This window comes from Phascolarctos cinereus, unplaced genomic scaffold, assembly GCF_003287225.1.
Source record: "Phascolarctos cinereus isolate Bilbo 61053 unplaced genomic scaffold, phaCin_HiC Scaffold_726;HRSCAF=1367, whole genome shotgun sequence".
NCBI lineage: Eukaryota > Metazoa > Chordata > Mammalia > Diprotodontia > Phascolarctidae > Phascolarctos > Phascolarctos cinereus.
In genome coordinates, this window is record NW_027556098.1 from 410,940,865 (window position 1) to 411,062,760 (window position 121,896).

The 121,896-nt window shown below is 42.2% G+C and overlaps 2 protein-coding genes across 3 annotated transcripts; both read left to right on the top strand.

Annotated features, from left to right (window-relative positions):
- Positions 1 to 44,507: 44,507 nt before the first annotated feature.
- On the top strand, positions 44,508 to 47,894 carry LOC144454514 (insulin growth factor-like family member 4). Of its 2 annotated transcripts, none has more exons than XM_078146707.1 (3): positions 44,508 to 44,650; positions 46,228 to 46,281; positions 46,427 to 46,688. In XM_078146707.1, the coding sequence occupies exons 1-3, from the start codon at positions 44,626 to 44,628 to the stop codon at positions 46,681 to 46,683; spliced, it is 336 nt and encodes a 111-aa protein (XP_078002833.1). In that variant the 5' UTR covers positions 44,508 to 44,625; the 3' UTR covers positions 46,684 to 46,688. The 2 variants fall into 2 exon arrangements, 1 of the variants encoding a protein (XP_078002833.1); XR_013482955.1 differs by lacking the exon at positions 46,427 to 46,688 and adding an exon at positions 47,051 to 47,894 and having other exon boundaries at positions 44,615 to 44,650.
- An 18,870-nt stretch (positions 47,895 to 66,764) lies between these two features.
- LOC110202402 (uncharacterized) lies at positions 66,765 to 121,496 on the top strand. The gene is given in 4 exon segments (XM_078145845.1): positions 66,765 to 67,422; positions 88,398 to 90,079; positions 105,338 to 105,356; positions 112,291 to 121,496. Coding segments are annotated over 4 exon segments (2,763 nt in total). The 5' UTR covers positions 66,765 to 67,391; the 3' UTR covers positions 113,322 to 121,496.
- The last annotated feature ends 400 nt before the right edge of the window (positions 121,497 to 121,896 follow it).

Sequence of the window (121,896 nt, forward strand, 5' to 3'; positions counted from 1 at the left end):
GAAGTAAAGTGAAGTATAACTAGGGGCATATACATCCCGTATATAATATTAGAATATAAGTATATCACCTCCTTTGGACAGCTCCTCCAACTCAGAATCATTAGGTTTGCAGGATGGGTCCTCAGGGAATGATTACTACCTCAGTTATCAAGGAAGTAGTCTGGGTTCCCAGACCCAAATGTTCTAGCTCATGTACCTCCATTAGTATGCTTCCTGCCAACATCCAGCCAATAGACAGAATGGGGGGCAGCTAGGTGGTGCCACAGTGGATAGAGCGCCAGGCCTGGAGTCAAGAAGACTCGTCTTCCTGAGTTCAAATCTGGTTTCAGACACTAACTAGCTGTGTGACCCTGGGCAAGTCACCTAACCCAATTTTGCCTTGGTTTCCTCACCTATAAAACCATTATAAATATCTGTAGTCAAGCAAAACAAATAAGGAGGAGCAGCTAGGTGGTGCAGGGATTAGAGCACTGGCCCTGGAGTCAGGAGGATCTGAGTTCAAATCCAGAGTTTAGACACTTAGTAGCTGTGTGACTCTGGGGAAGTTGCTTAACCCTGTTTGCTTCAGTTTCCTCATCTATAAAATAAGCTGGAGAAGGAAATAGTAAACCACTCCAATATCTGTGCCAAGAAAATGCTAAATGGGGTCACGAAGAGTCAGATATGACTGAAAACAACTGAGCAACCACAATAAAAGTAGACCAAATGAGCTCTCAGAAGAGGCATTTGCTGAGATAGAATGGTAAGAACAGTAGCTGCAGAAAGCTCCCCTGGGGAGCTCCCCCACTAATACACATAGCATCCAAGAGAAGAGTGGCTTCAAATTAAAGCACAGTGATGGCAAGTCATACAAGGAGGAAATACGTGGCCAAGATAACTCATGACTCCAGGCCTGCAGGGACTCAAAAGTCTTTCTCTGTGCTCACAGTCTTCTCTGCTGTCCAACTTTTAGTTGCTGGGGCGAACTGTCTGTGTAGTCCACAGCTGGTTTGTTTCTCTACTGCCAGCAGTCCCCACTCCTTAAAATTTCTCTGTCCCTTGAATGGCTTATTCTCTATGTCCATATCTGTCTGGTGAGTGCTTCTCTGTTTTTTCCTCACCCTCCTTTATTTTTTTTGTTGTTGTTGTTGAGGCAATCAGGGTTAAGTGACTTGCCCAGGGTCACACAGCTAATAAGTGTGAAGTGTCTGAGGCTGGATTTGAACTTAAGTCCTCCTGACTTCAAGGCTGGAGCTCTATCCATTGTGCCACCTAGCTGCCCCCCTCATCCTCTTTCAAAATGACTCTTTAGCTGCTGATTGAGAAGTTCCCTGGCTGGTAGACGTCATGACTGCTGGGCAGGGGGCAGAGTGAGGAGGTAACCTTATAACCCCCAAGAGGCCAATAGCTCTGTTCTTTCCCAATTTCTGTCTCTTTCTTTGGCTGACCAAAATTGCCGAACTCACCAAGAGCTTGCTTCCAGGGCTTAGCTATTTAAAGCCTCCAGGCATGTGCCCAATTTTAGCCCAAGAAATCAAAGTGATCTTCCTGGCTCAGAGAGCAGTAATCATACCTTGTAATAGGTTCCCTGTGTGCCAACATGCTGTTATCAGATCAACCCCTCATTGTCTGTGATTATGTCACAGAGAATTGGGAGAATGGAGGTAGAAATCAATTACCCCTCCACTATACTCTCTCCTCAATAAAACATTTTCTTTTTCCAACAAACCAACTGGGATGCTTTTCTTGGTGTGTGTGTGTGTGTGTGTGCATGAGTGTGTGGGAAATTCCATGTTTCACAGATCACACTTAATCTGAAAATTAATGTTTTACCAAAAATATATAAGCTGGCAGATCTAGGGATTTCACTCATTTCTAAATCCAAATTTTTTTTTGGACTAAATGTCCCTCTTTTGCCCAGGCTGGAAGTATAGGGCAGGCTACTCATGGGCTGGTCCCCCTCTGATCAATACAGGAGCTTTGACCTTCTCCATTAATGACCTGAGAGAGTTTGCCCCTCTTTAGACAACCCAGGTAATTCCCCTTTCCTGGGGGATTACCATACTACTGTCATGTTTAGTGCAGTCACCCAGTTGGCTTAGCCCATTATCACTCAAGAAGTCTGTCAACTTGAGCCTTGCTGGCAGCAGGGATCGCAGGGCTGTGCCACCTGTAATTTGAGCCAAATTCAGATTTTATTGTTTTAACAAGTAGATTTTCCAAAATTACCACAGGTTACTGCATGTCTCAGTGCTTGCAAAGGGCTTCCCACACCCAAAAATGATAAAGAGGAGAAAAAAGGAAAAGAGAACCAGGCATTTGCCCTCAGAAGGTAAGCCATGGTCCCTACAGAGCTCCTCAAATATAGATGAGATCATGGATCCATTGATGCGCTGAAGCATTGAAGTACAGACTAGATGTTTGCTTGGGGCTCTTCTGGCTCTAAGTGCTTATGGAACCCCAGAATCATGGAGTTTCTGAGTTGGAAGGCCTTCTAGTCCAATCCAAACTAGAAGAATTCTCCCAGCATTGAGGTAAGTGGAAAGAGGGCTGACTTTGAAGTCAGAAGATGTGGGTTCAAAGCTACGCTCTGCCACTTATGTCTTGTGACCTTGGGCAAAGCAGTTAACTTCTCTCTGCCCCAGTTTCCCCATCTGCAAAAAGAGGAGGTTGGACCAGAGGGTTTCTAAAGTTCCTTTCAGCTCTGTCTCTAATCCTAAGACCCTCTACAGAATGCCTAGAGGAGGCAGCTAGATGGCATAGTGGATAGAGGGATGCCATTAGAGGAAGACTTGGGTTCAAATCCAGCCTCAGATGCTTACCAGCTGTGTGATCCGGGCAAGTCACTTAATCTCTGCTTGCCTTATTCTCCTCATCTATAAAATGAGGATAATAATAGCACCTATCTCTTAGTGTCGTCATGAGGATAAAATGAATAAAGTGCTTTGCAAACCCTTAAACATTATATAAATGCTCGCTATTATTATTATTTGACCAGTGGCCATCCAGCCTTTGCTTGAAGACTTCATTTGCAGGAAGGAGCCCATCACCTCTAGAGGCAGCCCCTTTGGAACACTTCTCATTTTTAGGAAGCTTTTCCCAGCATTGAGCCCAAATTTGCCTTGTGTAGCTCCCACTCAATGCTCCTGGTTGTCTCCTCTGAGGTCAAATAAAACAATTTGCACCTCTTTACACCCACAACAACTCTTCAAATACCTGAAGAGAGCGATCGTGACCCCCAATATTTTTATTCCTGCCTTGCCTCATCCCTACTCTTTTTTAAAGCTCCATCAATGTCCCTTCTCCTCCAAGAGGCTCGTCCCAGTCCTACGAAGCGGAAGAGTTAGGTTGGCTTAGCGCCCCCTAGCGGTCTCATGGTATGAACCCCTTACCTTTGCTGTACTTGTTCTGAGAATCGCAATCGAATCAACACACCTTTTGCCTCTGGAAAGAGCACCTCCATGTATTTCCCTGTGACTCCCTGCTCAATAGTCTCCATTAGGATATTGTTTTCTCCTTCATTATAATATAAGCTCCCTATTTGTTTTGCTTAATGTTACATATTTGTAACGGTTTTGTGGTACTTGCTTTCTCAGTGGGGCGGGGAGATGGAGGTAGGAGGGAGAGAATTCGTAACCGGAGATACAGTAAGACTGGATTTAAAAAGAGAGAGTAAGTTTCTGGAGGGCAGGAACTGTCTCAGTTTCCTATTTGCGTCTCCAACGCTTGCTTAACTTGGCGCTCGACATAGTAAATGCTTAACAAATGGTTTTCGTTCATTTTTTCTATCACTTCCTGGTCATTTCCAAATCAAGTCACCCACACTCCAGCCGCCTCTTGTCTCCTCCCACCAGAGACTGGACTCTGGCTTTCCCCCACTGGATTGCAAACTCTTTGAGATCAGGGACTGTTTTGCTTGCTTTTGTATATCTCCAGTGTTTACCACAGTGCCTACCGCTGATTCATTGATTCATTCACGCTGTTGAGCACACAGTAAGGGATTAATAAATGTTTATTGATGGATTACCCCTGCATTCAGTCGGAGCCAACCACACAATTGCGTGACCCCAGGCAAGTCATTTAGTCTCTCCAAACCTCAGTTTCTTCATTTGTACAATAGGGATAATAATACCTGTAATACCTACCTTACCAGATTGTAGTGGGAATCCCATGAGATAATACTATGCAGAGTACTTGGCAAACTTGAAAGCACTGTATTAACGTCAGCTGTTATTGCTATGATTATTAGTCCTCATTACACCACCTGAAGCCAAAAGAAATAAATATACTCTCTCTACCAAATAAGATCATAGGATTTAGAGCTGGAAGAGCTGGTAGGATTACAGCTCAAGTGGGAGTGACTTTAGAGGCCATTCTGATCTCTTCCAGCCCCCTCACTTTAGAGATGAGGACACTGAGGCCCAGAGAAGATAACGACTTGTCCAAGGCTACACAGTGTGTTGGGGGTCGAGCCAGGCTTCACACCTGAGCTTTTTGGCTCTTAACCCCAGCGCTCTCCCCATTCCTTGGTGCTGTCTCCTCCAGAGCTGATGACTCTTCACATAACCTGAAGGCAGGGACCATGGGAGCCAAGCCTTCTCTTTCCAAGCAAAACATCCCCACCACCCTTTACTCCCCTTCCCACGGCATGGCTGCCTTACCATCCTGGTCACTTGTTCTCCTTAAGTGACAAGCTTCACTTTTTCAATGGCCTGTCTAAAAAATCTGGGGTAGAAGGGAAGGAGGGGAGAGTAGGAGAGACGGAAACCGAGGGCTCAGAGAAGAAGCTCCTGATGTCCCATGTGCAAGTCAAGTGAATGAGCATGTATTAATTCATATTAATTCCTATTATAATTGTGGACCATTATTATACAGTTATAAATGAAGTAACTATTATAATTTATTATTACTACTAGTGCCAGGCACTGTGCTAAGCTCCGAGAATACAGATACAAGACAGCAAAAAGGAAGATAGTCCCTGCCCTAAAGAAGCTTATATTCTAATGGGGGTAGATAACTAACAAAGGAGAGCTGAAAAGTGGGGGAAGAGATGGGAGACAGGCAAGAAAGTGGATTTATTCTTTGTTTATTCTATAAATTAGGACATAGTTGCAACTGTAACCTAAATAATACATATATATTTATATATAATACTTAAAGAGATATAAAAATTAAACTATATTTAAATCTAAAATAAACTGTTTATTTTTAATAAAAATTTTTAATAAATTATTGATACTGTTAATACTGGTTCCCACTTTAGATAGGTTCATTTATGTAATCTTTTCCTGATATCAATTACCATTGGATTATGAAGACTTCCAGGAATAAATTAAGTTGAAGAAATCTGGAGAGTCAAGTGCAGAGCCAAGAAAAAGGAGTAAGTGTGGCTGACCTGGGCACTTCCTCAAAATAGAGGCTTAGGAAGGAACTTACCAGTTGGACCAGGGGGCCATAGGGCTGAAGAGATCATCCAGGGTGAGGAGGACACAGGGATCGGTGAATCTTCTAGGTGGAGGAAGCTTCTGGGACATAGTGGAAAAGTACAGAGATTCAGGAGCAAAGATGAGGGAGGAGTGAGGTGAGGACCCAGGAAAGAATGGAGAAGCTGAGGAGGTGAGGAAATTTGGGGAAAGAGGTCCCTTGAAGCACTGGGTAGAAGGGCCAAGAGCCGGGAAGAAAGCTGGACACTAAGGGCATGGGTGAAATAGGTGTCCAAGGACATCAGGAGAAAAGGGGCAAAGACTTGGAGAAAAAAAAAGTTTAGGGGTACCCATGGTTATCACCTTCAAATATGTGAAGACTCTGGGGCCTACTGTTTGGCCCCAGAGGAAGGAACTAGGACATGTGACTGCAAATTCCAAGGAGGCAGATCTTGGCTAAGATAAGTGGAAACTTGGGGAGTGAGGTCCCCATCACTGGAGAAGCTGGGGGAGCTTAGGGGGCACCACAGTGGATAGCATGCCAGACCTGAAGTCAGAAAGACTCATCTTCCAGAATTCAAATCTGGCCTCAGACACTTCCTAGCTGTGTGACCCTGGCCAAGTCACTTAACCTTGTTTGCCTCAGTTTCCTCATCTGTAAAGTAAACTGGAGAAGAAAATGGCAAACCACTCCAATATCTCTGCCAAGAAAACAGCAAATAGGGTCAGGAAGAGTTGGACATGACTAAAAATGACTGAACAAGAAGCAGAGGATGGGTAAGCACCCATCACAAAAGTTCAGTCAGGTTAGGCTAGAAAAGTTAAGAAAAAGCAACATGAGAATCCTAGCTTTATACCTGGAATGGATCTTAAAGGTCATGTAGGACTGACCCCTGCATTTTTTAATGAAAACCTTTCCTGATCACCTCAACTACTAGTGCCTTCCCTTCCCAAATGACCTTGTAGTCTTTTTATATATGTTATGTGTTATAGACATGTATGTTTGTATATGTTACATGCACATGTTTTCTCTCCCATTAGAATGGAAACTCCTCCAGGGCAGGGACTATTTCATTTTTGTCTTTGGATCTCCAGTGCCTGTCATATAGCAAGAGCTTAACGGATTCCTGGCACAAAGTAAGCTTTGAAGAAGTGTTTGTGGGTTGATCAAAGAGGGGACAAATGATTTGGCCAAGGTCACTGAGAGTCATCAGCGATGCCTGCGCTAAGGTTCAGCTCTCCCAGCTTTAAGTTCAGTTCGTTTTTCCTCTGCCTCATCCCAGAGGGGGTTCCCCACTGCTGCTCCTCCCCCTCCCCCCCCCAGTAGTTCTTCGGAGAGCTCGGGAACACCCACGCATGCTCCAACCTAGTCCAGGCCTGCAGGGGGCATGGCTGGGAGCCTAGACCCAAATTGTACTTGGCAAGGGAAGCCAGTTCCTTTTGGAATGAAAAGATGAATGCTTGAGTGAAAAAAAAAAAGAGACCAGCTCAGAAAGTTAACAGTCTGTCTGGCATCTACTGTAGGGTGCCCTGTCTTAGGAACTGTGGAAATAAAAGAAATGGAGGAAAATAACTCCCAGAGTCCAAAAGAGGTTGTAGAATTGTAGATCAAGATCGGGGAGAGAACTTAGAGGTCACCTAGTTAACTTGGGGTCCAAGAACTTGGGCTTAAAAAAATTTTTTTTGGATAATTATCCAGCGTGTCCAAAAAGTCTTGGTGCGATTTAAAGCCTCAATGACTTCAGAAACACAAATGCTATAAAGGTATCAAAAACAACACGTTAAAGATTGCTTATTTAAAATGTTAAGATTTTGATAGGTTTCTTATTCTAACTGCTAATAACCACATCCTGTGCTATTAATCACTCCAGTTGACTTTTGAGCTCTGTAAAAGCTTTCACCCACTGCTGCTCAGTGCCTAGAAGGACAGCGGTTCTGAGCCTAGCCCTGAGGTCTTCTAGAGAACAAGGTCTGGGTGCAAACATCACAGTGTCAATGTGATTCCAGAGAGGAAAGTCGAATGGAAATGGATCAGGTGACAGTGATGGGGAAATAAGAGGACTTTCTCTACAGATTAACTGGCTTGAGAAATCGTCATCCAGAGAATTAAAATTCATTATGAAAATGAACAAAACTAAAGCAGTTTCAAAAAATGTAGATAAATTAACTTTCAAACGATGCCTTTTAAAGTTTGTAGTCCTTATACTTTTGAAGTTATTAAACTGTGCTAAGACTTTTGAAACAGCCTGTAATTCAATATCGTAGGTTTCCTTTGTAATCCTTTATATTCTATATAAATATTATTTTTAAAATTGAATTTAAAAATATTCTGAGAAAGGGTCTCTGGGCTTCTCCAGACTGCCAAAGGGGCCCGTGATAACCTAACAGTCTAAGCATCCCTGACGTATTGCAACTCTAAAGGTGGTGCAGTGGCTAGAATGCCTGATCTGGAGTTAGGAAGACTTGAGTTCCGATCTGGCTTCAGACACTTACTAGCTTTGTGACTCTGGGTAAGCCAGTTCATCTCTATCTCTCGGTTTCCTCAACTGTAAAATGGAATAATAATGGAACCTCCCACAGTTGCTGTGGGGATCAGATGAAATAACACTTGTAAAGTGCTTAGCACAGTGCCCGGCACATAGTAGGTCTATGTGATCAGGGCTCTGCAGATGCAATCCCCATGTGGACTTTAGAGCATGCACAGGTAGTTTTTCTTACCATTTGAAGAAGGGAAGCCTTTTAATTGACTGCTGAACTAAAATTGAGAAAGTTTACAAAAGGCACGGCATGGATGGTTGCTCCTCTCTCTCTTGCGTGGCTGCATTTGAGGGGGGGGGTATTGCAACCCTCTAGGGGTAAAAAGAGGCCTTGAGCCTTTATCTCCCTATTTGGGGCCACTGCCTTGGGGCTCATGAGCATACAGCCCTGTTAACTGCTTTTATCTCTGTTGAGCTTTCCCCACCCTCTTTTGTGAAGGCATCCTAGAGTAAGCTACCATCTTGCGATCTTCAAAGGTCGGGAGAGTTTGCTGCCAGAGGTCCGGAGGCTAAAGTCCAGAGAAATGAAGTCTGGAGGGACCTCCTTGACCCAGCATAGAAGTGGATGGAAGGCAACAGGGATAGTGATAGTAACTCATGCATTGGCTAATCTGGAAGTGAATGTGACAAATTCTGTGTACAAACTGATTTATATTTGAGCCCACTCTCTGGGGACTGAGGTAGTATAAAGGAGTGTATCCTCAGGCATTGGAGTACGGAGAATGTACTTCTATTCTTGTCATAACTTCTTAGTAAAGATTCCTTTGTAAAAGCTAAATGATGTTAATTGGTTAAAGGAAACTGATTACTGGTGATTGATATGGGGAAAACATACTGGAATGGGGGCCTTAAGCTGATAGCACTAGAGAAGACCCCTACCTAGAAACCCAAGGAAGGGATGTAGCCTTGCTCTGGAGCACCAGACTCATCAGTGCAAGTGGGAATTCAGAGGAGGATCCCCAGAGCTTATAAAGGCCACACACACACACACACACACACACACACACACACACACACACACACAGAGTCACCTATTTACTTTCCGTTTCTGTTTCCTTCTTCCAGTCTCTGCCTCCTCTACTCCTACTTGGACTATTGCACCAGGCTCTCATCTCTGCCTGTCCAATATTTCTTGTGTAAACTCCCAGATCTCTTTCCTTAAAGCTTCTATGACCTCATCCCCTTCCCTACTCAGGAGTTTCTTTTGGCTCCAAGAGTTGAAAGGGAACAATGAGCTCTAAATCACCTAAGATAATTAGTTGGATGACCATCTGTTGTAGTCTAGATAGATGAGATAACCTCCAGGCTCCCTCACTTCTCCAAGAATCCATGGTTCTTCCCTGCCTGGGCAGAAGCATAGGATCTGAATTCAGAGGACCTGCCTTTGAATCCTACTCTGCTACGCTTTACCTATGTGACCTTAAGCAAATCATCAGGACTCCTTGGACTTCATTTTCATCATCTAGGAAATGAGATACTCTCTGAGGTCCTTCCAGTTCTAAATTCTATTATAAACCCGTAACCATTAGTCTGACACTTAAAGTGTTCCATGATCCATTCCCAACTCACCTTGGCAAACCTAACTCAGCACTTCAGTCACACTGGTTCCCTGGAACCCATCACCAACCTTTCCTCCTCCATGCTTCTGCTTAAAGTATTCTCCATGCCTGGGATTCCCTCCCCCTTTCCCTCTGTTTGCCCACAAATCCTCTTTATTCTTATAGATGCCAACTCAAGTCCTATGTAATCCTTCAGGAAGTGTATCCCAACTCACAGTGTTTTTTTTTTCCTTCCTCTAAACTCTGAAAGTACTTGACTATAATATTTATTTGGTACTTTTTTTTGGTACTTTCTATAAAGAGCTTTGCATTTTAAACTCTGTTTTTTTATGTGAAAAATTTTATATTTTATTTTTTCAAATTACGTGTAAAAGCAAATTTTTAGCATTTAAAAAATTCCTTTGATTTCCAAATTTTCTTCTCTCTCTTTCTCCTTCCCCTCCCCCTTTGAAAAGCAAGCAATTTTATATAGATTACACATGTGCAGTCATGCAAAACACATTTCCATATTAGCGGTGTTGCAAAAGGAAACTCAGACAAAAAGAAAAGGAAACAAAAAGTATGTTTCAATCTGCATTCAGACTCCACCAGTTCTTTCTCTAGAGATGGATAGCATTTTTTATTATAAGTCTTTTGAAATCATCTTGGATCATTGTTTTGCTGAGAACAGCTAAGTCATTCAGAGTTGATCATCATGCAATAATGTTCCTGTGTACAATGTTCTCCTGGTTCTGCTCACTTCATTTTGCATCAGTTTATGTAAGTCTTTCCAGGTTTTTCTGACATCAACCTGCTTGTCATTTCTTATAGCACAATGGTAATTCATGACAATAATATACCACAAATTGCTCAGCCATTCCCCAATTGATGGACATCTCAATTTCCAATTCTTTGCCACCACAAAAAGAGCTGCCATAAATATATTTGTATATCTGGGTCCTTTTCCCTTTTTTTTTTTTTTGGTAAATATTTCTTTGAGATACAGACTAGGTAGTGGTATTGCTAGGTAAAAGGATTTATAATTTCATAGCCCTCTGGGCATAGTTCCAAATTGTTCTCCAGAATGGTCGGATCAGTTCACCTCCACCAACAGTGCATTGGTAATCTAATGTTTCCACATCCCTTCCAGTATTTGTCATCTAAACCCCCTTTCTATGTTGGCCCTACAGAACATCGAATATCAGAGCCAGAAGGGACCTTAATATATCAAATGTTAAGGAACCTTAGAACCTAGAACTTAGAATGTCAAGTTAGCGAGCATTTATTAAGGACCTGTGATGTGCCAGGCACTGTGCTAAATGTTGGGAATGTAATGAAAGGCAAGAACAAAAAACAAAAACAAAAAAACACCAGTCCTTGCGCCCCAGGAGCTGGGAGTCAGAGCTAAGAGAGACTTTAGAAGATGGAATGTCAGAGCTGGGAAAGACATTAGGACACAGAATATCAGAATTGGGTGAGAATTTGGAACAAAGAATATTGGAACTGGGAGAGAATTAGAATACAAAGTTTCTAATGTGAACCAGGAATAACAAGATTTTACAATCTCAAAGACGAAATTTAGTCCTTTCCAACTAGATGGGTTAGATGTCCAGTCCAGCCTTTACTTGCATGTTAATTGTCTCTACACCATCACTGACAAACAGAAATTTAGCTACTGCTTGAAGACTTTTAGTGAGGGGAAACCCCCTATACCTCCTGCAGCTCTCTTTCTACCTTGGACAGCTCTGTTGTTTAGGGAGTTTTTTCATGACCTCAAGCTTAAATCTGCCTCTGCAAGTTCCACCCTTTGTTGCTAGTTCTGTTCTCTGGGACCAAGCCAAAAAAAAAATACAAATCCCTCCTTCCAAGTGCCAGCCTTCCAAATATTTAAAAATAGCTAGCGTATCTCACCAAAGTCTTCTCTTCTTCATGCTATGACTCCTTAGTTCCTTCAACTGATCTGTGTATGGCATGGTCTTCAGTTGTTTGCTTTTTTTTTTTCTCACCATCTTGCTTTCCCTCCTCTAATTATGTTACAATATGTGGATGTCCTATTAAAATATGGTGCCCTGAACTAGACATAATACACCAGATGTGGTCTGGCATTTTTCTATCCAGGACATTTTATTTCTTTTGATGTAGTCGAAGATTGTATTAGCTTTCTTGGCTACCATTTCACCCTGCTGACTCATATTGAGATTGTGGTCCACTGAAAGGCTCAGATCTTTTAAAACAGTTATCACCATGGCAAATACTTATAATCTCCCAGCTATATGGAATGGAAAGCTTTCAAACTGTAGCAGGAGATCAAAATCATATGAGACTAGGAAGAATGCCTAGCATTGCTTTTGTCCTGCCTGCTACTAGAGTAAGGATGCTGGCAGTGAGCCTACAGAGAATGAGCTGACCTCCCAACAAAATTTTGCTCACTTCTGAAGAGTGGTTATTCTGTCCACCAATGTAAGAGCTCACAAAAAACATTAGCTAGAGCAAATGGATAGCCACTTGACCCAGGAATGTTTCTATCTGAACCATTAAAAAGACAAAATGAAAGAGGTAGCAATAATAAGAATAAGAATTTCCCACAATCACCTGAACGTAACACGGATCCATGAAAATTCAAAAATAATGTTTTCAATAGATGTTGCTGCACCAGATACTAATAATCTCCAAGCCACATGGAAAGGAAAGCTTTTGAACTACAGAGAATATTGTAGTTGTTGTTGTTCAGTTGTTCTAGTCATGTCCAATTCTTCATGACTCCATTTGGAGTTTTCTTGGCAAAGATACTGGAGTGGTTTGTCATTTCCTTCTCTAGCTCATTTAGCAGATGAAGAAACTGAAGCAAACAGGGTTAAGTGACTTGCCCAGGGTCGTACAGCTAGTAAGAGATCTAGCAGAGATCAAAACCATGTGTGAACAGAATGAGGTACATAGTATTTCTGTTGTCCTATCTGCCACTGAAGTTGTCCCAAGGATTCTTGCAGTGGAATTTCTAGCCTCATATTTTATTCAAACTATGAAGAGCAATTATTTTGTTTGCTTGGGCAATAGTATTGTTGCATGCAGCCTTCAGAGGGGCTACCTGACCCCTGACCCCATGGCCAGAGCAGGTTAGAAACAGTTGGAGCAGGTCTTGCAATATCTCTGGAAACTCCCCATTGCTGCACCTGTAATCTACTGTTCTGACCAGATGTCACCACTCCCCAAGCCTCCTCAGCCTTCTCTATGGACTTTCGGCTATTTTGCAAAACAGCTTATGTAACAGCTTCAAGAGGCTGTGGCTTCCATGAGACTCCCTCCCTGTTGAAGTGTATTTTAACTCTGCCCCTTCTGCCCCTTCCAGGCAGTACAGGACTGTGGTGCTGTATAGTATCCTGAATTGAAATTCCCTTGCCTAGATTAAAAAGCCTTACAGTTGCTACTTTAGTAGTCCTCTTCATTTCAGCTTGACAGTATCCATCATCAACTATAAAAAGACTAATAGAAGAGAGAATGCATTGTTCTGGGATTGTTTCTGTCTTCACCCCATAAAACAAGAGAGGAATGGTTTTTCTGCAGTAATTCCCATTTTTTCAGTGCTTCAAATTTTGCAAAGCACTTCCCTTACAATAACCTTGTGAGGCAAGCAATGCATTATTGTGCCCATTCTACAGGTAAGGAAACTGAGGCTCAGAGCTGTTAACTGACTTGTCCAAGGTAGCACAGTTGGCAGATGTCAGAACTTGGATTCAAACTCAGGTTTCTTGACTTCAAATCCCATTTGATTCAGAAAGAGCAAAGCCTAGGCCACATGAATCTGGGGAGCTCCTCTCTCTCTATGTGGGTAAGAAATCTGGGCCTTGGACCAGTTTAGCAGCTGATAGCAAGGAGGCCAACAATTTGACCATCATGGGGAGGTGGAGGAAAAATGGAGAAGAGCAGCAGAAGGGGACTGTTTCAATGAATCTGCACCTGTAGACTCAAGTTAGTGGCTACAACATCTGACCAATGAGTTGGTAATTCTCTGGCATGTGGGCAAGGCTTTGAGGAGCCAGAGGCAGCTAGGTGGCATAGTAGTTAGAGCACTGGGCCTTGAGTTAGGAAGACCTGAATTCAAATCTGGCCTCAGACACTAGCTGTGTGACCCTGAGGAAGTCACTTAACCCTGTTTGCCTCAGTTTCCTCATCTGTAAAATGAGCTGGCAAAGGAAATGGCAAACCGCGCTAGTATCTTTACCAAGAAAACCCCCAAAGGGGTCACAGAGAGTCAAACATGACTGAAATAATTCAGTAACAACAACACTCTTTGGAGCCGGTCACTTAATCAGTTCTGAACCCACCTAACTGTAATATCATCTGGTCCAGTGGTGTCAAATTTATCTGGAAACTGATTCCTGCCAGTGTACATCAGCTTAGAAAACCACAATAATATTAATACATCAGTAATGTTAATACATTATCTATGTTGTGTTTTTATTTATTCTGTTGTATATTTCACAGTTACATTCTAATCTGGTTGAGCCCCAGTTAGTAGTTTGTGGTCAGTTTTCTGGCAGTGGGCTCAGAGTTTGATGCCTCTGATCCAGCCCACATCTTTCCATCTTGTCCACAACAGTACCAGGAGATGCTTAGTAAAATAGTTAGCTGAGATATGGGTATATTATCCTACAACATCCCCCTTATCTGACATTCTAGTTATACTGTCCAAAAACAAAATCAGATTAGTTCTTAATGAAGACATTTGGCTTTTGGGGAATTACTATTTCCCTTCCTGTTTTTTGTTTTTGTTTTTTTGGGTGTTTTTTTTTAGGCAATTGGGGTTAAGTGACTTGCCCAGAGTCACACAGCTAGTAAGTGTCAAGTGTTTGGTCTGAGGCTGGATTTGAACTCAGGTCCTCCTGACTTCAGGGCCAGTGCTCTATCCACTGCGCCACCTAGCTGCCCCTACTATTTCCCTTCCTAAATGCTCAAAAAAAAAATCCCTTTAATAATATCTTCTAAAATTTTCCAGAAATAGAAGTCAGACTCACAGGTCTATATCAGAGCTGGAAGGAACCTACAATTAGAAGAGATATTTGACACAGAATTGTGGGATATTTGAGTTGGAAAGGAATTTAGAACACAGAATATCAGAGATAGAAAGGACCTTGAAAATCAGGTTGAAATCTCTCATTTTACATCTTTTTTTTTTTTTTTAATAACACTGATTTATTGGCAGGGTCATGACTAGAATCCAGATGTCCTAACTCCCCCATTCAGCACTCCATGACTTGAGGTTGGGGACCATGTTTGGGTCTCTTTCTTATGCTCAAAGAGTTAAGCAAGTTCTAGGTCTGGCCTGGAGGTGGGTGAATCATAATGACTGGTATAGTATAAACCACTGGTGTCGAACTCAAATAAAAAGGGATCCCCTGGAGGCCCACATGTTGACTTAGTAAACCACAAATGAACATTACTCATATTTCATTGTATTTTTATTTACTTTGTCAAACATTTCTCGATTACATTTTAATATGGTTCAGCCTTGCTTGCTGAGAAAATTTGATACTGATTGTTTAAACAGTACTGGGCCTAGGGCGTGACCAAACAAACCGTGGGGAATGACGCTAATGGAATAATCACTGCTCTGCAGGAAGCAGTGATAAAAAGAATGAATTTTGAGAAGCATAGGAAGATTAGTATGAACAGATTCCCAAAGGAAGCAGAACTAGGAAAACGATATACAAAAAGATTACAGCAATGGAAAAGGAAAGGACGATAACCACAGAACAATCCGAACTGTGAAAGGATAATGGCCCTCAAAGAAAAGATATGCGAACACACCTCCCTTCTTTCTTTGCAGAAGGAGGGGACTATGGGTGTGGAACACTACGTATAAGGTTGGACTTGATTGATTTGTTGGTTATTTCTGCTATTTTCTCCCCCTTTTAAATCCTCTATACTAAAAGGATGGCTTTCTGGGAATGGGTGACAGAGGTATATTATGGGAAATGCAGCTGTTGTCAAAATCTGAGATGTAGTACCCCATTCTGGGTTATCCCTCTAAGTCACATTCACAGGTTATATCTCCTGGGGTTCAACTACTCCAAGTTCAAAGAACTCTGTGGGTCTGTAGTCCGAAGACTATAGGTTACAAGTCCCCATCAGAGTGTTCGCCCTCAGTAGGCAGTCATTTGGCACAACTAGCTCAAAGTAAAGAAATTTACTGAAGTGTCAGAGCATGAACAATAAAATCAAAACATTCCCCCTCTAAACCGGGGGGAGGGGTACTCTCCTACAAATATATACAAAGTAGGAAAAGTGGGACATACACATAGAGTGCACCAGTAGAAAAACGTGTAAGGAATAGATGTGGTCAAGGCAGCACACAGAGCTCTGGCTCTGCAGGGTTCTAGTTCTTCTCATGGGGTTCTCACACTGTCCTCCTTAGATATAGCAACTCTCCTGCACAGAGCACTTCCTTGGACTCCCTGGTCCTATTGGCATCTCAACTCTACTCTGTAGCTAGACTTTCTAGGCAAGTTTTTTCCTGAAGGAGGCGTCTCCTACTGGTTTGCAGAATTGCTCTTCCGAAAGATGTGATTATGATGGATGTGAGAGGAGAGAGAAATTCGCTATTCTTACTGAACTCTGGAAGAGGCACAAGGAAAAAGGCAAAGAGCAGTTCCCTCTCAAAAGCTGGGTTATTCCTTCAGAGATGGTTCTCTTCTCAACTGCCAGAAGTATCTCTGTCAAGTGAATCCTTAAAGAGTGACTACCTAGCTGGTTAGCTTGCTTTTTAATGCTCACCAGGGATGTGGCTGATCCTTCTGCCAGTTAATTGCTAGCTGCCTTGCTGTTCCATAGAGTTGATGGAGAAACTTCGAAGTGTGTGCACAAGCTATGACTGGGCCACTCTTAGCTTGACTCTTTACAATCTGCCGGTAGACCACTCAGGGGGTGAGCTGCTCAAGTTCTAATGCACTTTCCATTCAAAATCTGAAAGGGGCACCCTCTTTCCAAGGTACAAATGTGACTCCTCCAAGTAAGAAAGAGACAAACCTTCAATACCTCATTGTCTCTGTTACCTGCCCCTTACATTCTGCAGTCTCACCAAGTGGGGTGGGAAGGCTCAATTCAGGAGACTCCTGAGAAGTTTCTGGAGTCAAAGAACCTGGGGTTTGAAATCCATCTCTGCTGCTATGTGACTTTGGATAACTTTAGATCTTTGTTTCCTGACCTAGGAAAAGGAGGGAGATTCCTTTGATTCCGTGCAGCATTCGGTCTATGATCTTTGTGATCTCTGAGCTGGTCTCAGGTTCCAAGTGAACATAAGCTTTGGGAAGCTTGCTCTTTGGATGCACTCAGCATCTTTGTGTACATTTGTTTGCTGGTTGTCTCCCCCATTAGAGTGTAAGTCCCTGGAGGGCAGGGACTGTCCTTTGCCTCTTTTTGTACCCCCAGTGCTTAGCACAATGCCTGGCACATAGTAGAGACTTAATTAATATTAATAAATGATTAAGTTGCAGTTGAGTCATTTCAGTCACGTCTGACTCTTCATGACCTCATTTTAGGGTTTTCTTGGTGAAGAAGTGCTTTGCCGTTTCCTTCTCCAACTCATTTTACAGATGGGGAACCTGAGGCAAACAGAGTTAAGTGACTTGCCCAGGGACACACAGCTAGTAAGTTTCTGAGGCTGGATTGGAACTCATGAAGATGAGTTTTGCTGGTTCTAAGACCAGTGTTCCATCCATTGTACCACCTAGCTGCCCATGGATTAAGGCAGAGGAACAACCACAGGGGGGAGTTAACCCTTTAATCTTCAGAACATTCACCCTGGGGGCCCCACTGTCCTGACTGCTTCATGCCCCATGTTGTTTGCCCACTACCTATAGGCTGGCTTCAGCCATGTTTATTTTCCTCCCCAGCTGTCTTTGCTTAGCGAAATGCCTAATAAACCCTTTTAAATTCATGCTGTTATTGTCTACAAAATGCATTCTTTGAAACAAACCTGTCACATATCACAATTATCCCCATTTTTCTAGACTAGGAAACTAAGGTTCATCAAGTAGATGTGATTTGCTCTTAGTTACACAGCTGGTCAGCCTGCTTGTTGAAACTCAAATCCAGGTCTTCTGAATCCAAGGCCACCAGTCTTTCCATTGCTCCCACACAGCCGGCCGGCCCCACTGGGAGCACCTGATCCTCTACCAGCTCCACTTCCAGCCTGCCTCGGTGGTCCTCAGAAGATGCACCTGGCTCTCCCTGACTCCTGTCTGGCATCATTCCTACTAGAGTCAGGTTGGGGCAGGCAGCTGACTAAGCATCCCTTTGAAAGTCCAGGGGAAGAAGCCAAGGGCTCGGGCTCTAGGGGGTGGGGCCTGGGCCTTCCCCTCAGCCTCTCCTCCCTCTCCAGCTCTGCCCCAAGTGAAATGTTTTTTTGTCTTTCGTTCTCCCCAGCCCGTACCTGAGTGATAGCATACTCAATCTCGCTCCGCACTCATCCACTCTTCTCAGACAGTTTTGCAATAGGACCCTTTGGCTGGCGCTGCTCTGGCCCTCTGGGCTTGAGCTGCTATTCCTCTGCCCAGGAAGTCAAAGGGGCCCTCCTGGGCCCAAACACCCCTTCTAGGAAGAAGTGACAGGAGGGAGATGGGAACTATTTTGGTGGCAGTTAGCTAACACCAACAAATCAGGGAGATTCCAGAAGGAAATGACTGTCTATCGGCACATAAGAGCAAGAGAGTACAGGAGGAGAAATAGTGTAAATGTACAATTTTGGCAAGCTCCTTGTCCTAAGACCAAACAGCACAAGCGACAACCCTCTGAGAGGCAACCTGGACTTGGAGCTAGGGTTCTAGACCTGGGTTCTAGAGTTGGCTTTCCTTTGTTAGCGGGGAGACCTTGGGCAAGTCACATCAGTTCTCTGAACCTCAGTATCTTCATCTGCCAAATGAAGTGCATAATTAGCCTCCCTCCCAGAGCCGGGGAAAAGAAAATGCTTTGGGCTGTTCAGAAGTGAGCTATCCTTATTAATGCTATTACTAATATTAAAGGATAGGATCTGGACCTGTAATTTCATTGGCATATGGGATTCCCAGCTAAGGAAACTCCCTCTCCCAGTACAGGTCAGCCCCCTTGCTGCAGCTTATAGTCTTACTGAGCTGCCTGGGTTGTCACTGAGACACTTAAATGAGTCGTCTGGGGACACACCATCATTATGGGTTAGGCAGGATCCAAGCCCAGGTCTTCCTGGTTCCGAGGTCAGCTCTTTATCATTACTACTGCTGATTATTAAATTCTTCGATACCACAAGAATACACTATTTCTTTCATGTGGTTACTCCCTTCACCAATGCAGATTGCAAGCCCTCTGGGTCTCAGTCAACAGTCTATGGGTTCCTGGGGCTCAGAATTTTATCACTCTGAGACCCACTCTAATGACAAGGTTCTCCACAGTGAGTCAGATCCTTGAACAAAGCACACACATATGCAGTCCACTCTGGGGCCTGTTTCTGAAGTCTTTCCAGGCTGATGAGACCTTCAAGAGACTTTGCTTTCATTGTTATTGTGACATTGTCATTGGGAAACCAGGGTCATCCCTACACCAAGATGGGGCATCAGAAGGGACTGACAAGGGAAGAGTCTTACAATGAGCTATTGTTAATTAGTAAAATGAATTATAAATAATAATCACTATTATTGTTAGCAGGACTGCCTACCTGTAGCACAGCTGTCAGTCTGTCTGATTGTCTGTCTTTCCTTCTTTTGCTTGTAGCAGCAACAGGGCTTGGGTTCAAAGACCAAGAGATGAGTGATAAAAGCTGCAGAAGAAAAGTGCCAGTCTAGGGGAGGGAGATGTGAGGATGGCAAGACCACAGCAAGCTTCTTCCTAGGGCCAGACCCTGAGTCCACTCATCTTACTCATGGGGGGCATAAGCTAGCTTTGATGGGAAGCTAAGAACCCTGAGAAGGACAGAACAGGCTGAATGGAGGGAATCACTAGTCACAGGAGCTTCTATCTTCTTCTGAGTCTTCAGGATTCTGAAAGTAGAAGCCCTGGAATAGAGTTGGAGCCAAGATCCCTGCCTGGTCCTAAGTTCCTGTGGCATTCCTGAGCCTGCGGATAAAGACTGGCCCTATTAGAAAAAGGAGTAAAACATGGAGTGCAGGCCAGGCTGTGCTGTCCACACTCTTTGGCTTACTTGTAGGAGGAACAGCAGCCAAAGAGAGCAGAACCCAACACGTGCATTTCCCAGAACTCATAGGGTTGAGAGACCTTCTCTGTAGTGTTTGGGACCCGCTAGAGTGGGAATGGCTCTGTGTGTGCGTGTGTGTGTGTGTGTGTGTGTGTGCGTGTGTGCGTGTGTGCGTGTGTGTGCGTGTGTGTGTGTGTGTGTGTGTGCGTGTGTGTGTTAAGGGAGAGGGTGGGCACGCACAGATATTTTATTATATATCGTTTTATTGTTAACGTTTGCTTTTATTGATTGCGAGCCAAGAATGAAGTCATGTTTGTCATTAAGCATGGTTTGTCCACTGCTGTGCAGTCTACTCTGTTGTCCTGAGGATGACTGGGGCTCAGGAAATGTAGCAAGTTCAGGAAAGAAGTAAGGTTTGCCAGAGGTGAGGTAGGGCACAAGCATGGGTTCTGATTGGGTATGTACACATTTCTCCACACCTTCCTCAGCATCCTCTCCTGGTGACCTCATGCAGCATGTCTATGCCTTTGTGATGCATTTCTTTCTTTTTTTTTTATTTTATTAATTTATTTTGATTTATCAACAATCACTTCTATACGCTTTTGAGTTTAAAATTTTTCTCCCCCTTCCTTCCCACCGTTCTCCCCCCAAGATGGCACACAGTCTGATATAGGCTATAGATTTACATTCCTATTAAACATATCTTCACATTAGTGATGTTGTAAGTAAAAATTAAGACCAATAGGAGGGACCATCAGAAAGAGGAAACAAAACTCAACAGAAGAGGAAAAAAAAGATAGTAATTCAACTTCCATAGTTCTTTCTTTGGATGTGGACGGCATTTTCCATCCCAAGGCCTCTGGAGATGTCTTAGATCCTTGTAATGCTGAGAAGGGTTAAGTTTATCAATATTAGTCATCACACAACGTGGCTGTTATTGTGTACAATGTTCTCTTGGTTCTGCTCACTTCACTCAGCATCAGACCATACAAGTCTTTCCAGGTTTTTCTGAAGTCAGCCTGCTCATCATTTCCTATAGCACAATAGTATTCCATTGCATTCATATACCGTGACTTTGTGATGCATTTCTCAAGCTTTATTTTGCTCTGTGGTTATTTGTGTATGTAAAGGACTTGGGGACAGTAAGGGGAAATGGCCTACATTTCCCAGAATGCTGTGGGTTGCAGACGCATGGCAGAAAGCACGGATGGGGGATGTCAGGGGATAGGGGAAAGAGAGAGAACTCTTCCCATTAGGCCAATGGCTGAAACTCCAAGTGCCTTTAAGGCAGGACCTATTTGGGGATGGGGTGGAGAGCACAGGAGAGGGGGAGGACAGTACTTTGTGCCATACAGATGTGACTCATTATTACTGCTAGGGTGCAAGGTGTTCAGGGAATACTAGTGCCTTTGGTGTGAGGGCTGCCGAGCCCTTTTCAGGGCTGCTTATCTACCTTTGGTGTCCACTTGATCCACCCAACTCTCACCTGGGCTCCAAGAAGCTGCAGCATGCACAGCAGTCACATCCCAGTAAAACTGTCTGGGCAGATGGGCTCAACCAGGTGGAGGATAATCAAGGGGTCTCAAACCCACCAGTAAGGTAGCACATTTCTACCCCAGGCGTGTGAAGACTTTCTCCAGCAGAAGAGGCTGTTGAGAACAATTTGTTCCAATGGATGATCCAAGGTGGATGAAGTAGTTACTGCAGAGTGCTTAGAGCTTGGTTAGACAGCGAAGATGCCAACCAAGATTGTATCACTGTATCCTGGGCCATGGTCTTGACTTTATTTTTTTCTGCTTTCTTTCTCTCTCTCTCTCTTTTTTTTAAATTAATTTTGACTTATCAACAATCACTTTCATAAGCTTTTGAGTTTTAAATTTTTCTCCCCCCTCCCTCCCCACCTCCCTCCCCAAGATGGTGTGCAATCTGATATAGGCTCTACATATACATTCCTATTAAATATATTTTCACATTAGTGATGTTGTAAGGAGGAATTAGAACCAATAGGAGGAGCCACAAGAAGGAGAAAACAAAACAAAACAGAAGAAAAAAAAGCAAATAGTCTGCTTCGATCTGCATTCAAGCTCCATAGTTCTTTCTTTGGATGTGGATAGCATTTTCTATCATGAGATCTTTGGAGTTGTCTTAGATCCTTGCATTGCTGAGAAGGGCTAAGTCTATCAATGTTAGTCATTGCACAGTGTGGCTGTTACTGTGTACAACGTTCTCCTGGTTCTGCTCACTTCACTCAGCATCAGACCATATAAGTCTTTCCAGGTTTTTCTGAAGTCAGCCTGCTCATCATTTCTTATAGCACAATAGTATTCCATTACATTCATATACCACAACTTGCTCAGCCATTCCCCAGTGGATAGGCATCCTCTCAATGTTCAATTCTTTGCCACCACAAAAAGAGCTGCTATAAATATTTTTGTACATGTGGGTCCTTTTCCCATTTGTATGATCTCTTTGGGATACAGCCCTAGAAGTGCTATTGCTGGGTCAAAGGGCATGTACATTTTTATTGCCCTTTGGGCATAGTTCCAAATTGCTCTCCAAAATGGTTGGATCGGTCTACAACTCCACCAACAATGCATTAGTGTTCCAACTTTCCCACATCTTCTCCAACATCTATCATTTTCCTGTTTTATCATGTTGGCCAGTCTGATAGGTGTGATGTGTGTGGTACTTCAGAGTTGTTTTGATTTGCGTTTATCTGATCAACTGTGATTTAGAGCAATTTTTCATATGACTATAGATGGTTTTAATTTCTTCATCTGAAAACTGCCTACTCATATCCTTTGGTGGTCTTGACTTTTGTCCTGTCACCAGGCTTTGATGACTCTGGAAGTGAGAGTGAGGCCAATGTCTTTACACAACTCTGTCTCACTTAAATCCAATTTACACATGAATTTTAAAAAGTTATCCATCCCATTTTTACCTATCTCAAAGTCCTGTGGTGACAGGCAAGTGACGAAGCAGCAGGTGCAGATACGCTGGGAGCTGTAGTCACAATCCTGCACACAGGTGGTCCAGGCCATAGGGTCGCCTTCTCAGTGGAAGCAGCAGTGGGATTCAGCAACCACCTGGGTTCTAAGCAGCGTTAAGGACCTCCTTAAGAACCTGCTCACCTCTTTGCATGAGGAAGGGGCTAGAAAAGATGCCCTAAAATTGTCTGCTTCTCCTAACCTAACACTGGCCTGTTTACCATGGCAGGTGAGGATCCCACCCCGTGGTTGAAACACAAAAAAAGTATAAACACTTTTTCTTACACTTACAAACAACACAAAATCCAGTAGACCTGAAAGATGAACAGCTCTCGTGAGAGAATTCAGCAGGTATCGCATTCAAATAGCGACCCTGAGTGAAACAAAGCTGGCAAATGAAGGCCATCTTACTGAAGTTGGAGCTGGGTACATGTTTTTCTGGAGTGGCAGTAATGACGGGGAGTGCTATGAAGCTGGAATGCGCCATGCCACCATCATGAGTGTGTATGCTCCCACCATGATGAACCCTGATGAAGTCAAAGAACTTAATGGAGCCCTGGACACCCTCATCATCAATGTGCCAATGTGCCAAAAGGGGACAAGCTTGTAATACTGGGTGACTTTAATGTTAGAATGGGCACACACTATCAGGTGTGGTGGGGAGTCCTTGGGAGGAATGCAGTTGGAAACAGCAACAGCAACAAAAGAAAACAGAAGTTCTCTACCAGCCAGCACCACACCATCCATACATGGAACCATTGGTTACAGCAAGTGGAGAAATTGTGAATGCTGTGGATAAGTTCACTTACCTTGGCAGTGTACTTTCCAGGGATGTACACATAGATGGTAAAGTTGATGCACTCGCTATCAGAGCTAGCCCAGTGTTTGGGAGGCTCTGAAGGAAAGTGGGGGAGAAAGCGGTATTAGACTGCCTATCAGACTGAATGTCTACAGAGCTGTTGTGCTGAACTCATTGTTGTGTGCCTGTGAAACCTGGACACTCTAACAGCATGGCGCTAGGAAACATGCTTCCAATTGAATTGTCTTAGGAAGATTCTGAAGATCACCTGGCAGGATAAGGTACTGGACACTGAGGCCCTTTCTCAAACTAAACTGCACTGCCAAACATTCAAAGTCTACTGCAGAGGGTACAACTCCAATGGGCTGCCCATGTTGTTTGAATACCAAAAGTACAGTTGCCTAAAAGACTGTTTTATGGAGAAATCACACAAGGCAAATGGTCATGTGGAAGTCAGAAGAAGCAATACAAGGACAGTCTCAAGGTCTCTCTGAAGAACTTTGGAATTGATTGTGAGATATGGGAGACACTGGCACAGGACTGCCCGTCGTAGTGTGTCCACATCAAAGGCCTGTAACTCTAAAGTGATTTTAAAATCCCAAAGGTAATGAGATTGATGATTTTTCACATGGAGTAATTTGGAAATGCAATTGATGTCATCTGAAGTTTTGTTTCATGCTTTAAATACATGATATTGTCTATATTATTATATATTTTTTGGTGTCCACCTGTTTAACCCAACTCCCTCCTGTGGTTCCAAGAGGCTGTAGCATGTGCAGCAGCCACACCCTGGTGATCTATCTAAGCAGACTAGCTAAACCAGGTTGAGGGTAACCCATAGGGCCTCTAACCTACTAGTGAGTTAAGGGCGTGTCTACCCCAAGCATGTGAAGACATCCCCAGTGGAATGGGTGGTTGAGAACAATTTGCTCCAATGTCCATGGAGGTGGATGAAGCAGTCCTTGTGGAGTGCTTAGAGATTGGTCAGACATTGGTGATACCAAGGTCAACCATTGCATGCTGGATATTGCCAATCATCCTGACTTTTGTCTTACCACTGGACTTTGATGCTTCTGAAAGAGTGAGGCTGGTGACTTTGTGAAGCTCTGCCTCACTTAAATCCAATTCGTGCGCAAGTCAAGACACTACCCATGGTGTCTCACTGGTGCTCTTCGAAAATGAAGGATAAACGGCAACAGGGCTTAACATAATGTCAGACACATAGTAAACATTTAACGAATGCTTGTTGACTTGTAATGAATAACTTTCTGTCAAAAAATGATTCCTTTGGTTGCTAGCCAAGAACTGACTTTTGACATAAGATGTCAGAGCTGGGAAGGACATTAGAAAAGGAAGTGTCACAGCAAAAAGGGTCCTTAGAACATAGGATATTAGAGCTGGGAGGACTGTCTTATAACGATCATCCAACAATAATATTATAATAACATCTAGCGTTTACATAGCACCTACTATGTGCAAAGCACCGTGATAGGTGCATTGCAAATATTGTCTCATTTGATCTTTTTGTTTGTTTTTTAGGCAATTGGGGTTAAAAGACTTGCCCAGGGTCACACAGCTAATAAATGTCAAGTGTTTGGTCTGAGGCTGGATTTGAACTCAGGTCCTCCTGACTCCAGGGCCAGTGCTCTATCCACTGCACCACCTAGCTGCCCTTTCATTAGATCTTTACAACAACCCAGGGAGGTAGGTACAGTTATCACCCCATTTTACAGTTGAGGAAACAGAGGTAGACAGAGATGAAGTGATTTGTCCCAGGTCACCCAGTGGGTAAGTGGCTGAGTCTGAATTTGAACTCAAGTCTTCCTGACTCCAGACCCAACACCTAGCTGCCCCCCTCCCCTCAAGGCAAGAGCTTTAGGTCCAGAAGCTCACAATCTCAGGATTAGGAGATAATTAGGAGATAAACCCTCACCCTAAGAAGATAATTAGAAGCTAAACCCTCACCCTAAGAAGATAATTAGAAGATAAACTCAGTCACCATCTGGTCCAACAGAGAAGAGCAGCAGAGTGATGTGACTAGGTACAGGTCATCTGAGGCTAATTTAGAAGTATTATCAAAATGGCTATTGCAACAACTGCCCCATTCTCCTGGCTCATTTACTTATTAACTTTCTCTTCAGTTCTAAAGGCAGTCTGGTGGTGTATATGTTCTGGAATATATAATAAATTTTAAAAATGCATTGATTTGAGCCCTCATTATCTCACTTTTGTTTTGGTATTCACAGTACCTGGTCTACTGTGTGCCTAGCACACAGTAGGTGCTCAGTAGATGCTCAGTGAGTGAGTGAATCCAGGGTCTGTTCTAACCTATCAAGATCTTGTTTGAATTCTGACTGTGAGCAATGTGGTAGCCAGCCGCGCCAGCTTTGTGCCGTCTGCACATTCGACCAGCACAGTCTGTGTGCCTTTACCCAGGTAGAAAAAATGTTACACAGCAGGGGGCCAAGCTCAGCTACCCTGGTCACTCTACTGAAGACCTCTTTCTGAGCTGACCTCAAGCCATTAAAGAATCCTCCACCCTTGGAGAAACTAGGCGATATCAAGAACGGACGCAGAAGACGTGAGGAAGTGACAGCAATACGGAAGGATGACTCATAGGCTCTCCTTAGCGAGTGGAGTAAAGCGAACACGTCACCCGCCACTCCTCTTCACGATCCTGGTGAAGTCAGAATTCAATAATGCCCTTGCATTCCTCCTACTCTGGATTAGGCTGAGCTCAGCTACACCCTAAGTCCCCACCCTGGGACCGTTGCTTGCAGACAAAGCTGGCTTGAGCCGGACCAGATGCCGAAGCACTTGCTGGTGTCCTTACCCCCTTCCATTGGAATCCATGGCATGAAGGGCAAAACAGCCAGAATGATGTGCTTTTCCTTGCTCAGATTGCTGAGGGTGGCTGGTATCGAATGACCAGGATGCCTCATATGACCCCCCTCCCCCTTTTCTCCTAAAAGCGTAAGGGCCTTTCCTGTAAGTTTGCTGGTGGAACATTCCCCAGGGTGGCAGGCTTGCGACCCTGTTGCTTCCATGAAAGGCGCTCTATTCCTGCACTTACGAGTTTGATTTATTTCAAGACTCGGCATACCAAAAGGCAAAAGAAAGCATAATTTACTCAGATACTTACTTGTCCCGTTTTCTAGTTCTCCAAAGGAACAGCAACAAAAAAGCCACCATGAAAAGCCAGCCTCTGTTGCAGAAGGTAGAGAAATTCTACGAAGAATTAGATGAAATCCCCCAAACCAAGTCAGCGTCTACAGTGACACGCGTGGTCGTCGTTCAGTTATTTCTGGCTCTCCGTGACCCCATTTAGGGTTTTCTTGGCAAAGACACTGGGGTGGTTTGCCATTGCCTTCTCCAACTCATTTTACAGTTGAAGAAACTGAGGCAGGCAGGGTTAAGTGACTTGCCCGGGTCACATAGCTAGTTAAGTGTCTGAAACTGGATTTGAACTCAGGAATACGGTTCAGTATTAAGAATCAAAAGGAAAGGGGAAGCTGGATGGCACAGTGGGTAAAGCTCCAGCCTTGGAGTCAGGAGGACCGGAGTTCAAATCCGGCCTCAGACACCTACTAGCTGTGTGACCCTGGGCAAGCCACTTAACCCCAATTGCCTCACCAAAAAAAAAAAATCAAAAGGAGTGAAAGGCTTGCAGACTATTCAAAAGATTCACATTTCCTTCAATCAGAAGCTTCACACCTGTATATCAGGTATGACTTATTCAGGAAGAGTCAGAGAAGCCAGCAAGTAAGAGGAACCGCAAGAACACATACACACACAAATGAAATCCACGCTGTGTGTAACAGGCGATGGCTGATCACTGATGTAATGGGAATTTGTCATTTCCGAATTAGCTGCCTAAATGATGTTGCAGAAGTCACAATTGAGGGGCAGCTAGGTGGCACCGTGGATAGAGCGCCGGCCCTGAATTCAGGAATACCTGAGTTCAAATCCGAACTCAGACACATAATACTTACTAGCTGTGTGACCCTGGGCAAGTCACTTAACCCCATTGCCTAGCAATAAAAAAAAGTCACAATTGACACCGAATTAAAAGAAAAGATAAGCAAACCTATTGAAGCAAGTTATAGATCCTGAAATATGAGGGGGGAAAAAAGAATTTAAAAAAGGACATTGACAGAGACTCTCCCATCTCCTGCAGAAGTTTCATCTATCATAACAAAACACTTAGACAACAAGTATCTTGTCTCTTTGTTGGGTAGAGGAATGTGGCAATCAAAGGCAACAATGATTTAGCATATAAACTTTTTTGCAAATCATCCCAGAGAAGGCTGGTAGACCATTATAAATAGCTGTGATGAGTGGTGTAGGGGGAAATGGCTGTGCAGACAAACATTCCAGTCACTGGGGATGATTGGGATCTAACCAAGCCAGATGACCCGAGAGCTTATCCAAGCAAAACTGGAAGGACAATAAAGAGAGGAAAAATAGGACAGCTGCATTGTTTAATTAATGCTGACAAAACCGGCCACATTTGATCTCTAATACCTCATTCCCCACAGTGCAATAATCAGAAGCAAAAATGGTCCTTACAGACAAAGACCAAAACACACACAAAAGAAATTCATGCTGGAGTCGGCACAATTATAAAAACATTAAAGGATTGTTTTTCAAGATATCTGAAAGAGCAGATGATACTGAATGACTAGAAAGTCACTGATGGCTGATTTTGTACAAAGCTAAAATTAAAAGAACCTTCCTAGCCCCCAACTCATATGCCAAATTTCTCATCTTGATAAAATCTTTAAGAAAAAGAATGAACATACATACACACAGTTTCTTGATGTAAATATGAAAAAGGAACAAACAGGCTTTCAGAAACAATTTTCTATAGAAGAACCCATTTTTTTCTTTTTGGTGAGGCAATCAGAGTTAAGTGACTTGCCCAGGGTTACACAGCTAATAAGTGTCAAGTGTCTGAGGTGAGATTTGAACTCAGGTCCTCCTGACTCCAAGGCCAGAGCTCTATCCACTGTGCCATCTAGCTGCCTTGGTAGAACACATCTTAATAGAAATACAAGATATTGCTGTGAGGTAGCCCTCCTGAGGCTCATATTACACACCCCCATTTTCTACAAAGATTGGAACTCAAAGAAAGACCTTGAATGAATCACCTGTCTCATTGAATGGATCTCTGTCCAACCAGGGAAACTTTGTTTGGACTCATTTCTCAGTGATTAGTGTGATCTAATCTTCTCCCCATCCCAGTGATTATGAATTCCAGATGCTAAAGTATAAATCTTGCTTCTAGTCTCCAACTAGGCATTGAGGTGGCTCGGTGGATAGAGCTCTGGGCTTGAGTTCAAATCTGGCCTCAGACACTGATTAGCTGTGTCACCCTGAACGTGTTATTCAACCTCTATTTGCCTTAATCTACTGGAGAAGAAAATGGCAGACTACTTCAGTATCTTAGCCAAGAAAACCCCATCCAGGGTGCTGAAGAGTTGGACACGACTGAATTATAGCAATTCTCAGGAAGTCCGACTGTCGGCTGTCTTACTCCCATTCCATTCAGCCCTACCCCTCCAATGTTCCACTCCAGATCTATTCTCTCCTTCCTATGTATGCCAATGTGCCAGCTCCATAAATCTTCTTTCTCATATTCTGATGCCTTTCAGATTTCCCTACTACTGAACAGTGCATCACCATTTTCCCAGTTACCCAATCCTGTAACATACTGCGTCATCCTTGACTCTTCATTCTTTCTAACTGCCACGTCCAATCTATTGTCAAGAGCCGTTAATTCTACCTTTGCAGTGTTTCTCACATGTATCTTCCTTTTCTTCATGCATATAGCCACTGCCCTGGTATCCTTATCACCTCACAAATGGAGAACTGCAATATCCTTCTAACTGGTCTTCCTGCCTCAAGACTCCAAACCTGGCCCCTTCTGACTTTTTCCACACTTTCTATATTTTTATATCTTACTCACTTTCACATACTCTAAGATCTTCCTGGAGTCAGGAAGACCTGAGTTCAAATCCAGCCTTAGATGCTTACTAGCTGTGTGACCCTGTGCGAGTCACTTCACTTTCTTTGCCTCAGTTTCCTTATCTGTAAAATGAGCTGCACAAGGACATGGCAAACCAGTCCATCATCTTGGCCAAGAAGACCCCAAATGGGGTCACGAAGAGTCAGACGTGACTGAAAAATGATTAAACAACAACAAAGATCTGGAAACAGTGGCATTCTTGCTGCCCTTCACAAATGATACCAGATCCTCCAATTCTTTGCCTTTTAATTAGCTGCCCCCATTCCTAGAATGTTCTCTCTCTCACCTCCTCCTCCTAAGTTCCTGGCTTCCTTTGGATCTCAACTCAAAACCCACCATCTACAGGAAGACTTTCTTGGTCCTCTCCAAAGCTAGTCCTTCCTCTGTTATTGCCTTTCACTTGGCCTGGATATAGCTGTATGTCCAGCTATTTGCCCATTGTCCCCTCCCTGTGTTAGAATGTATTCTTCTTGAGGGCAGAGACCATGTTTTTCCCTTTTCTTTTTATGCCCAGAGCTTAGCCCAGGGCCTGGCACATATTAAGTACTCAATAAATACTCGCTGGTTGGTTGGCTGTGTTCCTTTGTCCTCAAAGAGAACTAAAATGTCAGGATCGAGGTACAGTGTGTCTGACTGTGTCTGATCAGACCGATACAAGCTCAGAATGCTCCACCACAGGTCGGGCACAAATAATCCATGTGAACATTTCAGGTAGATTTCCTAAAGTTGCACATCTTCATTTCCTTTGAGCTACTTCAATTCTGCTTTGCTCATAGAGCACAGCCCCCTCTCTGATGAGGGCACAGCCCCTCCTCTGATGAGGAAATGCCATTCTGAGTGGTACTGTGCCAGTGTCCCTCATCTCATACAATCAATCCCAAAGTTCTTCAGAGAGACCTGGAGAGTGTCCTTGTATTGCTCCTTCTGACCACCCTTTGAGAGCCTGCCTTGTGTGAACTCTCCATAAAATAGTTTTTTTAAGAAAGCATGCATTTGGCATTCGAACAACATGGCCAGCCCATCAGAGTTTCAACGCAGTAGACTTTGAATGCTTGACAGTTCAGCTCAAGAAAGGACCTCAGGGTCTGGTACCTTATCCTGCCAGGTGATCTTCAGAATCTTCCTAAGACAATTCAATGCTTGTTGGCTGACTTACCGAAAGATGTAGAGGATCAAAGATCCTGCCATTTTTATTTGTGGATTAGTTAGTTGTCGTTTTTTTTTAAGCAGCATAACTCATGTGTCATTTCACTCCCAGTCCCGTCTCTGTTCCTACCCAGGGGAACCCTGGGAATGTCATAGGTGACTCACCCTGTTTCCCCCCAAGCAGCCCTTCTTTTCTCTGTAAGCATTCAGGCCAATAAAAAAGCAAATAAAAGAAAATACGTTTGCCCGTCTGGATTAAACAACCTTCCCATCTGGTGAAGTCCACCTTTTCTCGGTACAGTTGATTCACTTATAGCACAGATCAATTTTCAGGGCTAAGTCTAGGTTCTCTTAATTTATAATAATAATAATATAATAATAATAATAATAATAATAATAATAATAGATTTGATCCTCTCAATCACTCTGAGTGTTATTATCACCCCATTTTATAGATGAGGAAACTGAGGCAGAGGTAAGTGACTTGCCCAGCATCACACAGCTAGTAAGTGTCTGAGGTTGGATTTGACCCTAGGCCTTCTGGAGTACCTTTAGGTTGGACAGTCTCTTCATTGACACCCAGTTGCCTGTATTTATATACAGTTCTGGTCCCTCTTTTGATTGTGTCTCCTAGCAGCAGCTCAGACCCTTACTCACGCTGAGGCTACATCTTACTACAGATCCCACAGTCCCTCTCTGAAGCTGTCTGATTCACTGCAGACGACAACGTTGCCTGGCAGGTAGAGCACGAGGCGGGGAGGCAGGAAGACCTGTGATTCTTCCTCACTCCACCATACACAAGTCTTTGAACCTTTTTCTTCATCCAATAAGATGAGGATGATAATAAGGCCTATTTCACAGGATTTTTGTGAGGACTGAGTGAAGCGACATGTATACTGTGCTTTGCAAACCTTTAAACCCCACGCCAATTAAAAATCAAGCCCATTTGGAGCAGTTCCTCAGTGACCCGTTGCTACATAAGAGCATCCACGGCCTGGATGAAGGTTGTCGCTCCAATCTTATCTTCTAGAGGTCCCTCTGGGCCTCTGTGAAGGAAGGAGGAGGGGGGATAGCAGCCTCTGTGAAGGAAGGAAGAGGGGGAAAAGCCAGCCTCTGTGAAAGAAGGAGGAGGGGGGATGGTAGCCTCTGTGAAGGAAGGAGGAGGGGGAAAAGCCAGCCTCTGTGAAGGAAGAAGGGGGGGGAAGGCAGGTCTCTGTGAAGGAAAAGGGGGGATGGCAGCCTCTATGAAGGAAGGAGGAGGGAGGGAAGCCAGCCTTTGTGAAGGAAGAAGGGGGGGGGAAGGCAGGCCTCTGTGAAGGAAGGTTCACCATAAACCTTGACAGCAGCTTCTAGCTCAGCCCAGCCCTAAACCTTCCTCAACAAGGCACCTCCCACACATATGTGAAGATTGCACAACATGCAGCTGTAGCAGCCACAGAGATAATTTTGTCCCGTTATTCTCAGATTATCAATATCAGACAAGGTATATACTATTTAGGGTTGAAAGGTAGCTGAATGGGGAGAGCGCTGGATTTGGAACCAGAAAGACCTGAGTTCAAATCCAGCCTAAGACACTTACTAGCTCAGTAAACTTGGGCAAGGCACTTAAAAAAACCTGTTTGCCTCAGTTTCCTCATCTGTAAAGTGGGGATAGTAATAGCACCTACCTCCCAGGGTTGTGAGGATAGAAGGAAATAATATCTGCAGAGCACTTAAGGCATTATACAATTGTTAGCTATTCCTACGACTGCTTCTGTTATTACCAATGCAGCCTTGTCTCCAGAAGACCCACTTCTTGAGGAGGAGATGATGGAGCTAAGATGCTAATAAGACACACATCTTTGGATAGGGCTATGAGGTCATTTGTTTAGCTTGATTCTACGTACCTATTTGGGGCAGCTAGGGGGCACCATAGTACACAGAGCACCAAGCCTGGAGTCAAGAAGACCTGCATTGGAGTCAGGCTTCTTAGCTGTGTGACCCTGGGCAAGTCACTTCACCCTGTTTGCCTCAGTCTCCTCATTTGTAAAATGAGCAGAAGGAAATAGCAAACCACACCAGTATCTCTGCCAAGAAAATCCAAAATAAGACCACGAAGAGTTGGACACGACTGAATGGCAAAGAACATGAAGAGGTTGGAGGATGTGGCAGAATTGAGATTCGAACTCAGGTCCTTTGAACCCAAATCCAGTGCTCTGGACATTGCACTGCACTGGCTTCAGTAGCAGAGCCTGAATTCGAACCCAGGTCCTCTGACTTAGACCCTAGAGTCCTTCCCCCCACATCTGCAGCAGCCAGGTCTCCACCTATCCCACAGTAGACAGGCAGCTGCCTGCAGCAGGTGTTGGCTCAGTTTTTTCCCGCTTCTAGACAGCGATTCTGACTAAGAACATGACCGAGCAGGGTCACTGAGGCTGGCATTGGGCCTCTGCATCATCAGAGTTTTCTCAACAGCCAGGGCTGGGGCCAGCGCTGTGTAAACACAGAGTGAGCTCATTGGCCAGGCTGCTGACATTTAGAAGCTGCCTGCCTATCCTCCAGGGGTTGAGTAGCTGGCCCTGGGCCATGGGCCGAGTGTCATAGGAGGTGATGAAATCAGTGCAGCCACGGCAGGGAAAGCAGGGGAGAAGAGCTGCCTCTACCTCCAGGCCTCTGAAGGGACCAGCCCTTTCCTGACATTCTGGGCTCCAAAGTCCATCCCAGCTCTGTTCATTTCTGGCCTGAGCTTCCTCCCAGCTCTCACATTCCTCATCCTAAAGCCCCTCCCAGCCCTGACCTTCCCTGCTCTGAGGGCCCTCCCAGCCCTGACATTCCCTGCTCTGAGGCCCTTCCCAGCCCTGACATCCCCTTGCTCTGAGGGCCCTCCCAGCCCTGACCTTCCCTGCTCTGAGGGCCCTCCCAGCCCTGACCTTCCCTGCTCTGAGGGCCCTCCCAGCCCTGACCTTCCCTGCTCTGAGGGCCCTCCCAGCCCTGACCTTCCCTCTTCTGAGGGCCCTCCCAGCCCTGACCTTCCCTCTTCTGAGGGCTGAGGGCCCTCCCAGCCCTGACATTCCAAGAGAAGACTCAAGTGGGATAAATATTTATTGAGTGCCTATCCTGTACCAAGGAGCAGCAAGGCGGTGCAGTGGACAGAGTGCCGGTCCTGCAGTCAGGAAGACTCCTCTCCCTGAGTTCAAATCTGTCCTCAGACACTTCCTAGCTGCGTGACCCTGGGCAAGTCACTCAACCCTGTTTGCCTCAGTTTCCCTCATCTGTAAAATGAGCTGGACAAGGAAATGGCAAACCACTCCAGTGTCTCTGCCAAGAAAACCCTAAATGGGGACAAAAAACTGGGACAGAACCGAAAGGACTGAACAACAGGAACAAAAATATATGCATATATATGTATGTCCGTGTGAGCTTTCAGTTGTTTGCAAGGGGACATGTATGTGTGGTTGTGTTTGTTTACACGTATAGGTGTGCACATGAATGTGTGCATGCTTACATTTATGGCTGATTAGAGTGGCCTCATTATGCAGTGGAAATAGGATTAGAATGAAAGTCACAAAACCTGAGGTCCAGTCCCAGTCTTGCTGCTAACTGGATGTGTGACTTTGGACAAGTCACTCTGGGCCTCAGTTTCCCCCTCTGCAAAATGGGGGGCTTGGGCCAGGTGAGTTCCTGACTCCTAACCCAATGCTCCCTCTCCCATGCCCACACACCCTCTATCTCGTCAGGTTTGTTGTCCTCTCCCCCCCGCCCCCAACCCCCGTGTTTTTTTTCAGGCTCCTCTCCTGATTTCTCCCCTGTCCTGCATTCATCTGGAGATGCTGGGGGTGATGGGTGGTTGGCACTTCTAGGGTCACGGACCAGCCTCCTCCAAGCGGAAAGGGAACATACCCCTCATCCCATCCCAAACCGAATCGATTCTCCGAAGAGGAATAAACTTGCCCCCAGCAGTCCTGGCATGTGCCAGGGTGAGGGAGGGCAGGCGCAGACAGACACCCAGGGTAAAAATAGCGCAGGAGGACGTGCACTCTCAGCTTTCTCCTGGAGCCTCTGGTTGCCCAAGCTGGGTGACGCTGGTACCCCAGGGCTTGGACCTGACGCAGGGAGATAGAGCGGGAGATACAGAGGAAAATGAAAGAACAAGAATGGCCTTGTCAGCTCCTTGGTTCCTACCAGAGAGACACGGCATCCTTCCCCTACTGCCTTGGGCACAAGGCTCTGGAGTGAAGAGGAAGGAGGCAGGAGGGAGTCAGGGGCACTCACCTCTTACAGCCTGGAAGATCATTAGCAATAGTAAGGACGGTGGCTTTTCTTTTTTTTTTCTTTTTTTAAATTCTTTTTTTAAAATATAAATTTATTTATTTTTAGTTTTCAACATTCCCTTCCACAAGTTTTTGAGCTCCAAATTTTCACCCCATCTTGCCCCTCTCCCCACCCCAAGATGGCATGCATTCTGAATATCCCTTCCCCTAGTCTGCCCTCTCTTCTATCTCTCCCCCCGTTCTCTTATCCCCTTCCTCTTCTATTTTCCTGTAGGGCAGGACAGACTTCTGAGGAAAGTGGCTTTTGTCTGTTTGGGTTTTTCAGTTGTGTCCAACTTTTCATGACCCCGTTGGAGGTTTTCTTGGCAAAAATACAGAAGTGGTTTGTCATTTTCTTCTCCAGCTCATTTTACAGATGAGGAAACTGAGGCAGACAGAGGTAAAGTGACTTGCCCAGGGTCACACAGCTAGGAAGTGTCTGAGGCTATATTTGAACTCAGATCTTCCTGACTCTAGGCCCAGTGCTCTATTCACCTAGCTGCCCCTAGCAGGAGTAGTAGGAATCCATATTCATGAAAGCTACATTTATGTACACAGGATGGCCCCAGAGTGTCAAAGCTGCACTAAAATTTTTGGGCCTCTTGCTATATCACTTTTAGGCTTGCAAAGTACTCTATATGTATTATTTCATTTACACCTCTAGTGAGGTACATTTTTCAGATGAGAAAACTGAGGCTCCAAGAAGTTATGTCTTACCTGAGGTCTCCCAGCCAAAAGGTGTCAGAGGTGAAATTCGAATGCAGGTCTTCCTGCTCTAGGCACCACCCCCATCAAGCCTGGGGGGACTTACCTCTTGGTTCCTTTTTTTTTTTTTTAGCATGGGTTGAGAAGCAGGGGTGCAATGGGAAGGAAGGCCAGCTTGGAGTCTGAGAACCCATTTCAGCCTGTTCTCTGTTATTCTCCATATCACCTATTCCCATAGGTAAAAGAAGCAGGTCTGGTTTTTTGGTTTGTTTGTTTTTTGGAGGCAATGGGGTTAAATGACTTGCCCAGGGTCACACAGCGAGCAGATTTGAACTCAAGTCCTCCTGATTCCAGGGCTGGTGCTCAATCCACTGCCCACCTCACTGCCCTTCCGCTTAGTTGATTTCTAACAATCTCTTCCATCAATGATCTCCTTCAAGTCACCTTCTGGATCTGCTGAAGGTTCTAAGGTACCTTCTAGATTTTATGTTCTATCCTCTGAATTCCCTGAAAGCTTTCCCATCCCATGTTCTATGTTCTAATTCTCCTTCCAGCTCTAACATTCTGTGCCCTTAGGTCATTCAGGGTATGAGGTCTGGTCTAGCTCTTACTTTCTTTTATGTTATAAGGCTCTTTCTGGAGCTTACATCCTAGCTTGGACATTCCCTGTCCTAAGGCTCCCTCCCAACTTGGATATCCTCTGTTCTGAGCACCCTCCCAGCTCTGTCATTCCACATACTAAGGGCCCTCTCAGCTCTGATATTTTAAGTTCCAAGACTCCCTGAAACTCCTACATTTTGTATTCTGTGTTGCAAGGTCACCCCCAACTTAGACATTTCCTATTCTATGGTAGACAAAGTCTTTTAATTCTACTGTCCCAGCACCTCCTATTTCTCCGAAGCCAGGGCAAGGCCAGGCTCAATTTTAACAGGAGGAATAAACCTGTGTCCTCTTGTCGCTCCATATGGTTGTCAAATGCCATGGTGTCTCCTGTTCTGGGCCAGTCCCCCCTCTTGTTGAATCATCCTGATATCTATTCTTTCTCCTTGAGTTTCACTGGCTCCTGTTCCCATAGGATCCCATCATTTATGGCCATTTCACCTCATCTGAGGACATACAGGCCGAGGACTTAGTAGCTACCTGGCATTTGAAAAGCCTCTCTCCCCTCCAACCCTCACCAAGACCCAGATTCAGCTTCTGAGAAACATCACCCATTTCACACCCTGCTCCACCTCTCTCTTTCAACTTTTCTTTCTTTCTTTCTTTCTTTCTTTCTTTCTTTCTTTCTTTCTTTCTTTCTTTCTTTCTTTCTTTCTGTCTGTCTGTCTGTCTGTCTTTCTGTCTGTCTTTCTTTCTTTCTCTTTCCTTCTTTCTTTTTTCTTCCTTCTTCCCTCCCTCTTTTCTTTCTTTCTTTCTTTCTTTCTTTCTTTCTTTCTTTCTTTCTTTCTTTCTTTCTGTCTGTCTGTCTGTCTTTCTTTCTTTCTCTTTCCTTCCTTCTTTCTTTCTTTCTTTCTTTCCTTCTTTCTTTCTTTTTCCTTCTTTCTTTCTTCTTTTCCTTCCTTCCTTCCTTCCTTCCTTCCTTCCCCTTCCTTCCTTCCTTCCTTCCTTCCTTCCTTCCTTCCTTCCTCCCTCCCTCCCTCCCTCCCTCCCTCCCTTCTTTCTTTCTTTCTTTCTTTCTTTCTTTCTTTCTTTCTTTTTCTTTCTTTCTTTCTTTCTTTCTTTCTTTCTTTCTTTCTTTCTTCTTTCTTTCTTTCCTTTCTTCTTTCTTTCTTTCTTTCTGTCTGTCTATCTGTCTGTCTGTCTGTCTTCCTTCCTTCCTTTCTTTCTTTCTTTCTTTCTCTTTCTTTCTTTCTTTCTTTCTGTCTGTCTGTCTGTCTGTCTGTCTTTCTGTCTGTCTTTCTTTCTTTCTTTCTTTCTTTCTTTCTTTCTTCTTTCTTTCTTTCTTTCTTTCTTTCTTCTTTCTTTCTTTCTTTCTTTCTTTCTGTCTGTCTTCTTTCTTTCTTTCTTTCTGTCTGTCTTTCTTTCTTTCTTTCTTTCTCTTCCTTCTTTCTTTCTTTCTTTCTTTCTTTCCTTCTTTCTTTCTTTTTCCTTCTTTCTTTCTTCCTTCCTTCCTTCCTTCCTTCCTTCCTTCCTTCCTTCCTTCCTTCCTTCCTTCCTTCCTCCTCCCTCCTCCCTCCCTCCCCCCTCCTTTCTTCTTTCTTTCTTTCTTTCTTTCTTTCTTTCTTTCTTTCTTTCTTTCTTTCTTTCTTTCTTTCTTTCTTCTTCTTTCTTTCTTCTTTCTTTCTTCTTTCTTTCTTTCTTTCTTTCTTTTCTTCTTCCTTTCTTCTTCTTCCTGTCTTTCTTTCTTTCTTTCTGTCTGTCTATCTGTCTGTCTTCCTTCCTTCCTTCCTTCCTTCCTCCCTCCCTCCTTTCTTTCTTTCTGTCTTCTTTCTTTCTTTCTTTCTTTCTTTCTTTCTTTCTTTCTTTCTTTCTTTCTTCTTTCTTTCTTTCTTTCTTCTTTCTTTCTTTCTTTCTTTCCTTCCTTCTTTCTTTCTTTCTTTTTTCTTTCTTTCTTTCTTTCTTTCTTTCTTTCTTTCTTTCTTTCTTTCTTTCTTTCTTTCTTTCTTTCTTTCTTTCTTCTTCCTTCCTTCCTTCCTTCCTTCCTTCCTTCCTTCCTTCCTTCCTTCCTCCCTCCCTCCCTCCCTCCCTCCCTCCCTCCCTTCTTTCTTTCTGTCTGTCTGTCTGTCTGTCTTTCTTTCTTTCTTTCTTTCTCTCTGTCTCTCTGTCTGTCTGTCTGTCTGTCTTTCTTTTTTCCTTTCTTTCACAGGAGCAGGAAGGGAGGGATCTGTAGGCACCTGGGGAGACAAAAGGTGGGCATGGATGAAACCAGGACTTCTGGATTTGGATTGCAGTGGCTCAGACTCTCTCTCTTACCTTATGTTCCCAGAGAGAGATGATGAAACTGAAAGATGCCAAAATCCTTCCAGGAAAGGTCAGGAAAGGCCACTTGCTCCAGACACTTACTAGAAGTGTTACTGGGCAATTCCTTTCAATTCTGCCTGCCTCAGTTTCCTCAGCTGGAAAATAAGGATAATAATATCACATCCCCCAGGGTTATTACAAGCAAAGTTTAAAGTGTTACATAAGTGCTAGCTATTGTTTTTAGTTGCCGTTGTAAGTGTGGTGCAGGGTGTCCATCCATCGTGCTTGGTTGCTGCCTCCCTCCTAGCACAGTCCTAGTGCCTTTGGTCCCTAGTCCCAGGGTCCCAGGGGCGCTCTGGTTGTCCCATTCCTCAGCCTTGCCATTGGACCAATCACCATCTATCAAATGTGTGCTGTGCCCTAGACACTGCGTTCATCTGTTTTTCTGGGGATATAAAGAAAGGCAAAAACACAGTCCCTGCCCTCAAGGAGCTTATATTCTCATGGGGGAGGCAACATGCCAACAAAGAGGTGCACCTAGGATACAGGGATTAGAGGGAAGCTGATCTCAGAGGGCAAAGGGGTAGATGGGAAAGACCTGCTGCAGGAGGTGCTGGTCAGTTGTGTCCAACTCTTCATGACCCTGCTGAGCGCAGCACCCCAGGCCCTTCTGTCCTCCACTGTCTCCCAAAGTCTGCCCAAGGTCATGTTCATTGTTCCGTGACTCCATCCATCCCTCTCATCCTCTGCCGTCCCTTTTTCTTTTTGCCTCAACCTTTCCCAACATTAGGGTCTTTTCCAATGAGTCCTGTCGTCTCAGTATGTGGCCAAAGTATTTCAACTTCTGCTTCAGTATTTGGCCTTCCAGTGACCAGCCTGAGTCAATTTCTTTAAACATTGGCTGATTTAATCTCCTTGCTGTCCAAGAAACTCTCAAAAGTCTTCTCCATCCCCGCAATCCGAAAGCATCGATTCTACGGTGCTCAGTTTTCCTTATTGTCCGACACTCACAACCATACATTGCTGCTGGAAAAACCAGAGCTTTGACTATATAGACCCTTGTCAGTAAGGTGATGCCTCTGCTTTTTAGTATGCAGAAGGTAGGCTTTAAGGGAAATCTTGAAAGAGGTCAGGGAGGTGGAAGTGAAAGGGGCAGAGCCTTCCAGACATGGAGGACAGCCAGCAGGAGAGCCAGGCCTGAATTGCTGGATCCTTGGGTTATGTGGAGGGGAGTAAGGTGTATGAATAATGGAAAAGTAGTGTTGAGATTTAGGGGTGCTGGGACCCCCAAATAGCAACACAGGTCTTGCCTGCAATGAATTTGACCCAAGCCTTCTTTCAGCCAAAGACAAGGTGTATTAGAACACTGGTGAGGGCAGGTGTGATTTTAAGAATCTGCCTTATTGGCCAGACTCTTAAGGAATCAGAGCATTTGTGACACTTGTCAATACAAGCAGGTCAGATTGAACTGGAGCCCTTTAATGGAGGCAAGATGGACCTTTTATACAGTGATGTAGCAGTGGCCAAGTAGTCTGGGGTGACTGTCAGAGGGGGTATAGTTAGAATTAAGGGTGGTAAGTGGCCAGGGAGATCCAGAGATAACAGACAATGAAGGGCTGGGCTGAGTTAGACCTAACAGAGAATTGGGAGATTTGGCATAGGCCACCAAGAAAGGCCAGTTGACAGGATTATAGCCTCAGGCAAATGCCAGAGACTTGGCCATGTGGGAAAGTTCAAGAAAAATTCGGCCGGGGGGGGGGGGGGCGGGGAGGGAGCAGTTTCCAGGGCCCATACTCTGTCATTCCACACTCAAACAAATGGGACCCAAATTCTTTTGGTGTAAGGAGCGAAGGTCATGGCTTCTGAATCTGCTTCCTGCCATTAAGGGGCATAGAGCTGTCCCTGCCTCACTGGGTCCAGTTCAAGGGGTATATAGCCTGAGCAGTGATCTGGAAGTTGATGGCTCGGACCCTGGAGGAGACAAATCTGGCAAGGAGGTTAAGTACGCAAGGACCAAACAGGCACAGAAGGAAAAGAGCAAAGGCAATTTCCCTGGAGCGAATTAAAGATGACTGTGGCAAGGCCAAAACAGAAAAGGAAAAGGGCATGCATGATTTCACTTCTCTTTATCCACCGGCCTGCTGGCGGGGGCCGGGCCTTTCTGAACAGCAGCTTGAGGTCTTCCAAGAGTTTGAGGATATATTCCAGAGTCTCTGGGTACAAGTAGAAGAAGCCCAGCAGACTTGTCAGGTATTTCTCCTAGTTTACTGCCAGTTGGACGGATGGCTTTTGGACAGAATGGCTGTAGCAGCCCCTGCAGCTACAGCATCGAATTGTTTTGAAAAATAGGCAGTTGGCCTGGGGTCAGGTCCTAAGGACTGATTTAGGACTCCCAAAGCCTGTCCTCTCCTTTCATCCACATACAGAGTGAAAGGTTTCTCCAGACTGGGTAGAGCTAATGCTGGTGTGGCGTTCAGTTTACAGAGTCTCAAAAGCTTTAAGCCTGGTCGGGGCTCCACTCTAGAGGGAGTGAGTCAGAGCTTTGAATGGAGTCATAAAGGGGTTTAGGAATAAGACCAAAATTAAGGATCCAGAGTCCACAAAATCCAGCCATGCCTAGAAAAGTTCGAAGCTGTTTCTTAGTGGCTGGGACAGGGATAGACAGGGCTGTCCTTTTCCTCTAGGAGGTTAAGGAGCGAGAGGTGAGTGGTAGTGTGTGGCCCAGACACTTAAGAGACTGGCATGCTTTCTGGACTTTGTTCAAAGAGACACTATGGCCTCTAGTGCCCAAGAAATTAAGAGCTTCTGTGGCAGAAGCCAAAGACGCCTCCCAGGTGGGGCTAAAAGTAAGAATATCATCGGCATCTGAATTAGGCTACTATCTGCTGGTTCCAGGTCCTTGAAATCCCTTCCCAAAGCCATTTAGGTTTTTTTACAGGAAGGATAGGGGTGTTATTGGAGACTGGCAAAGGACAAGGATTTTATACTTAAGGAATTTTTCAATCAATGGCTGCAGTCCCTCCCAGGCCTCCAGCTTAATTGTATATTGACATCGATGGGGGAGCACATTAGGGTCTTGGAGGTGGACAATGGTTGCAGTGGCATGAGTAGCTGGTCCAGGAATTCCCTGATCCCAAACAATTGCTCAACTGTCTCCCACACTTCCGGGGGAACATGGGGAGGTCTGGTGCACAGAGGGAAAAGGGAGATGGGAGGCTTAACTAGAGAAAATTGGGTCCCCAATTTTCCCATCAGGGCCCTTCCCAACGAGCGGTTGGAGCAAGAGGAGAGGATAAAGAAGGAATGTTCAGACAACAGATCCTCAAATAGGCAGGGGAGGAGATAGGTCTCTCAACGTCCCTTAGTTTTTCCTTTGATGCCCATGACACAACATGCCACCAGCCTGAGAAAAATAAAAACTTGACTGGACACAACCTATTCATTTGTGTTTCTTAGGATAAACTCTGAGGTTGACACTGTGTTATCCTGAGCAAGTTGCTGGAGAAGACTTATGTGAACTTATCTGTTTGTTTGTGTTTTTAGGCAATTGGGGTTAAGTGACTTGCCCAGGGTCACACAGCTAGTAAGTGTCAAGTGTTTGGTCTGAGGTTGGATTTGAATTCAGGGCCTCCTGACTTCAGGGCCAGTGCTGTATCCACTGCACCACCTAGCTGCCCCTTTTACATGAACTTATCTGAAGTAAACAGAGACAAGGGAGCACTTTGTCCAAGTATGACAACATGATCTAAAAAGATAATTTGGAAAGACTTCAGAACTCTGGCCAACGAAGTGACCCCCCCAGATTCCAGAGGTCTGGGGAGGAAGCGTCATCTACCATCTGACAAAGAGGTGAGAGTCTCGAGGGGCAGACTGAGACATCGTCAAGGTGTGGATGATTGCACTTACTTGCTATGGCTTTTTAAATCGAGAGGCAGGAATTTGGAAGGGAGAGAGGAGAACACTAATGATGGGAACAAAAGAGGATCAAAGCAGCCGGAAAAGAAAAAAGGACAGCAGAGAACAGAAAGGAGACACCAAGCAGCAGAGCAGCTTTGAGACTAGCGTGATGGATTTCTTATTTCTTATTTTATTATGTAATTTTTTATATGTAATATATCTTGTTATATAACAGTGAAATGAAATGCAAACAATATAGAAAAGGAGATGTGGCTGAATTTTAGGCATCATTCTTTCTTCTGTAACTTCTTTGTTTATGGAAATGCTCATGTTTATTAATGTTTGCTGGATTTGGAATAACCTCAAAAATTATTTTAAAAAAGAAAAAAGAAAAACGAAAAACAGACATCCAAGGAAAACTTGGCAGCTAGCCCAACAATGAACCTCATTACTATTTATAGCTGCTGCTATTTTAGTGAAATTGTACTTAATTACAGTGGTTACCTGGTCCGGCTGCCTCAAGACACATACAATGCCAACCCTGTGAGGGGGCTTAGAACACAAAATATGAGAGCCAGGAAAGTCTTTTGAACAGAGAATGTCAGAGCTGGGAGGGGCCTTAGAACAGGGGATGTCAGGGCTGGGAGGGGCCTTAGAACAAGGAATGTCAGAGCTGGGAGGGGCTTTATAATAGGGGATGTCAGGGGTAGGAGGAGTCTTAGAACAGGGAATGTCAGAGCTGGGAGGGCCCTCAGACCAAATCATTCTCAAAAATCTTCAGAGGTTCCCTGTTGCCTCTAGGATAAATACAAATTCTTTCTCCCGACATTTTGGGTCCTTCCATGCTGACTCAGTCCGCGTTCCCAGCCTTATTTCCCTTTTTTTTTTTTAATTTTATTAATTTATTTTGACTTATCAATGATCACTTCTACATGCTTAGCTGCCCAGCCTTATTTCCAATTGTTGCCACTCATGCTCTTGGAGTTCCAGCCACCTGGGATGACCAGCTCCCATTGAGGGCATTACCGAGGTCTGGTCAGGCCTGAGTGTCCTCCTCCTCGTCTTCTGGCTCCATCCAGACTGTTTCTCTTCTGTGAAGTCTTCCCTGATTCCCTCAACTGAAAGCGTTCTCTTGCCCCTTTGAGTTTTTCCAGAATGTCTTGGGAAGGTCTTCCTTTCCCTTGGCCCCTCCATGCTCAGCCCCACATGGCTCTGGTCTGTGCACATGGTCAGTCCATCCCTCTCCATCCCCAGCAGGACAGGGCTTCCCTGCTGACTGGCATGGGGTTCATGTTTACCTTTGCATCCCTGGTCACCAAGACAGTGTCTTACACATACTAGGCACTTAATCAATGTTGAATTAGAGTCTACTTAGCTCCAACTTCCCAATTTTACATCCAGTTTAAATGAATCACCAAGAAAGGAAGTGGTTCAAACATGAAGCTGCCAACCAAGTGGGCCTCCTCCCCAGGCCAGCCTCTCAGCTCCCTGATCCCATTGGCTTTTTTCATGGGGCTTGCCAGCTTGCTCTGATTCCACTTCTGGGCTAGGACCCATTGCCTTAAGGCACTGTCTCTCCAACCAGCATCTATCCTCGGTTTCCCCTTCTGATCCAGGACCCCATATTCTTCTCCTTCCAGTGACTGACCCTGTCATCCCTGAATCCCATGCTTGTGGTCTTCCTATCCCCCAGAGCAGGGTTCAGCCTGGAATCACAGAATTTGGAAAGATTGTGGCTTAAGGGGCCATGGAGGATTAGGCTGGATGAGAAGGGATTGGAAGAAAAAAAGTTTAGGGGCATGTGTAGTAGGTCTTGCTGGGGGGTAGGGAGAGGGTCATGGCTCTTCTCTCTTTCTTGAGGCTACTAGCCAGCTCATGGTGGTGGGTGGGTAAGGGAAACATTAGCATAGAACAGGTTTCCTCTCCTCCCCTCCCCACTTCTCCCTTCCTTTCTCTTCCCCTCCCTTCCCCTCCCTTCCTCTCCCCTTTCCTCCCTTCTTTCCCCTTCTCTCCTCTCTCCTTTTTCTCTCTTCCTAGCTTCTCCCCACCTCCACTACTCTATGCCTAGCTCCAGGGCCTGACTAGTCTCTACTAGTGAGAGGAGGACTCCACCTACCTCCAACACTAATAAAAGCCCAGGATCCCAGGGATAAGAGCACCTCTGCTATCACACTCTCAGGCAGGTGGCAGTTGTGGCGCTGGCACCAAGTCCTCCGGACCCAACTGAGACAGGACTCATGGCATCAAGAACTTACATCACGGGTAAGAGGGCTCAGGGGATCCTTTACCTCCTGGGCTCCTGGGCTCCAGCCCCATTATGTCCCCACCAGCTCCCCAGCCCTCACCTTGGTCCTAACCTCAGTGTTAATTCTACCCTTGCTACTTCCCAGCTGGCATCTCAATCTTATCAGCCCCCTAACCTCAGCCCTGACCTACAACCTCTAACATTCATCTCAATTCCAACCCCATCCCAAAGAGGACCTTGTTGCCTTTCCAATTCAACCCAAACCTGCGCCCTGATCATCACACCTGCTCACCATCTGTGTGACCTCTCTGGGACTCACTCCTCACTTGTAAAATCAGAGGGTTAGACTAGATAACCCTTGTGCTGCCTTCTAACCGTGATCCTATGACAATCCCCCAAATGTCATTCTAGCCCTTATCATCTTCCATTCTGACTATAGCCTAACCCTCACTCTGATTCTGATCTCAGAACACTGAGCCTAAAGCTGTCTCTGGTCCTAATCCATAACCTTCTGCCACCTTTACTTCTGATTTACACTCTGATCTCACTCTGACCCAGGTTTTCCCAAAAGCTTTCTCCCAGCTCCTCATAGAATCCTTCTGAGAAACAAAGAGGAAGGGATCCCATAGACCTGCTTATTCCAGGGACCAAACATCTCCATCCCACACCTTCCACATTCATAGGCTCATGGATTTATGGGAGAAACCTGGCAGGTCATCTATTCTAACTTACTCATTTGACAAGATGAAATTGAGAACCAGGGCAATTAGGTCATTTGTCCAAAGTCTTTTTTAAAAGTCCTAAGAACTAGACAATGAACCTAGATTCCCAAATTCCAGATTTGGAGCCCACAGAGAAGCACCTGCATTTGTGAATGGGGTGAGCTATGGACCTGACCTGAGTCCCAACCCCAAATCTGCTTAGTCCCAAACCCAACTCCACCTTACAAAGCCAAGAGTGTCAATTACACCTAGCCCTAAGAGAATCATGGACCCAGCACATAGCAGTGCTAGCTCCCAAACATTTCTAATTGCCGGGCCCCAGAAGACAGGAGAGCACAGCAGCAAATGCCCTGGAGTTGAAGTCTTGGGGTTCAGTTCTGGTCCTTCCAGTTCCCAGAAAGTCCCTTCTCTGGGCTTCATCATTTCTGCAAAATGAAGGGGTTGGACCCTTCCCATTTGGAGAGTCATGAAAAGACCTTACTGCCACCAAGGGCCACCTTCCTTCCTTTTGTCATTTTACAGCTGGGGTAACTGAGGTTTAAAGAGAGGCAAAGACTTTCCTAGGGGAGAGTCAGCCTCCCAAGCCTTTGGCCCCATTTCCCCAGCCTAAGGCTGTCTCTCCTATATGTACCCTGCCACCTCCTCTCAGTCTCCTGATGTAGCCAACCCTGACACCCACAGGTCACCACAATTGCCTAGAGCCCTAGACCTTCTGCCTCCTGACCTCAAACCTAACCTGAATGAATCCTAACCCTAGCCATCCAAGAGAGATAGAGATGCAAAGTTCAGCCCCAATCCTCTCTCCACGCTGGGCCCAAAGCACCACCATCCAAAGGTCCAGGCTCCCCTCATCTCTTTCTCTTTCTCCTCAGCAGTCATTGTCTCCATCTTCTTCATGGTTATCCTGTCCTGCTCAAGTGCTCCAGGTAAGGAAGGGAAGGCAAAGCAGGGAGGAAGGTTGTGGAGGAGAGGGAAAGAGCCATGGGGGAAAGATGGAGGAGCAGGCATTGGGCCACTTCTGGGGGCCTTTCTTCTTGAGCCTGTGGAGCTAACAGTCTATCATTCACACAGTGACCCCCACAGATTCCCAAGTGATCGTGTGCCAGCCCTGGCTCCTATGTGGGACTGTGGCCTACAACCCCCAGGAGAATCAATGCTGTGAGGATGGCAGTGTCCAGCCCTTCCGCCTGAGCTGTGGTCCTACATTCACCTATGACCCCTGCTTTCAGCATTGCTGCCCCGACTCTTACCGGGGAAAGTACATTGTGGTTAATAAGACAAGGGGAGGGACCGAGAGAAGCGATTGTGAAATGGCACGCTCCCATTAGGAGCTGACATCTGGTAAGGATCCCCTTTCTCACCCCTTGAGTCTCTTGTCTGCTCTCCCAGAACACTAAGGAGCCTGGGAGGATCGCGAGGGGGACATATCTGTGCTCTGTCCCTTGGGGTCATACTTGGCTATGTAGAGTATCAAGCTGGCAGAGAATCCTGAAACCTGGGTTCGAGACTCAATTCTTCCACTGACTCCCTGTGGGATCCTGGGCAAGGTTTTCCCTTCATGGGACCTCAGGTTCTTCATTGGTAAAAAAAAAAACCCAGTGATCTCTAAGGAGCTTCCCACCTTTGACATTCCATGTTCCAGGTTCTGAGATTTCTTTTTATTCTGTGTTCAATGATGCTATTTTCTCTCTCCAGGTGAAAGTTGGCCAGAAGACCCCTGTCTCCAGAGGCAGTTTCCAGATCTCAAAAGACCCAAAGCCTGGGGTTTCTTCAGCGGATGGGCCTTGGGGCGCAGGGGGAGGGAGAGGGGAGGGAGAAGCCTCTTGGGCAGGGACTCCTGGCTTCACTGTTCTCCTCCTCCATTGTGGATCTGCCTATAGGGAGGTCATTCTTATACCTTTGCTGGACATTGGCATAGGGACTTGGAGGTGGGGTAAGTGTGCCTTCAGGGATCCTCACTTTCTATCTCATTCCTATTTAGGTTGGGAAGGCCAGTATCAGTCACACACAATCCACTGGGTGCTGGGCTCCCTCTTTCTTATTATAAGAGTATTAATAAATGATAATAGTCACCTCCTTATATAAAGCCAATGTCACCCATTGCCTTTACACTTTCATTAGGGGCTCTCACAAACAGCCTTGTGAAGGAAATAATGCAGTGTTGGCCCCCTTTTTACAGATAAGGAAACTGAGGCTCAGAAAGGGATCCGGACTTGCCCAAAGTCACACAGTGGGTCAAGACTGGGATTGCAGATCTCTTTAGGCCTAGCCACTTAAATGCACAGATATGGAATCACAAACACTCGCTTTCACCTGCAGACCTTCCTGGTTTCTCTCCCTCTTTGCACCCTGGTTCACAGCTTGGTGAATGCCAAGGCCTGGATTTGGCAGTGGGGTAGCAAGTTGAGCTGTGAAGACAGAGACCCCAGGCAGTACTGGACAGGCACAATGAGAAAGGAATGGAGGAGCAGGGAGCCTGAAGAGCCTAGCCTGCTTCCGCTCTGGGCAGGGAGGGAAGGGTGCTTATTTGAGGGGCAGAAGGAAGACAGAAATAAAACTACTGCCTTGGGTTTTCAAATTTGGTCTGCTTGTGTCACCTTTGTTGCCACGGATGAGGAGGAACTGGAGCCATGCCACTGAGGGGAAAGGATTTCCCTTATTTACCTGAACCCCATCCAACAGCCGGGTGCAACATTAGCCCGTGTAGAGTGAGCACACAGCTCCCTCTTGCGGACGTGGGGGGAAGCAGCAATCCCTGCTCACTCAGGGCTGCTGAAAGAGACCTAGGAAATTCTTGGAGTCATTGGAAATAAGAGTTGACAGTAAGAGCTAACATTTAATTAAAGCTTTCATATTTGCAAGTGTGTTCAATAATAAATCGTATCTTTTTCTGCTAGACCTAGGGCTAGAAGGCACCTTAGAGGTTGTCCAGCCCAGCTCCTTTACAGATAAGAAAAAACTGAGGTTCAGAGGTAGGGAAGAGCAGAGGGGGGATTTGAATCCGTGATCTCTAAAGCTAGCTCTCCTACTGCATCACACCACCTTTCTCCAGGGAAAATGAGGCTCAGGAATAGGAAGGGGCTTGCCCAAGCTACCAAGTGCATCAGTAGCAGAACCAGGACCTAAGCCCTGGTCTCCTGCTGCAAATGACTAGACAGCCTTACTTGCTGAATCACTGACACATGGCCAGGAAAGATAAAGCCAGGAGGGCTGGTAGGGTTCCCAGGAAGGCCACAGAAGTGGACGGACAGAGGAGAAGTGCTCTTCTTTATGACTACCAGCCACTCTTTGTCTCTAGTGCTGGCTCCAGAAGCCAGGTAGTCAGTCAATAAACATTTAAAGGTCTACTCTGTGTCAGGCACTGTGCTAAATCCTGGGGCTACAAAGAAACAAAAAAACCATCCCTGATCTCCAGGAGTTCACAATCTAATGGAGGAGAAAGCATGCAAATAACTCTGGAGATCGCTTGTTAGCAAGGAATAGGATAAATTGAAAATAATCAATAGAGGCACGAAAATTATCAGGGATTGGGTAAGACTTCCTGTAGAAGGTGGGATTTTAGGGGAAACTTGATGGGAGCCAAGGAAGCAGGTGGAGATGAGGAGGAAAAGCATTCCAGGAATGAGGAACATCCAGAGAAAATACCTGAAGTCTGGAGATGGAGTGTCTTGTGGGAGGAGAAGGGAGGGGTCTTGATTTTATATTTGATCCTGAAAGCGATAGGAAGTCACTGGAGCTGAGTAGAAGTGACATGACCACATCATACTTTAAGAAAATTGCTTTGGTGGTCTAATGCAGGATGGACTGGAGTGGGGAGAAACTTGTGGAGGAGACCATCCTGTAGGCTATAGCAAAAGTCCAGGTGTGAAATGATGAGGGCTTGCAGCAGTGTGGGGGCAATGTAAGAGGAGAGAAGGGGGCTGCAAAGGTGAAATCACAGGCCTTGGCAATAGATTGGATATGAGGGAATGGGGAGAGGGTGGCAGGAAAGGAAAGAGACAGAGAGAGACAGAGAGAGAGACAGAGAGAGAAGATGACACCTACACTGTGAGCCTGGGAGACTAGGAGGATAGTGATGCCCTTAGCAGTAATAGGGGAAGTTCAGAAGGTGGGAGGATTTGTGGGGAAAGAGACTGAGTTCAGTTTAAGGAATGTTGAGTTTAAGATGTCTACAGGACATTCAAGATATAAAATAGGCAGTTGGAGACATGAGGAAGCAGCTAGGTGGCTCAATGCATAGATTGCCCACCCTGGAGTCAGGAGGACCTGAATTCAAATCTGGCCTCAGACTAGCTGTTTGACCCTGAGCAAGTTACTTAAACTTATCTGTCTCAGTTTCCTCATCTGTCAAATCAGCCAGAGAAGAAAATAGCAAACCACTCCAATATCTTCGCCAAGAAAACCCCAAATGGGGTCATGAAGAGTCAGACATGATTCGAAGGACAATAGTGGAGATATGAGACTGATGGTCAGCAGAGAGTTTAAGGCTGGATAAGTAGTTTTGAGAATCATCGACACAGATGAGCTAATAAGATCATCAAGTGAATATTATAGAGGGAAAAGAGAAGAAGAAAAAATTCCATTCTCTCTTCCACATGACAGCCTTTGGAATACAGTCAGCTCACCTCTACCACCTCCTCTACAGGCCAAGGGTACTCTAGTTTCCCCAACTGATCCTCATATGGCATGATCCTGAGGCTTTCCACCATCTTGGTTGCCCATCCTTGGCCTATCTCCAGCTTCCCCAATGCCTTCCTAAAATGTAGTGTTAAGAACTGATAGGGACGTTCCAGCTGTGGTCTGAACAGAACTCAACTTCCTTCCTTCTGGACTCTACCCTTTTCCTAATATAGCCTAAGATCACATTTTTTTTTTAACTTGCCATATGGTCTGGTCAACTCTGTTGACCTGTTTGGAGCTTGCAGTTCACTAACACTCCCAGATCCTTCTTTGATGTCTCACCATGACACCTCTACCTTTTACTTGAGAAGCTGATCTTTTTTAACCCTAGCTGAAGACTTTCTATAATCTGCTAAGTCTTCTTGGATGGGCGGTTGACTGATGAGGAGGAATGTGAGGGTTGTCAAGGGCTGGCAGTTCATTTTTGTCCCCTAGGTCTCTCTAGTTGTAGTAAGGGAGGCAAAAGGTCATGAAGTCCAACTGAAGCTGGGTCATCTACTCAGGAAAGAAAACACCAAGCACAGAAGGCAGCAAGGGGCCCAGGTACAGGCTTAATTCCTTAGGTCCTTCTTCCCTGTGACCAGAAGCCCATCCCCCATCCTCCCATGGGGGTCTAGGGACAGCTCACCATTTTCTGGCATGATTCAAATCCAGAATGAAAGAGGAAAATGGGGGCTCTTGCTCTTCAATCTGGTGAATGCACTGAGTCATGAACTCTTCTAGCTGAGCAGCCAATCTCAAAGGTCAGGGCCTTTGGCCATGAGTCATGTATGGTGTGGAAAATGAGATTCAGAGTTCCCCCAACCCCCTTCTTCCAAAGTTCAGTTTCTTCTTCACAAGGACATTGCTGATAAAGAGATTGCCTTATTCTTATCCTGGTCAACACCCAACCCGAGCTACTTCCTTGTCCAGAAGTCAACAAGTGTGGAAAATCTTACTTAAAGACTTACCCAGGCCAAGATATGATCAGACAGTAAAAGAAACTCTTAAGTTTGGGCTAATGGGTGTATTCCTGCTCATTGGGTTTGCTCAGACAGGTCTGGGAAAATGTTGATTGTCCCTATTGTCAAGGCAGGTGATATAGACATTGATGTCTATTTGACCAAGATTTAGGTGACCTAAGTCACATGCTCCAAGACTTTCATTGTAATATAGCCCACCTCCCAGCATGTTAACCAGAGAAGACTGGTACCCCTTGGGCACACCTACTCTTTGAAAGACATATAAACTGTGTAACCCAACCCCAAAGAGAGCTCAGCTCCAACTCTGCAGCTCCATGTGTATGCATGCTGCCAACCTGAGAGAAATAAAATACAGACTCAGGCACAACCTAATTAATTTGTATTTCTTAAACCAAACTCTCGAAGGTTGACGATGGCCAGAGGCTGGCCCCTTTAGGGATCTGAAGAAACCAGGAAGGGCAGTTCTGAGCACGCTCCATGTCAATAGTTCTCAAATTTACTGGCTTCAGGACATCTTCCCACTTAAAAATTATTGAGGACTCCCAAAAAGTTTGTTTATGTGAGTTATATCCATTGATATTTACCTCAATAGAAATCAGAATGTCTTAGTCTTATTATGAAAATCATTCTGATGTTATGGAGCCCCTGAGAGGGTCTTGGGGGGCCCTAGGGGCCCCTAGACCACACTTTGAGAATCGTTGCCCTATGGGATGGCCTCCTTACACCTGGGAGCAGCCCCAGACACTGAATTAAATGTTACCTGGCACAAAGAGAAAACACTTAAGCAAAACACAATAGGGAAAGTGAGCAAGTCTGATAATCCATGAAATATTTTGGCCCCATAGTGCCTGACTACCTTTAAGATGCTATCTCTGAGGACATAATTCCTCCCCAGACTTGGGCTTTGATTTGAGATTGCTAAAGGTTTTCAAGCTTTGCTCCAGATACTGGTATCCTGGTGGATTTAGAAACTTAGCAGGTGTCAACCTAGAGATTTGAACAATCTTAATTCTGGATTTATTTGGGGTTTGATAAACTCATTGGGGACAATTATTCTTTGTGGCATAATTGGTCTGTGCTCTGGATATGCCACCCTGGTAGCTATGAAATTAAAAGTGGCCTCTACTCTATTCTCATTTCTAGTGTAGGAACTTGCATAGAATGTTTTCACTTTCTGTGTGGATGACTTTGAGACCCACTCAAGGGAATCTTTGTTATTAGATCAGCAATTAGAGTTCTGTTTCATGTTTTATATTTTAAGTTCAGAAGATTGTATTTTACATTAGTACTATGCTTGTAAGTTGTTTGTATTATGATTTTAGAAAATTTTATAGGCATATAGCAGTGCTGTTATTCTTTGGGAATAAACACTCCAGTGTGTTGCATTTATAATATCAAGACCTTCAATTCTTTCTGATCTGAATGTTGTGATTGATTGATAAATTAGTGCTATCACAAAATAGGCACATTTGTCTGGGAAACAGTGCTTTCTGTCTGGTTAATGGTTGTATTAAGTATGACACTGTATATATTTCAGTATGTCAAGAATTTGTCAAGGGTTTATAAACAGCGCAACAAACATTGGCAAGTTAGAAATCTTATTCTTAAGCGGAGTTGAAAATATTATTGTTCCCAGCCAGGTAGCTCAGGGGCAGCTAGGTGGCACAGTGGGTAGAATGCTGAGCCTAGAGTCAAGAAGACTCCTCTCCCTGAGTTCAAATCTGGCCTCAGACACTTACCAGCTGTGTGACCCTGGGCAAATCACTTGACTCTGTTTGCCTCAGTTTGCCAAGAAAACCCCAAATGAGTCACAGAGAGTCTAACATGATTGAACAGCACAAACAAAAATGTTCCCAAAGACAAGGAATATGCAGAATGTAACTAAATGTGGAATAGGCTGTCTCTGCTGTATTTAAATGATAAATTTGGTGATTCCTAGAAATCTGAACCACACTTCTATCACCTAGCCAAGTGACTTTTCTACATTGTCTTTATGTAACATTTACAAACTCTCAAAGCCCACAAGGTCACAGCCTACTCTGATCCTCCTTCACTTAGGAGCAGTAGGGAACAAACCAAAACAGAGACCCAAATCCACAGGCTATATCTCAGTCTGGGTGTAGATTGTAAGGTACAAGACCCTGTCCCAATGCTGACAGTGTATCTTTCTCACTCAAATCATCTAGGAGAGAGAATCGAGTTATGCACATTGGAGTCTTTACCTGCCTCTTATTCTTCATCATGCCTTCCCAGAAGCAGGCTCTCTGGTCTTTTTCATGCATCACTCTCATTTCTCTTCCAGGTTTTTCCTCTACTTCTCTTACTTGCTTCTCAAAATCCTTTTTGAGCTCTTCCATGGCCTGGGACCAATTTGTATTTTTCTTGGAGACTTCGGATATAGGAGCTTTGCCTTTGTTGTCTTCTTCTGGTTGTATGTTTTGATCTTCTTTGTCATCAAAGTAAGATTCTCTGTCTGACTATTTTTGTGCTGTTTGCTCATGTTCCCATCCAATTATTTGACTTTTAAACTCTTTGTTAAGGTAGGGGTCTGCTTCCAGTGTGGAGAATGTACTGTCCCAAGCTTCAGGGGTTTTGTGCAGCTGTTTTCAGAGATACTTCTTGGGACCTGTTAAGTTTTCAGTTCCTCCAACATGGTATGATCAAAGGCGAGGTGTTTATTCCTTTCCTGGCCTGTGCTCTGGTCTATGAGTGACCACAAGCACTCTTTTCTGCCCTGGAACTGTGAGGAGGATTCTCTCTTCACTGCCACCATGAGCTCCACCATGCCAGCGCTCCTCCTTGCCCCAGGACCACCTTCCAGAACTGTGACCCAGATCCAAGCGTGGGCAAAGCAAGAGAATCCCCACTCAGCACCAGCAAAGAGATCCCTGCAATCTCTGTCTGATCAGCCACTGGATCCCCCTTCTGTCTGTGAGCCAAAAGATCCAGAAGCAGCCTCCACCCCAGGGCCATGCTGGGACTGGGGCCCGAGAAAGCTCCTCTCTCACCACTGTCCGACAGACCTTTCCTATTGACCTGCTAAGTTGTCTTTGGCATTTGTGGGTTGAGAAGTCTGGAAACTGCCACAGCTGCCTGTGATTCAGTCCCCTGAGGCCTGCTCCAGGTTCGCTGAGGCCTGGTCTTTGTTTGCAGGGCCCACACTGAACTGTACTCCTCTCCCAGCCCCTACAACAGACCTTTCCAATCAACCATCCGGGTTGTCTTGGGCTGGGAATTTGTCTTCTTGTGGGTTCTGCTGCTCTAGAATTTTTTACATTTTTTACAGATATTTGGAGGGGTGTGGGGGAGAGCTCAAGAAAGTCATCGCTTTTACTCTGCCATCTTGGCTCTGCCCCCAAACCAGCTGGTCTTTTCCATGAAGGTTGGCAACAAGCAGATCAATAGGTTCTGAGGACAAGACTTACCCATGGCCATTTCCCTATTTCTATTTGAGTGTGCCTCATTGTATCAATTGATTTTAATTGAGGCAGTTTTATGGAGCAATGGATAGAGCATCAGACTTGAAAGTCAGGAAGACCTGAGTTTGAATCCTTGCTCAGATTCTTACTAGTTGCATGACCCTGGCCCAGCTACAACCTTTCAGCCTTAGTTTTCTCATATGTAAAATACAGATAACAATAACACTTAAGCTCCTAAGGCTGTTTCAAAGATATGATAATGCTTGTACAATATGATAATGTTGATAAAAACTCTTTGCAAACTTCATGGTGCTATACAAGTATTAATTTTTATTATTATTATAGGGCTGTCCAAGGCAATTGGCTACAGGTCTTTCACCTAAATGTGGGACATACCAGCATATGAACTGACTGTTGTTGTTGTGTGTCCTTCGTTCTGGAAGAAGACCATGACATCAGGAAGATGATGCCACCACTGGCAAGTGAATTGGATTTAAGTGAGGGAGGGAAAGCCTTGCTTTCTCCTCCAGAGCCATCTGGGTCCAGTGGTAAGATACAGATCAGCATGACTGGAGATGCCCCATATGAACTGGTACTGAAAATGTCATGAGTGAGTGTGGACAGCTTTCCCATGAAGAGATGTGTTTAAGAGGGTAAACAGAGCTATATCAGAATGTCAGCCTAGGATTGACTATGTCATCTTTACTGTGTAGGCTGTATGTAGACTGTGCAAAAGAGGTTTTCACCCCCTCAGAAGTAAGATCCAGGACCATCCTGGAAATATTCAGGCAATTTAGAAATAGAAAGCCTAGGCTGACTCCATATCCAGGGCTGCCATCTTTCTCTTTTTTACTCCCTTAAGCAGAACAATTCTTACCTAACCTCATTTCTTCCTCATCTTCTATTGACGGACTTTTCTACAAGACCAACCCATTGGTGCCAAAGGAGACCCTTCTTAACCTTGCACCTGGGCCTGGTGAAACACACATGAGCAAGGAAGGGAGTTGGGGTTGCCATTCCAAAAGCTCACTGGCAAGCTCAACATTTTCCTTTGTTGGCCCAACAGTATTGCTGTGTCTGCCTCATCTGCCAGACACAGGACATTGGGAAACCAATCATGATGGAGACCAGCATCCATGACAGTTCTTTGTTTGTTATTAACACTCAGGTTGATTTTATCCAAATGGCTAAATGCTAAAATGATGACTATGATCTTGCTTCAGTGTCTGTTTCCAGAAAGAGTTTGTGATTACCATACTTTAGCTAAAGCAGACTCCAAAGTAGTCACATTCAATTCAATTCAATTAACATTTATTAAGTGCCTACTATGTGGCAGGTACTCTGTTAGCTAACTGCTAGAGATACAAATAAGAAAAAGGAAGACAGTCCTTGTCCTCAGGAGCTTACAATCTAGTGGGGGAAGATAGCACACAAAGAAAATGAAAAGTAGAGGTGGGCACTGGAGTGCGGGGGAGATCATGTTGCATGGAGTTTGAACCAAGCAGAGCTGCTGATGGAAAGTCGAGTTACCTAAAAAGACTCTTGTAACCAGATACGCTTAAACAATTCACTAAAACTGCTGCTCTAAACCAAGGTCTTCAGTCATGATTTCATGTGTCCCACTGAAGAGGAATGTTCCTATGGAGTTTGGAGCAAAAGCATAAGGTGATTGTGCTAGGATCCTTTCCCCTGTCTAAAAGAAGATGTGATATTCCAGGGCAAAAAGACTGCCTTTTGGTCATGTTTTTAGCTCCTCTGGGACAAAAAAACCCAGATAATCCATTAATTCCTGATGAGTGCTTTTTTGGAAAAACTGGGAAACCGGGAAAAGCTTAGCTAGGAATGTGAGATTTATTGTTACCCATGCCTTAGAACAGGCAGTTGCCCTTACTCTCATGTGCCTTCATCTGTTACTCCTTACCTTGGTTGGCACAACTTAGTTGTAGGTTTGGTCTATGAAATATTCCTGTGGGCTTGCCCTGGTTGGAATTCCCAGTAGACTGTTCTGGAATCAGTTACTGATTCCACAAGGGTACAACTGTATCCTGTATTCTGTGGTAGGCATAAGGATACAACTTGAATCCTTGAAGACGGTATTTCATAGAGTTTTCATGCTGATATACATGCATTTTGTAAAGGAATAGATGTAGCCATGGTTCCGGGTGCTGATGATGTGAGTGGGCTAGGAGCATACTGCATTCTAATTTCAGAATGCAAAACTGGGAAAGAAGGTGGATATTTGTAAATGCGATGCTAGGGATTCTTTAACAATCTGTTGTTTTCCAAGACTCTTAGTGCTCTAAGGGCATAGCTGCCTGATTGACAGCTATGGAAGAGTCCTTACTGCCTAGGAGACGTAAGCAAGATTGAATGGGGTACCTGGATTAGTGGAAGGAGCCCAGATAGATAAGTATCAAGAAGAAATACAGCAGAGCTCCCCAATATACTGACTCCAGAATGATCTAGAAAATGCATCAGATCAAGTAAGGAAAAAAATCACAGCGGATTATATTTTCAGCCCATGTCAGTATAAGGAAATAGACAGGCTTGCAGACACTGCAGATGACATCTGGCCAGGGATGTACCTCAGAGCATTCTAACACACAGTAACTTTTTTTTTCTTAATAGTATTTTATTTTATCTTCCAATTAGACATATAGATAAATTTCAACATTCATTCTTGTAAGATTTTGAGTTCTAATTTTTTCCCTTCCCTCCTTCCCCTCTTTCCTCCCCAAGACAGCAAGCAATCTGATATAGGTTATACATATACAATTATGTGAAACGTATTTCCATATTAGTTATGTTGAGAAAGAAGAATCAGAACAAAAGGGGAGAACCACAAGATAAAAAACCAAAAAAAACAACAAAAAAGTGAAAATAATATGCTTCAATATACGTTCAGACTCCACAGTCCTTTTTCTGGATGCTAACACATAAGAACTCAAAGAGGATTGAGACTGTACCAGGGCAAGGAGAGGTCCCAGACCCATACAGGAGGACCCTGATTTTGTGTAGGATGCAAAAATGGTGTCAACTGGCAGCTGTGTCCCACTTTTTATAGATGGAGAAACTGAGGCCCAGAAAGGGAACAGGACTTGTCCAAGGTCACACAATGAGTAAAGACTGAGACTGGAACCCAGGTCTCCTTATGCAAAGCCACATATCCTCACACATACAGATATGGAACCACAAACACATACTGTCACTCAGAGATCCTTCCTGCTTGACCCTGGTTAAGAGCTTGGTAAATACCTGCTCCTGTTATTGGGAGTGGGGTGAGAAGAAGTAGAAATAAAACTCCTGCTCTGGGTTTTCAGATTCGGGCTTCTTTTTTTAACCCTATTGCCTGGGCTGAGAGGGAAGTGGAGCCCTGACACTGGTTGAGAGGAAGCACCCTGAGGTTCCTTTCTCTACTTGAATGTTACCCTGTAGCCTAATGACCCTAACCCAGGCTGAGAGCCTGTTTGGAGGGCTGGGATAGAGTGAGCACAGAGCTCCCTCTTGTGGCCCAGAGGGGAGGAGCAATCCTGACAGCTGTTGCAATCGCAGGAAATCATAATTAATAACAAGAACTAACATTTAAACAGTTAAAGTTCGCAAGGAGCTTGATATTTGTTATTTTATGTGATCACAGAGCTAGAGCTGGGAGAAACCAAAGAAGTTGTCATTTGTGCAGACCGGACAGGAGTAAAAAGCATTCATTTTGAGAAAGCACCCTGGCCAGCCCACCTGATTCATTTCCCACCTGGTTGCACTCCTCTGGATTAAACTATTCATCCCTTTCTCCTTCCTATTCTCTAGAATGCTGCATTCAGCTGGGCATATCTTTCCCTTTATCCTTTCCCTTTCCCTTTCCTTCTTTTCTCAGCTATTTGCAAAGCCTCATCAGATAGACATTCTGTTTTTTTGGTCTTTTTCTTCGGAATGTTTTTGTTGCTGCTGCCTCTGGTACAATATTGCAAACCTCTGTCTATAGTTCTTGAGGCACTCTATCTATCCAATATTTCCTTAATCTGTTCATCATCTCCACTTGATATTCATAAGGGATGTTGTTAAGGTTGTACCTACATGGTCTGATGGTTTTCCCTACTTTCTCCAAATTAAGTCTGAATTTTGCAATAAGAAGCTCATGATCCGAGCCACAATCAGCTCCAGGTCTTGTTTGAACTGATTGTATAGAACTTCTCCACATCTGGCTCAAAGTATATAATCAATCTGATTTCCATATTAACCATCTGGTGACGTTCACATGTAGAGTCACCTTTTGGGTTGTTGAAAAAATGGTTTGTTATGACCCTTGAGTTATCTTGACAAAACCCTATTAGTCTCTGCCCTGCCTGTTATTCCAATTATTTTTTGATTTCCACTTTAACATTCCAATCCCCAATGATGAATGACATCTTTTTTTGGTGTTATTTCTAGAAGCTGTTCTAGAACTTCGTAGAAGTGATCAATTTTGGCCTCTTCGCCATCAATGGTTAGAGCATAGACTTGTGTTACTGTGATGTTTTGAATGGTTTGCCTTGGATTCTAACAGGTATCATCTGGTCATTTTTGAGATGGTACCCCCAGTACTGCTTTTCTCACCCTTTTATTGACTAGGAGAGCTACTCCATTTCTTCTAAGGGATTCGTGCCCACAGTAGTATAGGTAGTGATCATCTGAATTAAATTCACCCATTCCCATCCATTTAAGTTCACTGATACTCAAGATGTTGATGTTTAATAGTTTCATCTCCTGTTTGACCACATCCAACTTACCTTGGGTCAGAGATATCACATTCCAGGTTCCTATGCAATACAGATCTTTATAGCATCGGATTTTCCTTTCGTCACCAGATGTGTCTGTGGCTGAGCTTCCTTTTGGCTTTTACCCAGCCACTTCATTAGTACTACAGCTACTTATAGTTGTCGTCTGCTCTTCCCCAAGAGTGATCACACACCTTCTGACTTGAGAGGTTCATCTTCTGATGTCACCTCTTTTATCATTTTAGTACTGTCCATGGGGGTTTCTCTTGGCAAAGACAATGGCTCAGTTTGCCATTTCCTTCTCCAGTGGAGAAGGGAGAAAAGAAAGGAGAAATAGAATGGGAGAGACAAGAGATGTCTTCAAGAAAATTAGAGCTATCAAGGGGAAGTTTCATGCAAAAATGGGCATGATAAAAGACAAAAATGGTAAGGATTTAACAAAAGCAGAAGTGATTAAGAGGTGGCAAGAATACATAAAAGAGCTATACAAGAAAGATCTTAACACCACCAATAACCAGGATGGTGTGGCTACTGATAGAGGGCCAGACATCTTAGAGAATGAAGTCAAGTGGGCCTGGGGAAGCTTTGCTAACAATAAGGGTAGTGGAGGTGATAGAATTCCCGCTAAGTTATTCAAAATTCTGAAAAATGATGCTGCTAAAGTGCTATACTCAATATGCTAGCCAATTTGGAAAACACAAGTGACCACTAGATTAAAAAAAGATCCATTTATGTCCCAATCTTAAAGAAGGGCGATGCCAAGGAATGCAAATTACAGAACAATTCGGCTCATTTCACATGCCAGCAGGGTTATGCTTAAGATTCTGCAAGCTAAGCTTCAGCAATATGTGAACTGAGAATTACCAGAAGAGCAGACTAGTTTCCAAACAGGCAGAGGAACTAGAAACCAAGCTGCCAGTATTTGCTGAATTATGGAGAAAGCAAGGGAGTTACAGAAAAACATCTACTTCTGCTTCATTGATTTCACTAAAGCCTTTGACTGGGTGGATCAAAGAAAAATGTGGCAAATCTTCAAAGAGATGGGAGTACCAGATCATCTTACTCGTCTCCTGTGGAATCTGTATGAGGGCCAAGAAACAACAGTTAGAATGTGAACATGGAACAACTAATTGGTTTAAGATTGAAAAAGGAGTACAACAAGGCTGTATATTGTCACATTATTTATTTAACTTATATACAGAGTACATCACGCAAGATGCCAGACCGGATGAATTAAAAGCTGGAATTAAGGTTGCCAGGAGAAATATCAACAATCTCAGATGTGGAGACAATATCACTCTGATGGCAGAAAATGAAGAGGAATTAAGAAATCCCATGATGAGGGTGGAAGAGGAGAGTGTACAAGCTGTCTTGACGCTTAACATCAAAAAATCTAAGGTCTTGGCAACTGGTCCCATCACTTCCTGGTAACAGAGGAAGAAGAAATGGAATCAGTGTCAGATTTTATATTCTTGTGTTCAAAGATCACTGCAGATGGTGACTGCAGCCATGAAATTTTAAAAATGTTTGTCTCTTGGAAGGAAAGCTACGGCAGATCTGGGCAGCATACTAAAAACCTAGCCAACAAAGGTCCGTATAGTAAAAGCCATGGTTTTTTCAGTAGTGTAAGGCTGTTAAGAGTCGGACTATAAGGAAAGTGTAGCACCACAGAATTGATGCTTTTGAATTGTGATGCTGGAGAAGACTTTTAAGAGTTCCTTGGACAGCAAGGAGATCAAAGCACTCAATACTTAAAAAAATTAATTCAGGCTATTCACTGGAAGGTCAAATACTGAAGCTGAAATGTAAATACTTCGACTACATAACAAGAAGATAGGACTCATTGGAAAAGACCCTGATGTTGGGAAAGATTGAAGGCAAAAGGAAAGGGGGATGGCAGAGGAAGAGATGGATGTATTGATAGTGTCAAGGAAATGACGTACATGAACTTAGACTTTGAGAGACAGAAAAGCCTGGTATGTTATGGTCCATGGGGTCATGGAGTCAGACATGGCTGAATGACTGAACAGCAACAAATCTCCTTCTTGTCACTGTTGTTGTCATTATTATTATTATCATTATTATTATATCAACTGAAATACTATTTGTAAAACATTTAGCATAAAGCCTAGCACATAGTAGTAGCTTACTTATTCCCTTCTCCTTCCTATTGTTGTTATTGTTATCATGGTTATGATTATTATACCAAATGAGATGCTGTTTATAAAACATATAGCATAATATCTGGCACGTAGTAGGTGCTTAATAAATGTGTTCCCTTCCTGTTGTTGTTATCTCTCCTGATCTTTAATCCACAGCACTGGTACTATCCTTGACTTCTCACTCCACTCATTACCTTCTTATCCAAGCAGTTTCCAACCTTTGTTGCTTCTACCTCTCCAACATCTGTTGAGAATGCCCCCTTTCCCTCATTCACACAGGCAACATCCTAGTTCATGCCCTCTCCAGTTTTCAGTTGGCGTCTCACAATAAACATCCTAATTGGTCTCATGCCCTTCTGGAACTCTCCTCCACTCAGCTGCCAAAGTGATTTTCCCAAACTATAGGTCTGACCATATCATTCCCTATCTCAAGAAGCTTCAATGACTCCAACTCCTTTCCAGGGGATAGAAATATTTATGTTTTGCATTTGCAGCCCATCACAACCCAACTCTTTAAAGCACTTCTGGTCACGATGGTACCTGAATGGAGGCAGACCACATAGCTCTCATATACCTACTTTAGTAAAAACCTAGAAATCACACAAGCCCAACTAATGATCAAAAAGTCAATGAGAAACTACAATAAATGACTTCTTCAACCCTAGAACTACACCAAAAATGTCCATTAGAGCCTAAAGGCAAAGGAAAGGGTCACCAGAAAAACCAGCACCAGTACAGGAGTACAATCCCACAATCGTGGCTATGGAGAAACCAGAGGCATCCATAGCCTGCAAAGCTGTGTCTGGAGGCAACAAGGGCAGAGGGCTTTCCCAAGAAAACTCCGCTGGGCTCAGAAACCTATCCTGGAGACCCTAGAGGGGCCTGGGAGCAGGCCTAGGTACTTTGAGATCCTCAGTAGTTTGTCCTGAGATGATATGGAGGACCCTGAAGGTCCAGGGCTCTGGGTACAAACCTCAGGAGGTTAAGGTCAGCATAGAAATCCAGTGACCCAGGCTGAAAGGATACACAGCTAACTATGCCTCTTAAAAGCCCATAGGGGGACAAAGATAAGCCTCAATTTAGAAACTGACTGGAAAGATGATTAAACAGAAGAATGGCCTGACTGCTATGAAAATGAACCATGGGTGGAATCCTCTCAAGCATTCCAAGCATTTTTTTCCCTCATTGTACTTTTCATCTTTATTAGTTGAGCTCTCCCAAAGACAGCGGTCCTTTACAATGTTGTAACTAGTTGATCATCTTCCTCAAAGAATATAAAAACATATTACTTTCAAGTGTCCTGCCCCAATTGTTTTTACAAAATTCTAAATCAGAGACCTCAATAAAGAGATCATTTATCTCCTTTTCTCACATTACTCCTATCATCTTCCCACCAGCAGAGAGACCCATATCACAGCACTTAGATCATCAAAAACACTTTGACACCTTTGATTGTCACAAAAGAGGAAACTGGGTAAAATCAGTGCAAATATTAAAGACCAAATCAGAGTAGGAACGTTGAAAGTCAAACATATAAGTCAAGAAAATCCTAGTCAGGTAAACTATTTGTATGCTTGGAAGGGGCTGTACGATGATGTAGTGCTAACATTCTAAAAGGGAGACTTATTTCCATTTTATAGATGAGGACACTGAGGTTCAGAAAAAGGAAGTTGCTGAGGTTTCTAAGATTTCTAGGATTTGTCACTTTAGGAAGGAGAACCTGGGGGACAGGAAGTATGTACAAACACATGGTGGCAAAGAATGGAGAATTTCTAATAACCTATTTTGACTTTGAATATAGATTATGTCAGAAGGAATAATATGAAATTGGCCTGGAAATACGGGAAGGAGCAAGGATGTGCTGGATTTTCATGCTTAAGAGTGCTTTGGTACACTGGTGGCAGGACTTAAAGAGCACTAGGCCTGGAGTCAGGAAGACTCATCTTCCTGAGTTTAAATCTGGCCTCAGACACTTACTAGCTGTATGACCCTGGGCAAGTCACTTAACCCTGTTTGCCTCAGTTTCCTCATCTGCAAAATGAGCTGGAGAAGGAAATGGCAAACCACTCCAGGATCTCTGCCAAGAAAACCCCAAATGGGGTCAAGAAGAATAGTACACAACTGGAAAAACAACAACAATAACTAGCTGGGTGACCCTGAAAAGCCACTTAACCTCATTTTTCCTCAGTTCTCTCTACTGTAAGATAAAGATAATAATAATAATAACACTTACTTTACAAGGTTGTTGTAAGGATAATGAGGTAATATTTGTTTAAAATAAAAAAAGGACATTGCTTGGCACATAGTAAAGGTGTTATATAAATGTTTATTCCCCTTCCACAGGATGCTTAAGCAACAGAGTGATATGGTCAGAACTGGGCTTTAGAAATATCAATTTGGAGGCAATATGGAAGATAAACTTGAGAGGAGAGAACTTGGCCGCAGGAATTCCCAGTGGGATGTGAGAGATAATGAGACACTGAATTGGTTGTTTGTGATATAAGAAGATAGCAGATTAATGGGAGAAATGTTGAAAAGGTAGAATGGAGAAGACTTAGCAAGAGATTGCAGGTTGGGGTGGGGGCAGCTAGTGAGGCCCAAGGAGTTGAAGATGATACCAAAGTTGGTAACCTAGATAATTAGAAGGATGGTGGATACATTTTTTTTTGCTGTTACCTTTAAACAATTTTTAAATAATATTTTATTTTTCCCCAATTGCAAGTAAAAACAATTTTTAACATTTGGTTTTCTTATAGTTTTGAGTTTTAAATTCTATCCCTTCCTCTCTCCCTCCCCACTCTCTGAGATGGTAAGCAATCTTATATAGGATATACATAAGTTATACAAAGAAAGAAAGAAAGAAAGAAAGAAAGAAAGAAAGAGAAAGAAAGAAAGAGAGAGAGAGGAGAGAGAGAGAGAGAAAGAAAGAAAGAAAGAAAGAAAGAAGAAAGAAAGAAAGAAAGAAAGAAAGAAAGAAAGAGAAAGGAAGGAAGAAAGAAAGAAAGAAAGAAAGAAAGAAAGAAGAAGGAGGAAAGAAAGAAAGGAAGAAAGAAAGAAAGAAAGAAAGAAAGAAAGAAAGAGAGAAGGAAGGAAGAAAGAAAGAAAGAAAGAAAGAAAGAAAGAAAGAAAGAAAGAAAGAAGGGAGGAAAGAAAGAAAGAAAGAAAGAAAGAAAGAAAGAAGGGAGGAAAGAAAGAAAGAAAGAAAGAAAGAAGGGAGGAAAGAAAGAAAGAAAGAAAGAAAGAAAGAAAGAAAGAAAGAAAGAAAGAAAGAAAGAAAGAAAGAAAGGAAGAAAGGAAGGAAAGGAAGGAAGGAAGGAAGGAAGGAAGGAAGAAAGGAAGAAAGAAAGAAAGAAAGAAAGAAAGAAAGAAAGAAAGAAAGAAAGAAAGAAAGCAAGCTTCAGTCTCTAGTCAGACAACATCCGTTGTCTGTTCTCTGGAAACAGATAGCATTTTTCACCACGAGTCTTTTGGGACTATCTTGGATCATTGTATTGCTGAGAATAGCCAAATCATTCACAGTTGATCATTGGACGATATTGCTGTTACTGTGTGCAAAGCTCTTCTGGTTCTACTCACTTCACTTTGTATCACTTCATGTAAATCTTTCTAGGTTTTTGTGAAATCATCCTGCTTGTAATTCCTTATAGAACAATAATATTTTGTTACATTCATATACCCCACCTTGTTCAGCCATTTCCCAATTGATGGGCATCCCCTCAATTTCCAATTCTTAGCCAGCACAAAAAGAGCTGCTATAGATATTTTTGTACATGTAGGTCCTTTCCCCTTTTCTTTGATCTCTTTGGGATATAGACCTAGTAGTGATATTGCTGGGACAAAAGGTATGCACAGTTTAATAGCCCTTTGGGCATAGTTCCAAATTGTTCTCCAGAGTGGTTGGATCAGTTCACAGCTTCAGATGGTGGGAACACTTGATGAAAACAGAAAAGTTCTCAGAAGGGGTGAGTTTGAGGAGGGGATAATGAGTTCTGCTTTGGACATGTTGAATTTGTGATGCCTAGAATATGAAAGTCCTGGACATTCAGGACTGGGAGTTCTGGGGAGAAAGAAGGACTCTATCTCTAGATCTGGGAGTCATTTGCATAAGCATAGTCCTAGTATCCGTGTGAGCCAAGATTATCAGGAGAGAGAAAGAGGAGTGAGGGAAGTGAAGATGAAAAGGACAGGACCCTGGAGGACACTCATGCTTAGAGGGATGGCCATGCTTATGAAGAATGATCCAGGCAAAAAGACTGAGAAATGGCCCAAGAGATAAAAGGAAAAACAGGGCTAGAGTATTTTGTTGGTTATGTTAAGTGGGCTGGCCAGGGCTAATTTATTTTTTGATTCAATCCATCCTTCCATTCCCATTTGTTCATGAGGAAAAGATTTGGCAAACTTTCTTATTGGGTTATGAGCCATTCTTTGTCAAAAGCCAGAATGGTAGAGGGCAGAGGTGTCAAACTGGCCACATATTACTGAGAAAACCACAAGTTCACATTATCTATGTCACATTATATTTTTACTTCTTTTGATAACATTTCCCAATTACATTTTAATCTAGTTTGGTCTGCTCTTATGGTGCTACTTGCCCCAGTGATGGGTAGGGGAAGGAACCCTGCACTTCCCACCTCACCAAGGGAAGAAAACCATTCTCAGTGGGCCAGTAGGGGCACCTAGGGTTTTGTATCTTGTTCAAGAGGTAACCTGGTCAGTGGAAGGTCATACCTCTGGAAAGAGGCAGCAGAAAGATTCAACAGAACCCAACAGGCCCCTCTTAGACCCAGGGCATTGAGAAGGTGGAAAAGGAACAGTCATCTTCCAGCCCCTTTTCTTTCTCTTTCAGGAGAGAGAAGAGCTACCCTTTGGGTCCCCTGGCCATGGCAGAAAGAGGCACAGACCCAGGATGAATCCTCAGACATCCATCCAATCCAACCCACCTGACCAACCATGCTCTACAATGTCTGCCACAAGGTCCCTGTCTAGCTAACCTTTGTCTGGAGATGCCCGGTTAGGAACAGCTCCTCCTTCCTGAGGCTGCCCAGGCACTCAGAGGCAGCTCTCCTCATAAGGATTTTTCCTTGCACGAAGATGAAATCTGCTTCTTACTGCTTAGAGGGCTCTTTGCTGTAAAGCACTATTTCCATGGCTCAGATGGACCACAAGGAAGGCAGCCTGAGAGTGAGAGAAGGAGGGAGTGAAGATATTCATTCACAACCTCTTATTAAGTGCTTACAGTCCAGGCCATTTTCTTACAGCTGGAATTATAGGAAAAAAGAGGAATAAAAAAGATCTCAGACCCCTAGCCAAGAAACAAAAACCCCAGTATAAAGGGTGGGTGAGCCAATCATTTGCATAAAGCTGTCCTCATTGGTGGAGACGGATGACTCGACGCACGGTGCCCCTGCCGGCCACTTGCGGGGGGGGGGGGGCGGTGCTGGTCCCATGCTTTGCATCTGTGGCACACACTGAAGAAGGCCTGGGGCCCCGCTGAGGCTGAGCTCTTTGTATCGTATTGGGCCCTGAAATTGAGGAACACCTGTCTCCCCCTCACACGTTGTTGACCACGGTTTCTGACCCTGCGTAGCCGCGATGATTTCGGATGCATCGCGTACCAAGCCCCGGCTCAGTCTCCGCCCGTAAAGGCAGTTCTACCTATGCAGTCTCGGGCCTCAGCGCCCCTCTCTGTATCTGTCTCCAAGGAGATGACATTTTAATGGAGGCGAAGACAGTATGTAAATATCTAGGCGGAGTTCCTCAATCCCACCTCCATCCTCGCAAACTGCAAGGGCTGTAGCCTCTCCATCCATCCCTGGGCTCCCCACCCTGAGCTGCTGGGAACCACCCCTGGCGGAAGGGAGCTGGACCACAAAAACCTGGATGTCTCGGGAAGAAGCCGCCGGGGCTGTGAGCAGGCTGAGCGTGGGCGCGAAGTGACAGGCGGCTGCTGACCACAGCTTCCCTGGAAGCTGGGCCTGGAAGACAGCAGCGGCGGCGGCGGCGGCGGCGGCGGGGGCAGCAGCCCAGGAGAGAAAGTGAGGTTCGGCAGCCAGAGAAACCTGATGGAGAATCCCAGGAGCCTCAGCAGTGATGGTGAGTCCCTTTTTTATTATCCCCTGTCCTGGGTTGGCCTCAGTTTCCTCAACTGTAAAAAGAGCACATATAATATATATGTGTGTGTGTGTGTGTGCATATATGTATAAGATCACCTACCTGTCAGGGTTTCTGTGATTATGAAATGAGATTTTCTGTGTGTGTGTGTGTGTGTGTGTGTGTTATACACACATATGTAAGTATAAATAAAATGTGTGTGTGTATGTGTATATATATATATATATATATATATATATATATATATATATATATATATATATAATAATTTAGCACAGTGAGTGGTACATAGTAGGAGCTTTATGAATGCTTGTTTCCTTCCCTTTGCTCTCTGTTCTTGGAAGATTTTTTTTTAAAATTTAACTTATCTGTATTGGTTCTAACAGGTGGCTAGGTTGGGGCCTTTCTCAGGACAGGGTGAGCTGATCCAGGGCTCAGACAACCAGACAATAAACATTTTTTGAAGGGCTTACTATGTGCCAGGCACCGTGCTAAACTCTAGGGGTATAAAGAAAGGTAAAAAACACACCCTGCCATCAGCTCACATCCTAATGGGGGAGACGGGGAACAGCGTGCAATAACTATGTACAATTGAGCTATATACAGGATAAACAGGAAAAATTAACAGAGAGAAGGCACTAGAATTGAGAGGCTGGGAAAGGCTTCCTGTAGCAGGTGGGATTTTATCTGGGATTTATATGATGCCAGGGAAGGCAGGAGGTGGAGATGAGGGGGATGGTCAGTGGAAATACAGGGAGCTGGAAATGGAATGTGTTATCTGAGGGACAGCAAGGAAGCCAATGTCCTAGGACTGAGGAATGCATGGGAGCAGGGGGAGTGTTGGTACATAGAAGACTGAAAAGGAAGGGAGTGGGGTGGGAAAGGTTACAAAGGGCTCTGAATGCCAAACTGAGGGTATTCTATTTGACCCTGACAGTGATCCTCCCCCAGAGGGAGCCATTGGAATTTATTGAAATGGTGGATGGGGAAGTGACATGATTGTACCTGGGCTTTAGGAAGATCCCTTTGACAGCTGAGCAGAGGATGGATGGAAGTGGGGAGAGATTTGTGACTATTGCAATAGCCCAGGCACGAAGCTCATGGCTCTGTACACTGCAGGTATTTAATCCTTGTTTGTGGAATTAACATGAAGGCTTAGGAATGAAGACTTTTTGGGCACTGACTCTTGCCCCTGTGAGCCCAGTGGCACACCTAACAGGGATACCCTTCTGCCTGTATGCTCTGGTGACTGGCCCTTTGAACTTTTCCTGGGTCTTTACCTTCTGAAGGCTGTCTCCCCTACTGGCCCTTCTTCATTCCACATTCCTCTCCCTCAGGAGCCGTAGCTCTTCCCCAGCTTGTATTACTAGGTCCTTATCTTATGGCTAAAGTCCTCCTCCAGAGAAAGCTCCCTGGACTCTAGTGTTGAGGCCAACCCTGCTTTCAGAGGGAAGGTCCTTTCCTTTAGAGCCTTCAATTTGCAAATGGGATTTGGCAATTTAACCAACTTTTTCCCTTTAAGTGCATAAAAAACTCAACAGGTAACTTTCAGAACTATCCTCCTTGTCTAGACTCCCTTCTGTTCCTTTTTGTGTTCTAATTTTTTAGAGCTTCAATGACTCACTTTTCCTTCTCTTCTTTTTTCAAAAAGCAGTGATACATCTTCCCCTTCTCCCATCCACTCTATCTACCTGACTGCCCTCTCTATCATCCTCCCTCCCCATCTTCCTTCTTTTCCTTATTCTAAACTCTCCCAAGGTCCCATCATCCCCTTTCATCCCCACTGTCTCCTCCTGATTCCTCTTTTCCTTCTTAGATAAACTCCTTGCAAAAAGCCATCTATACTCTATACCATTACTTCTTTCCTTCTCACTGCAGTATATCCTGAAAAATCGTTACTACACAGAGTAGTCACAGAGAAGGTGGATGCAGAATAGTGCTGAAACCCCAACATTCACAGGTGACAAAATCCAAGGTTAGAAGGGGAACAAGCATTTATAAAGTGCCTATTATGGGCTAGGCACTGTGCTTTACAGATGTCATCACAACAGCCCTGTGAGGTAGGTGCTATCATTTTCTCCATTTTACAGATGAGGAAACTGAGGTTAAGTGACTTGCTTAAGACAGTAAGTATCTGAGGCTGGATTTGAACTCAGGTCTTCCTGATTCCAGGCCAAGCATTCTATCCACTGTGCCACTTAGCTGCAGAAATCAAACGTCTTGCCTCAAATGTATCTACAAGAGTTCAAAGCTTAGACAACACACATAGTTCTAATGCAATGAGGTAAATTTTGCAGCATCGTTATTACAGAGACTTGATGGCATAGTGGAATTTTTCTTTTTTGGAGGGGGGTACCTAATAGGGTTGTCACTCACCAATCTGTGTTCTTGAGGTTGGGGTCGGATAACAGAAGTAAGTAGGAAATTAAAAGTAAAGAAAGAGTAAAGAAAGTAGCTTTTCATTCCAGCCTGGGGCAGATCGCAAGATAGAGGACAAGTCACACCAAGCCCTACCTTATATGCAGATTTTTACATATTCATATGTATGTCCATATTTATCTCCTTATATATAATTTTTAGGGTAGCATTCATAAGCTAAATATTATTCATAATAATATCATGTGAAACAAAGAATAGAAAGTTGGATTGTCATAAAATATGAGTGGGTTATACCAAAAGAATAGTGTGTGTTGGAGAAAAATACTTCTTCTTCTCTATGAGAGATAGATAAAGGATTTATTGTCTGAATATAGTTGGTCTCACTAAGTCAAAGAAATCTCCCCATTGAGCCAGACAGGGAGGAGAACTTTCCAAGACTCTGGAATCCTCCACCTTCAGCAGCTAAGTCTTTTGGTACCCATGAGAGGCAAGAATGAGACGCTGAAGGATGCTAGCTGCTACAGCTGAATCCTTCAGGTCACTGAAAACAAAATGGTTGAAGTCCATGTGCCTTGAAATAGGGCTATTGCTAAGGATGAGAGGGGATGGATAGTCTATGTGTTACACAAACATGTCAGGAAAATTCATGGTTCTGGTAAAGGATGTTAAGGCAAGGCTTTGAGGGGGTTCTCTAGAAGTGCCAACCTCGGGAAACTTGGCAAAATCAGTTTGGGGGGTTTGTGGGGAAGGGGCATAATTTTGTTCACTTCTACAATGGGATGAACCCCAAGACTGAATCACTGCTTGGTTTGGGTCTGGGTTTGCCTTATTTAAAATCAACAGGGTAGAAACACAGTACATGGGGTAGCATTGCATATTCAGAGGAGATGCTTTTAGAAGAAAATCATGTTCTGCTTTACACTTAACTTTCTGGCCACCTCCTCCATAGCCTCCCCATCCCGCTCTTATGATCTTGTCTTCCCCAATTTTGGAACAAGAATCAAATCAATTCTACTACCCACCCCCCCATCCCTCTAAATGTCTGGAACAAAGTGCTGCTCCCTTGCCATGGCTCCTTCTTGTGTGTTGGCTCCCCCATTAGAATGTAAGTTTCCTGGGGAAGCTAGGTGGTGCAGTGGATGGAGCTCTGGCCTTGGAGTCAGAAGGACCCGAGTTCAAATCCAGCCTCAGACACTTAACACTTACTCGCTGTGTGACCTTGGGTAAGTGTGCCTCACACACAAAAAAATGTAAGCTTCCTGAGGGCCAGGACTATCTTTGCTTTTATATTTGAATCTCTAGCTCTTAGCAGAGTCCTTGGCACATAGTAAATGGAGAAGTAAATGGCAACCACTCCAGTATCTTTACCAAGAAAACCCCAAATGATCTCGCCAAGAGTTGGACACAACTGAATAACAGCACCAACACTTAATAGGTGCTTTTCCATTTGTTTATTTATTGGTATGGTCACAGGGTGGAATAGATAGAGAACTGGCCTGGGAGCTGAGCCCCACCCTTCACAAATACTATTCTTGAGACTCTGGGTAAATCACTCAATTAGGTTCATTGCTCATCCAGTGTTCTCCTTTCCGGCCATCTCTTCACCATGCTGCCTACAACCCAGAGGTTATTCTCACTCCCTTCTCCCTGCCATGTATCCTAGACTGTGCCCCAGGAAGGTACTAGGGCTTTACAAGGGGCCAGAGACAAAGGTCAAAGGTACTCATTTTCCAAGGTTGATCTACCACATTGATGAGGTCAAGAACCACTCCAGGGGATGGCCAGAGCTTGAGTTCCTCCCTTGGGTTCCTGTTAGGTTCTTGCTCCTGGAAGGGTTGGTTGAGGGATCTGGGACTCATTTAGAAGCCTGCCAGGGCTAGGACTGTCCAGTTTGGGGTTACTGGGGAAAGAGACACCCAGCAAAGGAGGTGTCTGAAACACTCTTCAAGGCTCTCCTTGTGTTTTACCTTCAATCTGCAAGCAGCCATTCCTTCCAGGGTGGGGCCCGGGCTCCACACAGTCCCTGTCTCCCCAACCACTAGAAGTCTGAGAGGGGCTGTTGTGGGCAAGTGGAAGCTTTCTCCGTTTTTAGGTGTTCCAACTGATAGAACAACTGCTGAAACTACGGTACACGTGCCTCTGCCCTCAGTTTCAGAAAGGAACGCTCTCCACCCCTGGGTAGGCTCACACACTTGGCAGATATGATGGGGTGTTCACAAAAGGAATGCTGCTTAGCCATGGCAGGGAAAGGGTGTTCCATAAGGATATTCATGGAGGACTCTTCACTGATTCTGTTGAGGGCAGCTTCGTTACCTGAAGTGCTTCCCTGTTCTGGCCTTGGGGAGAAGCTGGAGCTCCTCTGTACAACCAGTAATAATAGTTCAATCCTGAGCCTCCTGAACCAATCAGGTCCCTAAGATAGCTTCAATAAGCTTTACGTCCACATGACTGGGGATACTAGAATATATTTCTGTAATTACATCCTGCCTCACTCAGTCAGCATTAATTAAGCACCTACTATATTCCAAGCCCTTTATTAAGTGCTGGGGATATGAAGAAAGGCAAAAGACAATCCCTGCCCTCAAGGAACTTTTAGTCTAATCAGGGAGACAACAGAAAATAACTCTGTATGAACAACATACAGGCAGGATAAATTGGAGATAATCAAGAGAGGGAAGGCACTAGCATTAAAAGATGATGTAGTGGAAAGAACACTGGGCTTGGAATCAGGAAGACTCAACTTTCTGAGTTCAAATCTGGCCCAAGACATTTAGTAGGTGTGTGATCCTAGGCAGTCATTTAACTCTCTTTACCTCAGTTTCCTCATCTGTAAAATGAGCTGGAGAAGAAAATGCCAAACTACTCCCACATCTTTGGCAAGAAAATCCCAAATGGGGTCATGAAGAGTCAGATGTGACTGAAAAATGACTGAACACCATACTAGAATTAAAGGGGGTTCGGGAAACTCTTCTTGTAGAAGGAAGGATTTTAGCTGGGACTTGAAGGAAGCCTTGGAAACCAGGAGTCAGAGATGAGGAGGGAGGGCATTATGGACATGAGGAACAGTCAGAGACATGTCCAGAGTGCAGAGATGGGATATTTTGTTGGAAAAAAAGGAGCCGGTATCTTGGGATAGCAGAGTATATGGAAGGGAATAAGGTGCAAGGAAGAGGAAGTGGCCTGGTTATGAAGGGCTTTGAATGCCAAACAGATGATTTTATATTTTATCTTAGAGGTGATAAGGTGCCACTGGAGTTTATTGAATAAGGAACCAGCATGGCCAGATCTGCACTTTAGGAAATTACTTTGATAGCTGAGTGGAGTGGAGAGAGACTTGAGGCAGGCAGACCCCCCCAGCAGCTACTGCAGTAGTCCAGCTGTGAGGTGATGGGGGCCTGCCCCAGGGGAGTAGCAGTGTCAGAGGAGAGAAGGGGGCATATGAGAGATTCTTGCAAAGGGAGAATCAACAGGCCTTGGTACCATATTGGATATGAGGGTGAGAGAGAGAGAGAGAGTCCAGGATGACTCCTGAGTTGTGAGCCTGAGGCATTGACATCTATGGTAATAGGGAAGGGGAGGGGGTTTAGGGGGAAAGATAGTGAGTTCTGTTTTAGACACATTGAATTACCATCCTCTATCCTCCAGCAGGGTGGTGGCAGTGTCAGAAGAGATAAGGAGGCTTATGCCAGAGGTGTTATGAAGGTAGAATTGAGAGGCAGATTGGATGGGGGATGAGAAAAAAGTGAGGAGTCAGGGTCTAAGACGGTGATGTCCTCAATAGTAACAGGAAAATGAGGAAGAGAGAGGGTTTGGGGTGGCAGAGCGGGGGAAGAGAGGAGTTCAGTTGTGGACGTGTGAAGTTCAAGATGTCCAAGGGATATAAAGTTTGAGATGTTAATAGTCAGATAGAGATATAAGACTGATGGTCAGGAGAGAGGGTAGGGCTCTATAAGTAGATCTGAGAATCATCAGCGTAGAGAAGATAAATGAATCAATGGGAACTGGTGAGATCACCAAGTGAAGTAATATAGAGAGGGAAGAGATAAGCACCCAGGACAAAACCCTGAGGGACACCTACAGTTAGAGGGTGTGATTTGTAGGAGGATCCAGTAAGACACTGAGAAGTAGTGTTCAGATAGGTAGGAAGAGACCCAGGAGAAAGTGGTATCCTGAAAACTGAGAGAAAAGAGTTATTGACAGTGACAGAGAGGTCAAGGATGAAGACCGAAGAAAAGCCATTATATTCAGCAGCTAAGAGATCATTGGTCATTTTGAAGAGAGCAGTTTTGGCTGAATGATGAGGACAGAAGCAAGTCTGTAAAGAGTTAAAAAAGAAAGTGAGGTGAGAAGTGGACTCGAAGATTGTAGATGGCCTCAAAGAGTTCAGTCACAAAAAGGAGGAAAGATATGGGGTGATAGCTAGAGGGGGTGGATGGATCAAGGAAGTTTTGGGGGGATAGAGGAGACATGAGCATGTTTGTGGGCATAGGGAAGCAACCAATGGACAGGAGGACATTGAAGATTAGGGAGAATGGGGATGATAATGGAGGAGATCTGGAGAGGATAAGATGGAATGGAATCATTTGTGCACATAGAGGGGTTAGCCTTGGTAAGAAGGACTATCTCTTCATATGGGAATGGGGTGAAGGAGGAGATAGTGGCAGAAGGCATCTAGGTGATGAGGTGAGATGAGATGAGAAGGGGGAAAAGGGAGATCTCAGCAGATGGCCTCCATTTATTTCAAATATGAGGCAAGAGTCTCAGCTAAGAGGGTGGTGGGAGGGAGAGTCATGGGAAGTTGAGGAGGGATGAAAATATTTGGAAGAGCAGTTGTGTAGGGAATGGGATAATGAGTTAATTTTTGTTGTTGTTCAGTCATTCCAATCATGTCTGACCCTTTGTAACCCCATTTGGGGTTTGCTAGGCGAAGACACTGCAGTGGTTTGCCATTTCCTTCTCCAGCTCACTTAACAGATAAGAAAACTGAGATAAACAGGGTTAAGTGACTTGCCCAGGAACACCCTATTTGAACTCAGGTCTTCCTGACTCCAGGCCCTGAAATGAGTCAGTTAAAGAAGTGTAAAAGCATCTCCTTGCCACAGGGAGGGCACAGTTGAGGGTGTTACAAAAATTTGTAGGTCAGCACAGTTTTGTAATTTTGCTCCAGTTTCGATTATCTGTACCAAAATCTCTTCTCTTCCCAACCCCCCATGCGACGCTATATTTTATTCTCTCAGTAGAGGATCTCACTCAATACTTCACTGAAAAAACTAAGGTCATTTCCTATGAGTTTCTCCCCTTATAATCTCCTACCCTCCTGATATCATCCGCTTCATCCTGGCCTCTAAAGGAGAAGTCACCTTTCTCCTGTGCAGGACCAACCCTGACATCCTCGATCACTTCCTTTCCTCTGTGTCTCATCATGCCGCCCTCACTATTATATTCTCTCAGTGTTCTTCACTCTTTCTCTATCTATTGGCTCCTTCCTTGATGCTTAAGACAAGCTCAGGTCTCCTTCCATCTTTAAATGCTCTCATTTGGTCTTTCTGCACCTCACCCTCACGTGATACATTTCCTCCCCATCTCAGTTAAACTCCTCCAATTATCCCTCTATATTTGATGTCTCCCCTTCTCCTCTCTTCCTCATCAGAAACTTCTGCAAATCGGGCTTCTAATCCTGGCACTCAGCTTCTCTCTCCAAACTTCTTTTAATGGTCAAATGGAATGGCCTCATCTTGCTTCTCTTCGAACTGAGTCTCTGTAACATTTGGCACTCTTGATCACCATTTGTGTGTTCCTGGGCACCCTTCTCTCTTGGTTCTCCTGCTGTTTGGCTGACCTCTCCTTCTCAGGCTCTTTTGGTGGGTCTTCACTGAAGCATTGCCCATTCACTGTGAGTACTGCCCAAAGCTCTGTCCCAGGCATGTTCAGTCTATTCTTTTTCAATTGGTGATTTCATCAGCTCCTGTGGGTTCATTTATAATCTCGATGTAGAGGATTCCCATAGTTGTATATCCAGTCTCCTTCCCAACCTTCAAACTCACATCACTGCCTCCTGGTTGTTTCGGTTGGGTGTTCTATAAGCATCTCAAACTTAATATGTACAAAATGGAACATAGTGCCTGCCCCCACCAAACTTGCTCCTCTTCCCAACTTTCCTATTAATATCTGGGGCACTGCAATCCTCCCAGACAACCCATTTTCTTACCTTGGTCTTATTCTGGATTCCTTACTCTCAACCTTATTTTTCCAATGTCCCCAAATCTTGTTATGTTTGCCTTCGTAAATCCCTCTCCTAAAGCCCAACCCTGTACTGCTCCCCATGACCTCAAACCTGGTCTGCTTCTACTTGGTCTTCCTGACTCAGTCTCCTCCCACTGCAGTCCATCCTCCATTCAGCTGTCAAATCGGTCTTCTAAAGTCACAGATCTGACCCTGTAACCGCCCAACCCCCAACCCCCACCCCCTTGGGGCAAATTCCAATGGTTCCTTTTTTGTCTCTAGGGTCAAATAGAAAGCCATCTCCTTGTCACCTAGCACCCTTTGTAAGCATGCTCCTTCCTACTTTTTCATTCTTCTTATGCTTCTTCCTATTGAAGAAAAAAATATTAATATGACCCTGTACTCTATTTTAGGTTCAGAAACTAGCTTGGTGGCACAGTGGACAGAGCACTGGACCTGGAATCAGGAAGATCTGAGTTCAAATCCAACCTCAGACACTTACCGTTGTGTGACCCTGGTCCAGTCACTTAAATTCTATATTTTTCTCAAAGTGGGGATAATAATAGTATTTACAGGGTTATTGTGAGGATCAAATGAGACATTTGTAAAAAGCACTTCATACTGCACCTGGCACATAGTAAGAATTATTAAGTGCTCGTTCCACTATTCCTTTATTTATCATGAATCTGTATTTAAGCCATTTCTGGCTTGGAGAGAGAGACTACCAGACAGGCATAACCCCCATGCATTGGACATGATTCTCTCTGTCTCAAAGTTCCAGGTAACATTTGTAGAAATCTTGAACAGGAAAAAGCTACCTTAAAATACAATCTGGGTTAATATCCAAGAATAGTTAATTAACAAAGTTGCCTGGACACTCCTTCTTCCCCAAAATTAACAAAGCGGGATCTTTCCTTTCCTTGGTTCTTAATCTGTTCTTAGTGGAGAATGATGGTTCTCAGGCTTCACCAGGACAACAATAATGTGAACAGTAAAAGACTTAAATTTGGTTATCACCTTTGATTCATTCCCACAATGAAAGGTCTTCCCCTACCTCCTTTTGCCCTGACCCAGCTTTCCAAGGGCGCTTTACCAGGGACTTTAGAAAGGGCTTTAGAGAAAAACATTTCTTAATAGTTTTAGTTTTATTGTAAATGAAGTTTTAAATATGTTTCTACATGTCTCTCCATGCCCCCTAGGATGCAGTTTCACTTCCATCTCCAGACTGTTCTTGTGCCTCAGTTAACATTTTTGCTCACCTTTTCCTCTTAGCTTCCCTGGCTGCCTTCAGGACTCAGCTCCTCCACCTTCTGTAAGAGCTTTTTCTGGTATATACTCCCATATGTGGTTAGGGCCTTCCCTCTGAGATCACCTTCCAGGTATTCTATATATATCATATATATATATATATGTATGTGTATACATATATATGTGCGTGCATGTGTATATATATATGTAATTAATATATCATATTGAGGGCAGCCAGGTGGCACAGTGGATAGAGTGCTGAGCTTGGAATCAGGAAGCTTCATCTTCCTGAGTTCAAATCTGGCCTTAGACACTTATTAACCATGTGACTCTGAGCAAGTCACTTTACCTCATTTGCCTCAGTTTCCTCATCTGTAAAAGGAGCTGGAGGAGGAAATGACAAACCACTCCAGTATCTTTGCCAAGAAAACCCCAAAAGGGGTCATGGAGAATTAGACATGCCTGAAAATTTCCGTATTGTCTCCCTCATTAGAATGTGAGCTTCTTAAGAGTTTAATCCAATTAAAAAACATTATCTTAATAATAGTAAGCACTTATGCCTACCATGTGCCAGGCACTGTGCCAGGAATATAAAGAAAGGCCAAACAGTCCCTCCCCCCATGGAGCTTTCATTCTAATGGGGGCCAACAGCTTCATACAAATGAGATATCTCCAGGGTAAGGGAAAAGGAAGGGGAAGGAACAAGCACTTATATAGTGTCTACTATGTGCTGGGCACTGGCCTAAGTGTTTTTTTTGTAATATCATCTCATTTTATCCGAGTAATAACCCTGGGAGGTGGGTGCTGTTATTCTTTCCATTTTACAGTTGAGGAAACTGAGATAAGTAGAGGTTAAGTGCTTTGCTCAGAATCACACAGTTAGTAATTGTCTGAGATTGGATTTGAACTGAAGTCTTCCTGACTCCAGACTTAGCCGCTATGGATAAAATTGGGTAATCTCAGGAGAAAATGGAGATAATCTCAGGAAAGGCACTAATATTAGTGGGGATCCAGAAAGACTTCTTGCGGAAGGCAGGATCTGATGTTAGACCCTGGGAAGCCTGGGAAATCAGGTGGCAAAGACAAGCAGGAAGCACATTCCAATTCTGGGCAGTAAGGATCCTTAGGTTTCTGAAAGTAAGGTGTAAGAAGTCTGGGAAGGTAGGAAGGGGCTGGGCTCTGAAGGACTTTAAAAGTCAAACAGAATTTACACTTGATCCTGGAGGTCATAGGGAGCATTTCACTAGTGAGCCTGTTCACTAGTCAGGATGGCATGGCTGGACTGGTGCTTTAGAGAGATCACTTTGACGGCTGAGTGGAGGACGGACTGAGTCAGGGAGGGAGGACAACCAGCAGGCTAGTGCCCCCATCCAGGTGGGAATGAATGGAGCAAAGGCGTGCCTGGCACAGAGTGAAAAGCTTCATTAACGCTTCTTGATTGGCGACCTGCCCACTCTAATCCATGGTCCACCCAGATACCCGAGTGATTGTCCTCAAGTACTGGTCAATTCATATAATATTGCTCATGAAGCTTCATTGACTCCCACTTATTTATAAGATAAGATATAAGTATGCCTCTGTTTGGCATGTAAAGTCTTTTATAATTGGACTCTTTGACAGGTGGGCAATGTTATTGGCCTTCCTGGGTTCTTTTGGATCTCTTAGTTCATTTAGAGACTTACAACTCAAGAATAGAGATTATAATCTCCCTGAATCAAATGAGATTATATTTACAAAGAGCTTAGCACGGTGCCTGGTGTGTAGTAGACATTTACTAAATGCTTATTCCCTTCCTTTCCCTTCTGTGCCCTGGTCAGACCTTATCTGGATTATTGTATTCAGGTCAGGGTGCCATGGTTCAGGAAGGACATTTACACGCTAGATAGAGTCCAGAATACAGCACCTGAGTGGTCTGAAGGGCCAGATAGATGAGGATTTAGTTGGAGTAATTTAGAATGTTTAGATGAAAAAAAGAAGTATATGGGAGGGGTGGGAAAGCATCATGGCTGTGTAATTTGAAGGCCCATGGAAGACAGATTAGACCTGGTCTGTTTTTCACCAGTCAGCTTACCTAGGAACTATGAGCAAAAGAACTTTAGAGATCAGCTGAGGCTTGAAGTCTGGGAAAGCTTGCTAACAAGGAAATTGGCAAAAAGCAGAGTGTGTCACCTGTGGAAGTCCTATGTTCCTCCTTATTGGAAGGACACCTTTGGGCAGAAGCTGTGTGGTCACAGGTCCTTTAGCCTATAGAGGGGCTTCCTTGTTGGCATCCAGTTTGGTATCCAAGATGGTGTCCAAGTTCCCAACTCTCCCAGTTTTTTGGTTTTTGCACTTCTGGGACTCAGAGTGCAAGTGGAGGGTGATGAAAGACGGTTTCTTGAATGGAGTCCTTGAAAGATGAGAAGCTGAGGGAGAGAAGAGTTGAGAGAATGGGGGAAGAGACACTGTAGGAATCATAGGTCTTCATGCCAAACGGAAAACTAGAGATCTAGTGCAGTCCTTTCGTTGGAATGGAGGGGGGCCAGAGGACCAGACAGGAAAAGGGATTTAGCTAAGGTCAAAGATCTCAGATTCTCAGAAATCAAATCTCAACGTGGGGAGATGGGAGGACAGAGGAACTCTAAGGAATGGAGTGAGGAGAGCTCCTGTATGCTGTGGGGAGTCCAGGGAGGTTTGGTGGAAGATGAATGAATGACAGGCAGACTTCATACCCTCTCATCTAAGTGGAAGTGACTAACAGAAGTTCTCTGATTCTAAGATGTCTCTCTCTCCACTCCCAACTTCAACAAACTAACAAACAAACTAGGGCTCCCTCCTTTCCTCTTTCCACACACAGAGCCTGCCCTGTCTTTCTGGTATTGCCAGACACTTGGATTTCCCACCTCTTCATCCTCTCCAGGAGTCTCTACAGATATGAGGGGACTAGTTTTATCCCAGAGGAGGCTCTCAGCCTCACTCTCCTGGAGCAAGAAGTGCTACATCAACCCCAGAGGGTTCAGTGGGGACTGCTGGGGGAATGGGGTAACTCTCATCTGTTGTCTTGAGTCCTCATTCTGGTATAGCCCCCACCCATGATCAGCTACCAGTGATTAGCACCCCAGTTCCCTTTAACTCCTTACTGTTAGTTAGCTTTCACAAAGGAATATTTATATTGGAGATATAGCAAGAATAGAAATACCAAAATTCTCCCCATATATATGTATGTGTGTATACACACACACTCATATGTATTTGTATATGTGTATGTGTATATACACACTGGCTCAGACTCAACACAGTTTCTATATAGCACTGTCCCACCAAGCTCTGATCCAAATTCAGGCATTCCTGGTGGATGAACCCGTCTCAGCTGCTGTTGGAGCCAAGTCCTGAAGGTTGCTTCTCACTCCTCAAAGTCCCAAATCAAGACCAGCTGGCTGCAAACATCGGCATAGCCTCCACTCCTTGACTTCACTTTCCTGACTTCAAAATCCACAAGGTTCATATAAAATGAAAGAACAAATACCCAGACCAAGAACCGAACCTCACAGTCATGGGCCACATGTTGGTTTCATATGGGGTAGACCCATGTTCTTCTCTCAGCCGAATGATGACAAGCAGGAAGAAGTCAGGGAAGAGAAGGGACCAGTTAGGTTGGATTGGTGCCTTTTCATTCATTTCCAGTTTGAGCTATATAGGATGCAGAATGGCCCCTCTTCATAACATGTTTAGCAGACCCGACCAGTTATAAAATATTAACTCACATATTAAAGTCTCCCAAAGGTGCATTTTCATTACCCTTCAACATGACATTCTAGTAGCAGACTCCCCAGCCTCTTCCAGGTAAAGAATTGTATCAGCCAAGCAAACCACACCTGCCAGCAACAGTTGAACTCCTTGGCTGGTTCCCCATTATACTCCTTTTGGGGAAAATCCTGTAACTACAGGATCTAGACAAAGTGAAAATACATTGTTTTTGGGGTGGGCATTCACAAGGTAGGTGATCAGGAAGAATCTCTTGAAAGAGATGGCATTTGAGCTGACATTTGAAAGGAGTTGCAGGTTCCAAGAAATTCAGATGAAGAGAGATCATTCCAGGCATAAAATAAGACATTATGAAGTAAGATTTATAGGAATCTTGAACAAGCCAAATCTCACAAAATGAAAACAAACAAACAAACCACTGATTCAGGTTAACATTCTATTGCATCTAACAGAAGAGTTTTCATTTCTTTTTTTAAATCCACTCAGTTCCTCTTTTTGCCCTTTCTTTTTAGGGGTACTGTACAGCTGGCCACAGGTGATCTTAAAGGGATCTTCTCCCTCACATCCCTTCAGCACAAGGGGAGAAAGAATAGGGAAGGGGAAGGAAAGGGAATGAGCCTTCAATGAGTGTTTACTATGTGCCAAGCACTGTGCTAAATGCTTTACGAATATCTCATTGGATCTATCAATGCTTATTCCTCTTATACTATTTTATATTATTTCATAGCTCTAATCCATCCAGCACCAATCAAGGGACCCTCACCATTTTCCTTGTTTCTTATCGCCTCAATTATTTCAAGGATAGAGAACTTATATCTGGCCTGGAGAGAGGAGAGAAAGACGTTGTTTCACAATGGATAGTGAAATACATTCGAGAGTTTCTGTTTCAGATCATTCCAAAGACTTTAGACCAGGGGAGTTTTAAAATACCTTCTCAATAATAGGTTTCCCAAAAGAGTTTTGGAATACTGTATTTCTAGAAGGGAGAGCTGGGGCTTTGTCTGTTTGCACTGCAAGGAGGAGGGTGGGACATGGAATGGCTGGGGAAGAAGGCTACTGTGACTGTCTGATGATGTCCCTGAGGAATGGTCATCTCAGTAGTGCTCAGCCTGGAACAATCAGACAGAATTAGATGATGAATGGTGGCTAATTTTCAGTGTGTTTGCTTATACCCCAGAAACTGACAAATGGTACGAACTGGGGCTCGGTGTATTGTTTTGTTGATTATCTAGAAAGTATTAATGATGCTGATAAAACTTGTGTTCATCGCCACACTTTATTTTTGGAAGTACCAGTTGTTCAAAGCTTACCAGCACAGCCTGGCTTCATGTAGGGAGCTTTAGGTGACAAATAGATGAGACACCATTTCATCCTAAAGGGAATGAAGCTTCTTAGACAGGGGGATGAAACCGATCAAATGAATTGAAATTTATTTTTTAAGTTATAGTTGAAATAAATTGGTCTTAGAAACATCACTTTATCAGCCAGGTGGAGGAAGAATTGAAGAGGGAAGGGACTGGATGGTGGGAAAGCCATTGGAGAAGTTATTGCAATAGTCCAGGTAAGAGGTGATAAGGGTTTGAATGAAGGGGATTTTCATGAGAATGGAGAAAAGGAGAAAGGTAGGAGAGGTATTGAGGAGGTAAAGGACATAAGACTTAGCAACTGATTATATATAAAATGAAAGAGGGAGGGAAGGAGCTAAAACTTACACTGAGGTTGGAAGGAAACCTATGTGACCGGAGGGATGGTGGTGCCTTCAAGTTAGGAGGAGGTTGTGGGTTTAGATCATGAGCTTTGTCTTCAATGTGTTGGGTTTTTGATGCCCAGAGGACATTTACTTCAAAACATCCAATTGGCAATTGGTAATTTGGCACTGGACCTCAGGACAAAGACCGGGGCTGGATATGGTGATCTTCTCAGAGATGATAAATGAAGCCACGACAGCTAATTAGAATGAAGAAAGAGAAAAAAGAAAGAAGATGACTTTGGACAATTCCTTGAAGGAAAATCACAATTGGTAGGTGATACATAGATATGAGGGATAAAAGGATACTGAGAAGCAATGGACACACAGGTAGTAGAAACAACAGAGGAGGGCAGTGTTGTCAAAACTGAACAAGAATGATGGGTAGAACAGAAGAGGGCAATCAGAATTGGTCAAAGATAAAAAAAAGTCCCAGCAGAACGAGGCCTGGGAAGAGGCTTTTGGATTTTGAAAAACAATTGATCTTTGGTGATCTAAAGAAAGCAGTTTCAATTGTGTTGGGTATGAAGCCAAATTGCAAGATACTGAGAAGTAAGGGATAGGTGAAAAACTGGAGGCAATGAGTATGGACAGTTTTTTTCCCAAAAGAATTTGGCAAGAAAAAGGAGGAGAGATGAAAGATTGTGAGGCCACCCTTAATGTGGTGGTAAGGTCAAGTTTTGGAGAATGTGAGGTCAAGTTTTGGAGAATATGAGAGATCAGGGCATATCTGCAGGGAGAGAGCCAGTGGATAGAGGGTGAGTTGAACCTTGCTGACATGTGTCCTCTTTCCTGTTCCTCAACCTCTCCTTCATTCTCTCCTTTCTTAAACATTTCTGTTAAATCATTCCCCATCATCAATGTTTCCTTCCTGGGTTCTAGGTGCATTAAAGTCCCTCTCCCCTTCCCCCATCCTAACCTTCCTAAGCAGGGCACTCATGAAACCCCTCAATGCCAGTGATTCAGGGATCTCCTCTCTGTGAACCCCAGCACCTCCATCCTGGAGCCACAGTTGGATAAAGTTCTTTTCCCTAGAAGATGTTCTGGTGAAGCTTGGGCATCCTGGATCTCTGGACTCAGGCAGAAAGGGGTAGGAGAAGAAGGGAGTGAAGGAGATTATCTCCCATGATCTCTGAGTCTCTTGACCCAGATTCCCAGAGGGAGCAAATGCCATCTTGAGAATCTGGACAATCTACCATCAACAAGAGTCAATGGAACAAGGAGAAGGGCCCTGAAAGAGGACCTCAGCTGCTGCAGAGAAGGCAGCTTCATCAAAGAAAGAAATAGGGGAACTAGGGCTTTGCACTTTGCTCAGGAATTAATCTGATCAGTGAAAGTTCACTCCTCCTGAAAGAGATAGCTGAGAGGTTAAACAATCAGTCAATAAACATTTATTAAGCACCTTTGGTGAGCTAGGCTCTGTGTCAAACATTAGGGGATGCAAGGAAAGGAAAGGCAGTCCCTGCTCTCAAGGGGCTCACAGTCTAATGCGGAGAGCACATACGTAAGCAACAATGTATAAACAAGACATATATGAGATGAATCAGAAATTTATCTTAACAGCGTCTTCTCAAGCTCCCTCTGGGTACAGGGCTGCACTGAAAAAAGAGAAAAGGTAGAAACCATCCTTTAGCCCCTTTTCTTTCTCTTTCAGGAGGGAGCAAGGCTGTCCTTTGAGCACAGCTAACAGTTCCTGGCCATGGCAGAAAGAGGTACAGACCCAGAATCTCCCAGCTGAACCTGACCTCAGAAGCATCTAGTCCAACCCATCCCTACCCCAGAATGCCCTCCACTATGTTTCCATGTGGTTGTCATGCAGCCTTGGTGTGAAGACCTCCAGTTAGAGAGAGTCTCTCCCTCTTGGCACTGCCCCAGGCACTTTGGCACGGTCCAAATCGTGAGGAAGTTTTCCTTGCAAAGAGAGGAAATCTGCATCCTACTCTTTCTCCAAAGGGCCTCTTTCTGATAAAGCCCCACTCCCAAGACTAATTGCAGACAAGATAAGAGAGAGGTTGGGGATGCGAAGCTCCATTAGGTAATCACTCAGTCAGTATATAAGTCTTTATGTGTTTTTTACCTGCACAGCCCCATGCTAAGAGCTGGGATTACAGAGAAAGGAAAAAAGAAAGCAGGGAGGAAAAATAAGCATTTCTATAGAGGTTACTATATGCCAGGCACTGTGCTAAGTGCTTTTAATAAATATCTCATTTGACCCCCATTTTACAGTTGAGGAAACTGAGGTAGACAGAGGTTGAGTGACTTGCCCAGGATAGCTAGTAAGTATCTGTGGTGGCATTTGAATTCAGCTCTTCCTGCCTCCAGACCTAGCACTCCATCCACTCCCACCAGCTGCCTCTGGTGAGCTATCCCAGGCCTGACGGAGAATACATTCTCATGGAGAAGACAATTTGTAAATATCTAGGCCAGGTTCTTAACCCCACCTTGACTATTTAATTAGATCCAGACCGTGTAGATCTCTGAGAGCATGGACCCTCCCACCGTGGCCTCTTAGCTGCTGTGAACCAGATTCGGGGGAAGAGAATGTGAACCTGGGTGTCTGGGGGAGGAGTTGGGGCTGGGAACCCTCAGGGTGGAAATTTAGAGGCAATTTGAGCCTGAAGACTAGCTTCCCAAACCCAAAAGGCAACAGCCCAGGAGAGAACTGAGGGTCAGAGGCACAAGAATCCCAGTGGAGAAGCCAGGAAGTCCTGACCATGATGGTGAGTCCCCTTCAGGGAGAAGTGACATTCCATTCTTGAGTTTATTTGCTTTGAGTCCAAGGATGGTGAGGTGTGAGCTCCTGGAGGGCAGGTTCTCTGCTGTTCCTAGATCTGCAGAAAATAGATCCTCAATCCTTGAGTGAGGAATTGACTTGAAAGAATTGGCAATAGGAACTCTGAACACCCGCTCCTAGTGAGGGCTGGAGGAACCAGGAGGCACCCAGGCTCTGAGACTTCTACAGGATCCCCAAGTCCTGAGGGCTCTCTCCCCATCTGGCTTGTCAGGGGTCATCATCTCCCATAGGACATTGCTCTTGCCTCAATGGCACCCTTTACCTAGGAACCTGGAAATCACAAAGTGTTGACAAAAGGAGACAAGAGGAGATCTGGGGAAGGATGTTCAACAGGAACATTCAGTGAGGACCCCTCATTACCATAGCATTAACTGCATGCATCTTTGCCTGAGTCCCCCAGTCAAGCCTCAGAGAGAAGCTGGAGCTTCTCCTGATTTCTTGTACTTAGGCAACCAGGAATGCCTTCCTTACTTCCTTGAGTCAGTCTGAGCCAAGGACAGTTTTAATACCTTTTAAGGAAAAGAATTAGTGTAGTCTACATGGGAGAGGGAATAGAGTAGAAGGGGACCCTGGTAGATATTTCTCCCATAGCATCCTCCCTAGCCTGTTTTCTATTTCCCTTACCTTGGCTACTGGTCCAAACCTGCTTTCTCCTCTGCACCCCACCTCCAACACCCTCAGTGGAGGACCTCACCTCACACTTCTCCCCCCAAATTGAGGTTCTTTGCCAAGAGTTCCTTCTCCTATCTTTTGTTCATCTCCCACTCCCTTGATTTCATCTCCTAGGATCTCTCCCTGACCTCCAGTCTCAGAAGAATTAGGTCTCCTTGACCTTTTACGAGCAACTTTCATGTGTTGCCCTCAGATTGACCTTTCTACCATTGCCACTCCTGAATCTTACAAACAAGCCCATGCTTCCCTCATCCTTTAAACAAACAAAAACCATCTCACTTGATGCTACCATCCCACTGCTTATCACCTTATATGTCTCCTTCCCTTATCAGTTGAATTCCTTGAATATGCCTCTATACTTGGAGTCTCTACTTCCTTTCCTCACTCTTCTGAAGCCCCTGAAATTTGTCTTCTATTCTTATGGCTCAAGTGAAGCTCATTTCAGTTGCTGGTAACTTTGTTGGTAACTTTCCAATGTGACCAATTATCTCTTAACTGCCAAATCTAATGGTCTTTCCTCAGTCTTCATTCTTTTCTCATGTCTCTGCAGCATTTGCCATAGTTGACTTTTATCTCTTCATAGATATAATTTCCCTGGGACCCAAGAAATGAATGTTGTTCTCCTGCTACTTGTCTCTTCACTTCTTCTCAGTCTTTTATATGATCTTAATTGATGTTACTACAACCAACCCACATTATCCCATAGGGTTCTACCCTGGACCATCTCTTTTCTCCCTGTACTCTCCCTTTTGGAACTCCATTAGGCAGCCTATCAAAAACATTGCTGTATTCCTTGCTGCTCCAGAATGGTTCTCCCTATTTTATCACCCAAGTCATAGGGATGTTCCTTCTGGAAGAACCCACAGAGACAGAATGATTCATGGGAAATATTCTGTTTCATATATCTTTGGGGGCAGTATTTTCATATTCTTTTTGTATATTACCCACAGATCCATAAATTGATTGGTGAAAACAGTTATAGGCTAGAGCAGATGTCTCTTTTATATGTATATACACATTTATTCAACATCAGAAGATTCACATTGGAAAGAAGCCTTATAAATGTAAGGAATGTGGGAAAACATTCATTTAGAGCTCAAATCTTGCTTGGCATCAGGCAATATGCTATCAACATATATATGTCTCTGTGTGTATGTGTGTGTTGTGTATATATATATATATATATATATATATATACACACACACATCTATATGTATATACATATGTATGTAAAGAGGAGGGTAACAAAGACCTACCTACCCCAAGACTGGTGTAGGGGAATTGCTTTGTACGTAGAAAGTACCACATAAGTATTTATTTATTTTTTTTTACTGTGGGAAAGACACAACTCTGCACATCTCACTCAGTTCCTCATGTATAAAATGGATATAAAATGCAAAAGTACCTTCATCATAGGGTTGTAATGATCAAATAATGGTAAAAAATGGGAAAACCTTAAAGACCCATAAACCTGTCCCATATATTTATTATAATGAATTAGGATCAATAGGTCAAACCTGCAAAGAAGCATATTAAAAGATTCTGGTCTAATAATGTGATTTTGCTCATGAGAAAACTTAAGCCAAGAAAAAGCAAGTGATTTACCCAAGGTGATATGCCCAAAGTAGGAAATAATGGGTCTGAGATTTGAATCCAGACCTTCTGATTCAAAATCCAAGTGACTTTCTTTTACACAATGCTGCCCTTAGTCTTGAGGTGATGAAGACCTGGGTACTGTTGCCAGATGATTTTCCTCATCCTTAGTCTTCTTTGGATATTTCCTCTTCTCATCTTTTGTGCTTTAACTATTTTCTTACCTCCTATTAATCAAAGGCCAAGGTACTTATCTTATTCTAATCTGCTGTTCTGAATATTCCAGTCTTCTTCAGTGGTTTATCTTCACCCTCTATGCTCAGTGTATGCATAGGGAATCCCCATCTCAAGTCTTTAGTTCTTTCCTGACTATTTCTCCAAATTTTTGACCATTTTCTCCACAGACATCAAGATAAATATGAGATTGCTTAACATCATGTGCTTCCTTTCTGTCAGCAATATCTACAGTTGTATGCATCAACTCATCACCCAGTTTCCTTTCTCCAAGCTCAGAGAAATGGGAACATTCACATTTTATATTAATTTTTTTTTTCCAGATATTGAGTTGAGGAATGAGACCACAAAGGCAACTCCAAAAGAAAACATTACAGGAGAAGAATCATCCCATGGGGTAAAAGTAGAAAGACTCATATGGGCTGATCTTTGCTATTCTACTTTTAGGGAAATTGGGAAAAGTGAGAGACAGAAAAAAAGGCAGCAGATAAAGCTGGGAAGTAATGTGAGAAAAATGACTAAAGCTCAGCAGATTCATACTGGAGACAACTGTCATAAATATAGTGAATGTGGTAAAGCCTTCAGTCAACACTCAAACCTTACAGAACATAAGAAGATCCCTACTGGAGAGAAGCCTTTTAAATGTAAGGAATGTGAGAGAGCATTCACTTGCATCTCAAGACTTAATCGACATCGGAAGATTCATACCGGAGAGAAGCCTTATAAATGTAATGAATGTGGGAAAACCTTCATTCAGAGCTCAAATCTTATTCGACACCAGATGGTTCATACTGGAGAGAAGCTTTTTAAATGTAATAAATGTGGAAAAGCATTCACCCGCAATTCAAGACTTATTCGACATCAAAAGATTCATGTGGAAGAGAAGCCTTACATATGTGATGAGTGTGGGAAAGCTTTCATTCAGAGCTCAAATCTTACTCGACATCAAAAGATTCATACTGGAGAGAAGCCTTATAAATGTAGTGAATGCGGGAAAATATTCACTCGCAAGTCAAGACTTATTAGACATCAGAAGATTCATACTGGGGAGAAGCCTTACAAATGTAATGAATGTGGGAAAACATTCATTCAGAGCTCAAATCTTATTCGACATCAGGTGATTCATACTGGAGAGAAGCCTTATACATGTAACGAATGTGGGAAAGCCTTCATTCAGAGCTCAAAGCTTGTTAGGCATAAGATGGTTCATACTCGAGAAAAGCATTATAAGTGGAACAAATGTGGGAAAGCCTTCATTCAGAGCTCAAACCGAGTTATGCATCAGATGATTCATATCACAGAGACGTCTTATAAATGTGGTGAATTTGGGAAAACCTTCAGTCAATGCTCAAAACTTACAGAACATAAGAAGATCCCTACTGGAGAGAAACTTTTTAAATGTAATGAATGTGAGAGAGCATTTACTTGCATCTCAAGACTTAATCGACATCAAAAGATTCATACTGGAGAGAAGCCTTATAAATGTAATGAATGTGGGAAAACCTTCAATCAGAGTTCTAATCTTATTCGACACCAGATGATTCATACTGGAGAGAAGCTTTATAAATGTAACGAATGTGGGAAAGCCTTCACTCGCAAGTCAAGACTTATTCGACATCAGAAGAATCACACTGGAGAGAAACCTTACAAATGTGATGAGTGTGGGAAAACTTTCATTCAGAGTTCAAATCTTATTCGACATCAGATGATTCATATTGGAGAAAAGCCTTATAAATGTAACGAATGTGGGAAAGCCTTCATTCGAAAGTCTCACATGATCCTACATCAGAGGACACATATTAGAGAAAAGCCTTATAAATGTAATGAATGTGGGAAAGCGTTCATTCAAAGCTCAGACCTTGATAAGCACCAGAAAATTCATACTGGAGAGACACCTTATAAATGTAATGAATGTGGGAAACCTTTCTTCACAAACTCTTCCCTGGTTCGGCACCAGCGGATTCACACTGGAGAGAAGTCTTAGAAATGCAATCAGTGTGGCAAAGTGTTCTATAACTCCTCACATGTTATCTAATAATATCCTTTCAGAAAGGAATAAATGTGGGGAAACATTCTTTCAGAGGTAAAGTCTTATTCTATAGCAGAGGATTCATATTGGAGAGTATAGTTACCAAATTCCCAACAGTTATTAATTTTAGGGATTTCAGAATGAGAAATCTGAATACTGGGGAATTCATGGAATCATAAGTTATTTGGTATTTTCCATAACATTTCATGTTTTAAAATAATGAATGATCATAGTAATAAAGTGAATCATTTTTCTTTGATATGGTTATACTAAAAGTTTCAGATTTTTTTTCCTATAAAAACCTGATATAATAAATTGCATAGGTAATTACTATTATGAACCAATATATTGGGACCATGATTTAAAATATCTGGCTATGAGTTTACTGATTTTATTTATCTTTCTTGAAATACATTCAACATTCTTCATTCTCTTTATTCATCATTATGAATCTTAAAACTGCTTCATAAATTAGAAATGTTAAGTTTAATATTTATGAAAGATCTCTGGCTTGTAGAAAATATTAAAAACCTAGATAATATCAGTGAACATTATTGGATAATATTGGGATAATGTAACATTCAGATCGTCTACCCCAGATGTGTGTCATATGTCAAAATTCCCAATGTAAGGACTTACTTTCACTTCCAAAAGTGATTTCTTGGAACACCACTCACAAGAGTTGCATAAAATATAATATAGATAGAAAGTTATTCATTTTTATTTTTCTATTCAAGAGTGACTTACTATTAGCATCAGACAGGGCCATAGACACACATTTTCATACGGCAAGAGTTACGAGCAAGACTGAGTCATTAGATCATGAAAGCTTCTCTCCTGCATACGTGCTTCTGTTCTACTTCCCAGAAATTTCTACATTAACATTCAGTCATTGGGTTCCTCAGCACTAGGTACCTTCATGTTATTCTTGAAGGAGAATCACAATACCTCTCCCCCCACTTTCTGAAGTGATTTTTCATGGGATTCTGAAAAAAAAAAGATATACAAATTTCATCAGAAATGCCTGGAAGGAATTCCTGCATGGAAATACTATTGGAGATAAGGAACTGGAAAAAGATTCACTCAGAACACAAGATTTGACAGCAAAAGATTCATAAGAGAGAGTTTTATAAATATATTATATTTGGGAAAAGATTTCAGTCTCAGCTCATAACTGTAAAGATTCATATAGAGATGTTTTATAAATAAAATGAATGTGGGAAAGTATCTGGTCAAGACTTAGTACTTATAAAGCACTGGAGAATAAAACTTTATTGGAAAACAGCCACATTCATTCATTTGTGTGTTGTCTATGGCTGCATTTGCTGTAACATGACAGAATTGAGTAGTTGTGACAGACTGTATATGGCATTCCCATTACTTCCCACTGTTGCTCAGTGCACCAGAAATCTCAGTGACAGTTATAACTTGACAGTATTTTGAGTGTCATGGATATCACCATACTATGAGGTTTTTTTTTTTATTGCTAGTGCATACTTATCATGTCAAAACAAGAAAAGAAGAAAAGAGAAAAGTTTTATTGTAATTTTTTGAGCTTGGGACCAAGATAGAAATTTTTCTGTACAAAAAGAACCTCCCTCAACTACTATTATAAAACACTGGATGGCTTTGGGAAATAGCTTTTACCTCAGACTTGATAATGTTTTCAGCCTAAAATTGCAAGGCAAAACAGTGCTTACATGTGAAACATGCTGTGATAAAGTCAGTTCAATGATATTGTTTGAATCTCAAATGATGTCAAGCTTCTTTTTATACTTTCCATGCTATCAGAAGTTAAAGTAAGGAGCAAGGTCTTTATTCCCACACAAATTTGCAGTGGATATATTTTTTTTGAGCTCAAACTATGGTTCTAGCAGTATTTTTCAGATCTTAAAGCAAGTGCAAAAAACAATTTCTTATTTCAAAATCCATTTAACTGGACAATTGAGCTTCTACCTGCCCTTCAATTAGAAGTGATTAATCTGCAAAAAAAATGGTATGATGACAGGCATATATCAAGAGAAGAATCTAAAAGAATTCAATAAAGGCCTTCCAAGCAGTGTATATGTTCAATTAAAGTCATGTGCTCGTGGGTTGATAGTGGTATTTGGTAAAAACCTATCTGTGTGAAAGAACATTTTTAAAGATGAAATTCCATAAGTCTCATGACAGATAAGCATTAACAGATAAAAATGTGAAATTGATTTCGATGACAGGGAATACTATCTTTGAACCCCTATTAAGCAAAATGTTATACTGAAAAAAATAAAAGAATTAAATTCTCATTAGTGGGCCTACAAAAAAAATGTACCTATTGTTACATTTTGAATTTCATCAATAAAAATTTGTGGAAATTTTTTTCTGTCTTGTTATATAAATACATACATAATATCCTTGATTTCACCTTTTGCTTCACAAAGTATCTAGCCCTTGACAGAAAGTGTTTGCCAAACCCTGTTATAGAGAATTTGTAGAAGTATGAAAAATGTCAATAAGCTTTCTCAGACAATTCAAATCTTAACCTCACAGGATTAATAGTGAGAAAGCCAAGCCCTGTCTAATTAAGGTCACATGATTCTAGAACTGAAAGAGACCATGATCGTTCAACCTCACATTATAGAAAAGAAAACAGGATGAGAGAGGTTAATTGACTTTTCCAGGTCACAGTTAGCAAATATGTGAGGCAGGATTTGAATTCAGGCCTTAATGATTCCAACCCCAGTGTGCTATACACTGTACTAACTAGCTGTTCAGAGATTTATGTTTGCATTAAATGTGTTTCCTGTAATTAACAATGATTTTTTAAAATGCTTTTTGAGCCATTCTGTAACTATTCATTGAGTGTTAGAATTCAAATCGTTCATATTTATTGATTTAATTTATGCATTTGAATTGGCTTCTGATATTTTCTTCTTTGTTGTGGCACTTGGAGAAAGTGAAATCAATTTTCCATGTAATCCAAAATTTTCATCTGATAAAAATATTTTATCATTCCGTCTTTCTCATTGCCTGAAAACCCAAGACTCTCTTGTTTATCCTCACTCTGACTTTCCTTTCTTCCACCATCTTTCTTATGTACTAGCTATACTCTTCTCAGTCATTACTTATTGGAAAAGTTCTGTTCTTTTCTTGAATCACTTGTCCCACCTTGTCCTTGGTCAATCACACTCCAATTAAACTGTTCTGGTTCTTCTATGTACTCAGTGTTGCATCTCCACCCAGCTTGTATTTGGTACTCCCCAAAATGCCATCACTTCCTACTTTTTCAGCTTGTTCATTTCCCATGACCTTCTCTACACCACTTGAGCTACACACAGAGATGGTCACACCTTTGATCTTGTGTATTCCACTTTTATGTTTCTGAACTCTGAAATTCCTTTATCTGATCCCAGTCTGTTGTCATTCCACCTCTCCCTCTGCCTTACAATCCCCAACCCTTTCCTTGATGCTCACTGCCAATTCCTCCACCCCTGAACTCTTTCTCAGACCATCACCCCTGCACTGCCGCACTCTCCTCAATTTCTCATCTTGACTCCTTGGTGAGTCAGCTCAACTCAACAATGTCCTCTTCTCTCAAGTCTCTTGCTTCTTTATTATATTGCTGATCTAGCCCTGCTAAGCTTCATCCTTAGATTAGTCCCAACATCTGCTATGTTCATGCCTATTCATGTACAGCTGAATGAAACTGGAGCATATCATCAAACTGCTGACTGGGTCCCACAGCACCTTTTCCAAACCTTTTCTTCCTTGTTCAAGCCTCCAGTGGCTCTCCCTACCCCCTATCCTCCCAGCAAAGAATCTTGCCTCATATTTCATTTTCTAAAATTGAGTCCATTTGCCAAGAGCTTTCCCTTATCATCCCTCTTCTTTATGTCACTTCACTCTCTGATGCCAATTTTCCTCTTTCATCCCTCACACAAGGAATTCACCCTTCTCCTTGCCAAGGCTAGCTCCTTGTATGCACAATTGATCCCATTTCATCCTGTCTTCTACAGAAGATTGCCCCTTCCATCATCTCTACTATCATTAATCTTTGGGGGCAATCAGTGGATTCTTGTAATCGGCACTTCGTTTTCCGTGCTAAGAAATTCTGGGCGATTTTCTTGGATTACTTCTGACATCACGGCATGCAGGATTATTTATCTCGTGATGTTCTTCTGGAAAACCTATAAAGCTTTTCCCACTTTAAATATTTTAATTTTCTTTCAATTATATGAAAAAAACATTTTAACATTTGTTTTTTTAAAAAGTCAAGTTCCTAATTCTTCCCTCCTTCTCTTCCCTTCCCCCTCCTTGAGAGTTTAAGTAACTTGACATAGGTTAGGTATGTTTTTCATATTTTTCATATTAGTTATGTTGTGAAAGAAAACACATAACAAAAACAAACCAAAAAAAATAAAGTTTGAAAAAGTATGCTTCAATCTGCATTCAGGCTCCATCAGTTCTTTCTCTGGAGGCAGATAGCATTTTTCATCATGAGTCTTTCACAATTGTCTTGGATCATTGTATTGCTGAGAATAGCCAAAGCATTCACAGTTGATGACCGTACAATATTGCTGTTACTGTGTACAGTGTTCTCCTTCTGCTCACTCCATTTTGCATCAGTTCATGTAAGTCTTTCCCAGTTTTTCTGAAATCATCCTGCCCCTCATTTCTTATAGCACAGTAATTTTCCAACAGAATCATATACCACAACTTGTTCAGTCATTCCCTAATCAATGGGCATCTCCTCAACTTCCAATTCTTTGCCACCACAAAAAGAGCTGCTATAAGTATTTTTGTACATGTGGGTCCTTTTTAAAAAAAAAATCTCTTTGGGATACAGTCCTGGTAGTGATATTGTTGGGGCAAAGGGTATGCAGAGTTTTGCACCCGGGTGTGCCTTTTGGGCATAGTTCCAGATTGCTCTCTGGAATGAAACCTGCAATTTTAAGTTGTCTCTACTCATTGTGTCTAAAAGATAATTAGGTTTTACTTGTGTGAAAATCATGTTTTCTTTCAATGTTACTGCTTTTTGCTTCTCCCTTTTTTAAAAAAAATTTCCTTCATTTCTTTCTATTTTCATTCCCATTCATTTATCTTCTCTTTAGCTTCTTTGGTGAGATTTGCCATCATGGAATGAATTCTAATCTGTGTGTGTATACATGTGTGTATGTGTGTGCATGCGTGTGTGCATGTGTATGTGAATGTATGTGTGCTCATGTGCGTGTGTGTGTGTGTGTGCGCGCGCGCGTGCACGCCAGCAGGCTCTTAGAAGTTAAATACAGCCAGTAGCGCTGACTTTTCCACTGGCCTCCAGGCATTCTGTCAACCAGCTTTCCATACATGCTTACTGTGTGTCAGGTATTCTACTAGTCACTGGGGATACCAAGAAGCACAAAAGTTAACCCTGCCCTCACACTGGGGAGACACTGTAGAAATCATTCTCATACATACAAGATTGAGGGAGACTAGAAGAAAGGCAATGTGAAAGGGGAAGGCATCAGGAGCTAGAAGAACCATGAAAGGCTTCCTGCAGAAGGTAGGATTGGAACTGAAGAAATAAGGGAGATTTTGAGGTGAGAAAGGTGAATAATTTCCAGATTGAGATATTATTATTTCTAGCTTCAGTGAGAGAAGGTTGAAGGAAAAAGAATGAGATGAAAAGGGGCAAGGAGTAAGGAGGCCAGGAGTGATCCCCAGGAGAGGGGAGATGACAAGGCAAGGTAAATAAGAAATGGTGAAGGGAACCAGCTGGCAGGTAAAGAAAGTATAAGAGTGCATAGAAAAGAGGGAGAAAGAGGGAGGAATGGAAGTGGGGAGAGAGAAACAGAGCCGGAACAGAGCCAGTGACATAGAGAAATTAATTGAGGGAGAAGGGAGGGAAGGAGGGAGTGTGGGAGGGGAAAGGGCATCAATACAGCCGCTCCAATATAAGCATGTGGACCTCCAAGAGCCCAGTGATTTATCCCAGTGACAGCAGGGCATACACTATGGGTCCACTCTGTCCCTAGGAACCACTGGTCTGGTTACCCCAAAGATGGTTGCTTACAATTTTGAGGAAGAACTCCCTTGTTAGAGAGATGTTTTTTCCTCAAGCATTCCCTGCTCTAGCTAGGATTGGGACCATACTGGAACAGCTGGCACCTATCTGGGTCCTGAGCCACCTCCAGGCCTTGGGGCGGGTGGTAGAGAGCATGAGCCCCCCAGGTAGTTTCCAGCTCTTTACCAAACACCCTAGCATCATAGCCCACCTCAGCATCATCAACTTCCTAACCTCTCTGGCCACCCCACAAAAGGTCACAGAGGACATTCTCACTCCACAAGACTCCAGTAGCTCCTCCAATCCGTCCTCATGACAAGGTTGGACCCAGCACCTTAGCTTTGCACAGACTCCAGATCCATGGGCTGCCATGCTTCCTGAGCTCACTAGTGCTCTCACTTCCATCTGCCTCAACTTCCCCCACTGTACTTCTGCCCCAGCATACACAAAATCCCAGCTCCCACCGTACTGGAAGATGGCTTACTCTTCTTCATTGGTCCTCTTGCCAAGCCAATAGGAGTCAAGTGCCAAAGACCGGGTGAGGAAAGTGAGAGGCTAGTACATTCAAGTGCCCTCAACTCCAAATTCCCACTGGCACTCTGTGTCCCTGGAGGTCAAGCTTCTAATGCTCTTTTGTCCTGCTTCTTAAAAGTACTTTGATTTGAACAAACCAATAACTTCATTGGTTTCTTCTAAATCAATTAATTTTTTCTTCATTTTGATAGATGTATTTGTTTATTTTTCCATTAAACAAATGTATTTATTGTTATAAATAAATAAAATTCTACAAATAACATATTAAATGATTTATTAATTATAAATATAAGTATAAATAAATTTATAATGTAAAATTTATAAAATATAAGTATGATTTTATATAATTTAAATATAAATTTAATAAAACTTAAATTTAATATAATTTAAATATTTATAAAATAAATTTATTTTTATAATAATTTTTTCTTATTTTTGTCACTGAAATAAAATCTGCCCCGTTTATTATCCCCTCCCCCATTGAACAGAAAAAAAAGAAAAAACCCAAACCCTTCCCAAAGTGAAAACCAAGCTATCATCACAAATCTGCACAGACCAGAATGAATGCATTCCTTGTGTTCCCTTTGCATTTTAAGTTCATTGTGTTTCTGTCAGGAGGTGAATGTGAATCTCCTTTAATCCTTTGGATTCCTGGTTTTTTATAGCATTGCTGCATCAGCTTTTCAAGTTATTTTTCTATGTCATGTTTGTTTTTGTTCAAATATTTTTCAGTCATGTCTGACTCTTCATGATCCCATTTGGGGTTTTCTTGGCAAAGATACTAGAGTGGTTTGCCATTTCCTTCTCCAGCTCATTTTACAGATGAGGAAACTGAGGCAAATAGGGTTAAGTGACTTGCCCAGTCACATAGCTTGTAAGTGTCTGAGGCTGGATTGAACTCATGTCTCCCCAACTCCAGGCCTGGAGTTCTTTCAGCTGCACCTCCTAGCAGCCCTCTCTATCCACATACGTGATAATATATTTGGATGCTTTGTTATGTAAATGTCTCCAGTAAATTGTATCTTGCCTCCATCACAAAGAAGTCAGAGGTTAATTAGAGAATGATGCAAATGTAAGAGTAGGCAGAGAGCACAACCTTTGCCAACACAATGGGAATTTTTTTTTTTGTAATTGGGAGCTCAGAAGGAATGTGACTTTACTCAGAACTTTTCATCTAAAAGAAATTCCCTAAAATCCAACAGAACCCAGAAGCCTTTCTATTGTTCCGCAGGCTAGTTATTGCAAGAGCACGTTGAACATATAACATAAGCTATGGACGTGGTGATTTATAGTTAAAAATAGTAGTAAGGGGCAGATTTCACCTCCATCCTAGGATAATTTCCTCATAATTACAGCTGTACCAAAGGGCAGAAAGGCAGCCTAAAGAGAAAGAAACTCTCATTTACTGGAGGTCTAAATTTTTTTCAGAGGAAGGAGGTAATTGGGGTTAAGTGACTTATCCAGGGTCATATAACTAATAAATATCTGAGAACAGATTTGAACTCAGGTCTATCCTGACTCCAGGGCCTGTGCTTTATCCACTATGCCACTGGAGGTCTTTAAACAAAGTCTGGATGGGGATGTCATTGGAGGCCTGTGGGGGGGAGGGTATCAGAGAGAACATTCTTGGGCAGGGATGGGTTGCACTGGATTCCTCTGTGGTTCTGTCCAGGTCAGATATTCCTCTTTCTGCCACGGCCATTGGACCATTAGCTGTGCTTAAAGAACAGTTAGTATCCTCTTGGAAGAGAAACAAACATGCCTCCCCTCTTGCCACCTTCTTGGTATAGTCATGTGCTCAAAAGAGGCCAAGAAGTCTCACCTGAAACTGTCCACTGTCTCTGTAGAGGTGTATCACATTCAAATTCTACCAGACATTTAAAGAACAATTAATTCCAATACTACATAAACTATTTGGAAAAATAGGCAAAGAAGGAGTCCTACCAAATTCTTTTTATGATACAAATATGGTGCTGATACCTAAACCAGGAAGAGCCAAAACAGAGAAAGAAAATTATAGACCAATTTCCCTAGTGAATATTGATGCAAAAAATTTAAATAAAATATTAGCAAAGATATTACAGCAATTTATCAGGAGGATAATATGCTATGATCAGGTGGGATTTATACCAGCAATGCAGGGCTGGTTCAATATTAGGAAAACAATCAGCATAATTCACCATGTTAATAACAAAATTAACAAATCATATGATTATCTCAATAGATACAGAAAAAGCTTTTGACAAAATACAGCACCCATTCCTATGAAAAACACTAGAGAGTGTAGGAGAGGTAGCACATTCCAGGTTAAGTTCTGAACAAGGTGGGAATTCTTAGGGGCCCTCATTATTTAGGCCTGTAGTAGTCCTTGATAAAGTGTTCTCTGCGAGGTGGGAATTCCACGATTTTTCAGCATCCCTTTTGCTCCCACTTACTTTCATTGATGGTGAAGCTTCCTCAAAATACTGTTTGCCTCTTTGGGGAACTTGAGGATTTCTATAGGCTTCAAGGCATGAGAGATGACGACACTGGATTCTTCTCCACACTTTCCTCTCCTACCTGCTTTCCTCTTTGATCCAGAACTTCAGGCAATCGTTAAGTTCTAGAAGTGTCCAGTCTTTTCTATAACCATTGTTGGGAGACAACAACTTTATCCTGAGGTCTGCTGGTAAATATTTAATAACCAGCTCTGCCCCTGCACCACCACTCCCCAAAACGGACCCATGACACTTTTAAGCTTAATCTGCATTGTTAGCATTTATCATCAGTAAACCGAGCCCTTATTTGTAATTTCTAAGCGCTCACAATGAAAATTTAAGAATCAGCTCTCTCTCCAGTCATTTTGAGCTGTCTCAAACATACCACTAGTTTTATCCCTCTGTGGCTACAGGAGGCAGGTACTGGAGGTCAGAGGGAGGAGTAGATCCCTGAATCACTGGAATTGGGTAAGATTTCCTAAGGGCCCTTCTTGAGAAATATAGATGAACTTCTAGAGATCTACAAGGAGGCAAATCATAGGGAAATATTTGATTGAAATATTTGAGAAGAATATAGCAGATTTGTGAAGCAGGAAAGGGGTTACAGATGTCCCAAAGCTTTGGCTCAATTCCTCCTTATACTTTGACTTCCAGGTTGCCTTCAAATGCTCCCTGAACTCATACATTATCCCAGATCCTTACATTTTACTCCTCTTCCTTTCAATAAGCTATTCAATCCAAAAACATTAGGTGCCTACCATGTGCCAGGCACTGTGCTAAGCATTGGGAATACAATTAATAAAAGAATGACAGTCCCTGCTCTCAAGGAGCTTACAATCTAAAGTGGGGAGTGGGGGACCCAACACATGAAAGGAGGCAGGAAAGTAGGAGAAAGGAGGGAGACACCAGAGGGTGCCTGGCATGGGAGCATCTTGCTCCATGGAGCTGAAACCAGGCATGGCAGCAGGTACAAAGGAGAGTCAGCTAATGTCATTAAATGTCCCTTTGTTTTTATAGACAGACTCTCATTTTTAAAAAAATCAGCATATAATATCTTGACCTTTGTGTCCGGCTGTCTCCCAGAGCTCCATCCTAGGTCCTCTCTCTTTGTTTTCCATCTTGTTTCTCCTGAAAAAGTACCCTCACACAGGTCCTTCTATCATTTCTATGTTGATGGCTCCCAGTTTTCTATATGATCAATCCTTCCACCTCTCCTTTGCTCTAGTCCAACAACTCCAATATCATTCGTACTTTTCATACTTTAAGCATCTCAAACTTAACATATCCATTATGTTCCCCTGTAAACTTTACCTTTCCCCTTTGTGCCAACTTTTCTACTTCTGGTCAGGGCTCCCCCATTCTTCCAGGGACACAGGTGCCCAGCATCGGTATGTTCCTCTACTGTTCCCTCTCCTTCATCCACCATGTCCAACCAGTTGCCAAGTCTTATCCTCTGTCCTTCCTTAGAATCTTTCATGTACATTCTCTTATCTCTTCTGACAAGACAACTCTAGTTTAGCATCTCATCGCTTCTTACTTGGACTATTACAGTAGCCTCTCTTTGGTCTTTCAGGCTGGCTCTTCCCAAATCCATCCTTCTTACAGCATCCAAATCAAAGTCATGATAACTATTATGCCAGGTCCCAATTTCTCCAGCACTTTAAGGTTTACAAATCATTTTTCTCATGGGATCCCTTTGAAGGACACAGTTCCGTGCACATAGTAGGAACTTAATAAATGTTTATTGACTCACCATGCCACTTTTCTTCTCCTCATAATCATGTGGCTCAAGTTTGGTATTAGAAGCCATCACATGCTACTTCTGACTTAACAGTCCAAACTGATTCCACATTACTTTATCCCCACATACTATGGCCTCCTTGTTTCCCATCCATAGTATTTCATATGGAATGCTCTACCTCCTCAGATCCAATTCTTCAAGACTCAGCTCAAGAGCCATTTCTTCAAGGCACCTTTGCTGATTCAACAAGTTGTCATATAGTGCCTTAAGGTTTTAAAAGACATATAAGACATGTATGTATGTATGCGTGTGTATGTATATGTGTGTATGGATGGATGTATACACACACGCACACATATATTGTCATTGGATCTTCACAACAGTGTTGGAAAGTTTAGCATTGAGAATTAGAAGCTAATGACTCCATAAGACAACAACAACAAATTTTTCAAGTCAAAAGGCTGAAAAACTTGAGAAAATATAAGGTATGTCATAGAAAATACAAATGACCTGGAAAAAAGATTGAGGAGAGAAATTTAAGAATCATTGGATTACCTGAAATCATTATTTAAAAAATAGCCTAGATATTATACTTCAAGAAATCACAAAAGAAAATTGCTCAGGTGTCTTAGTACTAAGAGAAAAGGTAGAAATAGAAAGAATCCACTGGTTATCTCCTGCTAGAAACTCGAAAATAAAAGCTCCTGGGAATGTTACACGCAAGACCTAGAGCTCTCAGGGCAAAGAAAAAAATGCTGCAAGCAGCCAGAAAGAAAGAAAACTCAAGTACCAAGGAGCCGAAGTCAGCATCAGGAAAGATTACCAGCTGCCTATCTAAACAAGAGGAGAGTACACCACGATATTTAAGAAGGCAAAATACACAGGCTTACAATAAAGAATAATTTACCTGCAAAAATTGAGTATAATTCTATAGGGGGGAAACAAATCTTTAATGAAGTACAGGACTTCCAATCATTGTAGAAAAAAAGACCAGAATTGCGGAGGTAATTTGATATATAAACATGTGAGTCAAGAGAAGCATAAAAAAATTAAACATGAGCAATTAATCACCATAAGTGCTAAAGCAAGGATGAACTGTTTACATTCTTGTAAGGAGAGACAATACGTGAATCTCCTCAGAACTCTGTCCTCATCAGTGGTCCTAGAGGAAGTCTAATTTGATTGAGGGCCCTGAGTGGTGGAAATGCTTTGATGATCTTAAAATAAGATTAGAAAGGGAAGGGGAGAGGAATGCACAGCAGGGTGGGGAAGGTAAAGGGAGGAGAATGGTGAAAATTATTTCACATGATTGTAGTGCTGAAGTATAAGACTAAAAAACAGGATGAGGTAACTGGGGGGTGGGGAGTGAGTGACCTTTGAACCTCTCATCTGAACTGGAGGAAAGAAAAAAACACATTCACACAAATACACACATACTTAGGTGCAGAAGTATATGTCACCCAACAGGGAAACAGGAGGGAACACAAAATGAGGCAATAAGAGATTAAGTGATTATTGTTCAATCATGTCCAATTTTCTTGGCAAAGTCACTGGTGTGGTTTGCCATTTCCAAGCTGGAGAATGAGGAAATTGAGGCAAACAGGTTAAGTGACTTGCCCAGGGTCACACAGCTAGGAAGTGTCTGAGGCTGGATTTGAACTCAGGAAGATGAGTTTTCAGCACTCTAACCATTGTCCCACCTAGCTATCTTTCTCCTAATAAATCAGGAACCTTCCATCTCTTGCAGTGCATGTCCCTTAAGTGAATGCAGCAAGGGGCCACGCTAGAAAACTTCTATCTGCATGGCACCTTCTGCTGCTCCTGATCCCCCTGATATGGAGAACTCTAATGCAAAGAGGAGAAACCTTTCGTTTGACCTCAGTCCTTCTATCTCCTGCTGTACCTGTCCCTTGAGGGAAGAGGAAGAGGAAAGCTGGTGGGGAGCAAGAACTTCTTCTACTGTGGTGCTTTGATTTCTGTCTCTTGCTGCTGTTTCCTGCCTAGCCTCCATTCTTTGGAGGAAAGAGGAGTAGTGAAACAGGAACTCCCATCTGACAGAATACCCTCCGCCTCCTGCTTCACTTATCCCCAGATTCCTTTGGGAAGTGCAATAGTGCCTTCCACTCAATGACTATTCTCACTCTCCATCATACCTACATATCTTTGTGATTCTGAACCCCTGAACGAGACCTCATTGCCCACCCCCCCACTGGATTTCTTATTCCCAAACCTCTCAACCCTCTCATCCCAAAGTTCCAAACAAATGCCACCCTCTTCTACTGTGCCCTCTGGACTGATTTTCCAGAGGCAACAAATATCCCATCATCTGAAATCTTTTTCTCTCTCACTCCTTCCATCTTCTAGCTCTTAACAGAAATCTAGGTCCCCTAATGACGCAGCCTCCATAGCCACCCTTTTCAATACTGGCTGCACCTTTACTCACTCTTTTCAGTTCACTGATGAAGATAGGAGATTCTGTTCTGGAACAGAATCTATTATGCTTTGGCCAAAGCAAGGGAAAAAAAGGAAAGATTAGTGATCGTTATCTCAGAAAAAGCAATTGCAAAAATAGACTAATTAAAATAAATAAACAGGGAAACTACATTTTTCTGAAAGGAAGCATAGATGATGAATTAATATCAATACTAAACATATATGTACCAAATGGCATAGCATCTAAATTCATAAAGGAAAAATTAAATGAGTTATGGGGGAAAATAGACAATAAAGCTATAATAGTGGGGAGTAGGGGATCTAAATTTATCTTCCAGAGGCCTAGTTAAATCTAAACAAAAAGAAATAAAAAGAAATCAGGGACTTAAACAAAATTTCAGAAATGTTACGCATGATAGACCTCTGGAAGATGTTGAAAGGGAATAGATTAGAGTATATCTATTTCTCAACTCTGCATGGTACCTTCACAAAAAAAATTGATCATTAATAAGGGCACATAGGCTTCACAAACAAATGTAGAAAAGTCGAAATGTTAAACATATCTTTTGTGGAGCATGATGCAGGCAAAATAATATTTAATTAAGGGCTTTTGAATCAAGGATTCAAAATTGTTTGTATACTGAGCACTAAAAAAATAGGGTCAAAAGACAAATCATTTTTAAAAATATGATTTCATTAAGTAATGACAACCATGTGACAGTATATGAAAGTTTGGGGACTGCCACCAAAACAGTATGTAGGAGCAAATTTATATCTCTAAACACTTTTGTTAATAAAAGAAAGAAAAAGTAGATCAATAAATTAATCTTGCAACTAAAAAAATCTAGAAAACTGACAAAAATTCCCAATTAAACATCAAAATTTGAATACTGAAAAAAATTTAAATAGATAAGCAAAATTGAAAGAAAATGAATTAATAAATAAAACTAGGAGTTCCCTTTTTGAAAACAGTAATAATTTTTTTTTTTTAGACAATGGGGGTTAAGTGACTTGCCCAGGGTCACACAGCTAGGAAATGTCAAGTGTTTGGTCTGAGGCCAGATTTGAACTCAGGTCCTCCTGACTTCAGAGCTGGTGCTCTATCCACTACGCCACCTAGCTGCCCCCAAAACAGTAATAAAATTGACGTCATTAGTTGACTTGATGAAAAAAAATTAAGAAGAAAACGAAATTATTAGTGTCAAAAATTAAAAAGGCGAATTTACAAACAATAAAGAAGAAATAAAACAAATTATTAGGAGCTATTTCACTCAATTATATACCAATAAAACCAACAGTCTAAAATGAATATTTACAAAAGAATATTAAATGCCTAGATTGACAGAACAAGAAATGTAAATCTTAAATCTCAAATAATCTAATCCTAGAAAAAGAAACTGAAAAAGCCATAAAATGAACTTCCAAAAGAAAAAAAAAAGCAGATCCAGATGGATTTACAAGCAAGTTCTATCTGACATTTAAAGAATAATTCCAATATTATATCAGCTGTTTGAAAAAATGAGAAAAGAAGTTATACCAAATTCTTTCTGTTATAAATATAATCTTTTTATTTTTTATATTTTTAATTTAATATTTTATTTTTTCCCAATTACATGCGAAAACAATTTTCAACATTCATTTTTTAAATTGAGTTCCAAATTCTCTCTATCCCTCCCCACTCCCCTCACTGAGAAGGCAATTTGATATAGGTTATACACATGTAATCATGCAAAACATATTTCCACAGTAGTCATGTTGTAAAAGAAAACATAGAGCAAAATAAAAACCCAAGAAAATACATAAAGTAAAAGAGTATGCTTCAATCTGTACTCAGATTTCATCAGTTCTTTCTCTTTGGATGGATAACATTTTTCAGAAGTCTTCAGAGTTGTTTTAAATCATTGTATTGCTCAGAATAGCTAAGTCATTGACAGGTGATCATCTTACAAAATTGCTATTACTGTGAATAATGTTCTCCTGGTTCTACTCATTTCACTTTGCATCAGTTTGCATTTAAGTCTCTCCAGGTTTTTCTGAGATCATCTAGTTCATCATTTCTTATATCATGATAGTATTCCATCACAATCATATACCACAAATTGTTCAACCATTAGCCAATTGACGGGCATCCCCTCAATCTCCAATTCTTTGCTACCAGAAAAGAGCTGCTTTAGATATTTGAGCATAGTTCCAAATTGCTCTGTATAATGATTGAATCAATTCACAACTTCACCAATGGTGCATTAGTGTCTCAATTTTTGCACATCCCCTCCAACATTTAGCATTCTCCTTTTCTATCCTATTAGCCAATCTAATAGGTGTGAGGTAGTACTTCAGTATTGTTTTGATGTTCATTTCCCCAATCAATAGTGATTTAGAGCATTTTTTCATATGGCTATAGATAGCTTTGATTACTTCATCTGAAAACTGTTCTTATTTTTTGATCGCTTGCCAGTTGAGGAATGGCCTCTATTTTTATAAATCTGACTCATTTCTCTATATATTTGAGAGATAAGGCCTTTATCAGAGAAATTTGCTTCAAAATTTTTTTTTCACAATTATGATTGCTAACTGTATTCCCCTCTAATCTAACTCCTCCCTGTTTGTTCTATTCTCTCTTTCTTTTCAGCCTGTCCCTCCTCAAAAGTGTTTTGCCTCCCTCAATCCACCCTCCCTCCTATGAGCACTCCCCTTCTCTTATCTTCTTCCCTTCCTACTTTCCTGTTGGGTGAAATAGATTTTTATACCCAATTGAGTGTGTATGTTATTCCCTTTTTGAGACAATTCCAATGAGCATAAGGTTCAAACATTCCCCACCAACTGCCCCATCTTCCCCTTCACTGTGCTAGCTCTTTCCTACCTCTTTTATGTGAGATAATTTACCCCATTCTACCTCTCCCTTTCCCTTTCTCCCAGTGCATTCCTCTTTCTTTCCCTTTAATTTTATTTTTTAGGGATATAATCCCTTCATGTTCAACTCACCTGTGTCCTCTGTCTATATACACTCCTTCTAACTGCCCTAATAATGAGAATGTTCTTATGAGTTATAAATATCATCTTCCCATGTAAGAATGTAAATTGTTTAACCTTATTAAGTCCCTTATGATTTCCCTTTCCTGTATGCCTTTTTATGCTTCTCTTGAGTATTGTATTTGGGAGTTAAATTTTCTATTTAGCTCTGGTCTTTTCATCAGGAATGCTTGAAAGTCTTCTATTTCATTGACTATCCATATTTTTCCCCTGAAGGATTATACTCAGTTTTGCTGGGTAGGTGATCCTTGGTTGTAATTCTAGTTCCTTTACACTCCAGAATATCATATTCCAAGCCCTTTGATTCCTTAATGTAGAAGCTGCTAAATTTTGTGATATCCTGGCTGTGATTCCACAATACTTGAATTGTTTCTTCCTGGCTGTTTGCAATATTTTCTCTTTAACCTAGGAACTCTGGAATTTGGCTATAATATTCCTGGGAATTTTCATTTTGGGATCTTCAGGAGGTGATTGGTGGATTCTTTCAATTTCTATTTTACCCTGTGGTTCTAGAATATCAGGGCAGTTTTTCTTAATAATTTCTTGAAAGATGATGTCTAGGCTCAAAAGATGATGTCTCTTTTTGAGCATGGCTTTCAAGAAATCCAATAATTTTAAAGTTATCTCTCCTGAATCTGTTTTCCAGATCAGTTGTTTTTCTAATAAGAGCTTCATTAATCTCTACTCTATCCAAGAGGGTGATGGGAGTACTGAGGAAGTATGAATTTCAGTCTGGATGTTTCCTTGCAAGAAGATGAGTTTCTGGAAACAAGGATGAAGTTCAGGAAAGCATTCCCTCCCACCCAAGCTTAGCAGATAAAATTTTAAAAAGGCATAGCTAAGAGAGACATTGTGTAGTAAGAAATTCCTTTTTTCACTTTGTTACCCCTTTATCAGATGTGAAGAAGTTAACTTTAATAGAATTATCAGGCACTTTTCCATTGCTGGGCTGAAGATCATTCAGGTATCTGGTGACCTGTTAAAAAAAAATTAAGCTTGTTAGGTCTGGGACACAGTCAAAGCAGGAGAGTTCTGTGGAATACAGACAATGGCAGCATAGAAGAAAGATAGATATGAATGAAGAAATTGTTGAGATGGGGTCAGTCTTTGCTTTTTTCTTGTGTTAATACCACAATGCTCAAGGGGAGGAGGGGAGGAGTTTTTCCTCACACTTCCCATATCCATGTTGGCCAGGAAGCTTTGCAATAGAGCTAATTTCTCAATTTAAAATGAAAGAGAGCACAGAGCCAATTATGAACCCAGGAGAGAATTGTCCCTGGTGGCTGGAAGTGGTGCTTGACGGAGGACCAGGCCCAATGGCCCTAGATGAGCAAAGTCTACAAGAGAGACATTGCACTAAGGAAAGAGGAGCCTCAGGACAGAAAAATAAAGAAAGTATGGAGAGACACTATAGGGTTGAAGGTATTGGTTTCTTACTCCATGTGTTCCCTCTATATCTGAGCCTCATTGGTAGAATAACTTACATATGTGCCCACTCAGGCTAGATGTATTTATAGGAAAATGGGCTCAGGTTTTGTCAGGGAAATGTTTTGTACATACTGTTCTTGCTATACCATGTTAATAAATGTTAGTTAACTAGCATTTAGTGAATATCTACTACATAGGCATTGTGATAAACATGGAGTATACAAAGAAAAACATAAAAATAAAAAATAACCAAATAGTCCTTCTTGTTAATGAGTTTACAGTTTAATGAGAGATAATATGCAAACAATTATCTATAGACAAGAAATAAATAGGATAAATTAGGGTTAAGAGGGAAGACAATAAGGTTAAAAAGGACTGGGAAAGACTTCTTAGAAAAGGTAGGACTTTAGCTGACAATTAAAGGAAATCAGGGACTCTAAGAGATAAAGAGGAGGAGACAGAAAACTCCAGGAATAGGCAAAAAAAAAGTGCTTCATTTCTGGTCCTGCTTGTGCTTGAAGGTGTTGAAGGTGGCTTGGGTCCCTTCCAAATCTCCATTTCTGGGATGTAGTGGGTTTTCTGAACCCTCCACCCTCTCCCTTGAGTTCTCCTCAAGTGAGACTGTACCCTTCAAAGTTACCAATGATCTCGTAATTGGCAAATCTGGTGATATTTTTCTCATCCCTCATTCTTGACCTCTCTGTAGGATTTGGCAGTGGACTTCATTTCTCCTCTTGGGAATTTTATGACACCACTCTCTCTTGATTTTCCTCTGACATGGCTGACCGCTCTTGAAAAGTAACCATGAATAGAATGCTAGGCATGGAATCAAGAAGACTTGAGTTCAAATCTGACTTCAGATTTTACTAGTTGTAACCAAGTGATCATGGGCAAGTCACCTGAACACTTAATTTCCTTGGCACGTAGTGAATGCTTAATAAATACTTGTTCCTGCTTCCCTTCCCTTCTGTTAATCACTTTTTATTTAATCTTCATCCATATTATGTCCATTAGGACCATGAATGCTTCTCACGGTTCTGTCCCAGCTCCTCCTCACTTTTCTCTCTTCACTCCGTCCCCTAGGTGCCCCAGTATGTAACTGGCCCACTAGAAAAATCTGTTAATCACTTTGTTGATCCAATACCATGCTCTATCATTGAGCATGCAAGTCATTGAGATGTCTATTCTGCAAAAGCAAAAGCTCTGGGAGCCCCTAAGACAGAATGGTTGTGATAAATGTCCTATGCTATGTTTCCCTTAGGACCCTACCTGCACACTTCTATCTCTTTCTCACTTGGATATCCAGAAATTTATTGTGGGGCTGGGGTAGGGGGGATACTTACAAGCTGGAGGGGAAAAAATCAAGTACAAATAAACTGTTCTGGATAATAATAACCCTCATACCCCAATTTTCCTAGGAGGAAAGCAAAAGTGCCATATAGGTGTTATCTATTGTTCATTTACCTGTTACACTGGGTAAGACATCGAAACTCTGTGAACCTCTCTCTCCTCCTCATCTGTTAAATAGGGCTCTCTTTCTCCATAGTACCTTTATCGGTGTGTAGTTACCATGATCACATCATGGAAAACACGTGGCAAAACTGAAAGCCCTATAAAGATATCAGATATTTTTATCAGAATTAACTAAGACCAATGAGTCAAACTTCCCAAGAATCAAATACAAAACCCTTCATTTAGGATGCAAAGACAGGCCCTTCCCACCATTCCAATATTTTTATGCCTCATTCCCCCCACATACTCCTGGTCCAGTGACAACAGTCTCTTTGCTGTGCCACAGACAGAAGGATCCATCACTTTGCCTCTTGTATTTTTTCTCCCTTTCTGCCATACCTGCAATACTCTCTCTCCTCATCTGTACCCACTGGCTTCCCCCACTTTTTGAAAATCCTTACTGAAATCCCATCTTCTATAGGAATCCTTTCCCAACCCCTCTTAAATCTAGTGCCTTTCCTCTAGCAATGATTTTGAATTTGCCCTGTATGTAGCTTGTTTGTACATAATTGCGTACTTCTTGTCTCCCCCATTAGACTGTGCATTCCTTGAGTGCAAGGGCTGTCTTTTGCCTCTTTTTCTACCTAGCACTTAGCATACCTGGCACATAGTAGGCACTTAACAAATGGTTATTGACAGACTGAAAGTAAACTAAAAGCTCTTTTTTTTGCTATATAGTCATATATACATAACATGTATATAGTGTGTGCATGTGTGTACATATGTATGTACATATGTATATACACACATATGTATACCATACTCTATATTTTAGGCATGAATCTGTCAGAAATAATTTTAAAATCTAATATTGTTCAAAATTAAAGCATTTTTTTATCTGAGAGTGATCTGTACAAATTGACATGGTCTATGCTACCCCCACCTCCATACCCTCAGACATGTCCTTTCACCCACAATTATCTGGAGCAACATTTATAGAAAACTTGAATATGAATAATATTATAATATGCTAAAATACACTTTGGGGTTAAAATTCTAAAAGAGTAGTCATTAATCAGTTCTTCCCTTGATAGATAGATACACAGAGTATTTACTAAGTGTTTATGATGTGCCATGAACTGGAATACGACTAAAATTTTTTTTAAAAAGAAAGAAAGACATTCCTGGCCTTCAAAGTTCTAATGAAGAAAGTCACCATGTAAAAAACAGGCTGAAAAGTAGGAAGCGGAAGGAAGTACACAAATGGGAGCAGGGTGGAGAAGTAGAGTGGGGATAATGGGGTAGACCAGGTTTGAGGTGACCATGGCTGGTTCAGATGCTTCCTCAAATGGAGTTTCTGGGTAGGAACTCACCAGGAAGAAGAGGAGCAGGGATAGTGCTAGGAGCACACTGATACCATGAGGAGACCAGAGCTGACAAAGTTGTCCTGGAAGCTTGGTTGAGTCCAGTTTTGAAGGGACCAATCTTCTCAAGTGTTCTGTGCACTCAAGTGTTCAGGAACCATGAGGACCTGCTCTCCCTGATCAATATCTTAATCCTTTTAAATGGAGCCAAGGGCAGTGCTTCTAGGTGGGCAGTAGCCCAGTCCATTTAGAGTCTGGAGAATACAATGATTTTTAAAAGGTAACCTTTGTTGGAACTCAAAATCTTATAAAAATGAACAATGAAAACTATCTTCATATGTAATAGGAAAAATACTATTAAGTGGGGCGGGGAGGGGGAAAGGCAACCTTTGTTTAAGGATTTATTTTTACCCTTTTCTATTTTGCTAAGAAATGACTACTTGGTCTTGACAATCTATGTACTTTCTTTTTTTTTTAATGGTTTCTTTATATATATTTCTTTAACATTTTATTTTCCCCAGTTACATGTAAAAGCAATTTTTAACATTTGTTTTTAAACATTTTGAGTTCCAAGTTTTTTTCTTTCCTCCCTCTCCTACCCCCTCACAGAAGAGGCAAGCAATTTGACATAGGTTACACATTTTCAGTCATGCAAAACGTATTTCCATATTAGTCATGTTGTGGAAAAAAAAAAAAAAGAAAACCAAACCAAAAGAAAACCCACAAGAAAAAATATTTTTTTTAAAAGTATGCTTCAATCTGCATTCAGACTCCATCAGTTTTTTCTTCAGAGGTGGATAACCTTTTTCATCATTAAGTGCTTTGGAATTGCTTGGATCATTGCATTTTGCTGTTACTATACATAGTTCTCCTGGTTCTGTTCACTTCACTTTGCACCAGTTCATGTAAATCTTTCAAGGTTTTTCTAAGAGCATCCCACTTGTTATTTCTTATACCGCAACAGTACTCCATGAGAATTATATACCACGACTTGTTCAGCCATTCTCCCATTGATGGGCATACTCTCAATTTCTAATTCCTTGCCACCACATAAAGGCTTACTATAAATATTTTTGTACATGTAAGTTCTTTTCCTTTTTTTTTTTTTTTTATCTCTTTGGGCTACAGACCTACTAGTGGTATTACTATGCATACTAGGGTATGCATAGTTTTACAGACCTTTGAGCATAGTTCCAAATTGCTTTCCATAATAGTTGAATCAGTTTACATCTATGTACTTTCAAATAGGGACAAGTCTGAAAAGGATTGTTAGACTAGGGAAAATACTGTTTCTTGATATTTCTAGAGAAACTAAAAAGGAGGTTTCAAAAATTATTGCACAATATACTACTTTTTTCTGGGAACCAATTTCACATTGCATTACTTCCTCTCTAGTTTCCTTCTCAAAGTTCAGAGCACTGGTAACATTTGTATTTTATATTACTGTTTTTCAGACTTGGAACATAGAAGAACTGCCACAGACACAGCTCCAAAAGAGAATATCTCTGGGAAAGGATCATCCCATGAAGGGAAATCTGAAAATCTCAGCAGTGCTGATCATTGCTTGTCTACTTGTGGAGAAAGTGAGAGCCAGGAAAAGAGTCAGGAGGTAAAGTATGAAAGGAATTTGAGAAAAAGGAAGATTCAAACTGGAGATAACACTAATAAAAATAAAGAATGTGAGAAAGCCTTCAGTCAAGGTTCAGACTTTTATGAACATTACAAAGACCATAATGTTGAGAAGCTTTATAAATGTAAAGAATGTGGGAAAACATTCACTCGCAAGTCAAGAATTATTCGACATCAGAAGATTCATACTGGAGAGAAGCCTTATAAATGTGATGAGTGTGGGAAAGCCTTCATGGAAAGCTCAACTCTCATTTTACATCAGAGGATTCATACTAAAGAGAAGCCTTATAAATGTAATGAATGTGGGAAAGCCTTCACTCAAAATTCAACACTTGTTATGCACCAGAGAATTCATACTGGAGAGAAGCCTTATAAATGTAATGAGTGTGGGAAAGCCTTCAGTCAGAGCTCAAATCTTATTGTACATCAGAAGACTCATATTGGAGAGAAGCCTTACAAATGTAATGAATGTGGGAAAGCTTTCACTCAAAATTCAACTCTTGTTAAGCACCAGAGAATTCACACTGGAGAGAAGCCTTATAGATGTCAGGAGTGTGGGAAAGCCTTCACTCAATACTCAACCCTCCTTAAGCACCAGAGAGTTCATAATGGAGAGAAGCCTTATAAATGTTTTGAATGTGGGAAAGGCTTCAGTGAAAGCTCAACTCTTATTATACATCAGATAATTCATACTGGAGAGAAGTCTTATAAATGTAATGAGTGTGGGAAATCCTTCATTCAGAGCTCAAACCTTATTGTGCATCAGAAGATTCATACTGGAGAGAAGCCTTATAAATGTAAAGAATGTGGAAAAGCCTTCACTCAAAGCTCAGACCTTTTTAAACATCATAGAATTCATACTGGAGAGAAACCTTATAAATGTGATGAATGTGGGAAAGCTTTCATTCAGAGTTCACTGCTTATTAGGCATAAGATGATTCATACTGGAGAGAAGCCTTATAAATGTAATGAATGTGGGAAAGCCTTCAGTCGGAGTTCAAACCTCATTGTACATCAGAAGATTCATTCTGGAGAGAAACATCTTGTAAAAAGCGCAGAAAGGCCTTCTTGTGATAATAAACATGTAAATATTCATCCTGGAGAATAGCCTTTTTAATGTAACTGGTTTAGGAAAGCCTGTGGCAGATCAGCATGTAACATTAGAAACTGAAGAATGAAAAACCATTTATTAAGAATTTACTATGTGTCAGGCATTGGGCTAATTGTTGGTTTTCAAGTAATAAAAGATGTCAGTCCCTACCCTCAAGGAGTTTTTAGTCTAATCATCTATGCATTCCATCAGCTGCAAAATGGGAGGGGGGGGACACAAAATCTTAAGGGTTCAAGTATAGGATCGATGAAAATGCCCATCAGTCCTTAGCAAGTATCTGGATTTCTATCCAACAGGGGCTGTTCATCATAATTTGGGGTGGGGAAATGGTTCTCAGGGTCTGAGTGAAAAGGGAAGTATAGATTTTCTCTGGGAGGGTACTGGGATTTGGAGTCTTGTCAGAAAGGGGAAAGGGGAAGGGCCATTGACAAAAAGTAGGAGAAAGATTTATTTGGGGAAGGGAAACTTAGATCCCACTGGGCACCAGTTCCCACTGGATGTTCCAGTCAACCTTGCATGAGGTCTGAGGCTGTTTGCCAGTACAAAAAGGAACATGCCATCTTATACTAGATTGAATTCATAGAAATGTAATGAATAACTGAAGGTTTTCCAAGACTTTTCCTCTAGACATTCTCCTCCAATTTTTTCATTTGACTTTCTGGATTTCAACACCATGCCTCATTTTTAGTCTCAACATAGAAATTCCCTCAGTACCTGGAATTTCCTCAACTTGAAAGATCTCTCCTCACCCCTTTCCCTAACCCTGTCCTTCTTACCCCTGACCCCTTTCTCCCATTGGTGAGTTCCTCTCCAGGCCTTTATTTTGGTGAAGGTACCAGAATGGCCAACCTTTATTCTCCTCTTCTGACCTTCTGGATTAAAACACTAAAAACCCTTACATGGGTATCTGCATCTCTCTCCATCATCCCACTTTACAACTCCCTGTTATGTGTTGTCTTCCCAATCAGAATGCAAGCTCCTTAAGGGAAGGACTATGTTTCTGTGTGTATATATATTGTCAATTCTTTAGCACTTAGCCTGAAAAATAGTAAGTCTTTAATAAATGCTTCTTTCTTGCCTTTGTTACACAATACAAATCTTACCCAACATCAAAGGATTCATAGAAGAGAGAAAAACTAGTCATGCTTTAGCTCAGTTTAGCTATGTGTTTGTGCTTCAAATACTTTTCCTGTAATAATACTTTTCCTTGATTCGTTTTATAATTCTTTTAATGAATATATTCAAGAATATGCATTTATTGTTATGATTACTGAATCCAATTTGCTTTCTGACATTTTCTTCTTGTGTGTTACCTAGAGAGAGTGAAATCTAGCATTTTCCAGTCTCACTGGCCTCAAAAAAATTTTTCTGATGATAACCATTTATAATTTCATTTTCACCATCATTTCATTTTTATGGCTATCACACTAATCCTATTCTTCACTCTTACAGTGACTTCTCATTAGTTAAGATTTCTTGTAGAAAGTGATCCTTGAGCTGAGTTTTCAATGGAGCAAGGGTTGGAAGATTTGGACTCATGACCAGGTGGGCATGGGGGTGGGGAGGCATCCTGTGTAAAGTTTTAGAGGCAACAGATGAAATGTGGTAGGAAACCTTTTTGGCAGAAGCATTTTGGCCATTTTGGAGGGGTAATAAGGTGAAATCAATCTGGAAAAATAAGTAGGGGCAAGTGCATGATGAAGCTAATGTCAAAACAAAAAGTGATTTTATTTATTTGTCCTTTTAGCAATAGGGAGCCTTCTTGAGGAGGATATGATTAGAATTGTTCTTTAGCAATAACAACTTGGGGGGCAGCTAGGTGGTGCAGTGGATAGAGCACTGGCCCTGAAGTCAGGAGGATCTGAGTTCAAATCTGGCCTCAGATCAATCACTTGACACTTACTAGCCTGTGTGACCCTGGGCAAGTTACTTAACCCCAATTGCCTAAAAAGGAAAAAAAAAAGGAATAACAACTTGGAGGATTTATAGAAAAGAGATTTGAAAACAGAGCCTGGATGCAAGGAGATCAATCATGGGTTTATTACAGTAGTCTGCTTATAGATGAATAGAGACCAGACTGGGATTGCTGTGGTTTAAGAGATAAAAGGGGAAAGCAGAGAGAGATACTGGGAAGGTTGAATGAATTAGGCTAAACAAGGAATAGAAGATGTGAGGCAAGCTGGCAGGAGCTGCTGAAGAAGACACCAAGATTGGGAACCTAGGAAACTGGAAAGATGATGATACCCTCCATGGAAATATGAAAGTTAGGAGATGAGATGGATTTAGGGGGGAAGGAAGATGCATTCAGAGTTGGACATGTTGAGTTTAAGATGCTTACAATATGAAATGTTGAAAAGGGAGTTGGAAATGCAGGATAGGGTCTCAAGGGAGAGACTTGGGATGAATATATAGATCTAGTAGTCATCAGCATGGAGATGATAGCAAATCCTGTGTGAGCCAAGGATATCATCAGGAGACAGGTTAGACAAGTGAGAGAAGGCCTAGGACAGAACACTGGGATAAATTATGCTTTGAGGTTAGGACACAGATGAAGATCCAGCAAATAAAAGTGAGACGTCAGACTGGTAGGAACAGAATCAGGGGGGAACCCTCTCAAGGAAATTGCAGTTGGAAGAGCATGCAGGGTAGACAGGGTGTTCAACATTGAGAAACTTACAAATCCAGTAGGATGAGAACTAGGGAAACAATTTGGAATTTATCAAGAAAGAGATGGAAGCCAGATTACAAGTGACTGGAAGATGGAGAAATAAGTGTAGATTGTAACTACTTTGTATATATTTTTATTAATGCTTATCTATTGATCAATCAATCAATTTTCTAAGAGTTTGAGACTGAAAGGGAGGAGATGGGTGACAGTTTAAGAGGTGGGCTGAAGTGAAGGATCTTTAAGGACAGGAGAGATCAGAGTGTATTTGGAATCAGCAGGGAAGGAAGGAGATAATGGATAAGATAACGGATAACGGATAAGGAGACAGTGAACTCAACCGTGTGTGCGTGTGTGTGTGTGTGTGTGTATACATATATACATATACATACACACATGTATATATACATATACATACATACACACATATGTGTGTATCTATCTATCTATCTATCTATCTATCTATCTATCTATCTATCTCTTCAATCCCCCCCACCATAGCCCAATCATTCTGCTTTTCTCAGGCATTTCTATCCAATCATTTCTCCAGCAGCAGCATCTCCTCAACAGACTTTTGATTCAGGAAATTTCCTCCAGCCAATCTTCCCAGGCAGGCCACTCAGGAAACACACAAAGACCAGTGATCCTGGAATCTGCTCATTTAGAACAAAGGCACAAAGGGAATGGTGGAAGGAATCCAATTGTGGTGTCAATATATGATCCAGCAACATATCAAGGAGGCAAAGAATGCAAAGGAGAGCATGTAATTGACGTAGCTAACCAAGGTGTTAGATGGGCAAGGGAGGAAAGTGTTATCAGCACAGGAGTGATGACCTGGGAAAGAAATGAAGTTTTGAGGTGGTAAGGTCAAAAGGGAAAAAGAAAGATAGAATGTTAAGGATAATTATCATATAAAAAGACTTCGAAGTTCAAGAACACAGAAGGGAATATTTGTGGGTAACAAACTCAATGCTAAGACTGTCTCTATGTGCACCTGAGGTATAATGAAAGAGATGGTTAAGGGAATTGAGTAAACTGAGAAAGTAGAAACTTAGGGTACTTGAATGGGTATCAGTATGCTTAAAATCTCCTAGTATAACGGCCAATCCAAGGTACACATTTTTCTCCTTTCAGGAAAAGTCAATCCTTTTTCAAGGAGGAAAGGTGTGTCTACCCCATGTCATGGGTGAATTGGAAACAATCTATGTCATGGAAATGCTTGTAAATATTGGTCCTATCACATCATGGCTGTCCTCTGAAATTCAGCTGAGTTCAGCTTAGAGAAGCTCATCCCAAGGACATTGGGTGCTGATCAGTGGAGACTTTTGACTTCAGCAACTATTGAAACCCATCTTCTGGAGGGCATATGGGGAATTATTAATAATCAATTGAAATGAATGAATAATTAGCTCATCTGATTTTTTTTAAAAACAGAAAACCAAGTTAACTACCAAAATATTGAAAAATTCACAACAAATGAGATACACTTAGAAAGATTTTTGCCCAACTACATGTGAACAAAACTGACAACTTAAACAACATAAATTAATATTTATAAAATATAAAATATACAAATTAACAGAACAAGAAAAAAATTGAACAATTCAATCTCAGAAGAAGAAACTGAATAAGTTATAAACAAAATACCAAAGGAAATAAACAAAAACCAGAACCAAATGGATTCACAAATGAATTTTATCAGAGGTTCTAAGAACTATTAAAAGTGAATTTCTGGAAAAACATAACACTCAATTTTGTTGTGTATCAGTCTATTGTTGTATATGATGTTGGCATGAACTGGGAGACCAGCTACAGCAACTGGTTTCCTTCAGTCTCTTCTTTCTTTTTGGTACAGAAAGGCTTAATTGGTAAAAAGGAGGATTTCAGAGTCTCTGGAATGTACCCCTCCCTTGTCTAGACTGATAGGCATTTCCCTTTGATTTATTAGAATTAGCTATACTTAAAAGGATACATCTTTTATCTATCGCCTGTTGTTAATGATTCACATTTTCCTTAAAAAGCTTACTTTTTTTTGTATGACCAAGTTACATTGTAGAGAGCAGACACTTTCCCCCCAGATGTTTCATATCATGTATGAATATTGCTTGCTGAATTGTGAATGACTCATCCCCTATTAGCTGCTGATGGAATATGCCACACTCTTGATTGTAATAAAGTCCGTGTCCTTAATTGTGCTAGTTTATTGGCTATAGCTGGTCAAATTGATTAGAAAATTCATGTGACAATTCTAGCCACAGCAGCTGGGACTAGATGACTCAACTCTCACAGGCTCCCAACTCAAAGAACTCTTTAAACATGCAATGATGAGTGCACCCATTTGGCACCTTTTAGAGAAGGGGGCCCAGGGAGGGCAGAGAAGAGTTGCAGTCGAGCACTTTTGTACTCCAAATTGAAAGATCTACAGAGACAAGTTAGTGTTTTGTACATTCTTGTATTGTGTTGTCTGATTGTCTGTCATTTATATATAATGAGTGTCTTGGCTGCCCCTCCTATCCAATTTCCCAATTCAATCTATAATGGAGATTTCATTCATTCAGAATAGAGGCTGATAAATCTAGAGTAAATCTTGACTAGCTAGTGGAATCCCATTTAAAATAATGACAGGAGCCCAACATAAAACTCAAAACTTGTTAGAGTAATCAGTGGTCATTGTGGGAGCTGGTCATTTTGTTCTAGAACTGAACCCTCTTGGTAATATTTTGGCAAAGTGAAAAAAATTATAGCAAGAACTGATGTGCCTAAGTCTCTACTTGCTGAGCTCTATCAAACTAAATGGCCACACTTTCTTTATTTTACTGAACAGTCGTGGCCATTGTTTGGTACACTTGATCATGAAATTTTCTAAATTTGAAAGGGCAAAATAGAAATTAAATTCCCCAAACAAACATGCATTGGCTTACTGGGGAGAATTCTAAAGTTCATAAAATTTGTCAAGCAAATTGTAAAAAAATTAATGAAATCAACTTTCTCCTGAGGAAAAAAAAAGTCTCCTTATGAGCTTTCACCAGAGGACAAGAGCTGACATTCTTTGCCACATTTTCCACTCAGTGTCCCAATGCTAGTCTCAAACACCCACTTTTTTGGAAATACAAGCAACCCAGAGGCAATATTCTTTTATGTAAGGGATGATGTCATCACTCTTTTCAACCTTGCTTTTTAGTGGCAAGAAAAATATCTCTATGAAATCCCTGATAAATAATGAGAGAAATAAGACAGAAAGGGAAAGATGGATGGAGACTCTGAGACAGGAATACCACCAGATACAACTATTAGCTGCATTGCAGTGAAATTTTGGCTGATTTAAATAAACTCTTGGTGGTGTCTGTTATTATTACTATTATTATTATTGTTGTTGTTATTATTATTATTATTATTATCATCATCATCATCCTAGGCATTAGCAGAAGAAATGCCCTTTTCATTCCAGATACCCAGCCAATTCTAATAACAAACTTTCTCCTTTAAGTGTTCAGTACAAAATAAGAAAAAGAATAAGAATTTCTCTGCAAATTTTTTTTTCAATCTTTAAAAAGATATAGTCTCATCTTTGTCTTTCTAATTCTGGCGAAGTTGGGAATACAGAGATAAAGTCAAATAAAAAGAAGGAAAATGTTTCTCTACTTGCAAAAATTTATGACATTGTGAACTAAAGATTAGACTTGTGACTGAAAAATAATTTCTTTACTGTGAATTTCTATATTATGGTTTCAGTGTTTTATTTTGTTTTGTTTTGTAAATGCTGAAATATCCTATTGAGTTTTAAGGATACTGCTGTTCGTAATTTTTAAAGGAAAAATAAAAATAAAAACTTTGAGAATATTACATATAAACCACTCCTAGACTCCTTTTTCACATTCTCTCTTTCTAAAAAATGATATTTGTTGTTTTAGGACAGAAGAAGGAGGTGATTTCACCAAATAGAGAATGCTAGGAAAGCTTTAAAGCAAAAATAAATAAATAGAGAAGCAAACAGTTTTGCAATCTGCAATTTCTAAACTTACCTGGCATTTAAGAACCACTGCTCATGCAATGATTAACTCTTCTCTTCCATTTTGGAAGAAAAAGATTTGTCTAAATCAGAAAGCAAAATTTCATTTTAGGAGAATGTGTTTATTTTACCTTGGAGATCTGGGAATGAGTTAGTAGAATTTTATTGCTGCTATTAAAGGTTGTACCTGACAAAATGAGAAATTCCATATAAGCCTTGGAGTTTCAATTTTGTTCATGGAAAAGGTTTTGCAATTAATTGATACATTTAATAAAACTTGTGCTAATTTGTCCGAATATAAGAGATTTCAGTTGAGGAAAAGTTTTGTAGATGGATTGAGATATGATTGGAAGATGAAGATTGAGAAAGTAGTGAAGGAAAGTGAAGGGTTGAATTAGAGTGAGGAAAGAGAAATGTTGGTTTGGAGACTGTTTTTGACATAATGGTTGGATTTCTCAAAGAGCAGGAATATAAAACAGGTGATTTTCTTTACCCACATTGGCGTAATACAAGATCTCCATCTTTATCAGCTATCACAATGTACATCAGACGTCAAAAGACAAGTTGAGAATTAAGAAAAGTTTAAGATAAGTAACATCTCACTTAGATAAGAGGAGGAAGACTTCTGTGCCTGTAAAATTTTTATTCTGTATTGGAGAAGTGCTTCTTTTCTCCTCAGTTAAAATTAATTCTGAGATTTCTCATGGTCTCCAAACCTTATTTCATTGATTTTGGTATTTTTGTTGATGTAGAAAAGTAACTGGAATTGTACAGCAACATTGAATAATGGTCAATTTAAGATTTGACTTTATCTTGGGTTTTGAGAAATTGGGGAAAATCTCTATTCAAGGCAAGATTGCTCTGTTTTCGGAAAGGTAAGTACCAATGCCAAGAGTAATTTCATTTTAAGTACTCTATACGGGCATGCGAATGCGGTGAATATAGAATGTCCAAACTGGTAAAGTGATGAAATGATTTTCTGTGTAAGGTAATTCAGAAATTCTATGTAAGACAATTCAGAAATACATTCAACTGAATTGATGTGGTAATGTTGTTCAATTGTTTCAGTCATGTCTGACTCTTCATGACCCCATTTGGGGTTTTCTTGGTAAAGATACTGGCATGGTTTGTTACTTCCTTCTCTAACTCATTTTACACATCAGGAAACTGAGGCAAACAGGGTGAAGTGACTTGCCCGGGTTTACACAGCTAGTGTCTGAATTAATGTAATGACCAGCAATACGTTTTGTTTCATGTTTTGAGACTATCATATTTTTATCATGCTCTTACTTTTTTTTTTAATCATAATTTTGGGAAATCATGGTGTAAGAAATACTGTTAATTGAAAATGATACTTCGAGTGTAGTGTATTTCTATTATTAAGAGATTAACTTCTCTTACAATCAAAATGTTGTGAAATTGTAAATATGAGCTATCAGTTATTAGAAACTGTTGTCATTGTGGTTAACAGTTTGTTACATGGTTATGTTTTGCTTTAAGATGGATAATAATAAAAAAAAATAAAATGGATAATAATGATAATCGTTCGGTGTTTGGAAAAAGTCCAAAATATCTTATACATTTTCATTATCTGCAAAGTTCATTGAGGACTTGTCAGGTTCCTTTGGATCTTCCACTTGGGCAAGGTCCTAAAGTCTTATCAGTACTATGGAAGAAGGAACTATTAAAAAGGTTTTGTCCTATTAAACCTATGGTAGGTCAGTTTAGGTGTTTAAGCTTAGGCCTGAGGAAACATTCTTGCTATTGCTGCAACCATATTCCAACTTCCTTTCACAGCATCATGGCAGGTGAATTGTGAAGTATTTATAATGAAACTTATTGTTATAATATTCAAACATCTCTGAGCTACTATTATGGAATGTAAGTATAAGAGACCC

What these genes read in the sequence shown, in the direction of transcription:
- LOC144454514 (XM_078146707.1), top strand. Translation starts at nt 44,626, where the DNA reads ATGGCATCAAGAACTTACATCACGG. An exon ending in ATCAAGAACTTACATCACGG is followed by an intron (nt 44,651 to 46,227) that starts GTAAGAGGGCTC and finishes CTTTCTCCTCAG; the next exon opens with CAGTCATTGTCTCCATCTTC. An exon ending in GTCCTGCTCAAGTGCTCCAG is followed by an intron (nt 46,282 to 46,426) that starts GTAAGGAAGGGA and finishes TCATTCACACAG; the next exon opens with TGACCCCCACAGATTCCCAA.